The sequence below is a fragment of the Myodes glareolus genome, chromosome 22 (genome assembly GCF_982192425.1).
Source record: "Myodes glareolus chromosome 22, mMyoGla1.1, whole genome shotgun sequence".
NCBI lineage: Eukaryota > Metazoa > Chordata > Mammalia > Rodentia > Cricetidae > Myodes > Myodes glareolus.
In genome coordinates this window covers 5,429,116-5,573,294 of record NC_142047.1, presented here as the reverse complement: position 1 = coordinate 5,573,294, position 144,179 = coordinate 5,429,116, and the positions used below count along the sequence as shown (strand labels likewise).

At 43.3% G+C, this 144,179-nt stretch overlaps 3 protein-coding genes, 1 non-coding gene and 1 pseudogene across 8 annotated transcripts; 3 read left to right on the top strand and 2 right to left on the bottom strand.

Moving 5' to 3' along the window:
* Window positions 1-6,626: 6,626 nt before the first annotated feature.
* On the bottom strand, window positions 6,627-6,728 carry LOC148118393 (U6 spliceosomal RNA). Its single transcript, XR_015736077.1, has one exon. It is a non-coding gene; the product is annotated as a U6 spliceosomal RNA (small nuclear RNA).
* A 23,510-nt stretch (window positions 6,729-30,238) lies between these two features.
* On the top strand, window positions 30,239-46,268 carry Tmem184c (transmembrane protein 184C). Its single transcript, XM_085681585.2, has 10 exons — window positions 30,239-30,720; window positions 33,942-34,072; window positions 34,166-34,202; window positions 35,768-35,973; window positions 36,742-36,816; window positions 38,894-38,987; window positions 41,371-41,483; window positions 44,320-44,419; window positions 44,837-45,008; window positions 45,476-46,268. The coding sequence occupies exons 1-10, from the start codon at window positions 30,592-30,594 to the stop codon at window positions 45,832-45,834; spliced, it is 1,416 nt and encodes a 471-aa protein (XP_085537711.2). The 5' UTR covers window positions 30,239-30,591; the 3' UTR covers window positions 45,835-46,268.
* A 12,441-nt stretch (window positions 46,269-58,709) lies between these two features.
* Window positions 58,710-96,159, bottom strand: LOC125407523 (protein arginine N-methyltransferase 9). 4 transcript variants are annotated; one of them, XM_087900610.1, is made up of 12 exons: window positions 95,780-96,159; window positions 90,532-90,680; window positions 87,399-87,635; window positions 85,255-85,422; window positions 82,751-82,853; window positions 81,438-81,544; window positions 75,909-76,101; window positions 73,616-73,799; window positions 69,554-70,265; window positions 65,474-65,627; window positions 59,288-59,410; window positions 58,710-59,010 (listed from the first exon to the last, which is right to left on the bottom strand). In XM_087900610.1, the coding sequence occupies exons 1-12, from the start codon at window positions 95,966-95,968 to the stop codon at window positions 58,795-58,797; spliced, it is 2,535 nt and encodes an 844-aa protein (XP_087756736.1). In that variant the 5' UTR covers window positions 95,969-96,159; the 3' UTR covers window positions 58,710-58,794. The 4 variants fall into 4 exon arrangements, with proteins under 4 accessions (XP_087756736.1, XP_087756737.1, XP_087756738.1 ...); XM_087900611.1 differs by lacking the exon at window positions 90,532-90,680 and having other exon boundaries at window positions 95,780-95,909; XM_087900612.1 differs by lacking the exons at window positions 82,751-82,853; window positions 85,255-85,422; window positions 87,399-87,635; window positions 90,532-90,680.
* Window positions 96,160-100,412: 4,253 nt separating this feature from the next.
* On the top strand, window positions 100,413-110,196 carry LOC148118392 (uncharacterized). 2 transcript variants are annotated; one of them, XM_087900362.1, is made up of 5 exons: window positions 100,413-100,554; window positions 104,405-105,672; window positions 106,059-106,256; window positions 108,261-108,645; window positions 109,927-110,196. In XM_087900362.1, exons 2-3 carry the CDS (start codon window positions 104,447-104,449, stop codon window positions 106,090-106,092), a joined length of 1,260 nt encoding a protein of 419 aa, XP_087756488.1. In that variant the 5' UTR covers window positions 100,413-100,554; window positions 104,405-104,446; the 3' UTR covers window positions 106,093-106,256; window positions 108,261-108,645; window positions 109,927-110,196. The 2 variants fall into 2 exon arrangements, with proteins under 2 accessions (XP_087756488.1, XP_087756489.1); XM_087900363.1 differs by lacking the exon at window positions 100,413-100,554 and having other exon boundaries at window positions 104,207-105,672.
* Window positions 109,818-123,006, top strand: LOC148118391 (WW domain-binding protein 2 pseudogene; annotated as a pseudogene).
* Window positions 123,007-144,179: the final 21,173 nt, after the last annotated feature.

Below are 144,179 nucleotides of genomic sequence, written 5' to 3'. Positions count from 1 at the left end.
TTAAAAGATTAGGGCTAGCAAGATGGCTCAACAGGTAAAAACACTTGCCATTCAATCTGACAATCCACATTCAGTCTCTGAAACCTACAGTGGAAAGAGAAAACTGACTCCTGAGAGTTAACTTCTGACTTCCACATGCGTACTGTGGTGCACAGGCTTGCACATGCATGTGTACACACAAAATATGTAGACATATAAAGTAAAAATAATATAATTAAACCAGGCAGTGATGGAGTGAATCTTTGTTTTTATGATTTATTTATTACATATATAATATTCTGTCTGCACATATGCCTACAGGCTAGAAGAGGGCACCAGATCACATTATAGATAGTTGTAAGTCACCATGTGATTGCTAGGAATTAAACTCTGGACCTCTGGAAGAACAGCCAGTGTTCTTGACCTCTGAGCCATCTCTCCAGTCCCTGTTGGAGCACATCTTTAATCCCAGCACTCAAGAGGCAGAGGCAGGTAGATCTCTGTGAGTTCAAAGCCAGCCTGGTCTACAGAATGAGTTCTAGAACAACCAGAGTTACACAGAGAAAGTTTCTTGAAAAACCAATATACATTTATATTATATATAAAATAAATTATATTTAATATATATTAGATATGTATATTTTATATATAATCTAATTAAAAATTAATTAGTTAAAATAAGGCCAAGTATGATAGTACATGCCTTTAATTCCTGCACTTAGTTGAAGCAGGTGGATCCCTGTGGGCTCCAGGCCAGCCTACTCTACACAGCAAGTTCCAGGACAGCCAAAGATACATAGAGAGACTATCTCAAAAAGACTTTTAGTCCGGTGGTGGTGGCACACACCTTTAATCCCAGCACTCTGGGGGCAGAGGCAGGTGGATCTCTGTGAGTTCAAGGCCAGCCTGGTAACAAGAGCTAATTCCAGGACAGCTAAGACTGTTACACAGGGAAACCCTGTCACAAAAAACACTCCCCCCCCCAAAAAAAAGACTTTTAAAAATTAAGATAAAAAGAATTGGATATTTTGGAGCACATCTTTAATTTCAGCACTTGGGAGGCAAAAGCAGGTGGATCTGTGTGAGTTCAAGACCAGCCTAGTCTACAAAGAGAGTTTTAGGACAGCCACGGCTACACAGAGAAACCCTGTCTCAAAAAAAAAAGAAAAGAAAATAGTAATAACAACAACAACAATAATAATAATAAATAAAAGAAAGAATGAACTAGAATACCTTTTAAAAAACAATCCAGTAAATAATGACATCCACACAGTTTTTCAGACAGGGTCTGTCTATATGGCATTAGCCATCCCGCAACTCACTCTGTAGACCAGGCTGGCCTCAAAGTCACAGAGCTCCTCCTGCCTCTGGCTCTCAAGTGCTGGGATTAAAGGCATGCACCACCACACCCAGCTCAGCATCCACACAATTAAGACATGACTGACAAGAAATTTGCTTAATGGGCTTTCTAGAATCCATCAGAATGTTAACACAAAAAATACTCTAAAATTCATTATTCAGAATTTGAATAACCCCAAGTTTTCCTTAGTTTTTTGAATTTTTGATAGTAAAAATTACAATGCTAATAGTTACATCAAGCCGGGCATTGGTGGCATATGCCTTTAATCCCAGCACTCGGGAAGCAGAGGCGGATCTCTGTGAGTTCAAGGCCAGCCTGGTCTACGGAGACACAGCTGAAGTGTGCTGACGTCAGAAAGACTCGGGCTACATATGCTCCTTACAAGTTACTGGCACCTAGGTGGAAAGAAGCCAAGAATGAAGAAAAAGTTTAGAAAATTCACTACAGGTTATCAAAATCACAGCTATGCAGTCAACCTGTGCACATAGCTTTTTCCGTCATGGCAAAATACTGCCAGTAAGAAAGAACGTTAGAAGATCCCGGTCATGATTCTCGGTTCAGCGCTCCCATAAGAATTCAGTGTGTGCTGCAGACAATACTGCAACCATGTTTGGATTTGTACATGTGTGTGTGCATGTGTATGTGTGTGTGTCTGTGTGTGTGCATGTGCGTGTGTGTGTGCATGCATGTGTGTGCATGTCTGTATATGTGTGTGTCTGTGTGTGTGTGTGCACATGTGTGTGTGTGTGTCTGTGTGTGTGTGTCTGTGTGTGTTGTGAGGTATATACCAGAGGAACCTACTCAGACCTGGGTTCAAATCACTAAAAGTCTCTATTAGCTGCTTAGTGACTACACTGGGCATCTGGGACACAAGTGCAGTCCTGACCCTTTCTCAAGGCGAGCTTTGAAACATGATGACCACATCTGGGGTGGACACACCTCAGTTAACAAGAACAGTTAGCCAGAAGCAGAACTACAGAAGCCCAAACAAAACAAGGTTAGTACACTTAGAGACTTTTCCAGAACTATGAACTTTGATGGATTGGGTCTTTGTTCTTGTTCTGGCAGGGGCTGCTGCCTGTCTACTGGATTTCAAGGCCTAAATAGTTCTTCCATCATTGAGTCAATTGTGCAAAGGTTTGGGGCCTGTTACATTTGTCTTGTGTGTATGTATAAAATCTTTATGTATTTACATGTGTATATTAAAATATAATATAAATATATATGATATACTAGAAATATAGCATATATATTTGTACATACAGCATGAACATAAATATAACATATAGTGTATTAATTTTATATGATATGCATGTTGCATTATATATTCCATAAATATATATCATATATTATATTATATATAATAAAATAAATTTAAAAATTCTATAAATGTGTAATAAAATGCTAGATTTTAAACTTGTGTTTATGTATGCATTTTTGTGTAAATAGATTCCATGTAATCTTTTTGAGGTGTCGCAGATAGCGGAGAGTGACTTTGAACTTCCAGTCCTCCTGCCTCTATTTTCCAAATGCTAGGATTATGGTTGTTGACTGTCGTGTCCGATTTTTTTCATTGCTGGGGAACAAAACCAGAACTTCCTGCATGCTAGGCAAGCACTCTACCCACAAAGCTACAGCCCCACTGTAGGACTCACTTTTGCTACTGAACTCCCTTAAGCATAAGTCTACGTTCTCTTTCAAACTGGCAAAATCTGTTCAGAGGTGTCTCAGAACAGATGCACCTCAGTCATGTTATAGAGAAGGGATTAGCATCGCCACTTAGATTAGAAAACTCAGTCTCCAAGATAAAAGCACTGCTGCTCCAAATCCCTTAGCTATTGAGTGGCAGACTTCCTGTTCCAAAGCAGGCCGTCCATCGGACTGTGACTCAATGAACAAACCTACCTAGTGCAAGAATATTCCAAGGAGAGCAGGAGTAGATGGCAAGTCTTTCCCTGCCATTCCAGCTAGCGAACTGAAATGCTCTCGCTTCTGCAAACAAGACCACCCTTCTTAGCTTTCAAAGTCTTGTATTTTTGGAAAAGAACAAAGCATCAACACCAGCCTGAGGTTCCCTAGGCCTTACTTGGGTTATTTTAGCTAAGGGACTCTCTAGGAAGCAACCATTGCCAATTTTGAGCCACAGATTCGTTTGGGAACTTCTGACGCCTTTTCAATCTTTTAAGGCACATTAAGAAGGCAACCAACTGCTTTTAAATAAAAATTCCCAAGGGTGTGTTTGGTTGATTCACTTGGTTTGTTTTTTAGACAGGTATCACTGTATAGCCTGGCTAGCCGGGAACGCTCTACATAGCCCCGACTGGCCTTAAACTCACAGAAGATCCACCTGCCTCTGCCTTTCTGCCTCTCTGCCTCCTCTGCCTCTGCCTCTGCCTCTGTCTCTGCCTCTGCCTCTGCCTCTGCCTCTGCCTCTGCCTCTGCCTCTGCCTCTGCCTCTGCCTCTGCCTCTGCCTCTGCCTCTGCCTCTGCCTCTGCAGTACTGGATTAAAGGAGTGCACAGCCACATGGCCTCCAAAGAGCAGTAAGTAGAAACGACTTTCACAAGTCATACAGTGAAGATGTCTGTGGTTTTTATTGCTAGGATCAATGTCTCTGTGACGTGTCACCTATGTTCATACTTTTTGTAGATGACATATTTCAGGGCTGGTGAGATGGCTCACTGGACAAAAGGTGCTTCCCTGGAACCCACACGGTGGGAAGAGAGATCCAACCCCACAAGTTGTCCTCTGATGCCCTTGAGAAATCTGTGGAACATGTGCGCGCGCACACACACAAATAAATATAGAAATTTTTAAAATTAAATAACACGTTTCAGTTTAAAATTAATGAAGATATATGTGTTTTGTTTCCATGTGATTTTTATCAAGACTACTCTCAAGTGACTCAGGTTGTGCACTCCTTTTCTGAGACCAAGTTAGGTCAAAATTTCTTGAATTCTGTCCAAAAACACTTACAATAATGTAGTAATACTTTTCTACTAACAGGCAGGACATTGCTTTAAGATAGTCTGATATGCATAAGGCAAAGTTCCAAAAATAATTATGAGTATATGGCCTATAATATGCTACAACTAGCCTGGTCTGCATCATGGGCCATTAATCAACAACAATTGATACTGACCTCTGTTAATCCCACCATGCAAGAAAAAAAACTACCACAATTTTGAGCCAAATTTGAAGCAAGCTTGATTTTTATTGGGGTGTACCTGAGATCTGGCCCGTGACTGCCTCCTAAGTCAGGTTAAAAAACATCCCTGAGGTCACCTCTTAGGCCCCTTTTAAGAAGTAAAATCACGGGTAGTGGCAAAGCAAGTTCACAGAAGCAAGACAATGGAGCTATGAGGAAGTACAGAAAAATCTCAAAAGATCTACAGCTGTCAGCATGTGGTTACCATGTGATTAGGAAAGGTTGGGGTGACCAGGGAAGGTCAGGGTGTTCTCTAAAACAAGTCAAGGGCATGAGTGGGGACAGATCAGGTTCCAGGAAGCAGAGACTTTGAAATGGAAACTCAGCTCCTACAGCACATAGAAACTTACTTTTAACAATATAGCATAATGGCTCCTGCCTCCACAATGGAGTCAGGCAGGTTCCTTACCTACAGCAATAGTTCAATATGAAACCCTGTGCACAGAAGCTACTCCAGACCCCATCTGCAATTGCTCTGAACAGTTCACCAAATTGAAGTGTGTAGCTTAAGTCTGCCTCTCCAGCTCCATTAGGGTTAGTTTAAAAGTTTCTCCATGCATTTGTTTGCAACCTCACTTGAAATCAGATTGTGACCTCCTATTGTGACAAGTAGCCAAGTCTCAGGCAATCACAGGCAGCCAGCTGTGCAAACTCTGCTCAAACAAGACAGACATGAAGTGGAAGCAACTGGACTTGATCTATAATCACACACTTCCACTTCTGTAGCTGCTTCCTTGTATGATCACTGGCCTGTGATAGAATGAATGCCTGAAGCACAGTAAGGAGAGCCTTCTGATCTGTGGCTGAAGGGGACCCGGCCCTGGGCAGTGGGGAAAGCACAGCAGCAGCCGTGGCCGGAAGCTTTCAGGCTGTGGACGGTTGCTCACTTCTGGGAAGATTAAAACAGAGACAGGACAGGAAGTTGATCCAGGCTATAAACTTCAATGTTGCCCAGCAACCCACTTCCTTCAGCCAGTCCCTACCTCCTCCATGTTCCAAGTCTCCAAAAACAATGCCACCAGATGGGAAGCAAGTGTTCAAAAGCATGAACCTGAGCCTGTGGGACACTTTTCATTCAACCATAGCATTTTGGGTTGGTTTGGTTTGGGTTTTGGTGGGGATGGAGTCTCACATATTCTAGGCTGGTCCCAAACTTGCTCAGTAGCCAAAGATAACTTTGAATTGTGTGTGTGTGTGTGTATGTGTGTGTGTGTGAGAGAGAGAGAGAGAGGGAGAGAGGGAGAGAGACAGACAGACAGAGAGTTTTGGATATTTGTTTGCTATTATGTTGAGATACATTCCTTCTTGGGACTTTTATCAGGAAGAGATAATACATTTCTTTCTTTTTCCTTTTTTTTTTTTTTTGACAAAGTCGGCCAGGCTGTGGCAGTGCACACCTTTAATCCCAGCACTAAGGAGGCAGAGGCAAGCAGATCTCTGTGAGTTTGAGGTCAGCCTGGTCTACAGAGCAAGCTTCAGAACAGCCAAGGCTACATAAAGACTTGGTAGTCTAATAAAACCAAAACAAACAAACAAAACAAATCTTAGACAGGGTATAGTTGTGTAACTGACCGTCCTGGAACTCACTAAGTAGACCAGGACAGCCTCAAACTCACAGAGCCTGCCTCAGTGCTGGGATTAAAGGCGTGTACCACCATGCCCAAAGATACTGAACTTTTTCAAATGCCTTTCCTGTGTATCCTGTGTATATTGGGAGTATCATGCTATTTCTGTCTGCAAGTCTCCTCATGTTGTATTGTGTTAACTGAGAAGCTGCGAGCTTGTGGAGGTGTCACAGTGGCTTGCTTACCTGGTCACATTGCATCATCAGGAAACAGACAAAAGAACGTGTGTACTCAGATCATTTTCTCCATTTTATTCATTCTGGAATTAAGACCTATGGAAAGGCATAGGCCACGTCCAGATGAGCTCAGTGCAGTGGGTGCAGTCACTGTGGGTAGACATACGGCCTGGGGACAGTACATATGAGACTGGACCACCTTAGGGAATTCTGAATGTGCCATGTAAGAAATAAAGATTTTACCCAACAAGTGGAAAGAAGAGAGTCCTTTTTTTTCTTTAATGTAGGGAACACTTCAAAATTTACATATTATTCTTGTGCAGGGCCATGCTAATCTCTGTATTGTTACAATTTTAGTATGTGTGCTGAAGAAGTAAGCACCAAAGAGACGTTATTACAGGCAAATATGACATAATAGATTGTTTTATCACATTCATATGGCCGTGGAGTAGAGTATAAAGAAGGCAAGGTTGGTTAGCAAGTGTCCTAGTCATTGTCCTGTGGCGGTGAAGAGACATCGTGAACAAGGCAACTCTTTTTTTTTAAAGCATTTAATTGGGGACTTGCTTACATTTTCAGAGGTTCCTAACATCATGGAGGGAAGCATGGTGACAGACAGGCAGACTAAAGAAGTAGCTAAGAGTTTACACCAAAGCCCATTCCCAGTGACACACTTCCTCCAACAAGGCCACACCTCCTGAGTCTTTCAAATAGTGTCACTCTTGACGATCAGTGCTCAGAACTTGGAGCCTATAGAGGCCGTTTTCTTTCAAGCTACCATCCACAGGAAGCTTCTGACAGTCTACAGAGGCCCATGGTCACAAAGATCCAACCAGGATTAAGGAATAGGAAGGCACAGTCTGCAGGTCAAGCAACCAGAATCTCATCATGGAGAGAAGGAAGAATAAAGGAGGCTCCTTTGCTGAACCAGAATTCACAAGCAAGAATTTGGGGACTTGGATGTAAGAAGATGAGGACAGCTCACTCAGGATACTGACATTTCTCTAAAAGTACACTTTCGGATTTCTAAATGGTCTGAAACTGTGGCATGGTCCAACTTTCTGGAAGCAACTCAGACCTGAGGGAGGGGGTAATCCCTTCTCCCTGTTGCCCACCCACTTCATAAGGAGGAGGGACTCCCTTGTCCATACTGCCCACCCACTCCGTAAGGAGGGGGTAATCCCTTGTCCATACTGCCCACCCACTCCGTAAGGAGGAGGTAAACCCATCTATACTGTCCACCCACTCCGTATCTTTGTAACTCATCTTTCTTCCTTTCTTCCTTCCTTTCTTTCTTCCTTCCTTTCTTTCTTCCTTCCTTTCTTTCTTTCTTTCTTTCTTTCTTTCTTTCTTTCTTTCTTTCTTTCTTTCTTTTTGATTCAGTCTCTCTGGAGCTCAAACCTGGAACTCACTGATTTGGATAGATTGGCTGGCCAGAGAGCACCAGAGGTCTGCCTGTCTCGGGCTCCCCGGCACAGAGGTCACAGGTCCGTGCTGCCATGCCTAACTTTCTCATAGATTCTGGCATGAATCTTTACAAATTTTTACAAATTAAAAAGTGGCATGAAGCACTTTACAAATGAAACTCTTCCAAGCCCCTTCTCCTAGGTCCTTACTACAATGTGCCTGCTTATACCAGCAGTCATCATTAAAATCACTGTCCTGAAGGGCTTCCTCTGTTTGCCACCTCAAGCTTAGGACTCCTCCCCACTGCCCCCATGCCCAGGCTGTTTGCACCATAATGATGTAGGCGCTGCTTTACACAGCTTCTTGGAAAGATCATCCCTAAAAAAAGAGAAGGTGGCAAATGTCCACATCGAGATACAACCATGGTCCTAGCCAATGCTCCAGCTGTAAACCATCAAATGGCCTTCTGTAGAATAATCATTCTGCACACTGTGGATATGTATTTCTCTCATTGGTTAATAAAAAGCTGACAGGCTGGTAGTCAGGCATGGTATAGGTGGAACAGCCAGACGCAGAGGACTCTGGGAGGAGAAAGGGTGAAGTCAGGAGAGACGCCAGCCACCGAGGAAGCAGGCCATGTAGAAAATGAATCCTTGAGCCACTCAATGAAATATGGGTTAATTTAAGTGTAAGAGTTAGCTAGTAGCCTGAGCCCCTTCTCATTTATAAAGCCAAGCATTTATAAAGAATATTTAGGAACTGTCGGTTGGGACAGAAAAGCGCCGCCTAAAAATGCCAGTGCAGAGGCTCTGACCATGCCATGCCCAGACAACTGTCCTACAGAAGCTGCATCCCCAGAGCAGGATTCCTCAAGCCACCACGTTCCTGGTACTGTGTCACTGGGAACAGAAAATGGATACAAGCATGAGCTGGTGAGGTGGCTCAGCAGGAAAGGGACTTGCTACCAAACCTGATGACCCGAGTTTGATCCTCAGAACCCACAGGATGGGAAGAAAGAACAATTCGGGCAAGTCATCCTCTGAACGCCATAATTGTGCAGTGGTGCCTGAGCAAGCCCGTGAGCACGTGCGAGCATGCACACACATTTTATAGTGTTATCTTGCTATTCCCATTTGTTTGGGTTCTTTTCACTAAAGGAATGTAAAATATCTAGGAAGATGAAAGACTGCTCTGATTTCAGCTTGAGAGAAGAGTGGAGAACTAGCGGAGAGAAGGTCAAGAACTAGCAGAGGGAAGGTCAAGAACTAACAGAGAGAAGGTAGAGAACTAACAGAGGGAAGGTAGAGAACTAGCAGACAGAAGGGCAGAGAACTAGCAGAGAGAAGGTCGAGAACGAGCGGAGAGAAGGTCGAGAACTAGCGGAGAGAAGGTCGAGAACTAGCAGAGAGAAGGTCGAGAACTAGCGGAGAGAAGGTCGAGAACTAGCGGAGAGAAGGTCGAGAACTAGCGGAGAGAAGGTCGAGAACTAGCGGAGAGAAGGTCGAGAACGAGCGGAGAGAAGGTCGAGAACGAGCGGAGAGAAGGTCGAGAACGAGCGGAGAGAAGGTCGAGAACGAGCGGAGAGAAGGTCGAGAACTAGCGGAGAGAAGGTCGAGAACTAGCGGAGAGAAGGTCGAGAACGAGCGGAGAGAAGGTCGAGAACGAGCGGAGAGAAGGTCGAGAACGAGCGGAGAGAAGGTCGAGAACGAGCGGAGAGAAGGTCGAGAACGAGCGGAGAGAAGGTCGAGAACGAGCGGAGAGAAGGTCGAGAACGAGCGGAGAGAAGGTCGAGAACTAGCGGAGAGAAGGTCGAGAACTAGCGGTCATGGTCAGGGCTCTGGCACAGGAGCAGAGCCATCAGAGTGCTAGAGGAGCAGAGACTGATTATAGCAATTAGACTTTGCACACATGGCGAATGCTAAGGAAGTGAACTAACTTCAGAGGGTCTGAGAAAGAGTCACAAACCAACCCTAAGACCTGGCATGAGGGGCTCTTACAGTAGCTTGCGGGGAAGCCTAAGCTACTCCTGCTGCGGGCTGTTGAAGGCAAGCTCGAGCTGCAGGCTGGCTGCGGGCTACAGGGCATTTCCTCTGCGCTCTGCCAACAAGGATCTGCCTGGGCAGGAAGGAGGATCTGCTTCTTTGTTTTGGTAGCAACAGTTCATTCACTCAGGAAGATGAACCGTAAACAACACAGAAGAACACAGGATACCAGGCAGTGGTGGCACACACCTTTAATCCCAGCACTTGAGAGACAGAGGCAATAGGATCTCTATGAGTTCAAGGCCATCCTGGTCTACAGAGTGAGTTCCAGGGCAGCCAGGGCTACACAGAGAAACTGTGTCAAAGAAGAAGAGGAGGAGGAGAATGCAGGAACAGTTAGAGGCCTACCTGCCATTCTAACCATGGTGACCTGAGAGTAACTGTCCTGCCTCGTCCCTCGTTCTAAATCTCATTCAAGCTCATCTCTGGCCTGATATATCCAGAACCACTCATAGAACACAATTCACTTCGAATTTTTCTTTTCTTTTCTTTTTTTAGAATTTATTTTTATGTGCTTTGATGTTTTGCCTGCAAGTATGTCTGTGTGAGGGTGTTGTATCCACTGGGATTGGAATTAGAGACATTTGTGAGTGCTGGGAATTGCACCCAAGTCTTCTGGAAGAAAGCAGTCAGTGCTCTTAACCACTGAGCCATCTCTCCAGTTCTGAATAAATTTCTTATGTACAGAAAACTGTGTGATCACTCTTAGGTACATTTACCTTAGCACAGTTCAGCATTTCATACCAGTAGTAATGTTGACATTACTTTAGAATCAAGAGCTTCGTATCAGAAAGAAAAGTCAGGGGAAGTGGAACACAGTCTTGGAAGTTCTTATATTCCTCTTAAAATGTATTTATCAAACACTGTGCATGCCAGGATACGCCACGCCAGTACGAGTAAAACTGGGATCGCCTGTCACAGCCCTTTAAACTCTGCTTCACTGGGTAGACTATTGACATAGAACATTAGTAACATTTATGCTAGTCTATGCCAGTCACTAAGATTCTGAGTCACAACTGTGTCATAAAGGAGTCAGGAGTCAACGGTGAGGTTTGTATCTAATATTTATTCCCATAATCATTTATTCACTTGGTATTGACTTGGGAATCATGTTCAATGCTTGAAGAATAAAGGTGTAGAGCTAGACAAAAGAGAATAAGCCACAAGGAACAATATCCTACGTCAGCAAAGTGCAATCAAATGTATAAAATATTCTTATGTCTACTAGTCACTGGCTGGCATGTGTCTTACCTGTTAAACATTGCAAAATTCCAAATGGAATAAAAGACACTCTGGTCACCAGACTGTCCTGTTGCGCAACAAGGGAGGACTTACAAGTCTCTCTCTCTCTCTCTCTCTCTCTCTCTCACACACACACACACACACACACACACACACACAGTAGGCACAGTGTGTTGGTACAAGTCTCTCTCTCTCTCACACACACACACATGCACACACGCACACACACACACACACACACAGCAGGCACAGTGTGTTGGTACAAGTCTCTCTCTCTCACACACACACATGCACACACGCACACACACACACACACAGCAGGTGCAGTGTGTTGGTACAAGTCTCTCTCTCTCACACACACATGCACACACGCACACACACACACATGCACACATGCACACACGCACACGCACACACACGCACACGCACACACACACACAGCAGGCGCAGTGTGTTGGTACAAGAGGACAGACACTTCATGGCTGTGCTGCAGGAGGTGAATCCCCGACCACTGTGCACACTTAGGGAAGTGCTGAGAGACCCTGGGGGATTCAACCTAGCTGCTAGCAGGAGATCCTTCTTTAAGATGCCATTTTGCACATCCACTTATTCTGCCACCCCCATCCCATTCACACCCCTGCTGCTAGGCTGCTTGAGGGAGGGTTACTGTACTCATCAAAGGAAGAAACACCTGATGTCTTCTCAGCAACGTAGGAGGTGGCATAAAATGAGTGAAGATGACAGGCCAGGCCGAGAGACAGTGTCAGCAGGCACAGAAGAAGGTCGGGCATTCTAAGCAAGGGGGTGTCACAACCAAGGAAAAAGACACATGGTTCCCTGTAGTAAAACGCTAATCAGAAGCACGTACTCAGTAAATGTTCTTTTTGTTTGTTTGTTTGGTTGGTTTAGAGGTTTTTGTTTGTTTTTTGTTTTTGTTTTTTGAGATAGAGTTTCTCTGTGCAACAGCCCTGACTGTACTAGAACTTACTTTAAAGACAAGGCTGGCCTCAGAATGGCAGCTATCATCTGCCTCTGCCTACCGAGTGCTGGGATTAAAAGCGTGCACCACCACTGCCCCGCTCCAGCAAATGCTTATTGGATGGCTGGATCACATTCAGAAAACCTTCACGGCCAGTCCACTCCAAAGCCAGTGCATGAAAAAAGTCACAGTGTCTTGGGAACTATTCAAAGCCTCAAGACAAATATGGCAGCAATTTTACCAGGTTTTCTGATGGATGAACTGTTTAAAATATTTGCTCATACATACCAGTGTACACATTGTACGTGTGTGTGTCTGTGAGCGTTTGCAAACTGTCCAGTTCTGGTAAGGTCTCCGATGGGGGTTTTAAAAGCTAGGTGTGGGTGTGCTTATATAATCTCATACTCCTGGGTGAGAGTGCAGCAACCCCAGTTGGGTCCCATCCTGGGCTACTCAGTGAGAGCATGCCTCCAAATTGCTTTTGAAGAAGAAATTTGTATCTTTGTGCTATGCAAAGACTCTGGGAGACCAATGTTCACTCTTTATCGTTAGAGATTCTATGATGGGAAAGCGCGTAAAGTGTGACTAGGGGGTTCCATTGAGCAAAGTAAAAGAAAAAAAAAGGGATAAAATTGTACCTGAAATATAAGCTATAAGATTACTAGTGTTTCTTCCTTTTTTTGAAGAAAGAGCAGCCATGAATCTCTTAATTTAACTCAATAGTAAAGTAGATTATGTGACCCTTATAATAAATACAGTATTATATACCACATAATAAATATTTATAATCAGTAATATAAATATTATTATGGATATGTAAATTTCAACCAACAGGATTCCATAACAAGAAACTGAAGCATTATCAACTATTGTCTATCTTTTTGTATGTCAGTGATATTTGTCTGTAATCCGTGTTCCTGTATCTGAGTGTAGGTGCATGCATGTGCAGGTCCGTGTGTGACCTGCACTCCAGTATCCGAGTGTGGGTGCATGCATGTGCAGGTCCGTGTGTGACCTGCACTCCTGTATCCGAGTGTGGGTGCATGCATGTGCAGGTCTGTGTGTGACCTGTACTCCTGTATCCGAGTGTGGGTGCATGCATGTGCAGGTCCGTGTGTGACCTGTACTCCTGTACCTGAGTGTGAGTCAGGCATGTGTAGGTCAGAGTATAGTCTCAATGACAATCTCTGCCACCCACCTTTTAAAAAAATTAATTTAAGTATGTGCACTTGTATGTGTGTGTTTGTGATTGTGAGAACAAGCGGACCACAAGAGAACATTGGATGCCCTGGATCTGGAGATAGAACATCAACCTGCGTGACATGAGGGCTGGGAAGAACTTGGTCCTCCGCAAGAGCAGTACATACTCTTAACTACTGATCCTTCTCTCCAGTCCTACTTCCCACCTGTGTGAGGAAGGGCTTCTTGCTCTGTGCATTCCGAGTGCCAGTCTACCTGGTCCCCAAACTTCTGGAGATTCCACTGCCTGTTCTCTCATCTCACCATCTGGGGTTAGGCCAATGCTACCACATTCATCTTTATGTGTGTCCAGGTACCTGAACTCAGGTCCTTGCATTTGCACAGTGAGCCCATAACCCACCCAGCTAGCTACCCAGCCCCAAAACAAGTCTTTAAGACTCGGTATACATGTCAGCAGTGGTTGTACATGCTTTTAATCCCATCATTCAGAAGGCAGAGACAAGCAGATCTCTGTGAGTTCAAAACCAGCCTGGCCTACAGAGCGAGTTTCAGAAAGGCTCCAAAGCTACAGAGAAACCTTGTCTCAGAAAAAAAAGATACACACACACACACACACACACACACACACAGAGAGAGAGACTAAAAAAATTAAATTTCCCAACCTTAAAATAATCTGACTACGAAAACTACAGTCTCTTTCCAAAGCTAAAATTCTTTAAATCCTGAATAAATACAATATATAAATAATGCAATATGTAATAATATAACAAAAGCTCATTATTAGAAATATTAGAAAGAAATAATTCCAAATTATTGGAAAGAAACTAGGCCGTCAAGCTTTCTTGGGTATTACCTATTCTTGCACAAAAATCAACTAACTATCAAGGTCAAAATTTGCTCTCTCCCTCTCCTTCTCTCTCTCTCTCCCTCTCACTCTCGCTCTCTCTCTCTCTCTCAATGCATGAGGCACAGATATGGCTCTCACCTCACAGCAATGCGGTTGACTCAGTGTTCCTGTAAACTTCAGATCTAGAGATTGTCACCCATTTGCTCCTCCAGAGACACACGGCCCTGATTTCAGGACACCTGTCACATCGTATCGCACTTTTTAAAGATGCCCATGACAGTGCAACCAAAAATTCAAACTTAATGAATATGAGTGGGTCAGCAGCACCCTTCCCGTGATTTTCAGCTGGTTTTTGAGGCCGACATTTCTATGCAAGGTGAGCAGCTATGCAAAGCTGAGCCCATTCCACAGAGGTAAAGTTCTCTTACCGGTGTCTATGATCATTCAGTTCAATGACGACACGGTGATGAGACTCAAGTGTGAAGACGACTGAGATAATTGGGTCAGGTCTACATCAGGTTGGTTCAGTGGTCACACGCAAATGAGGGCATATTAAAACATTGTAACAGACTGCATTCTCTCTGGGTAAAACGGGAATGAGGATGGTGGTGCCTCCATCAATTTCTGGTTCTATCTAGCCTGCTGAGTGCTAAGACTTGAGCCACACCAGCACACCAATCCCAACAATGAATTTTTATATACACAATCAGATATCTCCGTGCTGAAGGAAAAAAATAACTATTTAAAATTAGACTTAAATCCTTTTTTAATTTTGATAAAATTAAAACGGTTTTCTCTGTTCTCTCTTTGTGATTCCCTCTTTACATCACATCTGAACGTTTCTCTCACACTCCACCTGTTCATGAGACTTCGGTCCGTACAACAGTCTGCTGCGGGAGTACCTTCCGCTCCATCAGCCAATAGCCACTGAAATACCAGCCCACTGGGGCGTGGTATATTTCTCTTTAAAAGAAGAGCAGCAAGCTCGGCCTCTTGATTCCGGCGCTTGGTTCCGGCTCCTGCTCCCGGCTCCTGCTCCAGCGACTAGGCTCCCTTCCTGATGGTTTATGGTGTATGTAAGTTTTACCCCCAAAAATAAATACCCCTTTAAAACATAACTGGTGTGGGATTGATTCGCTATTATCCGGCACCCAAACGTGTGGGTTTTTCCCCCCTCTTGGCGTGGGCCAAGCAACCAGAGCCGCACACCGCTACTGGCTCCCGACTGGCCCCAACCTCAGGCGGATCGGGGAGGGAACTTTTTGGCTTCTGCTGATGCTAAAAAATCAGGGAAAGCAGGTTACAAATAAGAAGAATTGAGTAAAGTGAAACAAAGTCCTTATGATTCTGTCCAGAAGGCAGAATTATATGCCATCCTTATGGTGCTTAGGGATTTTAAAGAACCTCTTAATATAATTACTGACTCACAATATGCAGAAAGAGTTATTTTGCATATTGAAACTGCTGAATTTATACCTGATGATACAGAACTGACCTCATTGTTTATCCAGGTACAAGACATGATCAGGAACAGGCTCTGCCCTATGTATATAACACATATCCGATCCCATATGGGTCTACCAGGTCCTCTAGCACAAGGTAATGAAGATATTGATCAATTATTGATTGGTAGTGTGCTACAGGCATCTGAATTTCATAAAAAATATCATGTCAATAGCAAAGGCTTGAAAAAAGAGTTTTCTATTACATGGCAACAAGCTAAGGAGATTGTAAAGAAATGCCCTACTTGCTCTTTTTATAACCAAACACCATTGCCTGCAGGGACTAATCCAAAGGGTATTAAAAGGAATGAAATTTGGCAGATGGATGTGTTCCACTTTGCAGAATTTGGAAAATTAAAATATGTACATCACACCACTGACACTTAGTCATGCTTTCAGTGGGCATGAGCTTTAAGCTCAGGAAAAGCTGACTCAGTAATCACACATTTATTAAAAGTTATGGTCATTATGGGTATACCTGCACAAATAAAAACAGATAATGGTCCAGCTTATATATCTAGGAAAATGAAACGGTTTTTTGCTTATTATAATATTAAGCAAGTTACAAGTATACCATACAATCCAACAGGTCAAGCAGTCATAGAAAGATCAAATCGAACTATAAAGGATATGTTAAATAAACAGAAAGGGGTGGAAAATGCCCCCAGAAATAGATTACATAATGCCTTATTAACCTTGACTTTTCTTAACGCTAATGAGAAGGGAACAACAGCGGCAGAAAGACATTGGATAATGGAAAAGTCTGCTGAACTAAATCAACCGGTTTATATCAAGGATGTGCTGACCTCTCAATGGAAGTCAGGAGATGTGCTACGTTGGGGAAGGGGTTTTGATCTTGTTTCCACAGGAGAAGAAAATTGTGGATACCATCAAAATTAATAAAGGTTAGATCTGAAGAGAAGAAACCTCTTGGAAAGGAGAAATGATAGCATCTACAATGATGATGACCATACAGGTGGTAAGAAAAACATAGAATGGGGGCAGGGTTCTGTTCTTGTCTCCACAGGAAAGCACTCGTCTTTGAAAAATTCAAGGGACCCTGGATGTTTGAATACTGACAGATAGAAAAATACTGACAGATTGTTCCAACTATCCAATATGGACTATCAAGAAAACTGAATAGGTTCTGTGAGTATGAAGCTCTGGAATATACTAAATCATATTTCTGAATTTATAGAGCTGGTTTTTGATTTGGACTCTTGGCTCAGTCCCTCTCTAATTCCAAGCCTGTTGTTAGGAGAAAAACCCAGAGTTTCTGGAGTTTCTGTCTTATGTCAAGAGCCATGATATGAGACAGAAAGAAATATGAGTTTAGAAAACATCTTTGCTTTTCTTCATATCTATCATACTTTTCATTGAATATGTCTATCATACCTTTCATTGAATATATGTTTGTATATGTCTATATAATTAGTATATTTAAGTTTTCCACAATGAACAATGAGTTTTTCGTGCACTGACTTTTGAAGTTTCCAGGAAGAAGATGGGACCCCCATAACAACAACTCCACTTGGTTGATATGACGTCATGATACTGATAGTGCTACTACAAGTCCTGTTTTGGGTATCAGCTGCACAGATGATTCCAACTTGGTTAGCTGAAATGGTGCACATCTTGTACAACATTCTGGCCAAACCTCCACAAAATACTCAGAGACTGATTGCAATTTTAAAAGACATTGATCTTGAAATTCAACCATCATTTTACTTTCACAGGATCCTCCAGAAAGAACCTCACCCCCATGACAGCTGGAAGTAATTCTAGAGGACGATGTCCCCTCTCTCAGCAAAGTTTGTCCTCAGGTTTAGGAACAATATTTAGGGATTGATTATAATTAGTATATGGTTGAGAGTTGGGAAAGGAATTTTATAAGCTCAGGGATCTTTTTGAAAAAAAAGGGATAATTGGATAGATAATAATGGTATTTGTGAGTTATTGTTTATAGATAATTACATCGGCATATATTGAATATTGTATGTATACATGCTTCTACCTGTTTAAAACATTTCTTATGTATTGATATATATTGTATTGATATATGTATACCATATTGCAGTGTACATTTCTACCTCTGATTAAGATACTCATATATTGTTTATGTATTGATATTTATTGTTTACATTTAGAGGTCATTGTCTTTATTTATTGCACAGTTGTTTATTCTCTTAGTCTTTAAGTTAGATACATGTTAAGAATTGTAGATCAATAGTCATTTATGTCTGTCATATTTATGGTTAGACTAATCAGGTTCTTTAGATACATAGAGATTATATATAAATAGTCTTCAACCTCTTCGAAGAGCTGTAGAAAATGGCATTTAATTTAATCTTAGAGTTCTGTGTAGTGAGACACAATCACTCCTGGCAACACTGACCTATTCCCGAGAGATTGTTGAGCACCAAAGACACTCCACTTGGAGCTTGTCTTCTTGACAAAACTGGCCTCTGGGCAAGGAACTGCCCATACCTCAACTACTGACAAATACACGGTATCCGGAAATGGATAAACAGAACTGTCAAATCTTGCCAAGACAGGGTAAGGCGGTTTTGAAAAATCTCTTGCCTGTTAAAATCCGGAAATGGATAAAATCTGGAAATGGATAAACAGAACTGTTAAATCTTGCCAAGACAAGGTAAGATGGTTTTGAAAAATCTCTTGCCTGTTAAAAATAATCTGTCAGTTATTCTAGGCCTTAGTCAAAGTTGGTTGCTTCAACGCTGCAAACAGGTCTTTGGTGATTGCCCAGGTAGCCAGTTATCTCTGTGATTTGTTGCATGTTTTGGAAGTTCTTTGATTGCACTTCCTAATTACTCAGGTAACATTATTTCCCTTCTCGGATCTTCTATGGGGTTGAAGACTAGATAAATGTAGCTACTTTCCTCTCATAACTTGTCCAAGTCATTTATTATATAAGACTTTAGCTAGTTGGAATAGGATATTTGTAGTTATTGTACATACTTTTGTAGGTTTGTACTTACTGTATATAATTTTGTGTAGGCTTAGAACTCTCTTACTTAAACAAAAGAGGGAGGTGCTGCGGGAGTACCTTCCGCTGCTCCAGCCAATAGTCGCTGAAGCACGAGCCCACAGTGCTGCAGGAGCGCCTTCCGCTCTGTCAGCCAATAGCCGCTGAAATACCAGCCCACTAGGGCGTGGTATATTTCTCTTTAAAAGAAGAGCGGCAAGCTTGGCTCAACCTCTTGGTTCCGGCTCCTGCTCCCGGCTCCTGTTCCAGCAACTAGGCTCCCTTCCTGATGGTTTATGGTATATGTAAGTTTTACCCCCCAAAATAAATACCCCTTTAAAACATAACTGGTGTGGGATTGATTCGCCATTAACAGTCACTGGCATTGCTAGAGACCCAGGTGTCTCCCTGGTAGGACTGTTACCTTGACAACCAAATCAGATATCAAAACTGTTGAGCTAGCTTGCTGTCATGATACATGCTTGTAACTCCAGCACTTGGAAAGTAGAAGCAAAAAAATTATGAATTCAAGGCCAGCCTAGGTTATAGTGAGACTCTGACTCAAAAAAAAAAAAAAAAAAAAACAAGGACAAACTAGGGACATAGTTCAGTGGTTGAGACTTGCTCAACGTTTACAGGGCCTTGAGTTTGATACCCAGCACCACACACAAGTCAGCCTACATTCTCAAACAGTACTCATTCATCAACTACTATGGATCTTCAATACAAAATAAAGTTCCATAGTGAAACTCCTAAGACTGAGCTAGGTCAATAGGTAACCAAGCTACATTCTGGTAGAATTCCATTTGAAAAGATTTCCGAAAATCTCATTAAAACCACTGCGCATGGTTTGCATGTACGGCAACAGCAGCTAGTACTCATTGCATGTGCACCACGCAGCAGCGCGCTGTGCCAAGCACCTGTGTGGACACTTGCTCATCAGACAACTGCACAGAGAAGCCCTGGCGTCACCACCTCACAGCAGAGCAAGCGTGCAGCGTGGAGACTGAGCAGCATGCCCAGGACATTTCACCTCCACAAAACAAGTGTCTGCTATTCCTGTTTCTATAAAATACCTCAGGTTATACAGATGATTCACAAAGCTGTGTTCTGTAGACTTTCTGTATGGGGGACAGGTCTCACTCCGTAGCCTATGCTGGCCTTGAACTTGTGGCAATTCTCCTGCCCCACCCTTCTTAGTGCTGGGATTATAGGTACAAGCATACCTGACTCCCAAAGTCATTTAAGATTGTCTGCTATAAGTAGTGTGGTCATGACAAGAGATTCAGAAACTCTTGTGAACTTTTTCAAAATATAAGTGCAACCATTGCAGAATCCTTTTAAGGAGCAGTATTTTTGGATATAGCTTTAAAAAGACTCATTATTTATTCATTTACTATTTGGAGTGTTTTGCCTCATGCATGCCCATGCACTATGTGCACACCTGGTGCCTGAAGAGGGTTTCAGAGCCCTTGGAACTGGAGTTACAGCTGGCTGTAAGCCAACATACGAGTGATGGGAACTGAACCCAGGTTTTCTACAAGGGCAGCAAGGGCTCCAACTGTTGAGCATCCCTCCAGCTCCACTGCTATCTTTTGAGAGCTCACAAGGACTGTAAAAAGAGACACATATAAATTGGCCAAAATGAGTCAGTTAAACTATAATGTTGCTTACTACCTCTGACTTTGATAAGCTGCTATGTAGGGTTGGGGTACTGTTAGTAGGAGACTGCCTGATGGCAGGTGTAAGCCTGGGTTCAGTCCCCAGCACTGTTACATAACAGAATGACAACACCATAGGCACAAAGGTATTTCCAGAGAAAAATGGTAGGAAGCAGTTTAAGTGCTTCAATAGCAAAAGAATAGTTACACTACAGTGTAACAGAATCAAATAATTTTACAGCCAGTAAAAATGATTTAAAAAAACCAAACTGTACCCAGCAGAAACTGGAAAGTGTATGAAATATTGTAAAGATAAATATGAAGTCACAGAGGTCTGATTCAGTCACAGAAAAGCCACCATGCACAAATACTGAGACAGACCACAAAATCAGCTCTTAGAGCGACAGGAATATGGCCAGGCTCACACGGAACACCTGTTTATAACACTGAAACCTCCATTAGCTAGGATTGGATAGAATTTCTCCAATAAGAATTGTAAGATTCTTCAATCAGACCCAAAGAAAATGTACTACTTTGTGAAAAGAAAAGCTTCATTCAGCTTCCAATCTCTTCGAGAAACAAACAAACAAACAAACACCCCAAAACATTGCTCAAAGACCTAACAACTTACAACTTCTTCAAAGTCTTTAATCAACTATGTAATTCAGCTTGTATGCAGTACTCCCCTCTGTCCTTTCTTTTAAAGGCACTGGCCAGAAACTCACTCTGTAGACCGAGCTGGCCTTCAACTCTGCCTCTGCCTCCTGAGTCCTGGGATTAAAAGGCGTGCACCAGTATACTCAGTGACACTGGTGTCCTCACAGCAAGACCTGGGACACAGGAAAATGCACAGATACACTGCCCCAAAACAGCATCTTTTCAACTCTTTCCAATCACACTGAAAAGCTCCAGCACACACAGGCCATGTGTGATTTGATTTAACACCCACAGTACCTAGTGCAGTGTCTGGCAAGACCCAGATGATCAACAAATATTTGCTGACTGAATAGGACAGGTGGGGCTGTGCTCACCAGGGAACTGTGGCCTATGGACCTGTCTCCTGCTGCTCAGACCCTTTATTATAGGAAAGCTACTGTATAGGAAAGCAGGGTTCTATAGACTGATATATGGGTACACTTAACATGCACAATCAGACATTAGAACAAGCATCAAAATGGGATGCTGCACGTATTGTGCTGGTTGGTCACTTTTGAGAGCACCTTTTCTTTTCTTTCTCCCTCCCCACCCCCCAAGACAGGGTTTCTCTGTGTAGCTTTGGAGCCTGTCCTGGAACTCACTCTGTAGACCAGGCTGGCCTAAAACTCACAGAGATCCGCCTGCCTCTGCCTCCCAAATGCTGGGATTAAAGGTGTGCGCCACAACTACCCAGGTGACCTATTCCACATTTAACTTAAAAAGCTTCATTATGACTTAGTAGAATGGGAAGACAGCACACCTTAAAATTAAGATAAGAAAAAAAATGAGAAGTAAACTTCCCTCTAGACGCGCTATGGCACTGGCTGTTTATACCAGCTCTCATGCTTGGCTTATAAGGTACCAAGGGAGCTGCGGAATGCAGGTGTGGGATAAGGAAGATCCCTAAAGCTCTCCCATGGGTTAGACAGCAGTAATAGCGGTTCAAGCTATAAAAACAAAACAAAACAAAAAACTAGTGAGATCTTTAACTTTTAGTACAATGGTTGGCATTTGTGTTTGAACAAATACTTTAATCATGAAAAAATAAAACGATGAGATATCATAGTATTTCACTGTGATCCTGAATAAACTAGAGCAAACTACATATGAAAATAAATTTAGTATCCCACAACCAGTGTTAGAGAAAACTAGCCAGCCAACAGTCCAGAGATACGGCATGCACAGCACTAGAGGCAGGGCCACACGCTTCAACAGCTCGTGGCATCGTCCCCTGACGGTGAGCTCTCAGGCAGGCCTTGTCAGAAACAGGTTATGGTAATGAGGATGGTGATGGTAGTGGTGGTCTGTAGGAAGAACACACCAAGACCCACCGTGGTCCCTAGGGGGACCACAGAGCCATGAAGAACATACTCCTCACTGTACACACACAGACACACTCTTCTAAAAAGGCAATGCTTATGGCTTCCAAGAAAAAAATGTTATGAAATATGTGCTCTGGGAATGAAGGAGCCAGGAAGCCCATGGGTCTACAAACCTGTGAGTGTTGAGAATCTGTCAGGTCCCAGATCATCTTTGTCTTTTCTTGTCTTTCTTTCTTTCTAAATGGTATAGGAGCTGGAAATTCAATAAAGTCAGTAGTGTGACATTCAACATACTGCACTCCTCGGAAGTTAACTGGTGTGCCAACGTTTCTAAGTGAAGGAGGCTGAAAGTTTAAAAGTTTAGAAATCCCAAACGTCAACTGATAATCATGGTTAAGATAGCATCAATGCTTCTCAGAGAAGCTTTCAGAAGCTACTGTGGGGTCATCTGCCATAGAAAGAATGGTTTAATGAGGATCCGCTGGCAGTAAATCAAAACCATTGCCTCTTAACCTCGCCAAAAGAACACATTCAGAGTTCCTGTCTCACTCACTCCGCCCCATTAAAGGGACTTGAGCATGGGCAGAAGCAGGTCTCAGCCTCCTATAAGTGCACTGGGGAAAGCCCTATGGGACAGGTCCCCAACTTTTGAGTGATCTCTTCTTTCAGGAAGAGAAATTTTTGCCGACTCAAACAATGTCAGGGTATTCACTAAAAATAAATGTATACAACGACCTTCCAAAATAGACACTAGCCACTTTTGTAGGGCACACATGTTTTCAATGCACATAGACATGAAGAACTTAGATTTGTTCCAGGAACATCAAAGTGCTTGAATACATTAAATTAACAGCAACGATAGCATGCCCAGAGTCCTCCATGTTTAACAACAGTGACTGGCATATTTCCATTTAGGACACCACTGCCACTTCCCACAAAGAACAGGACATTTTAAAGCTCTGCCAGAGCATTCTCTCAGTGAAAGTATTTCTACACTTTCACACAGCTAGAGACAGGCCCAGCAATGTCACAGAGGCATGGTGAGACTTGAAGCTCTAAAGTTTTATGAAATTACCTTTAGGCATAGCTGACACGAAGCGTTTTCTCCACCAAGGCCTGCTCCTGTCTGATCTCTCATCATCACTATTCTTGCGCTCTTCAGCCTGCAGAGAGAGTCTGATGCTTTAGGTGAGTTAAGCAGAAGGATAAGTCGCTATGAAAAGAATTTCAGAAAGGCTGTATGCCAGTCCTATTTGCCTTAAAAAAAAAAAAAAACAAAAAACAACTGTTCTTTTTTGGGTGTTAGCAGGGGAGAACTCAGGGCCCTCGGCCACTAAGCCACATTCCCAGCACAGGAAACTCCTAACGCCTGCAGCGCCCTCTGCTGTGAGGAAGAAACCCTCCAGGTCAGGCTGATGTGTGTGAGGGTAGGCGCTATCTATTACTGCTAGGAACATGGGAGATCATCATAAAGGAAGTGCTAGAGCTCCCTTCTGGGTAGAGCTCAGTGGAAGGAGCAAGTGCTCAGCAGGGAACAACTCTGGAGTCAATCCTCAGCACAAAAGCAAGACAAAATAAAACAGGAAACCCTAAGTAAAGGCAGCGCAGTGAATCCTAATGAGGGCAGAGACAGCATGATGTAGCAATAGTAATGGTGTGTCAGAACCCAGCATGAGAACAGATCTCTCAGTCCTTCAGCTGCCTGAGAAAATAGCTCCAGTTGTTAGGGGCTTTGTTGTTGTTGTTATTGTTTTGAGACAGGGTCTCAATCTGTGGCCCAGGTTGACCTCTTCCTTAGCAATACTCCTATCTCAGCCTCCCAATTGTTGGAATTATAGGCATGAGTTACCATGTTCAGTTCTTAAGTCCTTCCGCCCGCCCCATTGCTGGGTCTCACTGTGAACCCCTGACTGTCCTAGAACTCACTTTGTAGACCAGGCTGGCCTCGAACTCAGAGATCTAACTCTGTCTATTGAGTGCCACCATGCCCTGTCCTAAATCCTTTCTATAGATGAGAAACATGAAGCTAGATGAGGTGACCTTCCTCAAGGTACACAGCCTGCGTGTGGCACAGCTGCCCATCAAACCTAGACCTGCCTTTGGTCATACAGTTATCATCAGCTCTGCTCACATTCAAGGACAGGGCCAGTAATTCTATTGCTAGCTTATGTGACCTCAGAAAATCTCTTAACTTCCATTTCTTTTATTTACAGAATTGTGACTAAAAATACGTTCTTGGTTGTTGGAGCAGGTGCCTTTTCTTGCCCATCAGTCCAGTCTCATTCTGAGTGCTCTCTACTCTGTAACTAACAGAAGGCTTCATGTGAATGGAGAGGGTAAAATTACTACGAAAAACACTTAACAGCAGGTGATTCCTGCAATCAGAGAGACCGGGGCTCATGTGGCAGGAAAGTTAGAGGTGACGCTGGAATGTTTGTCTACACGTTTACACACGAGTTAGAGGTGGTGCTGGAATGTTTGTCTACATGTTTACATACATGAGCTAGATGTGCTGCTGGAATGTTTGTCTACACGTTTACACACATGAGTTAAAGGTGGTGCTGGAATGTTTGTCAACACGTTTACAGACATGAGTTAGAGGTGGTGCTGGAATGTTTGTCTACATGTTTACACACATGAGTTAGAGGTGGTGCTGGAATGTTTGTCTACACGTTTACACACATGAGGAATAACAAAAGCAGTTTCTCACTATCGAAGAGTGAAAGCAGGTGGGAAGGAGGGAAACAGAATAAACTTTCTCTAGACTGAAACCAAGTGCTCAGTGTGCACTCACTGCTTTCTCTGCGCCGAGAAAGATAGAGATGAAGTGAATATGGAGGTGACTGTGTACACAGAGACTCACACACAAATCAGCTAGCTCTAGCCATTGAGAGGCTCTGAGCAGTAACATGCCGCAGAAATGAGTTTTGACTCATCTCAGTTTCTAAAAACTAGCTTTGATCAAAGGACCTAAAGATTCTTGGAGAAAAACTAAACTCCAGGAAGAGACAGAGAATGCAGCGTAGGAGCTCAGCAGCTGGGTACTGGGTGCTCTTCTAGCGCACCAGCTTCCATTCCCAAACTTGCATGCTGGCTCACAACTATTTGTAACTCTGGTCCTAAGGGACCTGATGCCCTAATTTGGCCTCTGCAGGTGCTCTATGTGTATGGTACACAGACAGACATCTGGGCAAGCACTCACACACAAATAAAATAAAAACAATCTTAAAATGATTAAAGGGTGAAAGACCGGCCGAGACAAAACTGAACAAGCAGCAGAGCGAAAGTGTGAAAGGCCTGGTGACAAGTGGCTGTGAAGACCTGCTGCTCGAGACCGTGGGGCAGGGGCAGTGGCTCGCTTGCACTCAGGAGGCAGAGGCATAAGAATTATCACAAGTTCAAGACCAGCCGGGTCTACATAATAAGTTTCTGATCACCTTGGGATAGATAATGGGAACCTGTTTCAAAAAAAACAAAACAAAAACAAGAACAATAACAACAAACCAATAAAACAAATAAAAAGAGACATGGGGAGTCACGGTTGGGGAGACACGGTTGGGGAGACACGGTTGGGGAGACACGGTTGGGGAGACACGGTTGGGGAGACACGGTTGGGGTGACAGTTCAGAGTGCTGATGAGTGGGATCACAGGCAGGACAGCATCAGAACAAATGTGTCATCTGTTGGAAATGTACAACAAACTCAACAAAGAGGGAGAAAATGACTGGGCTGAGAAAGAAGTGTTTTGTCTTCCCAACTTTATGACTTTCAAATAAAAAATGGCATACCTCATTTAATCATCTCAAGAGAGTACTAGGAGTCAGTCCTAGGTGTTCTTGGACACAGGACTGCTCGGAGAAAAGATCTAAGAAGATCACAGAATCAAGCTGTATTGTATCTATTCAATAGATGATTAGACTAATAGGGTATTTTTTCTTTGTTTGAGACAGGTTTTTCACTCTTTAGCCCTGGCTGTCCTGAAACTCGCTCTGTAGACCAGGGTGGCCTCAGACTCACAGAGATCCACCTGCCTCTGTTTCCCGAGGGCTGAGATTAAAGTGCGCACCACCACCGCCGAGCACGACAGCTCATCTTTAATCACAACCACAGTGATCCTCAATCTTCAGTTCACAGGCCATGTTCATTTCAGACATCATAGGAACCCGTCACATAGAACACTGGCTGGCCAGAGACCGAAAGCTCTCCAGGGCTAGTGTCCCATACCTCTCCTCTTGAAGAGTCCTTACTCGGAGAAGATGACGAGTGAGGTGCAGCCGCCAAAGAAGTAGCACCGGTGGCTGCCGCTGGAGGGAGCTCGTCATTCCCAGAACGTCTGTTGCAACTGGGGTCACTCATGGGCCGCCACACAGAAGACACTATGTCAGAGCTCCTGCTGCGAACCAATCTCTCAGGGTAAGAATGCCTCTGCCTGAAGGCCTCCATTTCAGCTGCGGTTAAAACGTGAGAACCAAAGGTGGGCAGCCTGGCCTCATTCCCTCTCACTGCACCTTCCAGCACTGGAGGATCCGGGGGTGGGTGCGAGGGTCGGGCGTAGTGAACCTTCGGCCTTACCACAGCAGAGGCCCCTGTAACACAGCAAAGTATTACAGACAGCATGGAACTATTCAACAGAGGCATCAACAAAGACTGGCAGTATCTTGCTTCTGTCTATGACAAGAGTCCAAAAGTTCTTGCCATAAGCTTACCATCATGTGAAGACAGTGGATCAAACATGGCAAGCAGAGACTCTGACTGCAAGGGAGGAGAGGTCAGCTGGTGGGCACCTACAACAAGACCAACCATGAGATGAAGCCAGATGCAGATAGCACATCCCATATTGAAGAAGGCACTGGTACTCTTCCACAGTTTCTCTCTCTTGATTAATTAGAACCTCAGAAGCTTACCAGAAATAAATGAAACATATAAACACCAAATTCTGATTACCCTACAAGATAGTGGTGGTGCCTGACAGGGAGGGAGACACAGGCAGATCTCTGAGTTCAAGGCCAGCCTAGTCTACAGAGTGAGTTCCAGGACAGCCAGGGCTACACAAAGAAACCTTGTCTCAAAAAAAAAAAAAAAAAGAAAGAACACCAAAAAAAAAAAAAGAAAAGAAAAACCAAAGAAAAACAAGAAGCAAAAAAATTCTAATCACCCTACATTTTAATCTGCATGTAAGGATTCGCACTATATTTAGAGGATAGACAAATGTGAGTGTTGCTACAGCTAGTGTGAAGAGCACAACCATGAGACAGCAACCTAGGTCTATTATGTATATGGTGCTCTGTCTGCATGTGTGCCTGCACACCAGCAGAGGGCATCATATGTGGCTGCTGGGAATTGAACTCAGGACCTCTGGAAGAGCAATCTCTCCAGTCCTGTGGAAGGAGTTTTATAGGTCCCAGGACATGGTTATTTTTTCCTAGTAACCCTCCCTCCACTGGCAGGAGAGACTGGCAGCCCACTAGTTAGCTGTGTCAGTGTGTATGTATGCACGTGTGTGTCCCTTCTGCTTTGTAAAGCGGATCCCCAGTGGCTGGCCGGTGATTTGGTTTCATGGCATTCTTATCACCGCTCCTTCTCTGCACCACACTGTGCTAGGCGTAACTGTCTGACTCTGGAGTTAGGCTCTCACACCTGCCCCCTTAAAATTTGGTTTCCCATCAGTGTGTGTGTGTGTGTGTGTGTGTGTGATATAAAATTATATTTCTGTGGGATGAGAACTACATTAGGAACAAGCTAGGCAAGGCAAAGATGCAGCTACTCAGGACAGAATGAGAAGACTGCATGGGAAACCAGAGCAGAACAAAAGCAAGGGGCCAGGGTCTCTGCCTCTATCCACCTAGTGACATGGGGGAGGGGTGGGGACTTTATTTTCAGTCCCTGGTTTTACAGGTTCTTGTTCTCTCTCTGAATTCATTGCAGAGCCCTGTAAAGTCAGCAGATCTTGCTTTAAAGTCAGGGACTATCAACTGTGGGACATAGTAGCACATACTCTTAATACTAGCACTGGAGAAGTAGAAACAGGTGGGTGTCTATGAGTTTCAGGCCAGTCTGTCTACACACAGAGACTGTCGAGAAAGAAAGGAAGAACGGGAGGATGGGAGGGAGGGAAGGACGGGAGAAGAAAGGAAGGGAGGGAGAAAGAATGGGAGGATGGGAGGGAAGAAAGGAAGGAGGAAGGGAGGGAGGAAGGAAGGAAAGAAAGAAAGAAAGAAGGAAAGAAAGAAGCACATCTTCAAAAAAAAGCAGAGCCTTTATGAGAGAACATATTTAAATAAAAAACTCACTATTTCTGATTTCTCTACTGTTGTGTAGAAGTTTCACCAAAAATGAACTCCAGCTTAAAAACACATGCAAAGTCCCACCTGCATCTGACACCTCTGTCTCTTCGTTGCCTTACTTTTAATAATAATTCTTAATGGTTCAAGAATTTTAGTTTTTTTCTGAGGAACTCACAGTCTATGAAAAACAGACAAACATTTAATGGCTGTAACAAAGCATGAAGGATGGTGCTGAAGTGTTGAGATAGATTTCAGAAATTATGTTAAAAAATGGTTTTCTGTGAGAAAGAACAGGAAAGACAACCGTAGGCAGCAAAGAATGGGTGTGACTTAACATACAGAAACAACCTGTGTTAGACAGCCTGGACTGTCATTGGCCAAGAAGTAAACAGTGAGGACATTTGGTTGTAGAGCAAGAGTTTTCTCTTATTTTCTGAACTTCAACAATGTGTGAGGTATTTTCACTAATGATCAGGAATTTCCCCCTAACCAACTATTTTAGTTTAAACCAAACAAAAGTTGTAGTGCCCCTTTAAGGAGAAGTTGTAAAATGGAGATCTCAAAAGAAATGGGGAAAGATTGTGGAAGTCAATCTCCAGGCTCTGGGTCACAGAGTGACAGGAATATACATACTATTCCATCTGTATCTCCAGGAGACTTGGGCCCACATCATTTTGCCCACGTGACCAACAGGCAGAATTGCCCTGGTTTTGGGTGATGACAAACCAAGTATTTAAACATCAAGCAGAATCCAAGGTCAGAGAAAATGTTTGGGCAAATCTGTCACTTGAAACTTCTCACCTGGAAGTAGAAACTACCTGTCTCTCGGTGCTTCTGTGCAGATCAACTCATATTATATGGGTAAAGAACGTAGTATAGTGCTTGATTTCAGAAAATGACATTATAGGCCATATTCATGCGTCTAATTGGACACAGATGTTTGCTTGTTCCCTTGATTTAGAAAGACTTTATGATCCCATTTGCTATTGTTTTGTTTGCAAACCTATACAGCTAAAAGTTGAGTGCATAGAATACGGTGTCAGAATGCCAGTGAGTAGGACTTTTTAACACAAGTTCCAAATGTGAAAATATATTGGCAGTTACTTCCAAATGAACTTTTTTTTAATGACTCTCCTACTCGGTTCAGAAATTATGCAGACAAATTCCTCCTTAGGGCTCAAACTCTAGCAACTGACTAAAATCTAAGCGAAAGTTTCCTAGTCTGTCTTTTTCCAGCTGGCTCCCAATTCCACTCCTAAAGACAACTGGAGAGCCGTCTGAAAAAAAGGCTGTCTCAAGTTCCGCTCCACAGTGTTCACTAAAGCTTTCTGTTAGGTGGATAAAGTCTAAAGAATGAAGAAGGTGTTTCTGAAAAGGTCTCAATTCCTACAATTTATGGAACCCGCCTCATGCTCCACTAAGTCAGGGAAATCACTAGTCCTCTGCTACCCTCTCCTGCATCCCTCGCCCCGCCCTCCGGTAACCTAGGTTACACTCACGCCCTTCCTCTGTAGCTGACCAATCATAAAGGCTTGATGTTACCGGACAGGGTTTGCCTAGCTAGAAGCTCCCCGCCGGTCATTGGCGTTGAGCATCTGAACGGAAACGGAAGTGGACTCATTTCTTTGGAAGATGAGTTCTACTACTGTGGAAGTTCCGGAAGCGTGAGTGAGGAAGTCGCGGGCCGGGTCTTCCGGGGGCGGAGACTCGCCTGCCAGAGCAGCGGGGAGGGAGTCACTGCTGGCTTCCAGCTGCAGGTGGGACGCCCGAGGTCACCCCGGCTGTCCTCGGGGCAATGGTGCAGCCGAGACTTTAGGCGACCCCCAGGTGAGCGGCGACTGCGCCGCGGCGGACCGGGTGCATGCCGGTTAGCCGGCCAGGATGCAGCCCGCATCTGCGAGCATCCCGAGTGGCCGCCGCTGCGGCAGCCGCAACCACAGCGCGACCCGAGGACGCGGTGCCAGCGGCTGCTGAATTTTCCGCTGTAGAGAGCCAGAGGAGAAAAAGAAACAAAAAGAGAACGCACCAAAATCTCCGTTTGGTTCGGTTTTTGAGCTGTTCAAAACTAAATTGTTAATGAAAATGCCCTGCGCTTGTAATCGGAACAACTGGAGGCGATGGATCCGACCCCTGCTCGTACTTATTTACGTAATTTCCATCCTCGTCTCGGTTCCCTTGTGTGTTTGGGAACTTCAAAAACTAAAGGTAAGGGAGTTCAGCACCTCTACCCTTTCCTACGCTAGCTGGCAGAATCCCTTTGTCTGCCCTCTCATGCTTGAGGTCTGAAAAACATTTCGTCTTTGAACATACAGACCCATCTGATTTCATTTTGCCCCTACAAGTGGTGGTGGGACCGGGTGGACAAAATAGTTAATGTTGATGCTTAGCATGATTTGCCGATACCCATCAATGCCCAGAGAATTCTTCTTGAAATCAAATCTGCTGTACAGATGTTGGTCTTAACCAGGTTAAATAAACTACCTTGAAAGCTACGTACTGGATTTTAGAAGCTCTTCCTGAAACGAAAGGATTCCCTTAGTTTGACTTGCTAATTGTTTTTACGTTTGAAGTTACGTCTTTTATTTGTTTCTTTCTTTAATGGGATAAAGTCTCATGTAGACCATGCTCTTTGGAATTTTCCTTGTAGCCTAGAGTAATAATCATCCAAGCACATTCAGATTGCTTCTGATTATTGAATGCTGGGGATGGAACCCAGGGCTGTGTGCATTTGAGGCAAGAAAGCATTCTCCCATCTGAGTGACATTCCCGGACTTGAAGTTACTCCTCAGTCAAGGGAAAAGTTTTACTAAAGTTCCTTGTGTATTCATTTCTTTTTCTTTTCTTTTTCTTTCTTCCTTCCTTCCCTCCTTCCCTCCCTTCCTTTCCATTCTTTTCTTAAATGTATTTGTTGGTGTATTCATGGGATGGCCCAGTTGTGGAGGTCAAAAGACAGACAAGTTGGGGGAATTAGTTCTCTCTTTCCTTCTTGAGTGCTGAGTGAGGACTCAGCGCAAGGGGTCAGTGCAGTGTTGGAGGCAAGCACCTTAGCGGAGCCATCTCTCTGACCCACCCTTCATTATTTGTTGATGTCCTGCTGTGTCATTAGTAAAGCATTGCAAGCTGGATACCTGACATATCCATAATATATGTATTATGTATATTACTTATTTTGGAAGAGTTTTGACATACCATGTAGATGACTCCCCCCCTTTGATTGTGGAAAATATTTTAGTTAAACAATGTGTCTAGACATATTTGTAGAGTGCTTTTGTTCACTAAACTTTTATTGGCTTCTCTTATAGTCCGTATAGCTAGTTCAGGCTATTAAAATATGACATTAAATATTTCTCATATATTAAGTTTTTAGGTTATTTGAAATTTGTTGTCCATATTTGGGTATAACAATCTTAGTATAAATATAATTTCCTCATTTAGTAGTCCTTGGAATATAGTATAGGAAGGTAAGTGAAATGTGTACCATTTCTGCTTAAGACTTCTCTTAGTTGTGAGCTGCAGTTTCAAAGTGCCTGTAACCTTTCAGACCAATTCTGATCTGCAGTGTAAACTGTCAACTCCCCAAGTCAAGTCCCTCAAGTTCTGATAGGGATGTCTAATGGAGGGTGTGCAGGTGAGCCTGTCATACTGCACTGGACATGCAAGTCTAGACCTCAGAGCCGCTTCAGCTGCAGTTACTTGTCTTGTTTTGTCTGCTCTCTCTGCCCTAAGAAAATGCCATAACCTGGACTGTGAAGATGGCTCAGCAGGTAACGCAATAGCCAGGAAAGCCTGACCCCGAGTCCATAGCCAACATAAACGATGTCCATGGCAAGAGGAAGGTAGACACATAATTTCCTAGAAGCTTGCCAGCCGTCTGGCCTAGCATATGCAGCACAGCAGCAGAAACAAGACAGACCCTGGCTCACAAGGTGGGAGGAGAGCTGATTTCCCAGAGTTGTCCTCTGACCTGCACACGTGCACTCACACATGCACACCTGTACCCACACCTGCACTCACACACGTGAAAGCACATGTTTATGAACTGAGTGTCTTCAACAGGAATTTATCTTTCACAGTCCTGAAAACTATTTTGGAGTCAGATATCATGGGGGCCAGAGGGGTTGCTCTCTGGGGAGGGTGCTCTCAGGTCACAGGTGGCCATGCTTTTGCTGAATCCTCAGGTTGTTGCCCATCTCATTTTACGTTCACCAGCCCTATGAGACTATGACCTCATTTCACCTAAGTCACTTCCCATCAGCCTTATGCCCAAATATGGCTGTTTGCATTAGAGGTTAGGTTTCAGCCTCTGAAAGGGGAGCACACCTAGGTACTCCCCTAGGTATGGTCAGACTTCAGTCAATGTCCGCAGATAAAGAATGCTTTAGATCAGGAACGCGGAGAAGGAACAATGGCAAAGGACCTGGCACCAGTATTTCGCAGGAAATTACAAAGAACAAAGTGAATGCCCGGGAAGGAGGGTTTGGGGAACATTTTGACTGGTGTTCATTGTTGCTACCTTGTCTGTCACGTTTCACAAGTAGAAAGGTCATTGGGAGCTCAGTGATTTCACTGCAGTTGAAGGACTAAAGCCAGAACAGAATTGTTTAAGTGGGAATGTGTGGTGGAAACTTAGAATCCGGAGAATCTTTGAGTTTTGAAGATTTGACTCTGAAGGGCCCTGAGAAATGATAGCACAATGGGCAGAGAAGACCGGGATTACAAAGACTTTGTTTTGTGTTTAAGGTAAGAGGTATTAGCTAGAGCATTTCCTCAAGATCGCTCTCATTCATTCTGTAACTATGATTTTATTGAACCCTCTGAGGAATCTCCAAGTACAGGAGATTCCCTCTGTGAACGAGGACACTGAGGCAGAGAGAAGTGCCCACAGGGCCGCCGTGCTGTGGCACGTGACTGCAGCGGTGGCTGTGGTGACTCGTTTTTCCTGTCGTGTGGTTTGTGACTGCTCGACATGGAACTTTCCTCCTAGCAGCACTCTGTGAGGACACTTGGTCTGCATCAGTCCTCGGCACATAGGGTGCTGGGCCTCACTCAGACATCACCGCAGTGGGCAGAGATAATATGGGAATGTTTTGTTTTGTTTTGTTCGAGGAGAGTTCTTTTGGTTTTCCTGGAGCATCCCAAGTCTTTGAGACTAAAGGTGTGTGCTCTCACACCCCCTAACTCCAGGTCCAAGGACTCTAGCGCCCTCTTCTGGCCTCAGCAGATGCCCACACATGCACATACCCACACACAGACACATACATACATAGGATTTTTTAAAAAGTAAAATCTTTTTTAAAAAAATGATACTAATTATTTTGGAAATACCAAGCAGGATTAGAAATCAAATGAAAATTTAAGAAATAAAAATATTGATCTTTGTAGTTTTAATATCAGAATCTAAACTAATGCGTTCTTTTTTTTTCAAGGTTGGAATACACACTAAAGCATGGTTTATCGCTGGTATCTTTCTGCTGTTGACAATCCCTGTGTCCCTCTGGGGGATTTTGCAGCACTTAGTGCATTACACGCAACCAGAACTTCAGAAACCTATTATAAGGTCAACTCTTAATATATTTGCTACTACTAGTGTTGACTGACATAATTCATAAACATGATATTAAATGTTATTTTTATGTTTTACTTTCAATAGAATTCTTTGGATGGTCCCAATATACAGTTTGGATAGCGTAAGTATATATTTTATTGTATTGCATTAAGGATTCTTGGGCTGGAGAGATGGCTCCTCTCTCCTTCTCTCTCTTTTTATTTTTGAGATAGGGTCTCACTGTATTTCTGGCTGTCCTGGAACTCACTCTGGAGACCAGGTTGACCCTGAACTTACAGAGGACCACGTCTTTTGACAGAGGTTTCTGTCTTCCCCAGTCCTACAGCTGTTCAGTCCCAAAGAAACATACAGAACTCTACATTAATTGTGAACTAGTTGTTCTGTTATCTCAGGCTTCTTATTAACTAATTATTCTATCTTACATTAGCTCATAATTCTTGTCTGTGTTAGCCACATAACTCAGTACCTTATATCAGTGAGGCGTTCTCATCTTGCTTCCTCTGCAGCTGAGTGAGGACTTCAAACTGAATCTTATCTCTTCCCAGAATTCTCTCTTTCTCGTTGTCCTGCCTACACTTCCTGCCTGACTACTGGCCAATCAGCACTTTAATAAAATACAATTGACAGGGTACAGACCCCTGTCCCACAGCACCTGTCTGTCTCCCTAGTGCTGGGATTAAAGGCCTAGACCACTGCAACTGCCTACGCTCACTTTTTTTTAATGTTGGCAAAGAAGATAAAGTAATGAAAAATGAAGCTGTTTCAAATATTTTTAATGTGTAGCTCTTTTCCTACGATTGTCTGAAAGACATTGGTAGGCGTATTGCAGGGATGCATCTCTCACCACTACTCTTTAATATATGCTTGAATTAGTAATAGTGACAGCCCTGGAGGTTGAGGAGATAGGGGTGCAGGTAAGAGAACCTTCATGAGTTCAAGACCAGCCTGGTCTGTATAGTGAGTTCCAGAGTGCAGACCTGGGGTCAGGAGCTGTTTTACGTGTATCTGCTCCGGGGTTGGCTGAACCCATAGATGCAGATTCTCAAGGATCACTATCGTGCTTTTCCGTTATTAAGTATTTTATTTGTCACCTCGCCGCGCCCCAAAGAGGAGAAAACGGAAAGGACAAAAGACTTTCCACAGGATGTAACTACTCTGGTGGTTAGTTATAAAGAAAATGGCTTTAGCCAGGTGCACACCTTTAATCCCATACGTCAGGTAGAACTCTGTGAGTTAGAGGCCAGCCTGGTCTACCTAGTGAGTTCCAAAATATCCAGGTTACATAGATCCTGTCTGATAAAGAAACAAGAAAGACACACACGCACATACAGATGTCTTCAGGAGTATTTTCTGTGATCATTTTCCCCTTAATTTCAGATAACTTGAGAATACAATTAATGAACTTCTCTTTTATATTCCTTATTTACCCCAGCACTACCTTTTCTGTTAGCTGTATTGAAGCTGCTTGTTGCACATTAAGGCATGTGTTACAGAGCTTGGGATGCAGCTCAATGATGGGATGCAGCCTTGCATTCCCTGGCCTCCTCCCCAAGTGAATCCATTCTGGATTATGTCGGTTTGCAGCAAGCATGGGACGCAATCTCCGGGCTCTAGAGTTAGCTTCTGTGAGTGGGGTGGATTCATGTTATGTCAACAACAGGGCTTTAATGTCTTGCTTTCTCATAGTGGTTAGCTTTGAAATATCCCAAAATCGCCATCTACGTGGACACCTGGAGGGAGTGCTATGAAGCTTACGTCATTTATAACTTCATGATATTCCTTAACAACTACCTAACAATCCGATTCCCCAACGTGATGCTACACCTGGAAGCTAAAGATCAGCAACAGCATCTCCCTCCTCTGTGCTGCTGTCCACCCTGGGCTATGGGAGAGTAAGTGTGTTTGTCTTTAGTGAGCCCCCGCGGGGGCTCTAAGTATCAGTCAGCTGTTTTTATTGTTTGTTGTTTTGTTTTCTTTTTATGTTGCAAGCGATCACTCAGGTAGAAAGGTTCATCAGTGTATTGTAGGAGAAAACCTTAGAAAACATTTAGTCAGCATCCTTTTACAGCTGGGAATAGGAGCCTCCGTGATCTTGTCTGTGATCACACAGCTAATTGTCTCGCCGCTGGGAAAAATATGACTGACGAGCAACTAAGGAACAGAGTTTGTGGGGCCAGTCCATTGTGGTGGGAAGGCATGTGGCCGGTGCACCTGCTGTCAGGAGGCCGAGGAAAGCCGGTGCTCAGCTCACCGCTTCCTCTGTGCAGTCCAGGCCACAACCTGGAGAATATGCTGCCACCCTCGGTGGTTCCTTTGTGCCAGGAAATCTTTCTGTGAACACATTCTTACATATACACAAGTACATATTCACAGTTGATCTGTGCCTCAGTTTCTCTCCTGGAGTGTGTATGTGTTAGAGCTTTCATTGTCACTTCTAGCAAAAATGTCTGAGATGATCGGGTTTATTTGGACTGTTGATGAGATCATTAGGTCCTGTTGATTAGAGGTATGTCATGGCAAGATTGGGAAACAGAAAGACCAAGGTCCCAGGACTTTCTACTCCTTCTGTTCTGCACCTTGTGAGTGACTGTAATTTGGAGGCTTTAAAATGCTCTGATGCCACTGAATAATTGAGCTGTTGGTGTTCTCTTCTCTTGCAGAATGCTGCTTTTTCGGTGCAAACTAGGAGTATTGCAGTACACTGTGGTCAGACCAATTACCACTGTGACGGCGTTGTAAGTGTGACCTTTCTGGAGCTGGGTTTTTTATCTTCCTGATACATGCCAGGGAATAAGCTCAGTTAATAAGAGTGTTTGCTTTGCATGCACAAAGCCTTGGGTTTAATTCCACAGAAACCAAGTGTAGTGATTCATGTCAAATAATCCTAGCACTTGAAGGTAGATTCGGGAGAATTGAGAGTTCAAGGTCAGACTGGGCCCTGTCTTAAAAAATAATTTATGTTCTTAAATGGGAAAAAAACAAGTAGGAAATCAATATTGATTAATAATGTAAATCCATATATAAAAGCTGGATTCTATTACAGTGAACAAGCAAGAATTGTCACAAGATTTACATTCTTTTGAGAGCAGACTGTAAAACACAAAAAATAAAAATCTCCTTCGGGTTAACCAAACAGGTTTATTTTCTACCTTGTTAAGAGTTATCAGGAGCTGGGCGATGGTGGCACACACCTTTAATCCCAGCATTTGGAAGGCAGAGGCCGGAGAATCTCAGTGAGTTCAAGCCAGTCTGGTCTACAGAGTGAGTTTGAGGACAGCCACACAGAGAAACCCTGTCTCAAAAGAAGATTATTAGGAGCACTGTCTTTTGTTACAAGAAGTGGGGGCCCCTTGTTTGTCCCGACCACCCGGCTAGCTTACACCCGAAATAACCACACAGAAACTGTATTAATTAAAATACTGCCTAGCCATTAGCTCTAACTTCTTATTGGCTAACTCTTTTTTTTTTTTTAAAGATTTATTTATTTATTGTGTACACAGTGTTTAGCCTCCTTGTATGTCTGCAGGCCAGAAGAGGGCACCAGATCTCATTACAGATGGTTGTGAGCCACCATGTGGTTGCTGGGAATTGAACTCAGGACCTCCGGAAGATCAGCCAGTGCTCTTGATCTCTGAGCCATCTCTCCAGCCCTTATTGGCTAACTCTTACACATTAGTTTAACCCATCTCCGTTAATCTGTATATCACCACATGGCAGTGGCTTACCAGATATTCTAATCAGTGTCCATCTCTGGTGGAGGATCCATGGCTTCTCTCTGAGTCTGCTTTCTTCCTCCCAGCATTCAGTTCTGTTTTCTCCACCTACCTAAGTTCCACCCTATCAAGTAGGCCAAGGCATTTTCTTTATTTATTAACCAATGAAAGCCACACGCAAACAGAAGGACCTTCTACACCAGTCTTTTACTGGTGTCACCTTTCATCCCAGCACTGAGGAGGTAGAGGGAAGCAGCTCTCTGTGAGTTTGAGGCCAGCCTGGTCTACATAGACAAAAACCATTTGGTGTCAAAATATGAAACATAATCAAACTACCTCGGAAACGTTCCCTAAAAATATCCAAAGTGTTAATTTATATGATTCATTGGTTAGACCTCAGTCTTCTGCCGTTCACAAAATAAAGACAGCCACGCTGAAACAAACTAGGTCAGCTCTTTATTCTACCTTCGAGCTGGAGTGCTTTATGGCTTAAGCTTTGTTTGTTTGCTGCTTAGAAACCAGATGAGCGCAAGACCCAGTACTTAGGCTAAAAATTACTTGCGGGGGGTGGGGGTGTCTGGGTCTGCAGATATGTGTCTGCCAGGTAGTTTACAGGGAAAAGGTGAGCTGGCATCAATGTTTATCCGTCACACTTTCCAAAATCAGGCCTTGTCTTTTGAAGTTAGTGATGATGCTCTAGTTTAATGACGCTGAGTTTGTCATTCCTTTAATGTAGAAGGAATAATGATATCATACACATCTAGAAGAATGTTTCTCTGTCCGTGACCAGAGTCAAGAGATGATCCATAGCACTGCTGAAGTAAATGGTCTCAGAAATCTAAGAAGTGCTGCCATCATCCCTTACGTGTGTGTTCAGGGTTAAGAGCACCCCGTACTCCTGCAGAGGACTCAGGTTCAGTAAAATCTAGGGCCAGCGTGGCCAGCACCCTTTTCTGGCCTCCAAAGGCACTGCACACACACTGTGCACAGGGCTGCATGCAGTAGAACATTCATATACATAAAATAAGTCTCTAAAGGAGACATATTAAGATATGGGTTTGCTTGGTTATTCATAACGTTGATTTTTGCCATTTTTAAGGATATGTGAGATTGTTGGTGTCTACGATGAAGGGAACTTTAGTTTCTCCAATGCTTGGACTTACTTGGTTATATTAAATAACCTGTCACAACTGGTAAGTAAATCATCATTCCTCGTAGCTATACTAAGTTAGTTTCTGTTGCTGAGTATTATCAGGCACTTTTCTTGAGAAAAATATTACCTTTTAATTTGTACATGGAACTTGAAACAGCTTTAATGTATATAAAAGTACGGTAATATGTTCACGAATGATTTGGTGATTACATGCAGCCCTGTTTGCCCTTGTACTGCATAGCTGTGGTAAAAGCATTGTGTGCTTCTAAATGAGCAGAACATAGCACAGTCAGCCTATTCAGTTAGTGGGAAAGTCTAATTGGTGCAAAAGGATAAAGTTTAAATAAAAATGGAAGGATTCACCAGGTGGTGGTGATACACTCCTTTAATCCCAGCACAAAGGGAAATCTCTGAGTTCGAGACTAGCTGGGTCTACAGAGTGAGTTCCCAGACAGCCAGGGCTACACAAAGAAACCCTGTCTCTAAAAAGAAAAAAGAAAGAAAGAAAGAAAAGGAAAGGAAAGAAAAGAACTCAATTGTCTGATCTGTATTTAGAATTAAAGGAAAATAAAGACTGATTTTTTTTTTTGTTTGGATTTTTCTCTGTGTAACGGTTCTTCTAGCTGTCCTGGAACTTGCTTTGTAGACCAGGCTGGCCTCCAACTCACAGAGATCTGCCTTCCTCCACCTCCCAAGTGCTGGGATTAAAGGCATGCACCACCACTGCCTGCCAAGACTGAAGTTTAAAAAAAAAATATGGGTGCTGTTCTAGGAACTTAAGGGCTGTAAGGAGTCTTTGGGTAGTGCTTCGTACAGTGTAGTAACTGAAATACAGTGGCCCACACACAGTGTTGGAAGTTTATAATGGTTCGGGGCATGGCAGCGCATGCCTTCAATCCTAGAAGGTGGGAGGCAGGGGCAGGCGGATCTGACTGTGAGGCCAGCCTGGTCTACAAAGTGAGTTCCAGGACAGCCAGTGCTACATAGAGAAAGCCTGTCTCAAAACACCCAAAACAAACAAAACAATTTTTAATGGAAATAAATGTGACATGTCTCCAGAGATTTCCCTCATGTTTGCTTTCATGACCCGTAGTCCTTTTTCTGGAAGTGTAGTCTAAAGAAATGGTCAGAAGTGTTTTTGCCTTCTGGGATGTAATACCAATTATAAGAAAGGACTGGAAATGCTCTTCATTGGGTGGGCATAGTTTGTTCTTCCCATTGGTATTTAGATAGATATTAAAAGTAAAATTTAAGAAAAACACACAAAAGTTAGCTACTTTTAGTTGAAAAAATATTGGGGAACAAAATTTTATTTTAGTTCATGACAGATGTTAGAACATTGGATTGTGACTGGTGAAATATGGAGTGTTTGCCTAGCATACATAACCCTGGTTATGATCCCAGCCTAACAGGGTAACAGTTCATATGTACAGAGAAATGGCTTGGTGCCGAGAGTCAATTAGTTTTGTTTGGGTTTTTTTGGGGGGTTTTGGTTTTTATTGTTGCTGTTCCTTTAAAGTTTTTGAGACAGGGTTTCTCCATAGTTTTGGAGCCTGTCGTGAAACTTGGTCTGTAGACCAGGCTGGCCTCGAGCTCACCGAGGTCCACCTGCCTCTGCCTCCTGAGTGCTGGTATTAAAGGTGTGTGCCACCACCGCTAGGCCCTCAATTTATTTTTCGTTTTTTTTTTTTGTTTTTTTATCAGTACTAGAGCTAGAACCCAGGGCCCGTGAGTGTAGGACACGCACCTTGCTTGTCTCTGACTCCACTGCAAGGATCTGAAGAAGGATGCTTTTCTACCCTGGAGTAGTTTAAATCATAAAGTGTCTTATCATTTTAATGGGGAAAGTAAGCTTTCAGAGATGCTTCTTGCTGTTGAAGTCCTGGTTGGTTATTAGAACTGACTCTAACATCATGAACATTTATTCTAAGAAGTTAGGCCAGCTGAACTAACAGACTGCTCTCAAGGAAATTGGTATGATGTAGATTTCATGGTCACAATTTTATTGAAACTGTACTTATTTAATGTGTTGATTTATAAACCATGTGTGTGTTGTGTAAATGTTACACAAGAGACTAGCTAATAATAATAATAATAATTGAGTTTTTATAAAAGTGACTGTAATTGTGTTTAAAAGCTTAACAGGTATGTTTCCCTTCTCTTTTGACTGAAGGAAATCTTTTCTTCTGTTCCTGTCATTTGTTTATTGCTTGAGTTACAGTATGTGAATACTTTGAAACACGTTCAGGAAAAATGTTACATATGTCTTGAGAAATTTCACATATATACCTCTGCAGTAACACATTGACTAATCAGCCTTAAGTTCCACCTGGAATGTTCTGTAGAGCAGGCTCTGATTTCGGCTTTAATAGTCAGTCCCTGTCTTCCTACTGCAGAACGATGAATGTTGCTTTTGTTTCTAGTTTGCCATGTACTGCCTCCTGCTGTTTTACAAAGTGCTGAGGGAAGAGCTCAGTCCTATACAACCTGTTGGCAAATTTCTTTGTGTCAAACTGGTAGTCTTTGTCTCATTCTGGTAAGTATTGCATGCTCTTAAATATTCTTTCTTTATAAATGCCAATAAAACTGTTGTTTAAGGGAGTTTTTTACAGTAATGTGAACACAATGCCAGAATCAGTGGTGACTACCTGTGGTCCCAACCCTTGGGAAACTGAGACAGGACCACCAGTTCAAGGCCAGCCTGAACCAGGAAGACATCCTTGGGCTGGAAAGAGGCTCAGCAGTTAAGAGTTTGCTGCATATCCAGAGGATCGTAGTTTGTCCCTGGCACCCATGTATGGCGACTCACGACCTCATGTAACTCCAGTTCAAGGGACCTGAAGCCCTCTCCTGACCTCTGTGAACAATGCACATACTTGCACAGTCTCAGTCTCTCTCTCTCTCTCTCTCTCTCTCTCACACACACACACACACACACACACACACAAAACACATCCACATCCACACACACAAGAAAATTTTTAAAGATTTATTTATTTATTAAGTATACAACGTTCTGCCTCCATGTATTCCTGCAGAACAGAAGAGGGCGACAGATCTCATTACAGATGGTTGTGAGCCACCATGTGGTTGCTGGGAATTGAACTCAGGACCTCTGGAGGAGCAGCCAGTGCTCTTAACCACTGAGCCATCACTCCAGCCCCTGAGATTTTTTTTTTTACCCATTTGTTTAGATTTTGTAAGATTTACAAAAACAGGGCTGGAAAGATGGCTCAGCAGATAAGAGCCCTTGCTATTCTTTTGGAGAATCTGGGTTTAGTTCCCAACACCAACAAAGTTAGTGGTCACAATTTCAGCTCCAGGCGGTTCTAATGCCCTCTTCTGGTATCTGCAGATACTCTACTTATATACACATATGCAGGCAAAACTCACACAAAAATAAATATTAAAAAATAGCTTTTAAGAATATTTTTAAAACATAAGCTTAGTCATGTGTGTTAGTATATACCTATAGTCCCAACACTCAGGGTAAACCAAGAGAATCTCACATTGAGTTGGATGACAGCCTGCTCTATATAGCAAGTTGTAGATTAGCCTATGCCACGGTGTGTGATCTTGTATCTAAACAATCAAAGAAGCAGTCAGATGGCCACTATGACATTTAAAAGATGAAGATAATTTGAGATAGCCTAACTATCATGATACCGTCATTAAAATTATAGTTCTGCTGGGTGTAGTAGTGTACCCTTTAATCCCAGCACTCCCCGGGGAGGCAGAAGCAGGTGGTTCTCTATGAGTTCAAGGCTAGCAGGGTCTACATAGCAAGTGTGATGCCAGTCAGAGGTACATAGTTTGACCTTGTCTCAAAATGAATAAAATAAATTGCTTAAAATTATGATTGTCATGAATAAGACAGTATCAGTTTAGGAGAAGATATTTAATGGCACGGGGAAATATTTATCAGTGCGTGTCCTTTAAAATACAAGGTAGGGTTGGAGATACATTTGAGTGTCTACATAGTGTATACAAGGCCCTACTGTCTGTCCTCAGTGTCACAAAGCAAACAAACAAACCTAGACATGGTGTTAGATTAGTAACAGGCTAGGTAATAAGAGTTACATAGACAAATCTATCCGGTTTAGCAGTTCAGTAAGGGGAAAAGAGAAAAAAATTCATGGAATTGGACTGCCAGAGTGCATCTGAGGGCACACATCCTGTGCAGTCCTCTACAGACGTAATTTATGCTAGAAAAACTTCTGGGACTCAACAGTATTCTAATTCAGATAACCCGTAAGCTGGCAGGAGAGCTCAGCAGGGAAAGGCCCTTGCTGTGCACACCAAAGACTTGAGATTGATCCCCAGCACCCTTGGAAAAACAGAAGTAGAGAACACAGCTGCCCTCTGGGACCCTGCCACGGTAATCATAAAGGGAGGGAGAATAAAACAGAATAATAGAACTGTGACATGGGTCCGCAGGAAAAGAGGCTGCCATTGCCAAGTCTGACAGTGGGAGTTCCATCCAAGAGCCCACGGTAGATGGAAAGAAATGACGTCAGTGGGTTGTCCTCCGATCTCATACACGGCCGAAAATGAATAGTCATTTTTTTGATCCTAGTAATTATCCAGGTATAATGGCACGTGCCTTTAATCTCAGCATTTGGGAGGCAAAAGTGGCCAGAACTCTTGTGTTCAAGGCCAGGTTGGTCAACATAGCAAGTTCTAGAACAACCAGGGTTGCATAGAAAGACCCTGTATCTAAATAAATAAATAATAAAATAAAGTCCTAGTAGGCACATGTAAACACACTGTTAGAGCTCAGAATCTAATTATTTGTACATGGTTTCAAAACAAAAAAGATATATAAATCAAATGATGAAGTTTTGAGAATACATAATGAAATTCATCTTATGAAGCTAATACATTTGTAAGGCAAGGTGCATATATTTAATGTAAACACAGTTTGTTTAGGAGTATGTCCTGAAGGCAGGATAGTTTGGAGTCCTAGGATACACTGAGGCCTTAACTGTGGTTGCATATTTTAATCTTTTTGTGTATATGTTATGTATGTGTTTATTGTGAGTGGGAACATGCCAGTGTCATGTGTGCATGTGGAGATGAGGAGCTTTGGGTGTCCGTGTCTTGCATTGAGGTGGGGGTCTCTTAATTGTTCACTGTTCACACATAAGGCTTGCTGGCCTGCGGTCTTCCCCGGACTCTGTCCCACCTCTCAGCTCCCCTCCCCGGAGCGCTGGTTCACAGCCTTACTTGGGTTCTGTGCTTCCCACTTAGGACCTTCCTCACAGTTATACAAGCGCTTTGCCCACCGAGCCACCTCCCTAAGCCCCTAATTGCATAAAACAGCTGGTCATTTCATGATTTAGATTTAACATTTACCTCTTCTTGACATCCAGGCAAGCAGTGCTTATAGCTTTGTTGGTTAAGGTTGGCGTTATTTCAGAAAAGCACACGTGGGAATGGCAAAGTGCTGAAGCTGTGGCCACAGGCCTGCAGGTAAGTAGGGCTGTCTCTGAACTCAGGGGGTTTACCGTTTAAGCTATTTAATGCAGTGATGCCCAGAACCTGCCAACGTGCAAACAGTGGGCAAGACTGTTAGCTTACTTGTAGTGAGGAGCGAGAACCCGAGAGAAACGGCCCATAGGGACTGATTGGTGCTGATTTTATTCCTGGTTTGCTTATGTCTGCATGGTTCCTTTCAGTGCTTGTATAATGTCTTGAGAAATTCTTGAGTGAGGGAAAGCAAGAGATGCAAATCTTGGTTGTCATGTTATGAAGTGGGGAAAAATGTTGAAAAAGTAATGTAATCTGGATTATATTTCAAAGTTATTGACACTCTAACTTTGAAAAGTTAGCAATTTGAAAAATTAGATTGAAGCCCAAAGATGTTTGATGTTTGTGTGGCTGTTGTAGGATTTCATCATCTGCATCGAAATGTTCTTTGCGGCGATTGCCCATCATTACTCGTTCTCCTATAAACCCTACGTGCAAGAGGCAGAGGAAGGCTCGTGCTTCGACTCCTTCCTCGCCATGTGGGATGTGTCAGATATCCGAGATGATATTTCTGAGCAAGTAAGACGTGTCGGTAAGTAACAGCTGTTTAACTTCTGTTAGTGTAAGTGTGTATATTGGGAAGGTAGGTTTGTGTATGTGCACGTGGGATCAGAGATGAACTTTAGGTTAATCCTGAATAACCTGAGGATATTCAGCTTGGGTTTTGGAACAGGGTCTCGCTGTTCGGGGCTGACAGATTCAGCTAGGATGGCTGACCAGAGAGCCCCAGGGATCCTATCTCTGCCTAGCTAGCATGGGGACTAGAAACATGCCCAGCTTTGTACCTGTGCTGAGGATCAATCTCGGGTCCTCTTGCTTGGGCACCCTGACCCCAATACGTAAGATAAGGTCATTTACTCTAGTAATTTAAGAAATGAGAAAATATGTAAAGCAGTGCCATGGTACAGGCTCTTCAGATTTGGGGAAGGGAGTGGTTAGAGAATTCTGTTTACAGCAGTAAAAGTAACTTTTGGCTATTAATTTTATATTGTCTTATAGGGAGAACAATGCGGGGGTATCCCAAAAAAAAATGTTTTCCCGAAGACCCAGAGCATACTGAACACACAAGTCTGCTTTCCCCATCACCACGCGATGCAGGTTCTCCAGGTTCAAAGACATCCTCACCCCAGGGCCAGTATCAGGGCTTTGGACACACGATTACTCCCCAGAATGCAACTGCTGCATCCAAGCTGTGTGAAGACATCATTGACATCCCAGAAGAGCAGGGCCCTCCTGACGATGCAGGCCAATATCCAGACTTGGAAGACACAGTTTCTCACAGGACACACTCTGAAGATGCTATGAATGACATCCCAGACGAGCAGAAGAAGCTCCTTAATACATTGGCAGACTCCTAGAGAGCTGCCACAGTTCAGAATGTTGGAAACTTTCAAAGATAGGCAAAAGCCAGATATAACTACTCTATAATATACACACATAGAATACTAATACATACATGTTCGTATATATATTTGTATGTTTTATATATCACAAATAACATTTAAATTTCCTAGGCTTTGGCTTTCTTAAACTGTTAGGGTTTCATATATTCAAACAGTAGGTAACAACTTCAGCTGAGTGCTCTTGCATTTCTCAAGAGGATGGACATTTGAAGATAAAAAAAATAAAAAAAAATCAGTGCTTCTTACCACTGCATGAATGTAATGCTCTGGACTGAAAATGTAAATATAAAATTCAGATTAATTTAATATAATCATCATGTGCCATTTAAGTTTACATAATTATATTTCAATTACATGTCTTTCAATAAATCTAGTCCTGTTTTCTGTAACTCTTACATATCTTTTTTTTTTACTGTTTTTTACTCTGTTTTGTTTTGTTTTGTTTCTTTTTTTCTTTTTTTTTTATATTTATTTTATTTATTATGTATACAATATTCTGTCTGTGTGTATGCCTGGTGGCCAGAAGAGGGCACCAGACTCCATTACAGATGGTTGTGAGCCACCATGTGGTTGCCGGGAATTGAACTCAGGACCTTTGGAAGAACAGGCAATGCTCTTAACCTCTGAGCCATCTCTCCAGCCCGTTTCTTTTTTTCTTATTGAGAAAATTGTATTCCTGGCTGTCTTGGAACTCCTCTGTAGACTAGACTGACCTTGAACTCAAAACAGCCTGCCTATGCCTTCTGAGTGCTGGAACTAGAAACATGCACCACCACTTGGCTGTGTCTTATTCTTTAAACATAAATTCTTAATGCTTTAGCAAAAATTTCTTGATTAGAAGTCCAAAATTTTTGAGCCAGACTTAATGGTATACCCAGCACTCAGGAGGCAGAGGTGGCAGGACTTAATAAGTTCCAGTCCAGCCTGGTCTAGTCCAAAAATGAAAACAAATCACTGGTCAAAGGAAGAGAAAATGGAAGGACACACTGTGAATCCAAATAAATCTTACCAGAATGCCCACACTACCCATAGGAATATATAGATTCAGTACAACTGGCAGTAGAATCTTAGTGACATTAGTCAGGTGAACAATCCTAAGACTCATGTAGAAATATTTTTTTTTTTAGAAAAGCCAAACCACTTCTGAGGAAAGTTGGACACATGGTCCATCCTGATTTGAAATACAAGCTGGGTGCCATGATTCATGTCCCTGTCATCCCAGCATATGAGGCTAAGGCAGAAGGGTCATTTGAGCCCCATGTTTAAGATTAACCAGAGCAACATAGTGAGAAACACGCACATACAACATACCCTATGCCTAAGAAAGAGTTGTTAAGAGAACTCAGTGGTCGAGAGTGGTGGCTGGAGAGTTGGCTCAGTGGTTAAGAACACTAGTTGCTCTCCCAGAGGACCCAGGATTGATTTCCGGTACCAACATGATAGCTCACAACCATCTGTAACAATAGGTCTGAAAAATTTAGTGTCTTGTTCTAACCAACTCAGGCACCAGGCATGCCCACGGGTGCACTGCGGGATCACCCGAGGTCTGCATCACCACCCTCCCGGTATGGACCACGGCTCCATACCACCACGAGCTTGGGCAAGGGCCTAGGGTTAAACACAAGACACACACACACAGAGTCCAGGTCATATGCCAAGAGGTGAATGTCAAATTTATTTAGCTTTTGCTAGGTTAATATATTCTTCCCCAGTAACGGAAATCCCTCCCAGCCAGAGGGGGTTGGGGGAACTGGCGCCATGTGAGAACTTTTCAGCAGGCAGGTGGGCGAGAGGTGCCAGGCAGTGACAGACAGGTGAGAGGGACCTTGGTGCCGTGAGCTCTCCCGGGCAGGTTGGGAAATTACTATTCCAAAGTAATACAAGGCCCTACGGCTAATTCACCAGGCTAGCAGAGCAGAGCACAGAATTTTGCAGAAAGCTTAGCTGGTTGGCCAAAACAGTCCTTGATTTGCATCCCAGGGAGCAAGGGAAGACAGGAGCCTACAGTGCACAGATACACGTACAGGCAGAACGCCCAAACACAAATGAAAGTGCTTTAAGGGAAAAAGTGTGAAACTAAGAAAAACTAGACAATTGGAACAAAATGGAAAGTTCAGCACAGTTGCTGACAAGAGCACCAGATAGGCATACTAAGAAAAAAAAACAGCTTCCATCCAGGGGATTGTCCCAGGAAGTCTGGATTCCACACACCAAAGGATGAAACTGGACCCTCGTTTACACCAGACACCAAAATCAACTCACTGTGTAAGACACAGATATAACTGAAACTTTCAGAATATCACACCATCAGAAGGTACCATGCAAGCTTCCAAAGTCCTACACAGCTATGACAACCTCAACAACAACCCCATGTCATGATAACCCTAGGGGTGCAACAGTGGCATGTGTACTCTATTTGGACCTAAGATCTGCTCCACAAGAGGAAAACCATGACTGGTACTGGAAACCTAGCTAACTACTCAGTGCTAGTAATTATTGGAGGAGAATCTACAACCACTAATTTATGACACCAGCCTAACCCCTAACAAAAATTTATAAACATCTGTCCTTTTGCCCACAGATAAGTGTAGTTTTTACCCCTCATCAAGAGAATTTATCTACAACAGACCATTACAGAAAATCATAACTAAACATGCAGAGTTGTGGGGCCCAGTCCCAATGGTTAAATCTACAAGACATTCCTACACCTAAGGTTGAGGGGACATTGTGGAAGAGGGTGGAGGAATCGTAAGATCCAGAGAATCGGGGACTTTGCTGTGAGATTGTGGCTCCAAGTAATGTCAGAATCTACACTTACAAAGTCTCACCAACATGGCTACCCAAATGTGAGCTGAGCAAGGACAATACCAAGGGACAAACCAAACTGGACAGGGAAAATCCCACAAGGCCTCAACCCTACACAAAACTAGAGGCAACTGAGGAAAACTGGAAGTAAGAGAGGTGGGTTTTTTTTTTCATAAAAAAGCACAATAATAATTGGTTGTCTAGTGTCAAATGGTCAGCTCCTAAAAACAAATGCAGGTAGCATTATACAAACTGAGCAGGTTATATTTAGGAATATATATGATATACTTATATATACATATATGCAAACAATAACAATGAGAAAAGAGGTCATGAATTTGAAGGAGAGCAGGGAGGCATATATGAGAGAGTTTGGGGAAAAGGGAATGGAGAAATGTTATTATATTCTCAAAAAAATAAAACATCATACCATAAATTTATTCCACAAAAGAAAACCAAATGAGTGAACAGGACTTGATCCACAACATTCTACAAGAGATGGCATCTGCCTACACCCAGATTCAAACAGCCCGCAGTCACAAGAGTTGGCATCTGCACATATCCACAGATTCAAACAGCCCTGGTCACAACTACCTGCTGGGAAGACGGCAATTGTGCTGGACAGGCACCTTTTCCTCTCTTTCTTTCCATGCATGGCTCCAACACTGTATTGGCTGCCATATCTAGAGCTCCCATAGGGAAGGACAAGTATATAAATTAAAAGCTTCTGCAGAGCAAAGAAAACATATCAGTGACACAGAGCAGCAGCCTGCATGCTGGGACAAAGACTTACAAACAGTATCTACTTAAAAAGAGTTAATAGCTATTTTAAAAAAAGGCAGAAAACTCATACAGCTCAGTAATAGAAAAGCTGAACAAACATTTCAATAAAACAAGAATGGCCAGCAGGTGCTGTCTGTTTCTTTCTGACTGTGGACAATATGACAAGCCTTTTCACATAGCTGCCACTATGCCACAGGACTGTATCCCTCTGTAGGCTTTCACGCTATCGGCACTTAGAGCTGTGCACTTGGCTCCAGCCAGGCCCCACATCAAGGCTCGTTTCTTTGCTGATTTTAGTGCAGCCTCTTGATGTGGAATGTCCTTCTGTATATGTGTTGCTTTTATTGGTTGTTGAATAAAGTTGTTTCAGCCAATGGTTTAGCAAAGTAATACCAGGCAGGAAATCTGAACACAGACATACAGAAAGAGTAGGCAGAGCCAAGAGACACAATGTAGTTGCCAAAGGAGAAAGGCGCTAGAACCTTACTGGTAAGCCACAGCCTCATTGTGATACATAGATTAATAGAAATGGGTTAATTTAAGATGTAAGAGCTAGCTAGGAATATGTCTGAGCTGTTGGCCAAACAGTGTTGTAATTAATGTGAGCAGCAAATGCCTTGTAGCTCTTTTAAGAGGCCCTGCCACCAAACACTCAAATGTTGTTCATAACCAGCCATCAGCATGTTTCTTGGTGGTGGTATGGACCTAGAAACTCCACTGAGCTGTGGTAAAAAACGTGGCTCCCACCAATCCCTCCTGCATGAGGCAGGACTCTCGGGAAGCCAAGAAATGAGACAGATCCAGTCACCAAAACTGCAGCACTAATCCTAGCCATATCACTTAACAGATTAAAGACTCAACATAAGAAAAATATAAAGGTATAAAAGACAGATTCAGACAAAATAGATACTCTAAGTGGTTTACAGTGTGTTTAAAAATATACATGGGGCCAGGTCCCAGCACTTGGGAAGCAGAGGCAGGTGGATCTCTGTGAGTTTGAGGCCAGTCTGGTCTACAAGGGCTAGTTCCAGGACAGACTAAAACTACAGCGAAACCCGAAACCCTGTCTCTAAAAACCAATACACAGGGGGCTAGAGAGATGGCTCAGTGGTTAAGAGCATTGCCTGCTCTTCCAAAGGTCCTGAGTTCAATTCCCAGCAACCACATGGTGGCTCACAACCATCTGTAATGAGGTCTGGTGCCCTCTTCTGGACTGCAGGCATACATACAGACAGAATATTGTATACATAATAAATCAATATTTAAAAAAAACCAATACACACACAGAGAGGCTTGGGAGAGAAAAGAAAAAGGATATAAAAAGTTCTAAAAAAAGAAAAAAGAAATAGAGTAGTATGATGTGGTGGCACACACCTTTAATCCCAGCACTTGGGTTGCAGAGGCAGGTGGAGCTCTGTGAGTTCAAGGCCAGCCTGGTCTAGAGTGAGATTCAGGACAGCCAGGGCTACACAGAGAAGCCCTTCTCAAAAAACCGAAAGTTTAAAAATAAAAGAAATAGAGTAAAAACAAAACAAAACAAAAACGCCACAAAAGATGGAAACTACATAAAGAGTCTGGATTGTGTATATTATTGTGTTTTCTTTGAATTTTTTGACTGTTAATGAGTTAACTGCTGAAAACATTTGATTCGGGGGCTACTAGGCCAAACCAACATATATATTTTAAAAGTATCTTGACTTCAACATTTGAGTCTAAGGAAATGTTACTTTGGAAAAGAGGTTCTGCTTTTGTTTCCACAGAAGATAAGAACCTGGGGATTCTTTCTAGGTTAGTGTGGTTTGATCGAACAAGACCCCTAGAAAGGTCTCTGAACTCAAAAAATACTTTGTCCACCAAACAACAGGAAACAGTTTGGAGAAAACTGCACCCAAATTCCCAAATGATTGTTTATGAATGTTTTATTTTCATTTAAAGAAGGTTGTTTATAAATAATTAATGGTCACAGTTAATTTCTAAAAAGAAAAAAATAAGAGGAGATGATAGTATGGATTTTGATTAACTGATACAAAATTAAAGTCAATTTCGTTATATGTATATTTCTACTCTTGTTTAAGGTATTATGTTTATACAGCTCATTTAAAAATGTAATGTACAGGGGGCTGGAGAGATGGCTCAGTGGTTAAGAGCATTGCCTGCTCTTCCAAAGGTCCTGAGTTCAATTCCCAGCAACCACATGGTGGCTCACAACCATCTGTAATGAGGTCTGGTGCCCTCTTCTGGCCTGCAGGCACACATGCAGAAAGAATATTGTATACATAATAAATAAACGATAATAAAAAAAATGTACTTTAAAAAAAATGTAATGTACAATTAGAAATTATTGATTAATAGTCATGCATAATAGTCAAGCTTGTAGCCATGGTAGGTTTTCTAAATATACAGAAATATATTTCAGTTAGACAGATAATCTTCAGCACTTCAAAGACCTATGGAATATGGCATTTAAAATGTTTTAAGAACCTAGACTTTTCTCAACAGTGAGACATGTCTGCTTCTGGCAGCACCAATCACTTCAGAGAGGTTGATGGGCACGGAAGAAATTCATTATAGAATTTTTCTTCAGTGTGACAAGGATAGCTATTTGGGCAAGAAACTGCTCTTGCCTGGAAAGCTTGATGGTATGCTATATGAACTGTACATGCAGGACCTACAGAAAAGTGCTGAACTTTCCAAAGATGAGATGGTACTTCAGAGTTCCTGCTTCATAGAAGAAACTGCCGGACATTCTGCAGGACACAGAAGAAAGCAACTGACAAACTTTGCCAATACACGGCATAACAGATCTTCAAATTTTCCGCTTCACTGAAAAGTCAGCTGGACATTATGGGCCTATAGGCTGACGATGGATGCCCCAATATTACAAAAGAACTTTGGGTGACTGTCCAGGCAGTGAGATGACTCTGTCAATTCTAGAGTGTTAGAAGTTGCTTGCAATGCACTTCCTGTTTACTTAGGTCATATTATATCCTTCTGGGGTCTTTGGAGGAGTTGAAAACAGATAATTATAATTATAATTTTTCTTAGTTATGATAAAAGATAAACTAGAAATAAAACTTTAGACACACAAAGCAGGATAGAATATTTTTCCTTAATTTATCAAGTGTAAATGGACTGAATATTTTAATTTTAATTCTTGCTTGATCAATGTTTTTTATATGTAATTTTACTATGTTAAAGTTAAAACCTCCCTTTTTAATTAGACAGAAAAGGGAAGATTATGTGGGATGTCCTTCCGTATATGTGTTGCTTTTATTGGTTGAGTAAAGCCAGGTATAAAATCTGAACAGAGATATAAAGAGAGCAGGCAGAGTAAAGAGAAGCCATGTAGCTGCCAAAGGAGAAAAATGCCAGAACATTACCAGTAAGCCAGAGCCTCGTGGCAATACCTAAATTAATAGAAATAGGTTCATTTAATATGTAAGAACTAGGTAGGAATATGTCTGAGCTGTTGGCCAGTGTTACAATTAATACAGTTTTGTGTGATTATTTGGTTCTGGGTGGTCGGGAGTGAAAGCACAGTCTCTGTTTACAGCCCCTGCTCAGAATAATTTGCAAATTAGACATTATCAGCAACTGCAAGGTTACTTCAAACTAAGACCCCTGCTGTCTCTGTGTCTCTGCAACCCAAGGCACAATGTGACCCACACTCTTAAGGAAATTCAGCAAGTGTCAGTCACACTAAAATCCTGGCCAGCAGAACACTTGTAGACTATGGAAGTGTTTGAAACAAAAACTCCTTGAATTCAGTGACTTGGAGACCAGAATAGAGCCTGAGTCTGCCAGGGAGAGCTTGGATACAAGCTCTACACAGCATGCTGGACACTGGATATTTACAGTCAGCTTCCTGAAGGCTTAACCAGAGGTGAGAGAGACCTCAACATCTGTAACCCAGACTTCAAAAGGGACGCCCAGAAGCAAAAAACATTCCGTTCCAAATAGAACCTTGAGGGCAGTGGAGCAGTTCAGCGGGGCAACACCCATGACAGTGACCAATAACTAGGACCCTAGCAGTGAAATGCCCAAGAGCATGGCAGGCTTCTGGGAATCAGGACAAAAATGCCAGACTTGAGACTGAATAGAGCCAACAAGACAGACAGCGTTCATACTCTGTCACAATCCAGCACTCTCCACATTTATTCTGTCTACTCTATTTTCCTTTCTCAAAACACCCAGGCTCGACTGGCTTGTGGGTCTCTGTGTCCGCCTACGAGCTGGGACTGGACTGTCCTGTTACCTGAGACTTTGTATTTCCGTCCTCACTCCTCCACTGAGCCAACACTAAACACCAGTCTCGCTCTTCCCTTTCCTCCTCCTCACACCTAGTGCACAAGGTACTGGTGCTCTTTACTTCCTGAAATGGTGTTTAAGGAATGGTGGGTTTTTATTTGGCTATGACAGTATTTTCACAGTTGACCTACCCTTGATATAACAAGCAATTACTGTTGCAGACACTATTGTCAGGAGTACTGAGGACCAGGCCAGGGCCAAACAATCTAGCAGAAGAAAATAACAACCCGGCCTTGTTATACCTTAATCCCTCTTGAACACTGCAAACATTCACTCCAAAAATAAAGATGACATAATTTTTTAAAATGTCTTTTATTAGTGTAGGTATGTCAGCACACCTGTGTGCTTGGTGCCGGAGATCTGAGGCGAGTGTCGGATCCCCCAGAGCTGGAGCTACACACGGTTGTGAGCCATATGTGGGTGCTGGAACCAAACTCAGGGGCTCTGCAAGAGCAAAAATGTTCTTCATTATCATTATCAAACCATCTCTCCAGTATTTTGCGTGTATGGGTATTTCGTCTACATGTAAGTCTATTCACCAATGGGCATGCCTGGTGCCCATGGAAGCCAGAAGAAAACATCAGATCCTCAGGATCTGAAATTGCAGAATGCTGTGAGCTGCCATGTAGATGCCAAGATTCCAACTCGGGTTCTCTGCAAGATCAGCCAGTGCTCTCAACTGCTGAATCGTCCTCTGCAAGATTAGCCAGTGCTAATCAGCCAACAGTCGAACAACAGAGGATTAAGTACAGAGCGAACACAGGAAAGAAACTGGAATACCAAGACAGCACAGCTGCATGAAAAACTATCAAACCCATTGTAACCACACCTCGTGAGAGCACAGTAAATCAAATCCCAAGAATCAAAAAGAAAGATTTTAAAATAAATATTACAACTATATTAAAAAAGAAAAGAACACACAAACTTCTGAGTTCCAAGAGAACATCAAAGAAGGAAATCAGGATAAGATATAAAAGAAACTGAAGAAAAACCAAACAAATAGAAATTAAAATTCCAATAATTCAAATAACAAGACCTGTGGAAAGATTCAGCAATCCAAAGGACCATGAATAGGACAACAATGTCAAGGCTTAAGGACAATGAGGAATTGGACGTTCATTAGCAAAGATACATTAATTTTAAAAATATGCCTGGGCTGAACTGTGGTGGTGCACACCTTTAATTCCAGCACTTTAATCCCAGTACTCAGAGGCAGATGCAGGCAAATCTCTATGAGTTTGAGGCCAGTCTGGTCTACAAGGCTCAGGACACCCAATGCTACAAAAAGAAACCTTTTCTTGATTAGCCAAACATATATGTGTGTGTTTGTGTGTTTCTGTGTGTGTGTGTGTGTATGCATGCCTGAAACATGCAGGATTCACGAGGAACGATGAAAGGACCAAATCTATGAATTGTAGACAGGTAAGTTTCATGTCAAAGGAACTGGAAAACATTTTTCATAAATTGACAGACAGCAAGAAACTGCACCTCATCTGAGATGCTCATATAGGTATTGGAGGCATTTAGAAGACCAAACCTCCCATGTTATCTTATGGCCAAAACACTAAATATACACAAGGGAAGTCTATCTAAAGCTGCAAAAGAAAAAAGTCACATTATAAAGGCTGACTCATCAAAAAGCAAATTCCTTAACAACATTTTAAAAGAGGAGAAAAGGGAAGAAGTATTTCAAGGTCTGAAAGATAATAACTTCCATCTCAGACTCCTATACCCAGTGTGGTGATGAGCGAAAATGGGCTCCACAGACTCATAGGGAGTGGCATCATTTGAATTAAGACATGCAGCCTTATTGGAAGAAGTGTGTCATGGAGGGGGGGTTTTGTGGTTTCAGAAGCTCAAGTCAGACCCAGTGGCTCACTCTCTCTCTGCAGCCAGTGGATCAGGATGCAGAACTTTCAAATCCTTCTCCAGCACCATGTCTGCCTGCACGCTGACATGTCCTGCACTGAGGATGTCTCAGTTTCTACCGCTGCAATGAAATACCTAAAGTCTAGCTGGGGGGCAGGAGACAGGTTCATCTGGCTTACACTTCAGCACTGTCATTCATCACGGAAGGAAGTCAATCACGGCAGGATCCTTGAAGCAGGAGTTGATGCAGAGGCCATGGAGGAAAGCCGCTTGCTTACTGGTTTGTTTCCCATGGCTTGCTTAGCCCACCTTTTTATAGAACCCAAGACCAACAGCCCAGGAATGGCACCACGCACCATGGACTGGGCCCTCCCCCCACTGATCACAAAATGAGAAAATGCCTTACAGCTGGATCTCATGGAGGCTCCTTCCTCTTTGATGACTCTAGCTTGGGTCAGCTGACAGACAAAACCAGCCAGTACAACGATAATGAACTATAGGCCAGTCCCAATTAAACATGATCATGGTGTCTAACCTAAGATGGAGGTACAAACGCTATTGCTTTAGAAGGGGGGGGCGCACAACACAACACGGACAGACTGTGGAGCCAGGCTATCAGAAAACACTGATAGGAACCTTTGGGTTGGAAGAAAACAAACACACCCAAGAGGCTATGGAAGCAGACGCGGCTGCGGCTGTGCCACAACAAATGAAGAGCAGGAGAAAGCGAACACTGGAGCGGCAGGATCGAGGGGTTTCTTCTCACTGACAACTGAACAGTAATGCTCCCGAGTTCACAAAGACAAGAGCCCTTCGCGGTCAAAAAAGAATCCACTATTTGTTGTCTCCACAGATGAGCCACCAGTATAAACTGACGGTACTACGCGGTGCCAGGATGAAATGGTGTTCCAAACAAATGGAACTATAAACAAGCAAAGTGCCACTGTTTTAATGCCTGACAGAGTCAGGCAGTCACAAGGTATAAGATGTGATTGGATCTAAGGCAACAATCTATCAAGAGGACATTACAATTCTAAACTTCTGTGCACCCAGAACATGTGCACCCATTTCACAAAACAAAACAACTAGATGTAAAGTCAAAGATGAGCTGTGGGAAGACGGCCCAGTGACCAGAGGGCTTCCACAAAGGAGCAGGGGCAGCATCCAAACTAGACAGCTGTGGTGGTTCTCTGTCGCCCAACACTGGAGGAGAGCCAGGGTCCACAAGGCAAACCGGCTAGAAAAGACTTTGCTATTGGTGCTCTCTGGCTCCAGCAAGAGACCATACCTCAATAAACGAAGAACGAATGAGAGAGACACGGTATCAACTTCAGTATTCATGGGTACATACTGTGTGTGCACATTAGCACATACATGTACTAGCACACAAGCCACATGCAAATAAAAATTTTAAATCAAATAAAAAGTCACAAATTAATCCCAACACCCAGTGGGTGACTTTCTCAGCAGCAGACAGGTCATCGTGTCAGAAGTTACACACCTTAGTTAACAAACAAATCAACAGAGCCTACAGTCCATTCAGCACTTCAGGACAGACATTCTCAGCAACCCGTAGAAATGGCTCTAAAATAGACCATAATAGATCATATGATAGGAACATATAATAGATCATATAAAAGGACACAAACATAGGGAACTTGAAATAACTTTTATTTTGATCAAAATGTTAAAAAACTAAAAATCAACAGCAAGAGTAACTACAGAGCATGCAAACTTGTAGAAACTCAACAACACACTATTGCCATTGCACTGGCATTGAAGAAAGCAAGAAGGCAATCAGAGATCAAGAGAATCGAAGCAAAAGAAAAACAACAAACTAAAACCTACAGGACACAACAAAAACATTTCTAAGGGGGAAGTCGTAGCTAAACATGCCCACATTTAAAAAAAGTCAGAGAATCTCAAAGAAAAATGAACCTTAGAGTCTTGGGAGAAGTAAGAACAAGCCAAACCTAAACAGCAGTGGGTGGAAAGAAATTAAAATGAGAGCAGAAATTAATGAAAAGACTCCTGAAGCTGAGTTGGTTCCTTGAGTAGATGAATAAGGGATGGCAATGTAGCTTACTAAAAATGTTTGACTACCATGTCCAAAGCACCGAGTTTGGTCCCCAGCAGTACACAAACCAGAGGTGCTAGCATGCGCCTGAATCTCAGCATTTAGGAAGTAGAGATAGGAAATTCAGAAATTAAAAGTTATCCTCAGATACATGGCTAATTTGAGACCAGTCAGGGATACATAAGACCCTGTTCAAAAAGAAAGAAAAGAAGGAAGGAAGGAAGGGAGGGAGGGAGGGAGGGAGGGAAAAGGGAGGAGGAAGGATCAAAGAAAGAAAATGGAGAGGAGAAAAGAGAGAAGAGACTGGGACAGAGAGGAGAAGATCAAAAAATCCTTAGCTGCCTGGCAGCAGTGGCGCACACCTTTAATCCCTGCACTAGGGAGGCAGAGGCAGGTGAATCCCTGGGAGTTCGAGGCCAGCCTGGTCTACGAGAGCTAGTTCCAGGAAAGGCTCCAAAGATACAAAGGAACCCTGTCTCGAAAAACCAAAACCAAAAAATAAAGAAAAAAAATAATTCCTTTGCAAAATCAAAAATAGGGAAAACACTTCAAGATACAGATATGGGCAAGGAATTTCTGAAGGCTTTCAGATCACTCAGGAATCAGTGACAATTAAAAATGAGATCCCGTGAATTAAAAAGCTTTGCAAGAGGACATTCAAATCAAAATTTAGAAAAATTCTGCTGAGCCGTCTCTCCAGCCCCTGCGTTAGCATTTTTAAGCTTTTGTTTGTGCCTCCTTAAAACACATCCTAGGCCCTTCACTCTCTTAACTCGCTACCTAACAGAAGCAAGCTCTGGCTCACATCACCTGTCAGTCTTCAGTAGAAGCCTTTTAGATATTGACCAATGATAAGCCAATGCCTCAAAACCTTAAAAATTTGTTTAACTAACATGACAATGAGGCAGACACCTCTTAAATCCCTACCAAGCCCAACAAAATGAAACGAAAGACGTATCCTTTTCTAGAGAGCAAACAAGGCTACACGTTAAGACTGTAACCATGTGCTTTATTACTGCTTTACTTTGACCACGACAAGGAAATGTACACTCGCCCCATGACTGCAGCCTCTCTCACTGCTTCACTGTGATGCTGACGTTGCTCCTGTGATGCTGTACACTGAGCACAAGCTCCTCTCCCGCGCGCACCCGGATGGGGGTGTCCAGAACCACGGCAGCTTGCTTCCAGTGGGAGGCTTCATCTGAGGTGTCCAACCTGACCTCATCATCAAGGCACAAGTGAAACCAAAATGGGACAGCGGTCACTTGTCCAGATCTGCAAATGCGGACCTATAGAAATCGAATTTTGAACATTTCATCAAGGCAAATCATCAAGTCTTCTATCTCTTTTTAATCAATTTGAATATAAGAACTAAAAAAATTGAACCACCCATTCAAATTTAATAATAACTAGTCTTAGACATTAATATTTAGTCAATCTATTTTTGCATGTTGTCTAGAAAAGATTTAAATCATCAAAGAAAATGATAAACCGTGTGAGCATAGCATCCCTCATGAAGGCCAACTGTTCTGACTGACAAGGGTGACAGCTGACCGCTGTCCTTACCTTTACTTCTCTACTGGAAGTGTTCAGATATGGCGTCATCAGATCTAATCTTAAGAGTTCCACTGGCTGGCTTAAGGGGACACATGGCAACGAAGACAAATCCAAAAACACACGGATAGGCACCTGAAAGAAAGAGAACACTCTGACTTATCATTTGTGCAATCAGGTTCATTCTGTGCTTGACTTACAGTTAGCGCCTCATGACCGAATGTTTACTGTCTCGTTTATATTCTGCATCACCCTAAGGCATGAATCCTCACAATCAGTTTATCAGGATTAACGAACAAGCTAAGGTTTAGGCAGGTTCAACACTTCCCTATGGTTTGTTACCTACAGGTCTTTCTTTTAGTTTAGAAACCACACTAAACTTTGAAGTGGCCAAACAATCCCAGAAACATCTGTTCCTAGAATATGTGAATAAATAATCTAACAGTTAAGTACTAATGTGTTTCATCAGAGGCAGCAAACTTAGTCAGCCATGGTGGGTGGCACATCCTCTTAATCCCAGCACTTTGGTATCTTTATGAGAAGCCAGCTTGGTCTACATAGTGAGTTCAGACCAGACAAGGCTACACAGTGAGATCTTGCCTCCAACAAGCAAACAACAATAAAGGGGCACAAATTCATCGAAACAGATTCATCCTGAAAAACAAGCTCCTTTCTACAAGGCAATGGTTCTCAAAACCTTGGCTGCAAATTCAAGTTACTGGGGGTGTTTTAAAAGGTCTACCCACTCAGGGCACACCCCTGCCAATCTGCGGATGTTTTAACAGGTCTACCCACGTAGGGCACACCCCTGCCAATCTGGGGGTGTTTGAAAAGGTCTGCCCGCTCAGGGCACACCCCTGCCAATCTGTGGGTGTTTTAGCAGGTCTGCCCACTCAGGGCACACCCTATGCCAATCCGTAGTCAGGCCCAGGATTCTGAAGCCCTCAGAGTCCACACAAACACAGTCTTGCTTGCACTACATCTCTGTCCCTCATACGTTCGAGATAGAGCTGCTAGAAGATGCTTTCCTGCCTATGGACGGCTGAGACACCACAGGTCATCAACCTCTTCTGGGCATTTATAAACGCTCAGTGGCTCCACACCACTTCCGGTCTTCCTTTTGCCCTTTACTCCTGTCTATCCAATGCCTGTGACCCCTACATTCCCACTTTTCACTGCCTGAGACTGAAATCCCCTTGGCTCTCCTCCCGCCTTACTGTCTGCCCCACTTCTGTTTCTCAGCCTAACCTCCTGGCCTCTCCTGTCACCGTCAATAACATTTCGAGATCCCTAAATTCAGTTCTCAACCCCTTTTTCTGCACACCCCTAATGTTCCATCTAGTCTTGTGGTTTTCAATACCATATATATGATATCGACTGTTTAATTTGCATACTAAGCCTAGAGTTTCTTTGATTCCTTATTCCAGACACCACCTACACACAAATACAGCTGATCACTCTGATGTTTCCCATATCAATAACTGGTAATCTTTCCTGGTCCTCTCTCATATTCTGTACCCAATCTATAAAACTCCAACTTTTAAAATACATGCAGAAGCACACATGGCTTCAGCTGCAGTTTAAGTCACTACCTTCCACTGCATCACTACCATGTTTGTGCCTTTGGCTGGCTTGAAAGTGATCTTTAGAAAGCAAGTTGGTACATTGTGCTACTGTTCAACTCTGGTGCTGCCTAAGGATCCTTATTTGCCCCATGGGATATGGCCCACACCATATCAGAGATTTTCGTAGTGGACAGTTAGTTATCCAGGGTTTGAAGTCATTTAATTCCATTTCTGGAATCAGAAATCGCACCCTAGCTCCTGAAGGAGAAGGGTATCTGACTGTGTGGTGTGGGTGCTGGAGCTGGGGATGCTGTCCTCTCTTTCTGCCGTGGTACAGCTGCTTGAATGACTCGGAACTCTGCATAGGCCCTGACCCTGAAGGAAAGAAGGACAGGTCTCAGGCTGGGACTTCTGTGACTCAACAGATCCAAAACTGTCTGATGAAGGGTCTTCTTCCCTTTAATCTCGCACTCAAAGACAGAGACTATGGGCATATCACTTTTAGAAGGATCTGAGCTGACTTGTGTCCCCATTGTAAGGTCCCACCATTTTTTTTGTTCTTGTTGACCTGAGTCAATCTACCAGCCTCCTTCCTAGTCAGAGGCAGCAGAAGTTGAGAGGTTTCCTATTCATAGCACCACTATGTGGCTAGTATGCCTTCTCTGTCAAGTTCACACAGTTTAAGTGGTCTTCTCATTGGCTGTAGCAGAACAGCATTTTGCACGGATATGGATTCTTTCTTGGGATCTCCCTGCCTGGCTGTCTATGTTAGTGACTAGAGTTAACTAGATGTCAGCAGGCCCATCATCTCTAGGTTGGCTGCCAACCTGCTGAATCGTTGGTCATGGTTCCGCCTGAAGGTTGAGCATGCTGGCCATACTCTTATTCTCTCAGCCATAGAGAGGTCCCATCATACGCCTCTGATTTATATTGAGATACCTGTTTTGCATAGAGTTGGCAGCAATGTGCATGGTGACAGAAGATTCCTGAGTTTTCTACTTTAAGCCTCCTATGAAGGAAACATTCCTGACCCCACCTAATGTGGCATAATGGACATGTTAGGGTTTTATGGAAGCATGAATCATTCTACTTGGAGGGAGTGTATCATAGGGTAGGATTTCAAGCTGCCTGTATACTTGACTGGGTGTCTTCTTCAATTGCTATATGCCATAGATAATGAAAAAGAAATCAACAGAAAATTCCACAAGCTAGGACTATTTACTGTCAGGATACACTGACGTTCTGGAAGACATACTATGACACTCTGAGAAAACTGTAACAGGTAAATATGTGTGGAAGCAGTTTATAAATGAAATACTACAAAGCTTGTAACAGAGCATCGGTTTATAAAAAAGAGCTGCTATTGGTCCAATAGTATAGCATCATACTACCACTGTATAACAATGTTGAAAGCTTTAATACACACATTCACTTTGCTTCCCAAGTAGCACATACCTTCGACAGTCTCATTTGCTATCTAACATGCCAATCATAGTTTTGCACATAACCACTCTTGTTATTTATGAGATGAATTTAACCAGTTCCAAGAAACAAACTTTCATAATCAGCAAAGTAACATTAATACTCACTTTCTCCCAAGAGAATGGAAAACTCATTCTAAAGACATGATACAAGCCTAACAGAATGAACTATGCCCCTAGAGAAACAAAAACGTGAGAATAGTTGCAAGCCTGGAAAACCTTTCTATAGGAACTAAGTGACTGAAAAGTCAGTAAAAACTGCAAGAAAAGCAAAGGTGAATTGTTTTCCTAGTGCGACATCAACCATGTCACTGGATTACTAGAACCTGTTCTGTCACGTTTACTGCTAGTGCCTAGTCCCAGACAACAGGGCACAGTTCAAATCACATGGGATTCTGAAAAATTAGAATGATTATTTTTATTCTGAAAATCGTGGTACACAACTCAATTATTTCTTTAGTTGCTTAGACAGCTTACCATCTTAAGACAATTTAAACATGGTTGCCTGTAAATTCTTTCTTTGCAAGACTAGAAGCAATACACTATTTACACTTTGCTGCTGATCTGTGTGCTTTACCAACTGTAGTTGCTAAACAATGAGTCTAGACATTTATGGTCTGCATGAATATAACCAAACATGAGAAAATGGAAACTACAAATTTTGAGAATTGAGCTTTTTTTCGTAACAGGTTTTTAAAATAGAAAAAAGTGAGTGGTCACTTTGGCAATCGGAAATGTTAAATCTACAAAAGACCCTTCAGACAAGCTGTTCTTAAAAACACAAATTATTTCTGGGCATGGTGGTGCACACCTTTAATCCCAGCACTCAGGAAGGAGGGAAAGAGGCAGGTGCAGGTGGCTACCCTGGTCCACATAGTGAGTGCCAGGACAGTCAGGTCTATGTAGAAAGACCATGACTCAAAAAAAAAAAAAAAAAAAAATTCAAAAGAAAACAACTAAATGAAACCAACCAACCAACAAACAAACGAAAAACAAAAATCAAACTGTAAAACTCTAGGGTAACTCTAAAGCCATTTCTGACAACTCTGAGGCCATTTCTGAGGCCTCTCAGCAGTAGTGCCCCTCCCTCCCCTGGGAACCAAGGACTTAACAACTACACATGCATGTACTGGAATGTTGGGGAATTTCCATCTCCCTGTGTCCTTGTGGATGTTCTCCAGATAGAACTCAGTTATTGGAACTAGGGCAAGACAACCCTTAGATGTTGACTCAGTTCCTCAGCCTTGGTCAGGGGATATTGACTCAGTTCCTCAGATACGGTTAGGATGACTCCCTGTTACTCTGCCTGATCTAGCAACTACTCTCTCGCCATGGCTCAGACCAATCATTGCTAGTAGCCCTTTGACTCAGTCAATCTTAATAGCTGAAGAACAACCCCCAAGTTCTGGCCCTTGTTTCTGTGGCTTTTTGCTTAAATATAGCCTGTACCAGCTATTTGGGGTCCTTAGCTTGAATGCTGAGTGACCCTGTTATGACAGAATTAAAATCCTCCTGCTTTTACATCAACTGTGGTGTGAATGTTTTCTTGGGGTGACTCATCCTCGGTAATTGGACTCTAGGGTCCAACAAAACAAAACCCAAAAAACACAAACCTTTCACCTTATTTTTGATAGAAGGGTAAGAGGTAGAAATTTTCTGCCATGATGGACTGTGTTCCTTCAAACTCCGATTCAAAATAAACCCTAGTTTAAGATGCTTTTGTCAGGTACTTTGTTGTAGCAATGAATATTTAATATATATATGCATAATTTGGGAATGGTGGCATACATCTGTAATCCTAGGCCTTGGAAGACAGAAACAGGAAGAGCAGGAGTTCAATCTGGCCTCAAACTCACAGAGATCCTCCTGCCTGTGCCTCCTGAGTGCTGGGATTAAAGGCATGTGCCACCACTGCAAGGCCAAGGTTATCCTTGGTCACACATTGAAGCACATGGGGCTATATATTAGACCCTATCTTCAAAAATAAAGCTAAATAAAATAGCAAATGTAGAAGATGCTCAATAAACAAGTTGAATAGTTTTTAACATACTATATTGTCTTTTAACAATCTCTGATTGTTTCATTGATTCAGTTACCTAGTAGTCCATCATAGTACGAGTGGAGATAATGCCTATGGCAATGGGTAAACAGTCTATAAAATAAAAAACTGCCAAGACAGGCCAGTGGTGGCATAAACCTTCAATCATAGCACTCAGGAAGCAGAAGCAGGCTGATCTCTGTGACTTTGAGGCCAGCCTGGTCTATGGAGTGAGTTCTAGGACAACCAGGGCTACATAGAGAAACCATGCAAGAAAGATAGATAGATAGATAGACAGACAGATAGATAGACAAAGAGATAGATTAAAAACTATATAAATCTTCCAACAAGGGTTATAGAGTCTCTTTAGATAATTAAGGGCCAACTGTAGGGTTTACATAGACACACAGTAGCTGGGATTTAACCAAGGCAGGATTACACAAGAACAGGAATGGGGTCTACCATCTAAATTACATGAAAATACACAGAGCACAAAACCTAAGCTGTTCAGGAAAGAGTGGCCATAGCTGGGAGCGCAGTGAACAGGCAGCAGGCCCAGTGTACGGTGACTGGTAGAACTGAAGAGTCAGAGCAAGTGGGGATAAAACAGGAAGATGGGGTGGAGAGAACCCAGCAGTTGGGAGCACACACTACTCTGGCAGATTCCCTGCGCTCAGCTCTCAGCACCCAGCACCCACGGGGTGGCTCTCGTTCCCAGAGATCTCATCTCCTCTTCTAGACTCCATGAGCAATGCACACACAAGACACACCTGCATACAAACACTTATACACTAAAATAAGTAAATAATTCTTTTTTATCATAATAGAAGATGGATGATAGCATTTTGGGACCATGTACAGAAATAGCTTAGCCATCTCTATCTTGTGATAGGTGATTCAGAGGACAATCTGTAAACTTTAGTCAGTATTCTTGACAAAAATCCTTGCTTATTCTGCCTCTCAGGTTGGCTTTCGTGGGTGACATGTTCCTTTACTCTAGGAAACTGCCTGTCTTTCTATCCAGCTAGGCCCACTGACTAAGAAAAATTCAAAGGAGAGACAATGATAATAGGAGGCAGCAGGGTCTTGGCTGAACGGTTCTCCACACGCTTACCTGGAACTGGTTAATAAAAGGTGCTATGTTTAACCCAAGAGTGTGTTCTGCTCCTTGAACAGCGCTCTCTTCTACCAGTGTCTGCGACTCCACGAGCATCCCGAGCATCAAGACGTACTGGGGGAAGATCTTGCCTCCAGACTGCAATAAACATCTGAGGAAAGGTAGATAACTATAAGGCCTTTTAATTCCGTACATTTTATAGATAACAAGAATCATAAGTTAGTGAAGTGTAGATGATATATAGTCTAGTGGACTTTGTCATTATTGATTAGTCATTCAAAATTTAAACCATTAGAAATAATTACTCAAGAAGGCAAATTTGGACGGACTAAGGCAAGTCCTTAGTTACAGGCCATAATCATTAATGGGAAACCATCCAGTGTGGAAATCAAAGTGCTCCAAAATCAGCGCTTTTAGCCGGGCAGTGGTAGGACACATCTTTAATCCTAGCACTCGAGGGTCAGAGGCAGGCAGAATTCTTGAGTTTGAGGCCAGCCTGGTCTACAGAATGAGTTCCAGGAAAGCCAGGGATACACAGGGAAACCTTGTCTTGAAAACAAATAAAGAAACAAACAAACAAATGAATGAATGAATTCCAGTGCTTTTGGATGACTCATACAACATTATAAAGGAAATTTTATGTATGACCTCATGACTAGGCTACCATCAAAACACAAGTGCACTAAAAAACAGTTCTGGCTGCTCTACAACTGTGTGTAAGATGTACAGGAAACATGAATAAATTTCACGTATAGACTCAACTTTCCTCCACAGCTATCATTACGTGTAAGCAGCTGCAACACTGATGGTCCCAAGCATTTCAGGCAAGGTAAATGTCTAACTGGGAAAAAGGACAGTCTCACAATATAACACTACAAATAGCTCAGTACGTGAGGGCACAGAGTATATTGCAAGCTCTCTGAACTATTCTGTGACGTCTCTGAAGTGGTCACTCTATAGGACTAAACTCTCCAAAAGCAAACATATACGTAAAGTGAAATATTCTAGAAAGGAAAGCCAAGATAAAGGTTAACAAAACCCTTGCTCATGCAACTGCACTTAATGTAACTACACTCTTGTTCACCTTCATTCTCCCTGTAGTCCCACAAAAATGGCATTATCAATACTGGGCATGGTTATTAAAAAGTAGCTTCTGAAGTAGGCTGGCCCTGGACAGAGAACTAGGAGCAAACAGTAAGTGATGGGTGGGAAGCTGGCACCCCCACGTGTGAGGTGCCGGGTGCTCCTGGAGCAAGGCAGCTTCAGGTCCTGTGAACTACTGTGGAGTCTTATTTCTCAGACCTGAGCCACAGGAGGAAGTAGAAACAGAATACAAGGTAGTGCTTAAGACAGTGAGACTGCTCCTCATCTGTCGCATTTTCAAGTATGGAACCTAGTTTTTACTGAGTCCTCTGGGATGTCTTCTACTTGAACTTCCGGAGCAAGGACTACAAAGAGGTGGGCACTGATCACCTCAAGTATCTGTCATTGTAAATTTTACACTCAAGTTAAAGATGTAAGGATCTACTTAAAAAATTACAGCCTACCATCTGGCCAGTTTGTACATATCTAAAAAGATAATGTGCATAAGTGTTTCCATTTTTGCTATATAGTTTCCCTAAATAGATCATTAAGACTTGGGAGCTGGGGAGACAACTCAGTGGACAAGGCACCTGCACTCCAAATGTGAGGACCAGAGCTCAGATCCATGGCATCCAGGTAAAGTGGTGCCTGCTGTGATCCTAGCACTGCAGGGGTAGAGACTGATTCTCAGTGCAAGTTCAAGACCAAACCTACCAAAGAAGCAAGCCCTGTGTTTAGCGACCCTACCTTAACAAAGTGAGGAGGAGCAAATGAGGACAGTCAACAATGACACACAGGAGAGCAGGAATGAGTGGAGCACTAATGTACACAGGACTTGCCCTAAGCTCAGGTGAGAATGTGCTGAGGCGAGTAAAGGGATTAGCTTAGTCCAAGGTCATGACTTATCTGTCTGATGCCTGTGACTTGCTGACCCTATGCTCTCCCACACTGTTCCTTGTGTGGGTGTGAGGGAAAGTCAATCTCAATTAGTGACATCTCAAATTAGTGACTTAAAAGCTCTCAACAAAACCATTCCTATTAGCTTGTGAGCTGTTGTGAGATTAGCCTATTTACTTGTTAATTTTCTGCCCATTTACATTAACTTTCCAAACCTTGAAACTCAAGAAAAGATCTAAGAATGATAACAGTGCATACTAACTTGTTATTTACCTGTTACTAAATGAATCATTTAGCAGGCACTGACATTCTATTAGGTTTCTCTTTGTAGTACTGGGGATACCAGAGCAAGCTTGTCAACACTGAACCATACCTTCAGCCCATAAACTTGACTTTTACCTTAACCTTATTTATAAACTTATTTTACCTTAACCTATTTTACCTTATTTGTTTCCCTTATTTATTAAAACATCTCACACCAAACTGGAAGGTGAGTTTTTCCAAAAAAGAGCCAGTTAATTAATTCTCTGTCAGTGGATGCTAGTCCATTCTAACATTCTCTAGGGTTCAGTCCCACGAAACTGCCTCACTTCAGATGCCAATCCTAACCCCAGATGTCCAGTGCACTGTCACTGATAGACATGTGGAGTTCACACAACTCCCTCTTTAAGGGAAGTGTCTGATAACTTGCTATTATGCCTCACAGAACTAAGAAAAACATAATACCACTATGCACTGGTACGCTACAAAGGTTAAAACTCAGAAATAGAAGATAGAGAGAGATAGCTCAGCTGTTAGGAGCATTTGTTGCTCTTGCAGAGGACCCAAGTTCGGTTGCCAGCACCCATACGGTCGTTCATAACCATCTGTAACTCTAGCTCCAGAGATCCAACATTCTCTTCTGATCTCTCCAGGCACCAGGCACACATGTGGTACATATACATACATGTAGGCAAAATACACTTAAAATAAATACATCTAAAAACATTTCAAAGACAAAATCATTCAGGAATGACCAAACAAGACATACATAGGGCAATGGTGACTTATTCTAACACTCCATTTGATCTTTATCTTGTCTTTGTTGTTGATGCTTTTGTTTGTTTTTTTGGCACAAAACTCCTAAAACATAGGCATCTTTTCAGAGTCAAAGAAATAAGAACTCTTGTGTATACCAAGGCCATGCCAGGTGCTAGGGACTCCAGGAGTCTTGGGTTTGTCCTCCAGAAAGAATTAGGAATGACTGAAGTAACTTGCTATCTTACTTCCCTGCCACGTTAAATTATCGCTAATACCCAGTGATGCCCCACAAATTCCCGAAGAGACAGCACTGAGACCTGTGCAGCTCAGCACATGAAGGTTCTTGGCCAGCATGTCGGGGGAAGACCATGGAGACTCTGCACCCTCTGCAGCTCTCCTGCTGGCTCCACATATATAATAAATAGGTTCACCCAAGCCAAGCATTTCCCTAAGTCCTGTGAGCTGCGATAGCAAATTCAGCCAAATCTGAAGAGGGTTTTATAAACCAAGGGGACTTTAATTTGTGCCTGGTAGTGTAGAAGCACAGGTGACAACCTACCATGTTCATCGGTACATCTGACTTTTGAGGCTGTGACTGTCCTGTAGGTTCTGCCTACCTCCAGACAGCAGGACCAGACTGAACTGAATTAAAGAAACCCAGCTGGTGTCTGCTAGGGAACAAACTGCTGAGAGTGTGGGCTCTCTGCCTAGGTAGCACCATGAGTGCCAAGCAAAAGTTGCGTTAGAGGAAGAAACAGCCCTTTACGGGAGAGGGACACCCTTGAGGATCACTATTTCCCCATATTTGATGTGTTTACCCCTCTGGAAAGCCTGTAAACTTTCCATTCAGAGATTTTATGAAGATTCAGTTAGTCACTGGTGACTAACTCCATTTCAGGTGAGGAAAACCTAACCCTCTACCCAAGACCTGTCAGAGGCCCTCAGCAGAACAAACTCCAATGTCAGGAATGGTTAAAAAGTAAGACATTCATCTCACCCCATCGCCTACAAAACTCAAAAAAGAAAGTGCATTTTGAACCCAAAATCCCCCATTCAATTTTATGGTTTTTGTTTTACCTGGATATTGCAGCTTTTTCCATTATTTCCTGCTGAATGAGCCCAGATGGCTCAATGACATCCAATATAATTATGCTCCACGATTTATCTGATTTGGGCCTTTGCAACACAGCTGCTTCATCTTCTATATGTCTCAGCCAAAACTCAAGAGTTTCCTTAGGAAAGTGATTGGCTTCAGATATAAGGTCCAAAGCAACACAATGCTGGTCTTTCTCCACAGAACTGTAGGGCTTAACCTCACCAAGTGTTCCAGCAATTACAGGCAAAAGAGAGAAGCCTTCGGACACATCCAACACATAGAGAGGGTCAGAGGTGCTTGGTGCACTCTCTCCACTTCCAGAATTCATCACAGAGTCCTGACACTGAGGATCCATAGGCTGGCACAGTTTCTCTGGGGCCAGCGAAGACAACACCTTCCTCATGGCCATCCTAAAGCCTTCATGATATGGAATGTTATTGAGCAAAGCAATCTCTGCAGGTTCTAACACACAGGGCTGCTCCAGAGCATCTGCTCTACTGGTCTGAAGGTTAGCCAGAGCACTACAGAGCTCAGCCTCATTTCCTAGAGACAGCAAGTCTTCACTCTTGGTAAAATGCTTTATAACTTCCATTTCATGTTCCAAATGCACAATATTGATACTCTGGATTCTTAGGTAACAATCTTGACAAGATGCTTCCATTGTCACACAATCCCCGGGCTTTATCCAGTAGTCTTCATTAGTAAGAAAAGAAAAAAAATATATGTAACTGATTGTCATAGTTAGTTCTATTGCTATAATAAACACCATGACCAAAATCAAGCTGGAGAGGAAAGAGTTTTTCTAGCTTATACATCCACATTATAGCCCATCATTAAAGGAAGTCAGAAGCAGGAGCTGACGCAGAGGCCATGGAGGGGTGCTGCTTACTGGCTTGCTCCCTATGGCTTGCTCAACTTCGTTTCTTAAAGAACCCTGGACCTCCAGTCCAGGGATACTTCACCCACAATAGAATGGGCCCTCACCCATTAATTACTAATTATGAAAATGCCCTACAGGCTCACCTACAGCCCCATTTCATGGAGGCATTTTCTTAATTGAGACTCCCTTGTCTCAGATACTTTAGCTTGTGTCAAGTTGATATAAAACAAAATTGTCCCCTTGTCACCTTAAGCTCTCAACAGGTCCATTCCATGGCTGCTGCTGTTATTGGCAGTTGTCCCATGATATTGGCATCTCCAAAGTGCTAGGGTCTCTTGCTACAACTGAGCTGCACCTTAAACTTGCCCTGCGGCTAAAGTTGACCGGGAACTCCTTATTCTCCTTCCTCTACCTCCTAAGAGTTGGAATTGCAGATGTGTACTACAAAGCCCAGCTTCTTACAATTTTGTTTATTTTCACTAAGATCAGTAGATGTACTGCCAAACTGAGGAAGATGTGGGGATAGAAAGAGGCTTTGTCTATAAGCAAAGATAGATAAAATTCAAGGATCAATATCAAGCCTCCTTTTAGCTTAAATAGGCAGTCTTTTCTCTAAAGGTGATTTCCAAAAGATTGAAAGCATTCAACACAATGGCATCTAACAGTCCTCTAGCATTTGGGAATTTGCATGTTTAGGAAGATCACGGTTTAAGGGAAGGCTAAGTTCTACAGAAAGGACTATCCTCTGCTCCTTTCTGAGTTTTCACAGGGTCCATTGCTAAGCCGCCACAGATAACTGTCCTTCAGCCATAGAGCCAGATAAAAATACAATCTGTCCCAGGTATGGCAGTACATGCCGATAGTACCAGATAGCAGGGAGCTGAGGCAGAAAGGTTGCTTGAACCCAAAAAAAAAAAAAATCAGCTTCATAGCCCTAACTATTGCAATTTAGTGCCTAGAAATCCCTAAAGGTAGAAGGAAACGGTTGTCCTCTGACCACATGCATGCAATGACAAGTGCACGCCCCCAAAAACATCTACACATCACAGAAACAAAAGTTTTAACTAGGAAAAAAAAACCCACAAAAAACCAAAGCTGTTATTTTTATGTTTAAGCATTTAAAATGGCTTTTCCCTGAGGATTCTTCAAGGAATATTTAAATTACCTAAGAAAATAAAAATAAATAAATATAGATTTAAAATGTAACTTTCTTAGAGCCAAGCTTTTTTATTTATATCTTACCATTCCCACAACCCTCTAGGGTAGACAGCACTGTCCTATTTTCAGATAGAACCCAATAAAAGTTCTAACATCTTTGTAAGCAAGTCATTCAACAAGAGAGCCAAGACCTGAACCTGAATCTTCAGACTACAGATTCCACAGTCGACTGGCCTTGGCGAATCAGATCCCTGATAAAGAGACCACAGACATGGACTTCCTATAAATGCATACTTTTCCACATATCTTACTGTTGGGAACACAGAAACCCACCAAACTGCTATAAACAATTTTTTTTCCCTAGACAGATAATGTCTTTAATATAACCTTTCCCAACGGAAGTTCTCTTAGATGCATACCTCTAGAGCTGTATGCACTTTAACTCCTACATCTCTTCACTGGAGGCACGTGCACACGCCCCGGCATGTGTGTGGTCAGAGGACAACTTGGGAGAGTCAGTTCTCTTCTCCACTATATGAGCTCCAGAAATCAAACTCAAGTCATGAGGGCTGGCAGCAAGCACCTTTATCCACTGAGCCCCGCTCCATACATTCTTATGACCTGGGCTCCGCAAATGTTATCAGGGTCTCTACGGGTGAAGTACTCCCACACTTTATACTTTTCTAGCTCATTTTTGGAAGAAGAAAAGAAGAGGAAGGGAAAAGGAAATAGGAGAATAAGAAGAAGGAAGAAGAAGAAGAGGACAGTACGCACGTGAGAAGCACTAGGTCTTGTAGACCTGGCTGGCCACTAATTGACAGAGATCTGCCTACCTCTGCTTCCACAGTGCTGGGATTAAAGGCATGTGCCACCACCACCTGGCTTTTTTTTTTTTTTAAATTTTAAAGCAACATTTCTTTCGTCTACTGATAAGTACCACTTGAAATTATAAAATGATTAATGAGAGTTACAGCTAAGGAGCATGCAATAGAGTAATTTTAAATCTTTATTTGGAGACTAAGTCTTTCTATGTAAAGCTGGCCGGCCCTGAACTATCTCTAGAGTGCTGGGATCAATGGTGTATGGCACTGAACAGTAGTTTTTGCTTTTTAATAGAATAGCTTCTATTTACTCTTTTGGCAATCTCATAGACATAAACAATGCATATTGACAATATGCACTCTCAACCCTATCTCCAGGAACTCTCAGCCCCTCTCTCCCACTTCCCAAGGCAATGACTGAATCTCTTTTTATTTTTTGAGAATGGGGCTCAGTGTGCAGCCAAGGTTGGGCCACACTCGCTACACAGACCAGACAGGCCTTGGATTCCCAGAGGTGTGCCTGCTCTTAGTGCCTCACAGTACAGTGATCAACAGCATGCACCACCTCAGCTAGCTTCAGTCTCTCTTCTTAACACATAGTTTTGAAATTGATTTTTAGAATGTGGAAATTCTGAAATACTGAAGCAACACTCTTTTGCTGAAAACTTCATATCCAAAGTGATTCTGTTTTTCTTTTCGGTCACTGACTCAATTGTTTGTTTGATTGGTTCCATGGGAAGAAGTTTGAGTTCATTTTTAAGATTTATTTATGCACTTTTAAAATGCACATGGATGGTTTGTCTGCATATTAGAAGAGGCCTTCAGATCCCATGGGACTATGGGTATAGCCGGTTTTGAGCTGCCAGTGGGTGCCCAGAATTGAACTCGGGTCCTCTGGAAAAGCAGCCAGTGCTCTTAACTGCTGAGCTGTTTCTCCACCTGCCCCCAATTGTGTTCCCTGTGTCTTCCCTCCCCTTCTGTCCTCTCCCATGGTCCCCATGCTCAGGAGATTTACTCAGGAGATCTTGTCTTTCTCTACTTTCCATGTAGATTAGATCCATGTATGTCTCTCTTAGGGTCTTCATTGTTGTCTAGGTTCTCTGGGATTGTGAATTGTAAGCTGGTTTTCTTTGCTTTATGTCTAAAAGCCACTTATGAGTGAGTTTTAAAGAGATAATACTTACCTGCAAGGGCCTGTACTGGATAAACAGCCTGTTCCCAGCAGGTTTCCTCCCCAGGACTTGTGGACAGACTGTATTCGTCATCCAGCTGGAGAACAAACCAAACCATGACAGCATCCAGCACGCCTTCTTTAGTAGCAGGAACACTGAGGGGGTGTGGCTCTTTAGTTGCAAGACTCTTTAATTCCTGAGAAGAAATATAAAGTGGGTAAGAAAACAGAGTCTAGGAATCTAGTAAGGAACAAAAATAATAAAGAACGTGGTTTTATAAATTGAACATGTATTTCCCTCAATGTCAATCCACAGTCCATCCTCGCAGTCAGTCCTCCCCTGCCCAGGTATGGGATCACAGAATATCAGACGTCTACTGAACATATAGTGCGCGCGCGCACACACACACACACACACACATTCACTCTCACTGATGAAGGAAAACATGCCAGTGGTGTAGTGCCGGATGACAGAAGCAGGCAGCAAAGCCACGGGGTCATTTATTTTAAACTGGAAAAGTGTGTATGTGCAAATGCACACACACGGAAAGAAGAGCAAGCCTGGAACACACACTTCAAATAAATAACCCAAGGAACAAACAACATATAAGAGGGTAATACCGGGCCTTTTCATTTCTGTTGTTTTCCTTCAAAGTGTAAAATAGACAGACACTGTTTCTAAAACTAAAATCTTTACAAGGTGTGTGTATTGTAAGAAATAATTCAAATAAAAACTCTTAAAATAAATAACAAACAGCTGCGGGGTACTTCACAGCTGTGCTCCCACCTCTCCCTGGACACTGTGTCTGGTCAGGAATGACCTGAAAACCCAGGACTGCTCAGTGTGATAAAACTGAACTTGAAACAGCTGCATGCCTCTCCCCTACCCCCCCGAAGAAGAGGTGAATTAAAAGGGACTTCTGGCTATATTTTTAAACTTTCATGACAAAAGGCCCTTCCTTCAGCCACCTCCACCCCAAAGCATGTGCCATGAGCATCATTCTTTCTTCAAGACGTTAGAAAGAAAGGGATCTTATTCAACAGTTCTTGGGCTCTCTGGGCACACTGTACACACAAATCTTCCTATCACCCACCAGTACAGGCATAAACAAGCTAGGGTGGTCCGCCATTGGCTTTCCTTAGGCCTGTTCTGGCTTGAAAAGGCAAACCCCAAGCAGGAAGTGTAATTGTAGTAAAGAGGCTCGCCTAGCACGTGCCACAGTCTAGGTTCAACCCCTAGGATCCTGACAAAAACCGAAATGCTCTGAATTGAGAGCCTTCAGCCCTGGGTGAGATGAGATGCCATTACCTAGCACAGTGGTTCTCAACCCTCCTCACGCTGCGACCCTTATACAGTTCCTTATATTGTGGAGACCCCAACTGTAAAACTATTTCCACTGCTACATCATGACTGTAATTTTGCTACTGTTATGAATTGTAATGTAAATATTTGTTTTCTGATCGTCTGAGGTGACTCTTGTGATAGAGTCACTCAACCTCCACCAAAGGGTCACGACCCACAGGCTAAGAGACACTGTCCTAATGACTTTAATTTGTTTAAATTTACATTAGTGCTCATCTAAATGGAAACCATTAATTTGAGAATATAGCATAACAAAGAGAACAATAAAGATCTAGGCTGGAACTTTTGCCTGCGTATTTACAAACATGAGAACTGTAGCACTTACTACTGCAGTTTCATCTAAATAGCACTAGATAGCATGCATTCTCTTACTTCTACTGTCAAAGTAACGTTCACGTAAAGCCCGCAGCACAGGAGACACTCGACAAACTCTAGAGACCTTTGCCCTTGCATTTAAAGAGTATATTCAATTGGGAATTTTAATTTGTTGTCAATCATTTCTTCATAAGTAGAACCTCATGTACATTCAAAAAGTAAGACATAGTCGGGCAGAATCAGTGGTATTGGAAGGACCTTTAAACCCAGCACTCACTTGGGAGACAAGAGGCAGGTGGATCTCTGAGTTTGAGGCCATCCTGGTCTACAGAGTGAGTCAGGACAGGTCTACACAGAGATAGCATGTCTTAGAAGAGGGGGAAAGAAAAAAAAGCAAAACAAAAAGAAAAAAAATTAAGACTTCATACACTACCTGAAACACTTAAGGAAATTCTTAAGAGTAAGAATTAAGGGTCAGGCATGCTGGCATACCACAGAGGTGGGCAGATTTGTATTATTTCCAGGCCAGCCTGGTCCACAAAGTGAGTTCCAGGTCAGCCAGGGCTGTTAGCCAGAGAAACTATGTTTGGGGTTTGGGGATAAGGAAGAATTAATTTCCTGTTTTTACCTGAAGACTGTTGAAATCCACTTTCATAATTTCAAAGCACTCTGTCAGAGGCAAATACCCTCCAGGGATCCGACTCATCTTCTCAGTTGTATACGGTTCAACTGCTTCTCCAGTTTCTGCAGAAGAGGAGGCCGGGCTCTGAAATTTCACACTTGCTGGCAAACGGACACCAGCAATGTCCTTACTGCCCACCCTAGTAAGAGTTTAAGAAAAAGTGAGGTAAAAGATGTGATTTTTTTTATTATCAAAATCATTATCTAATAGTTGAGAAAATATAAAAAAATTAAATAAGACCTCATAACCACAGATTCTTTAAATTATACACATACACTATCACATAAAGAAAAATATGATAAAGTCTATATTAAAATGAACAACTTTGTAGTATAAAAAGACGATTCAGTGTTAAACACACTTGCTATTCTTGCAGATGTCCTGACTTCAGTTTGACTCCCGCACACACCACCTGCAAGCGCAGCTCCAAGGGATACAACACGCTCTCATGTCCTCCACAGACACCACATACACACAGCAGAATTCACACAAATACACATGCATACATAAAAATTAGAAAACTAAAAAATTAGAAAATTAAAAAGAACAATATTTAGAACATATATTCAATAAACGATCATATTCAAATTTACTTTTGAATTCTGGCGAGTTAATAGAAAACAAAAATGGACAAAGACTTAGATACTTCACCAAAGAGAATAACCAAATAAAATAAGACCATCAGTGATCATCAAAGCAATGAAATGAAAACCACAATGCACACTATACAACCTACAACAGGAATAGTCAATAGCAAGGGATGCTGAGGATACAGTCTCACACGACTGTATTTATTGGTACCTTTTAATGAGTTAATTTAACACACAGAAGCACTTAAATTTACACACACACACTCACACACACACACACACTTTTTTTGGCATGCCAATCCCAGTTTCCCCTTTTTCGTCTCTTTCTGTTCCCTCTGCCTTCCCCCCACCTCATTCCCCATACACTCCTCAGAGAGGGTAAAGCCTTCCCTGGGAAATCAACAAAGTCTGTCTCATCACCTCATTGAGGCAGGACCAAGAAAACCACCACCCCTACCACCCCTGTGCTTAGGCTGAGCAAGTTATCTCTCCATAGAGAATGGGTCCACAAAGTAGGTTCATGCATTAGGGTAGATCCTGATACCACTGCCAGTGGCTATACATACTACCCAAATCACACCATTTTCACCTGCATTCAGGGGACCTAGTTCAGTCCTAAGCTGGTTCCCCAATTGTCAGTCCAGAGTCAGCGATATCCCACTAGCTCATATCAGCTGATTCTGTGGGTTTCCCTCATCATAGTCTTGACCCCTTTGTTCATATTATCACGCCTCCCTGTCTTTGATTGTATTCCAGGAGCTCAGTTCAGGGGTTAGCTGTAGATTTCTGCATCTGCTACCAACTGTTTCTGGATGAGGGGTCTAACTTCTCTGGGTTGTGGACCCCTCTGGGTTGGTTATCCTTTGTTTTATGTTTGATAGCAACTTACGAGTGAGGCCATACTATATTTGTCTTTCTGAGTCTGGGTTACCTCACTCAGGATGATTTTTTTAGTTCCGTCCATTTGCCTGCTGAAGCACAATTAATAAAAATCCAGTGACAGAAATTAGGGTTCAACTGGAAGGTCAGAAAAGCAAAACACCCAGCCACTGGCTCTTACCTCTACCTCAGTCTGAAATGGCGACCTGCCTCCAGGAAACCTCATATGAGACTGTGACTGAGATTGTCTCCTCCTGTATTATAATCCTCTCTAGTTCTGGGAGTAAACAACCGCCTGGTTTCTATGGCAAGCTAGTGTGGCTACTGAGATTAAAGGTGTGTATCATCGATGCCTGTAGGACCAGCCAGTGTGGCTGTTTTACTTTTCTGATCATCAAGCAATCTTATTTATTAAAAAACAAATGAAATGCTACTACAGCCTGCAAATTTCAAGATGTCATTTTTTTTCTTTCTTTTTACCACTGAGTAGTATGTCATTGTGTAAAAGTATCACATTTTCTTTATCCATTCTTCAGTTAAAGGACATCTAGGTTATTTCCAGGTTCTTGCTGTTATAAATAAATCTGCTGTGAATATAGTTGAGCAAAGGTATTGTGCTGTGAGTGTGCTTCCTTTAGGTATATGCCCAAAAATGGTATTGCTGGGTATGATTACTAAGTTCCTAAGAAAATGATACGCTGATTTCCACAGCAGCTGTAGAAGTTTGCATTCCCACCAGCAATGGAGTAGCATTTCCCTTACTCCACATCCCCTCCAACATAAGCAGTCATCAGCGTTTTTTATCTTAGCAATTCTGACAGGTATAAGATGGTCTCTCAGAGTTGTTTTGCTTTGCATTTCTCTGATGGCTAAAGATGCCGAGCATGTCCTTAAGTGTCTTCTCGCCATTTAAGATTCTTCTGTTGAGAATTCACTCCTTAGATCTGTACCTTATTTTTTAATTAGATTATTCAGTGTTTTGATGTATAATTTCTTGAGTTCTTTATATATTTGGAAGATTAGCCCTCTGTCCAATATGGAGTTAGTGAAGATCTTTTCCCATTCTGTAGGCTGCCGTTTTGTGTTGTTGACCATGTCCGTTGCTTTACAGAAGATTCTCAGTTTCAGGAGGCCCCATTTCTTTATTGTTGTCCTCAGTTTCTGTGCTACTGGTGTTATATTTAGAAAGTGGTCTCCCGTGTCCATGCTTTCAAGGGTACTTCCCACTTTCTCTTATACGAGGTTCAGTGTGGTTGGATTTATGTTGAGGTCTTTGATCCATTTAGACGTGAGTTTTGTGTATGGCAATAGACATGGATCTATTTGCAATCTTCTACATGTTGATATTCAGTTATACCAGTATAATTTGATGAAGATAATTTTTTAGCTTCTTTGTCAAAAATCAGGTGTTCATAGGAGTGTGGGTTAATATTAGGGTCTTCAATTCAACTCCAATGGTCCAACCATCTGTTTGTATGTCAGAATCAAAATGTTTTCATTACCGTAGCTCTGTAATAGAGCTTGATGTCAGGGATTGTGATGCTTCCAGAAGTTCCTTTATTGGACAGGATTGTTTTTGTTTTGGCTATCCTGGAATTTTACTTTTCCATATGAAATTTAGTATTGTTCTTTTGAGTTCTGTGAAGAATTGTGCTGAGAATTTGGTGGGTATTGAATTGAATCTACAGATTGCTTTTGGTAGGAATGGCAATTTTATGATTTTAATCCTACATATCCAGGAACATTGAAGATCTTTCCATTTTCTTATATCTTCTTCAATTTCTTTCTTCAAAGATTTAAAGTTCTTATAATACAGGTCTTTCACTTGCTTGATTAGAATTACCCCCAAGATATTTTATTTTATTTGTATTTTAATTTAAAAATCTTGCCTGAAGAACAGAATGTAAAAGAGCCACACTGGCCAGCCGTCCAGGCCAGGCAGTGATTTAAAGTGTTTCCCCACATTAAGGAATGGGAAAAACCATTCAAAAGGAGGGATCTGGGTCTCGTATGATGATTGCTAGATGTTTGAAATCAGAATGATAAAATGAGACAATATGTAATTTAAATGTCCTAATTGCTTGTTCTTTATACAACCAAACACCACTACCTGCAGAAAGTAACCCCAAGGGTTCTCAAAGGAATGAAATCTGGCAGATGGATGTGTTCCATTTTGTAGAATTTGGAAAACTAAAATATGTACATCACACCACTAATAACTATTACTGAAGTTACCAAGAAAAACAATACTAAAATGTATCTTCACAATTGGAAATCCTTACTTGAACTTCAATTAAAATAAATCTGAACTTACTATTTTTCTACACAAACTTCTCACCCAGTGAGGTAACAGAAAGCTGTAGGAAAAGTTTAGTTAGAAAAAGCTAGCTTCCACTATCCTGAGTGAGATATCCCAGACTCAAAAAGATAAATATGGTATATACTCACTCATTAGTGGACTCTAGCTATAAACAAAGGACATTAAGCCTAGAAAAGCCAAATAACAAAGTGATCCCAAAGAAAAACATATATAGATCCTCTTGGAAATTGGAAGCAAACAAGATTGCCGGGCAAAAGTTGGGAGCATAGGCGTGGGGATAGGGATGTGGGTAGGTTTGGGGGAAGGGGAGGGGGGAGAGAGAAGGGAGAAGGGAAAGACTGGAGAGAACTTGGGGGGAGTGGGGGAGTGGGGGAGTGGAGATGGAGGAAGGGCGGATATAGGAGCAGGGAAGAAGATATCTACATAAAGGGGGTCATTTTAGGGTTGACAAAAGACTTGTCTCTAGAAGGGATCCCAGGTGTCCACGGGGATGTCCCCAGCTAGGTCCTGGGATAGCAGAGTAGAGGGTGCCTGAATTGGCCTTTCCCCACTAACACACTGATGATTATCTCAAATATCTCCATAGAATCTACATCTGGCGACGGATAGAGATAGAGACAAAGTTCCTCATCAGAGCAACACACTGAGCTCCCAAGGTCCAATTGAAGAGCAGAAGAAGGGAGAAGATGAGTAAGGAAGTCTGGACAGCGAGGGGTTGGTCCACCCACTGAGACAGTGTGCCTGTTCTAATGGGAGCTCACCAAATCCAGCTGGACTGGGACTGAATGAGCATGCGACCAAACCAGACTCTCTGAATGTGGCTGAAATGGGGGGGCTGATTGAGAAACCATTGATAAAGAACCTTCATCTGGCAATGGATGGAGACAGAGACAGAGACCCATACTGGAGAACTGGACTGAGGTCCCAAGGCCCAGATGAAGAGCAGGAGGAGGAAGAACATGAGAAGGAAGTCAGAACCGAAACGGATGTGCCCACCCATGGAGACGGTGGGACTGATCTAATGGGAGCTCACCAAGGCCAGCTGGAATGAGACTGAACGAGTATGTGATCAAACCGGACTCTCTGAATGTGGATGACAATGAGGGCTGACTGAGAAGCCAATGAAAATGACACCAGATTTTGATTCTACTGCATGTACTGGCTTTTTGGGAGCCTAGTCTATTTGGATGCACACCTTCCTAGACCAGGATGGAGGGGGGGGGGCCTTGGACCTTCCACAGGGCTGGACACCCACCCTGACTTCTCTTAGCGAGGGGGAGGAGTGGGGGGAGTGGGAGTCAAATGGGAGGATGGGAGAAGGTGGAAATTTTTGAGAAAGAAAGAAAGAGAGAGAGAGAGAGAGAAAGAGAGACAGACAGACAGACAGACAGACAGAAAAAGCTAGCTTCAGTAGTAGAGTTCTACTTACATAAGACTAATTAAACATGATAAGCATGCACGAAGCTTGGAAGTAGTGTTTTTCTTTTTGGCAGGGGGAAAAGAGATGGGGAAGCTTTCTGAGACAGAGTTTCTCTGGATAGTCCTGGCTGTCCCGGAACTTGCTCTGTAGACCAGACTGGCCTCAAAAATCAGAGATCTGCCTGCCTCTGTCCACCCCCATCCCCAGTGCTGGAAATAAAGGTGTGTGCCACCACTCCCAACTTAGAGTCTTCTTCTCCCACTTACCTATGATGTCTTCGTATCTCTGAACACTCTACCGCCATCCCAAATATAACAACACTCGCTGGTATAACTTTCCCATACTGTCCACAATTTCCATTTGCTTCTTTGGTCTGAAAATATAATAAAAGTCACATCATTATATATACAAGTAAGTTTGTGTATATATACAGGTTAAGGAATTTTTCTTTTAAAAACTATTTTTATTGTTTTCTGTGTTTAGAATACAAGTACGAAAAAGAGAGAGGTATAAAGCTATATCAGTTTAGGATATAAAACTTTAAAAAAAAATGAGCCTGATGGTGGTGACACATGTCTTTAATCCCAGCACTCAGGGGGCACAGGTAGGCAGAACTCTGCAAGGTCAAGGCCAGCCTGATATACAGACAGAGTTCCAGGACAGCCAGGGCTACACAGAGAAACTCTGACTTCAAAACAAAAAACAAAACAATAATGGAGGAAGTGGAGAGATGACTGAGGTTGAGAGCAGTGGCTGCTCTGGTAGAGGGCCCAGGTTCAATTCCCAGGAACCACAAGCAGCTCACAGCCATCTCTAGCTCCAGCCCCACAGGGTCAATGCGTTCTGACCTCCCCAAACACTGCACACATGACAGGCGCGCATACACATTCAACAGGCACACATGGCAAACACTCAAACAAAATGAAAGTAAATACATATTTAAAAACAGAAAGAAGATAAAAGGAGGCTCGAAACACAGCTCAACAGTGGAGCGCACGGGCCATGTGTGAGGAACCAAGTTCAACTCTTAGCAACAAAATAGAAAAATATCAAAGTCATCATTATTTCTTTGAAAAATAAACTGTTTTTGCATGTTAAATACATATCTTCTGTACACAGTGGACTTTACTTAAGTCTCTTTCTATATTCAGTATACAAGGTAAATGAACTGTACTATGTATATGGCACGTGGGCTGCAGCAGAGGAGTTCAGAGCTCTGTCTAGAGCCTGAAATCACTGAGGACCTTAAAACATTACTGAACTAACATTACTATCTTCTTTTTCAGAGATGTGCCAAAATCCCAAACACCGACACTGTGCGGGCCAAAGGACTCCCTCTCCTACAACTATACTCAAACAAGGTCATTCATTCACCTCCCTTCCCGTCGCACTCTTCTCTGTAAACCTTCCTGGGACACACAGTGCACACCATGTGTACACCACTATAGAATGCTTCTCCTTGTGTTTCTCTCCAGGTATACAGACATACTCTGATATATTTCTGAACATCCTCAGGACTCAATGCACCTTTTGAAATAGTAAATTCTTTATCAAACTTGAGTGTTTTTACATGGCTTACCTTTGGTTGCAGAAGCAAATGCTCCCATGCATGAATTAAACTCTCCACAATTCCTTCTCCAAACACACCTGCATCGACAGTTTCTGTTACAACTAGGGACACTCTATAGAATGATGTTTTAAAGATACGTGTGAGTAAAATGACATGCTATTTATTTAAAGCTGTCAAAGATGAGACAAGAGAAAAAGGCAAATATATTATAGAAAATCCTGTGTAAAGTTTTCTAATACATTGCATTTTAGCACCTTCTCCCAAACCCTGAGGTACTGCTTGGGTTCCTCGCTTCATCAGTTCCTCTTCCTTGCTCTGGGCATAAAAGGACTACCTTCTCAGACGGTCATTCACCGCCTAAGTCCTGAAGAGTAAGAGGTGCTCACATTTTTCCTGGTCTCATCATTGACATCAAGCATTTAGCACCTAACTCTAACATTCCATACAAATGTTCTTCTACCAGCCTAGAATGACGCCTTATGTCTGTGGTCCCTGAAGTTGGATTGTGGAAGCAAGAGGATCACACAGAAGTTAAAGGTAATCTTTGACATGTAGTGGGTTTGAAATCAGCCCAGGCTACATGAAACCATGCATTAAAAAAGCAAAAATAAATCAGGGAGGGACTACATCCATACATAAATGACCCTTCTTAAAATGAATTTTTATTTTGTTTTTGTTTTTATGAGACAGGATTTGTCTGTGTAGCCCTGTAGACGAGGATGGCTTCAAACCCAAAAATCCTCCTGCCTCTGCCTCCTGAGTGCTAGGACTAAATGCCTGTGCCACCACTTCCCAAACACATCTATTTTGTGTGTGAATCGGTTCTCTTCTTTTACCTTATGGGATTGAGGGATTGAACTCAGGTCATCAGCCTTAGCAACAAGCGTCCTTACCCAGTGAGCCACCTTGCCAGTCCAGTTATACTTCTCGCTGTTCAAATAACACCTAATGCTGATAAGAACCTTCCCTTCCAAAACTTCCCCCTCCCCTTCCCTGGGCCTGACCGCCCTGTCTCACCACTCCTCCAGTCTCCACAACAACCCCACTCCATGGTTATGTGCTCTTACTCATTCATTCGTTCTTTCTAGAAAACCCAAGGACATTCAGAAATCCGACCTTTTCTGAATTCCTTTAGCTTTCACTGTCAGCATCACTCACTTCTGTAGTCTAAAGACATCCATAAATTCCATAAGTACTCCTTATGCCCTCTCTAGATTTACAGGTATCTTAACAGTAGGGATGACTTGGGTATCCTCCACAGTACCTAGACCCAATTAGACCCACAGACAGGAAACATTCAATATTTGTGACTGCATACACTTAGAATACGCAAAATCCTCAAATCATCGAGCCCTGCAACTTAGTTCAGAAATCTGCTTAGTGTCAAAGTGAACAAATAAGAGTCTGAGTTCAAAGCTCTATTTCATTTGCTTCAAAAGCAGTCTGTGAGGAAAATACAAATTAAAGTAACCTTAGCTTCAAGTCACTCCAAATCTTATGTGGAAGCCCTAATCCTATATTTAGAGACAGAGCCCTTAGGAGGTAATCAAGGTTAAAGTCACCAACATGAGGTTCTAATTCAACAGGACTGGTGTCCTACTGAAAGAGCAAACAGGAGCAATAAGTCACACACAGAGCAAAGGTCACATGAGGATACAAAGAGCATGGAGCCCACTGCTGCCCACTGCAGCCAGGAGAAACTCTGCCTGAAAACTTTTGTGTCTGCTGTTTAAATTGTGACCTTAGGCTCCTAAGACAACTTAGGACGCTTTTGTTTTTATAGTGAGTACACACCTGCACTAACAATCTGATAATCACCTTCACGAACAAAGACTACTGGAAAGTTTAAGTACCATGCACACTTATTAAAACTGAAAAAAGACTTAAAAATAGGAGTTCAAATATCAATAGAGTATAATAAATTCTTCATATGTAGACTACATTTACGTAAGCCAGAAGACAGACAGCATAGGCAGAGTTACAAGACAAGTGTCACCTTAAGAAAAGGGAAAGTTCTTTGAAACGGTGGGCCAGGTGATTTTTAAATCCCTGCTTCTTCTAATCTTCATTGTTCTCCTGACCGCACTGAGATGCAGATGAATACTCAAGGTTGCTAAACCTGTACATTTGAGAGATGCAAGGCAAAATACACTGCCAACTGGCACTTCTAACCCTCCATTTTCAACAAGGACAGTAATGATGTCTGCTCAGTGTAGAATGTTCACACTTTATACACAGTTATTTAACACTGCTGACCTACAGGAAGTCTATCCACTTTTATGGAAATATAAACATGAGCTTATGTGATGTGTTAAAGATGGTTTTTTGTTCAAATCCTCACTATCAGTTTTCCTTGAGTTCTTGGGTACTCTCTAAAAAGCACGTTATCATAAAATCCTGTATCTTATTAAACTGGCTAGTAACCGTACCGTCACAAAATGAGGACGCTAACACTTTCGTTTATGCAGAAGGCTGGAAATGTGTCTCATGGTTTTGGAGAGTTATAAACACACCTTTCAGGAATGTGCTTTGGAATTTCTATATCAAGTGACTTCATATGTAGGAGCTTAATTCCAGCTTCCATCTTGTTCGCAGTCACTACATCTCGGGCAAGCTCATACATGGTCTTGGATAATTCACAGGCATACACTGAGTGTGCACCGGCTTTTTTAGCAAACATGCTGCAAAAGAAGAAAAGTCCATTGTATCTTTTCCCAATTTCAATAAAATTATAATTCTTCAAACATGGATCTTCCTTCCATTCTTCAATATAACTATTATTTGCTCTGCTTTAAAAGATTAGGGCTAGCAAGATGGCTCAACAGGTAAAAACACTTGCCATTCAATCTGACAACCCATGTTCAGTCTCTGAAACCTACAGTGGAAAGAGAAAACTGACTCCTGAGAGTTAACTTCTGACTTCCACATGCGTACTGTGGTGCACAGGCTTGCACGTGCATGTGTACACACAAAATATGTAGACATACACAGTAATAATAATATAATTAAACCAGGCAGTGATGGAGTGAATCTTTGTTTTTATGATTTATTTATTACATATATAATATTCTGTCTGCACATATGCCTACAGGCTAGAAGAGGGCACCAGATCACATTATAGATAGTTGTAAGTCACCATGTGATTGCTAGGAATTAAACTCTGGACCTCTGGAAGAACAGTCAGTGTTCTTGACCTCTGAGCCATCTCTCCAGTCCCTGGCGGAGCACATCTTTAATCCTAGAACTCAAGAGGCAGAGGCAGGTAGACCTCTGTGAGTTCAAGGCCAGCCTGGTCTACAGAATGAGTTCTAGAACAACCAGAGGTACACAGATAAACTGTATCGGAAAACCAATATATATTTATATTATATATATATAAAATAAATTATGTTTTTTATATATTAGATATGTATATTTTATATATAATCTAATTAAAAATTAATTAGCTAAGATAAGGCCAAGTAGGACAGTGCATGCCTTTAATCCCTGCACTTAGGAAGTTGAAGCAGGTGGATCCCTGTGGGGTCCAGGCCAGCTTACTCTACACCTCTACACAGCAAGCTCTAGGACAGCCAAAGATACATAGTGAGAACCTATCTCAAAAAGACTTAGCCCGGCGGTGGTGGCGCGCGCCTTTAATCCCAGCACTTCAGAGGCAGAGGCAGGTGGATCTCTGTGAGTTCAAGGCCAGCCTGGTAACAAGAGCTAATTCCAGGACAGCTAAGACTGTAACACAGGGAAACCCAGTCTCGAAAAACACACACACACACACACAAAATTTTTAAAAATTAAGATAAAAAGAATTGGGTATGTTGGAGCACATCTTTAATTTCAGCACTTGGGAGGCAGAAGCAGGTGGATCTGTGTGAGTTCAAGACCAGCCTAGTCTACAGAGAGCATTTTAGGACAGCCAGGGCTACGCAGAGAAACCCTGTCTCAAAAAAAAAAAAAAAGAAAGAAAAGAAAATAGTAATAATAACAACAACAATAATAATAAATAAAAGAAAGAATGAACTAGAATATCTTTTAAAAACAATCCAGTAAATAATGACATCCACACAGTTTTTCAGACAGGGTCTGTCTATATGGCATTGGCTGTCCCACAACTCACTCTGTAGACCAGGCTGGCCTCAAAGTCACAGAGCTCCTCCTGCCTCTGGCTCCCAAGTGCTGGGATTAAAGGCATGCACCACCACACCCAGCTCAGCATCCACACAATTAAGACATGACTGATAAGAAGCTTGCTTAATGGGCTTTCTAGAATCCACCAGAATGTTAACATAAAAAAATATTCTAAAATTCATTATTCAGAATTTGAATAACCCCAAGTTTTCCTTAGTTTTCTTGAATTTTTGAGAGTAAAAATTACAATAGTAATAGTTAATCCCAGCACTCAGGAAGCAGAGGCGGATCCCTGTGAGTTCAAGGCCAACCTGGTCTACAAAGTGAGCTCCAGAACAGCCAGAACTGTTACACAGAGAAACCCTGTCTCAAAAAAAAAAAAAAAAAAGAAAGAAAGAAAGAAAGAAAAGAATGAATACTCTAACAATATTTTGAAAAACAACTGCTATTCTTATATACCAATGTTACAATTCTGGTAGCTAACAAAACTGTTTATTCACATAAATATAATAATAAAACAATAATTTTAACAAACCTCAGTATTCCAGTTCCTGCGCCAATATCTAAAACACTCTTGGACCCCAAGCTCACTGCCTTCTGGATGGCTGCATTGTAAATCCTGTTCCTCTTGGTGTCATTGAGCATGACGAAGTGCCAGCGCTCCACCAGCCAGTTTGCAACACGATAGAAGTTCTCCTTTGCATCACTGAAATCAGGGTTGAGCTTCACCGCTTTATGAAAATACCCAGCTGCCTCATCTCGAAAGCCCATTCTACAGGGGGAAAAACAGAATACTTCAACTCTATGTGATTAGTTACAGTGCCTCTGTTTACGCACTGACCAAGTCTGAGAACCCTTCATCACTACCCCACACCCCAGAGCAGTCTACTCCTTGGTAAATTTCTCCTTCTGTGGGGACGGCACTCTCCTGACTTCTGAATTTCCACCTATGCATCGCAGAGATTCTGGGGGTGGGAGTGGGGGTGTCAAAGGCATTAGTGTGTACTGAATATGAGCATATAAAAAATTTTAGAAAGGGGGAAATACTACCAAGTCATCTGAATGTTGCTTCTCAAACTGTGGTAAAAAACTCCGACACTGTTTAAAATAGTTACTCATAGGCTGACTGCGCTGCCCATACCCAGTATGTGTCTCACGGGATATCGGAATTCAGTAGCATCCAAAACTGGTCTATACTTTGTTCGCCCATGAGCTCCTTGACTGGAGATATGGATGTCCACTACTATCAAATTCTATACACGGCTGTCACAAATCAGTAATTTACAGACCCACACATTCAACAGAGCAGAACAAGGAGAATTCTCACTTGTTTCTTCACAAGCACCTTTATTCGCCATCCATTCTAAAGAAACTTAATCATCACTATTCATTCTAGGCATAGACAGATGAGACCAACTAACAAAAGGGCAACACTATGTTAAATTACAGGCATTCATGCTTTAGTTTAAAACTGAAAAATTTAAGGTCAGTATATGTTACTTCTTTCTTACCCTGAAAATAAAGGTATCTTTTTATTTTCTGAAACTGCATAGCACACGTCACAGTAGAAAACATATGATATTAATGTGAACAGGCCTCGTCATGCTGAACCAAAATGTGTAACAAAGGAAGACTACTGCTCAATTAATTTGTCAGAACTGAAAAGAATGCATACACTCCCTTCTCCAGAGCCCTAGCCCTGCACAGTCCTGAGTCAGGGAAGGGCCCCTTGGGAGTAGGAGACAAAACTATTAGGTTGATTATTGTGCTAGTCTGAATGTAGGGAGTGGCACTATTAGATGTGGCTCTGTTGGAGTAGGTACGGCCTTGTTGAAGGAAGTGTGTCACTGTGGGGGCGGGCTTAAGGTCTCATGTATGCTTAAGCCATGTCCCGTGTCTCAGGTCACTTCATCTTACTGATCAAGATGTAGGACTCTCGGCTCCAGCAACACCACGTCTGCCTGCACACTCCCAGCATGATGATGATGGGCTAATCTCTGAAACTGGATGTTTTCCTTTAAAAGTTGTCGTGGTCATGGTGGCTCTTCACGGCAACAGAAACCCTAACTAAAATAATTATCAACAGCCAACAGAATCTAGATATATTTAAGAGAAATTCTGTGCGCACTAAGGTGCTTTTTAGTTTATTACTAATAACATCAATGACCTGAGAGGATGCATGGTAGAGAAATGCACGCGAATAACTAGAAGGAATATATAAAATAAGACTCATTTAGTAAATTCTTAAATTTGAAATTGCGGGGTTGGAGAGATGGTTCAGTAGTTCAGAGCACTGGCTGCTCTTCCAGAGGTTCTGAGTTCAATTCCCAGCAACCACATGGTGGCTCACAGCCATCTATAATGAGATCTGGTGCCCTCTTCTGGTGTGCAGGCAGACATGGAAGGAATGCTGTATACATAATAAATAAATAAATCTTAAAAAAAAATTTGAAATTGCAACTTGTCAATTAGGCAGAACCAAATTATGTACAGAGTTTATATAGCAGGCTTGACTGGTGACCTCTGAGAAGCCTACTTACAAGGCTGACCTGACTGGCACGTAAGTACTTAGACGGACGAAGATTTTCACTGTCTGAACTGATGATGAGTGATTCAGTGTGCCTCGATGTCTACATAAGTTACCTCCCTATGCATGGGGGCGCAGCATCCGACGGTGTGGCATCAGCAGCAATGATGGCAGCTTATCCTTGACTCCACCCAGTGGAGTCTCATCAACAGAGTGCTCCCAATTTTATATTTCCCCATCAGGCTTTCTTTGGCACCCCAAAAGGAAAAATTCTAGCAAGTTCTCAAGACTTTCTGGCAAGACATCTCGTGAACCACAGCAGTGCCTTTTCAAACAAAGACAGGCTCTGAGTTCAGTAAAGAAACTGCTTCCTTCAATACTTCCTCAGTCTCCATGGATCAAACCCTTAAACAATAAACTATAAAACTGCGATGGCCAGCAAGATGGCCCGGCAGATAAGGGTTCTTCCCACTAAGCCTGAAAACCTTAGTTCAATCCCAAAACCAACATGGTAGAGGGAGAGAACCAACTCCCAAAAGTTGTCCTCTGGCTGGGCAGTGGTGGTGCATGCCTTTAATCCCAGCACTTGGGAGGCAGAGGCAGGCGGATCTCTGTGAGTTCGAGGCCAGCCTGGACTACAAGAGCTAGTTCCAGGACAGGCTCCAAAGCTACAGAGAAACCCTGTCTTGAAAAACAAAACAAAACAAAACAAAACAAATTGTCCTCTGATAATCCACAGGCACATTACAGCACATTACCCACACACGTGTACAAATGCACACATATACCCAGATGTGCACATAAAATAAATCTAATTTTAAATTCCAGATTACATACCATATTTACTATCCTTACATTCTTTTGAGTTCTCCTTATTACTAACTAATCACTCATTCTTTTGATCCTGTTATAGTTAAGTACTTACATTAACCTTTCCCTATTTAAATCACGCTATCTATAGGCATGGTAGTGCATACATGTAGTCTCAGGCTAAAACATCTCATAAGTCCACAAATTCCAGCCCAGACTGAGCTGGCGGAAAGACTCCATCTCAAAACTAACAAAATTAATGCATAACTTACACTTGCTTTGGACTGATAAAGAACAGTCTTCAACAAGTAAGAGTGAAGTCACTACAAACCTGAAGAGATGCTCTCCCATACTATTGCAAATCACTTCATCATCAGGAAAGAGTTCCAAGGCCTGCTCATAGCAACCAAGTAAGTCCTGAACTCGACTGAGTGCATCAAGCTCTTCAGCCCACTTGAAAAGTGTATACTGAAAAGTTTCCTTTACAAACAAGAAAAAAAGACAAATTAGCAAACAGGAATAAAGAACACACAACTCTAACTGAAGACTGCAGCAAATGGAATGGTAACTGAAATGAATGATGACCTGAAATCACTAATTTTCAGAAAGTACTGTTTACCAAATGTGGTGGTTCAAATAAGAATGGTCCCATAGACTCATATATTTGAATGCTAAGTCACCAAGGAGAGGTACTTGTTTGAGAAGGATTAGGAGGTGTGGCCTGGTTGGAGGAAGTATGTCACTGTGGGTGGGCTCTAAAGTTTCAAAAGTCCAAGCCAAGTCTAGTGCCTGTCTCTCCCACAGCCCCTTCCTTCCTTCCCTTCCTGCAGAGCAGGATGCAGCTCGAAGTGATTGCTCCAGGGCCATGCACACTTCCTGCCATGCTCCCCACAGGGATAATAATGGACGAAACCTCTGAAACTGAATTAAATTAAATGCTTTCTCTTCTAAGAGCTGCCTAGGTCATGGAGATTCTTCACAGCAATACAGCAGTGACTATGATACCAAATAAGCACATGTAAAAAAAAATACTATGTAGAATCAGACAGTAGTATCTTCCTGTAAACATCTGTTCTTAGCTGCCTCTCTCCTGTCTCTGCTTTTGGCAGGTAGCTAAGCATCACGAGTGTTCTTGTTCATCCTTATTCATCCCTAGTACACAACCACATATGTGCTAATGATGTAGCACGTACACAACTCTTAGGCCCTGGTTTTCCAGCCCCCAGACTCTGGCTGTCTCCACCCATCACACATAGGTCTTCAGTCATCTCATCAACCAATGTGCAAAGAACTAGAATGAAAACTCAAAGATGCACATGAATGTTGCTTCTATCTTAATAGAATCCCGTAGGCAGAAATTTAACAATCTTTAAAAAGTTCAACATGTCCTCAATTGTCACACCACCTTTCCTTCACAGGATACAAAAGGATACAAAGGTATTATTCCGTCTCAAACCACAAATCACTACTTACTGCTACCCTGTTATATAAGGTTCCTCCAAGAATAGAACATTCCATCCTTTAGGAAAGTTCCCTAAAACAGAAGGTAAACAACACAAGATAGCTTCAGGACGTCCCTGAAAATGGGCAGATTCAGTGCGCCTCTACCTCCCATGCACTCTCACAATAGTGCTGAGAGTCACTCAGACAAGCCAAGCTGCCAGGAAGACTTTTGAGATCAGGCCAGCTAGCCTGGAACAAGCAGAAACCAGCCAGGCTACCAGGAAGAGGTGTAGACCAGAGGCAGCTGGAGAGGATGCTCTCGAGTCTGTTGTGCTGCCAGCAGGCTGTGCAGAGTGCTTCAGTTTCCAGTTTTGTGAGCTGTCGTCCATGCTGGGGTGGGCTTTGATGATATACCTGTCTTTAAGCTATTTCTGTCCCTCTAAGTAACCCCAATAAAACTCAATGGTTCACTAAGTTAGTCTTTCGTGGTATCTAATTTTGGTCTGTCAGGGGATCCCTACCTGGGTAAGTAGGCATGTATGCTATGTTCCCCTAAGTTCTGTCACAACACACCCTACTCTACTATCTTTAAATGTGCTGCTTTCTGACAGGCTCTACTGCTCCAGCCTAACCTGGCCCTTAATCACTTGGTGGAGTGCAGTGACTGTCTTCTCACTGCCCACCCAGCTCCAGTCTCATCTTCCTGCAGCTGTTTTCCATGATACTGCACTATGGAGAAAAGGCAGGCTCTGACATTCCAGTTTTCAGGACAACAAACTTTACACATAAGAGTTAATATTGGGGGCTGGAGAGATGGCTCAGAGGTTGAGAGCACTGACCGCTCTTCCTGAGGTCCTGAATTCAATTCCCAGAAACCACATGGAGACTCACAACCACCTGTAATGAGATCTGGTACCCTCTCTGGTATGGAGGTGTACAGGCAGTAGAAACATTGTATATTTAATAAATAAATCTTTTTAAAAAAGTTAGTATTGGAATTATAACAGTTTACTAGAAAAACAAAGATAATGAAGGAGATTCTATTATATGGTAGATACTCTAGATAGCTAGATATTATATAAATGGATCAAGAGTTCTATAGATTAATAGATTGCTCAGTGGTTGAATACTCCTTCCTAGGATGCTTAAGGCCCTGGGTTTGGTCCTTGGTAACAACAAAAATAAGTAAATGAATAAAACAGCTAACAGGCTGTAGAGATGGTTCAGTAAAGGAAGAGGCAGATAGATCTCTCAGTTCGAGGCCAGTCTAGTCTACAAAGCAAGTTCCAGGACAGCCAAAGCGATACCGAAAAACCTTGTCTCAGGAGGGGGGAAAAGAGTACTTGTTGTTCTTGCAGAAGACCCAGGTTAAGTACCCCAGACTGCAGCCCACAACTGGCTATAACTCCAGCTCCAAGGAATCCAATGCCCTCTTCTGGTCTCCTTAGACACCTCCATGAAGGAACTCTAATCAGTCCAAGTGCAGCAAGCATGGGTCTGGTCTGGCTGGTCTTACCCTTCTCCCTCATTCCCTGTCTTGCTAAAAACCATTAGCTTACCATTTCTAAAGCTAGCCACCAAGGTCTATTCCCTTCTTTGGCCACTTCCTCCTCCTGAGGCTGACTACCAAGGGCCAGCTATCAAAGTATTGAAGTCCAGCAATCAAAAGCCCCCTTTGGCTTATCTGATTAACATTCCCAAGTAAAACTAAACACCTTATCCTAACACAGGGTCTCCCCCTTTACCTTTATAAACCACCAATTGCTTATGTGTCACGTCTGTCTCCTCCTTATCCAGGGGCAATACCCCTTCCCTTCTCCCTTGTTCCCGTCCCTTCCCCTTTCTCCCTGTCTTCTATCTCCTGTCTATGTCTCTTACTTCCCATCCAGTATCCCTCTGAGACAAATAAAAGTCCTTTGTGCTGAGAACTTGGTCTTGTGGTATCCTGAGCCAGAACTGCACACATGTGGTACATATCCACACATACAGGTAAATACTCATACCATACATATTAAATTTGAAAGTTTTAAAACACAAATGGTTTAATGTGACCAAAGTGTGGATATAGGTAGTAGAGAGGCTTTCAGAAAAGCAAACTTCAGTAAATGGGGCTTTTGCCAAACAAACAAACAAACAAAAAAACAACTTTGTTTCACATAAAACCAAGCCAGTTACTAAGCCCTACTGAATGCGGGCCATCACCAGCTTGTCTGTTTTTAATAAAAAGTTAGTAAAGGGTCGTATACAACCCTACCTCAAACTCATTATGTAGCTGAAGATAATCTGGAACTTCTGATCCTCCTGCCTCCACCCCCTAAGTGCTGGGATTACAAATGTGCGCTGCTGTGGAGTAGAACCCAGGGCCTCACGCTCAGGGCCATTCTATGGCAAGCTGTGTCTAGGCCTATTCCCCAAGTCAAGCAACTGCCATCTCGGAAGGAAGTTAGCTGTGCCCACTTGCCGAGATCATACCAGATGGACTTGTTGACTGTTTAAATCTCTCCCAGAAAGGCAGGATGGGTCATGAGACCCTCACCTGAGGATCCCGCTGTTCATACCACCTGTTGTATGCAACGCTGCCCTGACTGCATGGCCTCAAGCAGAATCTAGGGCTGTGGTTTGAGAATGCTCAAACTTTAATTAATGTTGTATTAATGCTGTGACCCTTTAATACAGTTCTTCATGTTAGGATGACCCCAATTATAAAATTATATTCATAACTGTAATTTTGCTATTTTATGAATCATAATGATCTGATATGCAAGATGTGTAGCCCAAAGGAGCCACAACTCAAGGTTAAGAACCTCTGGTCTACAGTATATAACCAGGGAAGACGGTGGTAGGCGGCGGGGAGAGACAAGCCGTGCAGGTCTGAGAAAGCTATCGTTCCTGCGGGTAAAGGCTTTCCAGTGCAGCCTTCTGTAGGGGAGCACCCACACTGCAGTAAGTAACCCCTCATCTGTGCTCTGTAAGCAAGCCCAGTGAATTCCCTGCTTCCCTGGAGACCTCAATTTGTTGTTGGGATCTTAGGAGAAAGGGCTGATACAGTTTATGTCTTCCTGGGATAGGAATTCTACCAACACAAGCACTCTACAGCATTCCACACTCACACCAACTATTCATCTTGTCCATTCACAGAAGCAGCAGTTAGAGCTGAGCCAAGAGAAATCGTGTTGATGAGACTACTTTCTACCCGAGGGAGCAAACTACCCAGAATGCTATGTAACAGATCCTGAAATGTCTGTGAATTACAAGAGCCTAATGTCCTACTGGACATAGGACAGACCACGCTGCTAAACAAGAAGGAAGACTGTCGCCTGCAAAATGTCAACAGTGTCAGGTTGAGAAATTCCGGAATAAACAAAGCAAGAAGGTCCACGGTTTAAACTGAATGTGCAATTCAACTGCTTTGTGAAACTGAGATTCTGACACATGAAAGTGTACAGTAGTTCAGCAGGGTAACTGCTGCACATGAGACGGACCATCAAAGAGTCCCTTAGGGTTGGACAATTTGTCCAACTCCGGGCGTACAGTATCCCTTGTACACATGATAATACAAAGTCTTCAAGGCAGGGCAAATTAAATTACACACTGGAGGAGAGACAGGACTACCTAGTGGCACGGGCATTTAAAGGACATTTGGATTTTTTTTTTCTTTTTGGTTTTTTCGAGACAGGGTTTCTCTGTGGGATAGTTCTGACTGTCCTGGAACTCATTCTAGACCAGGCTGACCTCGAACTCACAGAGATCCATCTGCATCTGCCCCTCGAGTGCTGGGATTAAAGGCGTGCACCACCATTGCCCAGCGGGCCTTTGGAATCTTAAGAGAGGTAGAAATTTTCAAACAGATGTGAGACAACTTTTGACTTTTGTTACTAAAACCTGACTGTACTGAGATGGGCTGCAGGAGAGCCCAGGAGGGAATCGACTTCCATAGTAGTTAGAAGCTTGAGGAGTCTCAGTCTCTATGTCATCAGTGTCTCTCTGTCTGTCTGTCTGTGTCTGTGTCTGTCTGTCTGTCTGTCTGTCTGTCTGTCTGTCTGTCTCTCTCTCTCTCTCTCACACACACACACACACACACACACACACACACACCCCACCCTGGGGTCGCAGTTAGGGTGGCAGGAAGGCCTCACCTTCACGTCGTCTTTGAGCTCCGGCGCCAGGCTGAGCACTAGGAGGTAATGAGCATAGGCAGTGCCGAAGTCCTGGGCGCCCAGACAGTGCTCAGCGCTCTGCAAGGACCGCGCCACCAGCCGATCCCGGCCGGCCGCACCTGCTCCACCGCCGGCGCCCCGCCGGGGTCTGGGCCGCGAGTTCGGCATGGCTCAGGCTCCGCTCCGAAGCCCTCGAGGAAAGCGCTCTCCTCCGGGAAAAGAGACTCTCGACGCCTCACTTCCCTAGCAGCCAAGGCAGCAACAGAAGGAGCAGAAGGAAAACGCTCTCACCGCTACACAGAGCGAAACCCCTCCTTCTCCGCATCCCGCAGCCCCGCGGACAAGAGGCGACGCGCGGTGATGACGCCACCCGTGCGCGCCCTCCCGGGTAAGCCCCACCCCCAGCGCCTGGGAGCTCTTGAGAGTGACTCCTTGTTCTAGGTGTGAGCTTTTTCCTCTCTCCCTCCTCCAGAGTGCAGCCACTGCGAGTGCCAAACCTTGCTTTTCAACTTGACAGGCCTGTGCGATGCTTAGGCCCTCTGGAGCATAGCGCGCGAGTCTCACTTTTGCAAAACGAAATAAAAGCACCTTAAATTTGGTTATGGTGTACTTTCTTAGCGTCAGATATCCTTTTTTTGTTCTTGGTTTTTTTTGGTTTTTTTGTTTTTCGAGACAAGGTTTCTCTGTAGGTTTGGAGTCTGTCCTGGAACTAGCTCTTGTAGACCATGCTAGCCTTGAACTCACAGACGTCCGCCTGCCTCTGCCTCCTGAGGGCTAGGGTTAAAGGCGTGCGCCACCACCGCCTGGCCAGATATTCTTTAAAAACAAAACCAAAGAAAACACGTGAGGCGAAACTTTGGGTTACACTCGATAAAGAAAGAAAAAGCAGTCTCCGAGAACTGCGTCCAGGTCACACAAGTCCTAGGATGGTACAGCTGAATCCGAATTTCCTGGTGACCTGTTACATTGACACAGAAGACTTGTGTCGCATGTGGCCTCTTAGATATAAGTCCGAAAGTTTTAAAAGATCTATAGGAATTATAGCGTTAGCTAATTTTGTTGCCATTTTCAAGAGATTAGTAGTGTGTAGAGTGGCTAATAAGAAGTGGAGGATAGAGTATTTTGGAGATCAAACAAAAAATTCTCTGGTTCTCCTAAAGTCAACCTTTGTGTGCCTTTTTGCTTTCTCTTGTGACTTATTCTCTGACCCACCCTTAAGCACAAACCTATGTACATTCTAACATAAGGACATAAAAAATTTTTAAAATTTTGCAGCATCAATATTTAGCTGGAAACAGGAAATTTTGCAAAAGTGCAAACCAACTGCCCTTGGCAGCTAGCCCCCTGTGACATCCAACTTTGTGGTCTAGACAGAAGCAGACTTAATGGCTCAGTGGAGGGTGGGGTGGGGGGCATGCACAGACCAGAAGTAGCCGCTTAAAGGAGGAAGGGGGTATGCTGAAGTGGTCCATACCCTGCATTTAGCAAGACCAACTCTCTTGCGGTTTTTGTCTATATATGTCAACCCCAAATGAGAAAGAGGAGCTCACCCCACCGTGCTGCATCGAGAGTGGTGGCTTTGAGCTCCCAGCTAGCTGGAAAGAATAAACTTTGCTTTTGCATTCTGGACTTGACTGGATTCTGGTATTGTCTCTCTGGGGGCCTCAAACTTGGGCACAACACTGATAAAATTTATTCAAAGATAGGAACCATTCTCAATCAATCTAGTTTATATAAAATAAGAACTTTAATAATTCTACCTTTGATGGAAAGTGTTTCTCTTGCCCTTTAGTTTTGCTTGTGCACTGTCCTAGCTATTCATATCCTCCGTATTTGCTGCTTTCTGTACTAAGCAATGTAGGATATAACTGTCCAGTATTTCTCTAAGAAGATGAAACACAGCCGGGCTGTGGTTGCACACGCCTTTAATCCTTGGGAGACAGAGGCAGGTGGATCTCTGTGAGCCACAGAGAAACCCTGTCTTGAAAAACCAAAAGAAGATGGAGGAGGAGAAGGAGGAGGAGGAGGAGGAGGAGGAGGAGAAGGAGGAGGAGGAGGAGGAGGAGGAGAAGGAGGAGGAGGAGGAGGTTGTTTCCAAACCAAAATATAGGAGCTGGGGATGTAGCTCCATCTGGAGAGACTCTCTGCTTCCTGACTGTGGATGCAATGTGAGAGGCCACCTTCAGCTCCCACTGCCGTGGCAGACTTTACCCTCCAACCTCCTCAAGTCTCAGCAACAGGAAATAACCAACACACCACATCACTGTGTTGAACACGGGGTTTCCAATGTTTCTGAAGATTTGGTGACTGAGGACAACGCCTCATGTTATTGATCTCTCAGGTATAAAGAAACGCCAACATTAGCACCTCAGCTCTCATCCTAAAGGGAATAAGAGATGGTTTATTCTGGAGCCATTTAGAGTGAGTACGGCCCAGGAACACAAATTTAGGTTACCCAAAATTCCATGTTCCAATGTGGAAGCCTTTTCACAGGATTTGCGCAGTTTTCCATCAAAGACAATCGTAAGTCAAGGCAGCTTCAATACATTTGTGGGCACACCAGAGCGGCAGGTCCATGGAGAAGTGGGGAGTGGTATTCTACAGGTGAACAGGCGATCTGACAACATTCTTAGAGCTTTGATTTGGAGAAGCTAATGTTCTGCTAAGTTAATAGCTTCAAGGAGGTTTTTATTTATTGTCATGAGGTGCTAGTTTCAATAGAGGGACAGCTGGGTGGTGGAGGCAGACACCTTTAATCTGAGCATTCAGGAAGCAGAGGAAGGTGGATCTACAGAGTTCCAGGCCAGCCTGGTCTACAGGGTGAATTCCAGGACAGCCCGGGATAGGCAACCAAACCCTGTGTGTTTTGAAAAGGCAAAAAAAAAAAAAAAAAAAAAAGAGGGAAGGAAGACAAGAAGAAACTCAGGTACTGAGTGCGGCAAGGAGCTAGAACTAGCACAAGGTAAAGTAATTAGCCTCTGGACCTATCAAATTCAAACCTCTGCACAGTATTGAAATTCTACCTAGTCTGACTGGCTCTTCAGACACAGCACAGACTCCTTCCAGGAGCGTTGCTGTTGTTGTTGTTCACAGCCAGACAGCATCTTTTCAGACATTTTTGTTCACACAAACTAAGTGAACTATTTTTTTCATAATGCAAAGTAAATTAAACCAGGTATGGGGAAGTACACCTGGAATAACAGCAGCACACAGGAAGTAGAGGCAGGAGGATTCTCATGAGTTCAGTGCCAGCTTTGGATGTGATATACATCTGATAGCCACATGCTGCGAACACATACACACATAGGAACTCACACACACATATACATAGGAACATACACATAGGAACACACACACATAGGAATATACATACATACACTAGGAACACACACAGAGTAGTAAAAATAATAATTAAGTGAATTTAGAAGGCAATGCCAGGCATGGAATTGCACCTGCAGTATAAGGAGTTGAGAGACAAAGGCAGGAGGATCAAAGGTTCCAGGCTATTTTTGTCTACATGGTAAATCTGATGCCAGCCTGGGCTACATAAAACCCTGAACGCTCCCATTTTGTGGGGAGCAGAGTCGATGTTGACCTTTTCCCATGACTCAGAGTTGCAACAAGGGGTCTATCTTCCACCTTCTGAGTGTTTGGACATAAGCTGCTCTTCCTCCCCTGTGAGCGCCCAGGTCTGTCTGTTCCGGGTTCTCCCTTAACAGCCTTCTCTCACCCGGTGTGTGCTTATGCTGCTGGGATAAGAAAGCATTGCTGAATCCAAAGCTGTGGAAATGTATTAAAATGTTTTCATTTCCTTTTTTAGACAGGGTCTCATGGAGCTCATGTTGTTCTTAACATATGTCTAGGGATGACCTTGAACTTCTGATCCTCCTGCCTTCACCCCCATATGGTAAGATTACCATGTATGCCAACATGCCTGGCGTGCCCTCCAAGTGCTAACCGGGCCCAGCTCTGCCTCGCTGATGGGATGAGGCTGTATGGTCATAGTCCAGGATGCCTGGAGTGTGATACAGGTAGAGAGTAAAGCTCCCAGCTTGTAGAAGAGATAAGTACCAAGCAGTCACCTGATCTGCTTGTTATATATTTCTCATTCTATATAGGAATAATGCAGAAGGTAAACCTAGGCCACCAGGCAACACAATCAGCTCTCTGCCCGTGAAATGTCAGTCATTGACATGACAGAAAACTAACTTCCAACTGTCACCCTCAGCAGTTTAAGCTTTTAGGGATCAAGACTCAGGACAAACCGGGATTTGTGGTTTTGACACAGAAAAGAATTTCAGGAGTGGCCTAGATGGCAAGGATATTTCAATAGGCTCGAAGGTGAGGAGATGTCTATGCAGAGAAAGCAGTCGCCTGAGGCCCTGCTGCCAGTGCCACCAGCTGAGCCCACCACCCTGCTGTTCTGATCCTCTGCAAGCCTGAATCTTACACTGAGACTTGGCATTGATGTGGGAGGAGCCATGAGCAAAGAACTCCAAAACTATGCTGGCTTCTGGTCAACTGTGATTGGTGCATGGCTCCGTGACCTCACAAGGAACCATTGTGATGAATGAGAGAGACCCACCTATATTAGGGACCCCCTGGGCCTAGACCTTGTTCTTAGGCTGCAGTGAAACCATTGGTTGGCTGCAGAGGAACCACTGATTGACTCAATACTGTGATTTTTATAGATTTTGATTTTTATTGTGCATCTTTGGAAGTGAACATCTGTGATCACCACTGACCTGAACATCGTGAGTGTACTTCCCAGTGGGGGCGGGTTTGTGTTTGAATTTTGACTGACTTGGTTTAGATTTAGTTCATGCCTGCTTCAGTTTATTTCCTCATCAACCATTTTCTGTTATTCTCTACACATTCATCTTTGACATTTCATACATTGGTTTATTTCTTTACCTAACTTTTGTTAAGTTAGCTGTAAAAGATAGGGGATTTGATTCGGTAGTGCACTCGGAGCATACCCACCTGCCTTGTTACTTTCCCCGCCATTTCCCTGTGGTTATAAATCCCCTTACCACGTTAAGACTTTTCTCCTGCCCACCATGCCACTCATTAAACAGAACACGCTCTGGAAAGTTTGAGGGTCGACAGTTTCCTGGTGGCCTGGCAGTGTCACAGACAGGCCATCATCCTTTCAGTGTTAAAAACTATGAGTTAAGGGGAAAGGAACTGAGTGTCCTGAGGGTGGAGAGGAAGAGGGCTGCAGTAGTTGGAGTCATCAGAGAATTTGAGGGTCTGAGTGAAAAGGTCTTTGAAGAAGCCTGTGTGTTCACTATCTAGTCCATAGCCTGTCTCTAACCCAGGCTAGCCCAAAGACACCTGAGTCCACTCTTGTTGGTACTGCTGCTGTTATTAAACTCCAAATGTCCTCAAGGTTTGTGTGGGAAAGGTTTCACACCTCCTCAATTCTCTGGATTTCTGGTCTCTAACGGGGTGCTGTTCCAAACATTGTAATACCCTATGGTGGTGGAACCCAGCAAGGGGAATTGAGTCATTAGAGGCAACAGGACATGACAAAGCCATGTAAGCAGCTGCTTCAGACCCATCTTCCCAAGTCCCCAGACATGGATTCCCTGTCCTCTGAGAGTCTGAGCCATAGCACAACCTATGGAGCAAATGTTGCTGCTTCTCAGGGAATTGGTCATGGCAGTGAGACAACCATGCAGTCCTGGGAGACAGAAGGTGAAGTGGTTTTTTTTTTTTTTTCGGTTGTAAATAGCTGTGATTGGTTCATTTCCAGCATGACCTCACTGGAGCCATTATGAGGAGTTGCAGACTCGGCCCACATGAGGCCCTGGCTGGGGTTGGGGCTTCTTGCTCTGCAGAGAAACTGTATGTAGCTTGGTTAGCTGAAGAGTTGTTGAACTAATGCATTGATTCACATAAACCTTGCTATTACTGATCTACGAAAACCGACGCTGTTCATTTGCTTTGACATCAAAACAGTGAGTTTGCTTCCCAGTTTTCTGGTTTTGATTTCTGTCGCTGAGGTGGTTCTTGACTTAATTTGTGCTTTTCATTCAGTTTCTCTTTACTAGTCCTGTATATCTATTCTTTAGCATGATTCCTTGACATTCTTTAAACTTAATACTTCTGGTTTTCAAAGTTTACTAGTATGGACAAGCTTTAAAGCCATCTCTTTCATCCCTGTGTGAAGGTTTATCACATCTACCTGTGCCATCTTTTATCTCACAGATCCTTTGGAGCACTTAAATGCTCATCTACCCTGGTAGCTATCTTCCACACTTGCTATGTTGCACCCCAACACCCGGCAAAAAAAACCAAAACATGTCATGTGTACCATGAGGTACAGTCCATTTCATCACAGCATCCCAGTGTCGGGAAGGGCTAGCATCCTTTAGATGACCGTCTATATGAGTTTTAGATAAAGGAACTGAAGGTGCGAAGTGTGGAGACGATGTCTGTAGTCATCAGAATACTTAGAGAACTTTAGCATCCTAGTGCAAAGGGCATTGGGGCACACCATGGGTTCATTCTCTAGTTCATACCCGCGTCCCTAGCAAAGGTCAGCACAGAGTTGCTGAGTCTGTCCACCTTGTTACTATATCACTTGTTACCTCATTACTGTGATACCTGATTACTATGTTCTTAAAGTCAAAGTGTCCTGCTCAGGTTTGATAGGGAGGTACTCACACCTTCTCATGTGTCTGAATGCCTGGGATCTAGCAGGAGGTGCAGTTTGATGCAGTTTGGGGAAGTCATAAAAGCCCAGGGCATCAGGAAGAATTGGGTGACTGGATGCACCAGGGACCAGCCAAAGTCATGCACCCAACTTCTTTAGATCTATCTTCCCAAGTCCCCAGCTCCTCATCTGCCATCCCTCCCTGTCCCCTGAGAGCCTGAGAGAGGGTTACCCTTTGTCATTTAAGCTGTATTTTGTTGGGGATTTGCTCACAGCCTTGACAAAAGTTATGTAGTCCCTGGAGCAGGGTAGAGAATCATCTTTTGGTCTTTTTGCTGTTACTGGTCCATTCCTTACTGTGACATCACAAAAGGCCTTTGTGAGAAGTTATCAAAATCTCTTCTTATAAAGCCCTGCAGCAGACTGCGGTTTGTCTTGATGCTGCAGAGAAACTCTTGTTGGATAGAGAGCAGCCAGACTTCTACACTTGACCTCATAAACTGGAATCTCCTAATCTCTTGAACCTTGACATTGGGAGATTTCCTCTTTGTTGGCTGGATTCTGTGTTCAGTTGTTCTTTTTGATACATACACGCAGTGCTTTTTGTTGAGGCACAGATTTCTGCTTATGTGTTCATTTTGCTTAATTGTTCCATTTAAATATTTTTTGCCACATTTTACTTTGGTTTCATTTTTTCTTATTTTAAACCTTATCTGTATGAAATAAGGAATACTTCTATAGATGTATACAATGACCTGGGATCCTTTTCATCTGCTCTGTGACATTACAGCTGCCCCTGGTGTGTGCCCCAAAGTCCCCCATTTCAACTAAGGTTTGAGCTACTTATCCACAGCTCTATTCACCATTTCTCTGGAACTGGGAGGAGGGTTTTGCAGTGTGAACCTCATGTCTATTTCTTCTTCAGAGAATGACAATACTTGATGGACCTCTTCACTTGATCTCCTTACATGCTTGTTAGTTTCCCCATAGAATTGTCCTAGGATTCCCTGTTAAACTCTCTGTGAATAGGAAACATCCTAGCTGTCATGGATTGTTTGAATTTGTGTGAAGAAGCAAGGAATCTGATAACAGATGTACAAGTGGATATTGGTCAAGGACACTGGAGTACACTTAATCCTCTGTGTGTGTGTTTGTGTGTGTGTGTGTGTGTGTGTGTGTGTGTGTTGTGGTTGTTGTTGTTATGGGTTCAGCCTCAGGGTTATTCTGGCTTTCAAGACTATATTTGCAATGACCTTTCTTCGTCTCTTTTTGATGCTTCCCGGGGAGCACTGGTCTCCATTGTAAGGAAAGACCCATCATGCACTCTGTTGGTCCTGGGATGTCCTTGCTAACAGAAGTTCTGTTTCTCTTTCCATCTCATCCCTAAATTGATCACATTGTTTTATAACATCTGGAATTGATCCTCATGCCCGGGGTGGATTAGCTGGAAGGCAACAAGTGCTATGTAGGTTTAATAACATCCTATCAATGTTAGTGTCTCTTATATGATTCAAGAAATCTCTTGCTTACTGGAGTATCAACTCTCTAGAGTCAGTTCACATCACACACACACAGGGTTCCCTAGGTCCTACTTGTCCTTCCTTCATACTTTATGTCTTGTCTCACATTTCAAGAGTTTGAATCTTCTCTCTGGGTGATGCAGGTCAAGGGTTTGTCAGACTTCATCCTTTCAAATCACCAGATCCTTGTTTCTTTGGTCTCTGATTCAAACTCTAAGAGACCACTTATTTTGTCTCTGCTCTTTCTTATGCTTTCTCATAATTGCTTTGGGGTTTGGGTTGACATTTATTTTCTTTTTAACCTCTGACCCTAAGATGTGTCATTAGGAGGGTTGAGGTAGCTAATTTATTGATGACTTTCATGATTTAGACATTTGGAGCAATAACTTCTCTACTAGACCGCTTTTGTCTTTTTCCTTCTAGGATCTTGTGGTGGTCCCATCCCCCACCTTAAGGGTGGGGGTCATGGAGGAGGAAAGTGGAATACTGTGGCATAAGAGCTGGCCGGTTTTGTCGGCCTCAAAGATTTATTCTGAGGAGATGGAGAGTATTAACTCGAATGAAACTGATCTTGACAGTGAGTCAGAGGAGGACTACTTCTCCTGCATGGAGGATTTAGACATGGAGGATGACAGCGGAGAGGCTGAGGTGCAGGAGAAGGGCAGCATCACCATCCATCGTGATCCCCCAAGTCACACTGAAGACCCTGAGGTCATGAAGGGCACTGGCCTCAGCAGGGAGAATGAGGGTACCATAGGTGATGGCCCAAGAGAGGGCATAAAAATTGATGTAACAGATTGTGATCCCTTGAGCCAGAGTGAAGTCCCTGAGGTGACCGAGGGCACTGGCCCCGGCAGGGATATTGAGAACACCACTGGCCATGGCCCAAGCCGGGACATAGATATTAATGTAACCTATTGTGATCCCCTGAGCCACAGGGAAGACCCTGAGGTGACTGAGGGCACTGGCCCCAGCAGGGATATTGAGAACACCACTGGCCATGGCCCAAGCCGGGACATAGATATTAATGTAACCTATTGTGATCCCCTGAGCCACAGGGAAGACCCTGACATCAGCAGGGGCACTGGTCCCGGCAGGGATACTGAGAACACCCTAGGCCATGGCCCAAGCAAAGACATAGAAATGGATATAACCTATTGTGATCCCCTGAGCCACAGGGAAGATCCTGAGGTGACTGAGGGCACTGGCCCCAGCAGGGATATTGAGAACACCACTGGCCATGGCCCAAGCAAAGACATAGAAACGGATATAACCTATCATGATCCCCTGAGCCATAGTGAAGACCCCGACGTCACCAGGGGCACTGGCCTCAGCAGGGAGAATGAGGGCACCATAGGTGATGGCCCAAGCCAGGGCACAGAGAATGATGTAACATTTGGTGGTCCTGTGCCCCCATGTCTATATCCCAAAGTCATCATTATCCCTGGCCCCCCCTGGGAGAGTGAGGAGTCCCTGCACCCTCTCCTGAGCCAGAGGGAGGAATATGAAGAATCCGTGGGCACCCCGCCTAGCCCAAATGTGGACCGTGAAGACAACTTGCATGCTGAAAACCAGAACCCTGACAGAAAGAAGAGATGGCGCCTTAAAGGGGTGAGGAGGCAAATCCGTCGTCTGTGCTGCTGTTTCTTCTGTTGCCTCCTCACCCCAACGGAAGGAGCCCCAACCCCCAGGTGAGGGACAGGGAGAGGTGGGAAATGGAGTCCCAGTGAGACGGGGTAGACAAGCCCAGTGATTTCTTGTGTATTTGATCTTGGCTTTTGCCAAGGATATGCTGCACCAGTTATAGGACATGAACCCTAATATCTGTGACCCTAGAAGGAGCTTTCCCACTCTACCCCTTTATATGGATTTGGGGGAAGTTGAGCCTGAAGCAGACAAGCAGAGGATGCAACCAGGGGCAGCGGAGGGAAGGAGAGGGGTTTGGGCTTTGGGAAGGGAGATCAGGTTAGGCAAGAGGAATCTTGTAGAGAGCTGTGGGACAACAGGCTAGCCCAGTGGTGAGTCCTGCCTGTGTCAGAGTCACTAACAGAGTCCTTTGCTTGTGTCTCCTTTCAAGGTCTGAAGAACAGGCCTGGGGCCATGGTTCGTAAACCATGGCTGCTGTTCGGCCTGGTGTGGCCTACCAGCCACAAGAGGGGGCCAGGCCGGAACAGAACATTTGAGAGCCATATACCTGAAGTCATCTCGCCTTGTGACACAAGGCTAGCTCTCTATCCCTCCTCTCCCTGCAGTGGGAGCTGTTAGCTCCCGCAAGGTAAGCTCATACTTGTCCCAGCACTATGGCTGGACACAGAAGTCAGACACACGGCCACCCTGTTTTAAAAAGCCAGCCGTCCGACTTCTGCAATCCACGTTATGCAACTTCATGTTCCACACGATATGGGGTCTTCATCAAATCATCCCATAATTTTTGAAGATCCTTATTGATAAACAGCTGTAAAGAACTCCATGTACAGGGCAGAGAGGAGGAGAGGGGTCTGTGGGACAAGGCAAGAGAGAAGAAAATCAGTAAGACAGTGAGGGGGACAGGGCATGATGCTGGGGAAGGGGAGGGGTCTGCCCATAGGAAATTCCAGTTCCAGTCAGGCAGCAGAGAAAAAAGAGATGAGCAGGTAGGGTAGGACCATGGGCGGGCTGATCAGGAGAAACTCCCTGGAGAAGAGATATATGGGGTGCAGGGCATGGGTTCCCGGGAGCAGAAGACCATGCCTCCCTAGGTTCAGGCCAACCCCTTCCCAGGAGCCTCCTCTTCATGCTCTATCCAACCACAGGCTGATCTGGTAGCGTCTACGTCCTTTTCTTCACAGCCTCCTGCCACCAGGGTCCATGCTGCCCTTCCCATGTTCCAGAAGTTTAGAAACTGTGGTAGTATTTTTATCCCAGTGAATGATTCTTTCCCTCTGATTGACTAAAATTACAGGACTTTTTGGGGTACTGTGAAAAGGTAACTAGGACTTGAGAGGACTGTGGAACATCACTGCTGGACAAGGCCTGTGTCCTTTGCCGGCTTTGTGTCCAGTGATGACATCCAGGGTCTAGATTGGGGAAAACAGTCACTGTCATGGAGCTACAAGGTATCAGCCAGTGTTATTGTGTACATTCTTGCTGAGTGAGGTGTCTGCAGAATCCTCATGGTCACCATGCAGGTTGTGAACAGCTCTGTGTCAGTGAGAGCTTCCCAGCTGACAGGGAATTCAGGGTTCTTGTCTGAGGTGATTATTTGGATCAGTAGTTCTCAATATTCCTAATGCTGCAACCTTTTAATACAGTTCCTTATGTTGTGGAGACCCCCCAAAAAACAGTTACCTTTGCTCCTGTTTCTGATCTTAGGTGAGCCTGTGAAAGGCTCATTCAATCCCTAAGGAGTTTGAGACCCACAGATTGAGAAGCGCTGAAGTGATGAATTAGTTTGAGTTCTCTGAATGTCTCTGTGTGGAAGATGAGTTTCTGAAGCCTGATCTTAACGGAATCCACCAATGAATCGGGCTTTATGTCTGCTGAGAGTGCTGGCATTGGTTTTTCTGAATGTGGGTGTTGCATCAGCTTAGCAAACAGCAATCTACGTCCTCAGCCACCGCATAGCACAGCTTGCACACACAGTCTCTGTGGCAGCCTACAGTGCCGAACTCTAGTGTTGATGGGGCAGTGGGTCAGCAGGTCATCCTGAGGAGGGCTTGATACTTGTCTCCCTGTGTCATGAATCATTTGCCAGATACCCTAGGCCCTTTGAGATAGGACCTTGGTGGAGACAGATACCTATTCTAGCATTCACTTACTGAATTTGCCCATTCTGCTGTCAAAGCACTGTGGCCAAGGCCACTTAAGTGAGAAATCATGTTATTTAGGGGTCCACAGTTGCAGAGGGGGACAGGACATGACCATCCTGATGGGAATTTAGCAATAGGAAGACAGTCATGGCATTGGAGCTGGAGGTGATAGCTGACACTGATTCTCAAGCGACACACACACACACACACACACACAGAGAGAGAGAGAGAGAGAGAGAGAGAGAGAGAGAGAGAGGAGAGGAGAGAGAGAGGAGAGAATGAATGGGTTTGGCTGTAGAATCCCTAAAGCTCTGTGACCCCTACTGACACTTCCTCCTTCCAGGCCATACCTCCTGTTCCATATCCAAACATGTTCATCCACGGGGGCCATTCTCATTCAACCTAAGCCACATATTAACCAGGATGGGGAGAGGAAACACTCTTGGGTGGCATCGCCCTGAGTTCTGACTGTCGCTGTCCCCACTTTTCAGCTCTCCTTGCTCTCTCAGAGAGCAGAAGACACCACTGTCTCTCTTGAAAGTTGCAAACCTGCACTTCCATACAGATGTCTGGAAGACAGAAGAGACCCTTGCACTCCAGTTTTATCTGCAATGAAAATTCTTTAGTGGAGCCCCTCACCTAGAGGAGCCTTGTTTGGCTCTTTGCACCCAGTTGGATTTTGGAACCACCTCACACGGTCAGAATGGGCTAGATAGTCTCAGAAAAAGAACAACAGGCACACCCCTCAATCCTCATTGGGAGACACAACATACAAAACCATCAGTGATCTGCCTTATATGACAACGGAAGTCTAACCACAGTGGCAGCCCGTCAACCAACCCATGTCACAGCCTCTCTGCCAACTTGCTGAAAAAGGTGGGGCATTCAGCGTTAGTGTCTTCCTTCCCCTGACTATCAGACATAGTAGTCAATGTGAACATAAGTCCTGGACCAGCACAGGGCACCATGGAGTTTAGGGAGTGCCTTGCCAATCAGCTCCTTGTGTTGGGAAGCCGTCTAATCAAGCAAAGGATGATCTTCACAGCTTTCTCATGAGCCTTTGGAAAGCAGGGGGCAATAAGAAACTCTGTATGACTCTGACATCATGATCTGTCACCTATCATGGTGAAGCTGAATGGGAGGCAGGTGGGCAGGTGGCCAGAGAATTCAGGCTGAGCACCATGGAAGGTTAGAATGGGACACACATGTCTGGTCAGCTCTCCCCAAGCAACGACTGTCTAGCCAGGGACAATGTGAAAGAAATCTGTCCTTGACAGACAAGGTTACAGAATCCATTAGGGACACCATCCAATAAAGCCAGGGCACTTCCTTTCAAAGACTTGAAGGCACCAGCCTCATCTGCCCTTCGGTCTTCCCTCAGGAAAGCATGTGGTGGCTTCTCTGCCCCATTCAGACAGCAAATCCACACCGCTCATCTTCACACAAGTCAAGAAACCTTTTTGTTGTTGTTGTTGTTGTTTTTGCTTTTTAGCCAAACTTCCTGATCCCCAGGCTGCTCACCATGGCAGGAAATGGATAATAGCCTTTTGTCTTCCTTAGCTTGCAGGCACTTGTGAACACATCCAACCACAAGCTTTTCTTGCTTTCCATACAGAGCTCCAATAGGGGATTGACCACCACACAGGGTCAATTATTCATTTGTTCCGTTGACAACATTAGGCTCCTGAGAGATATCATGAGATGAGAACGTAGCCTCTATCAAATTGCCCTCCTAGTGACAGGAATAACTCACTCCACCAAGTGCTCGCTCTTCAAACGTGAGGGCGTGGGCTCAGTTTTATTTTTTTTAATAAAAGCCTTAAAGGCCAGTGGGAGAGCATCATCCTACTTCTATGGAGGTGGAAGGGAGAAGTCCCCTTTTCATCCTCGTACAGGTGATCTAGAGTTACTGACAAGTCACAGGTTCAAGGAGAGTGTCTCAGGAAGCAAGGTAAGTATGACACTTGAGACCCTCCTACTCACATGGGAGTGGACACAGGCAGTGCTCCAGAAGACACATATGAACACACACACAAAAGATGGGAGGCATGAAGAAAAGGGAATATGCAGAAAATGCAGGGATCGATTTCTGCGATAACTGTGATTTTGTCCACAGCATTCTAGCGAAAGGTTTCAACTTCATTTTTGTCTCCTCAGATAAGTCTGCTGAACATCACGGGTCACTTGAACCTATGAAGACCAGCGGGGTAACCTGTTGTAAGCTGCCTCTGTGGGACGGCAACAGAATGGCATCCTTAGCTTGTGTGGAAGCCTTTCCCACTGCTACCTTTTTTTTCGCTTTACTTGGCACATGAGAACTATGTTCCACTCTGAGTTGAAAGAACAGTTCAAGGCCTGACATAGACATTCCTCTGTTTATTATTTCATTATTCAATAAATAAATTCCTCTGTTTATTATTTACTTTATTCAACGCTGACTTGATTTTTATCCTGACCTGTGGGGCAATATTATACAGGCCCTACATTGTATGGCAGCCAGACTTACAGGCCAGCTCATACCTGGCCACACGGAAGGTGGTCACATGACTTCCAGACAGGATGTCGCCATCCTAAAAAGATTACAATATGCTAATATTGTTCTGATTCTTTCTTTGCCATTATGGAGATCACCTGGGAAGTGTTAACCCAGGCTACCTGACAGAGCAACCGTACTTGTAGCAACTCGTGTGTCAGGATACCTATGTCTTACTGGTAACTGTTTCTGACACCCACAGACATGTCAAGTCTACAGCATGGCCACAGAGACACCCAATGCTGTTTGTTTTGTTTTGTTGTTGTTGTTGTAGTAGTTGTTATTATTGTGGTTGTTGTTGTTTAAAGGGAGACAGTATTTCTCTGAACCTTTAGGAACTTGCTCTGTAGAGCAGGCTGGCCTGCCTCTGCCTCCCGAGTACTGGATTAAAGGCATTCGCCACCACCACCACTCAGCAACCTGATGCTTTGATTGCATTGACATGAGCAATCCAGGAAGGAGCTAGGAAGGCCTTCTGGGCTCGGGGTCACATGGTCACAGGGCTCTCATTTGTGGGAACAAAACAAACATTTTCTGTGATGGGCAAATGAAAAGGAGACATCAAGGGATGTAGAGCTGCCAACCACAGAGGAAAACGTTTATAGGTCAATTAAACTAAAAGAGGCAGAGAACGTGCCTCAATTCAGATGTCCCTGCTCAGCTGTCCAGCCATCAGCAAATGTCTGCCTTAGGAAATTCAGAGGCACAAAATGACATCAGAACAACTAGGGAAAACATGAAAACCAAAGCTAAGGAAGCATACTCAAGAGGCAGAGGCAGGAGGATCTCTGTGAGTTCAAGATCAGCCATGTTCACAGAGCTGTTCCAGGACATCAGAGCTGTTACATAGAGAACCCTTTTCTTGAAGAATCAAAATTCCCCTCCCCCCCAAAAAAACAAAGGAATCTTGAGTCTGTACACTGCTTGGTAGGCAAGCATGAGGCCTGACTTCCATGTCCCTGTATGACAAACAGGAATGGTGACATGTGCTTGGAATCCCACCACCGGCAAGGCAGCCATCTGCTGATTACTGGGTCTCACTGTCAAGTGACCCTGCATCGAAAAAAAAAGTGTGTCTGAGGAACAAACACTGAGGTTCCCCTGTGGCTTCCACATGCACATACACCAAATGAATGTATGTGTACACACAGACACAAGTGCATCTGTATATGTGTGAGAAGAAACAGACACACACACACACTGACACACACACACACACGAGAGAGAGAGAGAGAGAGAGAGAGAGAGAGAGAGGAGAACCAAAAGATCAATTAAACTTTTGTGGACTGATTGGTGTGTCTCAACCTATTTTAATTTTTGATTCTTTGAGACAGGGCTAGCGGCTCAGTCTGCAGTTCAGTGAAGGCCCTACGTATCTCTAATGGTGACCTCAAACATCTACTTGTTCTCTCTACTGCCAAGTGCTGACATTACAGGTATTGGCCTCCCTCTGCATCTGTCCAGTGCTACAAATCTGTATCAGATACTGTAGCATGCTGGAACAACCTTTCTAAGGTGATCCTGAAACCATTTTACAAATTTCATGGAGGGGTTGGAAACAGAGGTTTCTCTGGACTGTACCATCCAGCAGCAGCTTTGAAATAATCCCTCATATTGTTATATTGAGTACAGAATTTTGGCCTATAGTTCAAGCTTATTACTAAATATCTCTTACATTTAAATTATCTATTACCTATTACCTACATTTAAATTAACCTATTAATCTATTAATCTATGTATCGCCATGTGGCTGTGGCTTTACCGGTTCCCTGTTGTCTTGTTTCTCAGGCAGCTGGCTCTTGTCTTACGACTCCGCCTTTTTTTCTCCCTGTACCTCTGTTTGGCTTCCCCAAACCTGCACCCTTATTCTCCCCTGCGGCAGGCCAAATCAGCTTTATTATCAAACAATAAAAAGAGTACATATTCACAGTGTACAGAAGGGCTATTCCACAGAAAGACCTGGCGTCAGGAAGTGGAAGGAGAATCTCCTCTGGACTTAGAATTAGTGTGGATGCTCTCAACTCATGTTATGTAGCTTGGGTCCCTCTTAGCAGATATTCACACCAAGAGAGGTTTCAGAAACTAAAGAAATGGTATCACAGGATGAGAAATATCAATAGACACCATGATCACCTTTAGTTCCCAAAGCTCAAAGAGACTAGGGACAGAGCCAGTGAGAGCCTCAGAAGAGACAGTCCCTGGTAGAAATGAGGCTAGGAGATGGGCTGACTCCACACAGCCAAACCTCTAGGACCTGATGACGGTTCTGACCAACAGGCAGAAAACTGCTTAGTGTTCTCCATCTTGGGTCATCATCTCTGTCAGGGCAGAGACAAAAGTCTCATCGACACAGATGAACAGACACCACATAACCTCTGTCCTGGGAAATGGGATATGAGTTTCCACCTTCTGAGGAACATCCAGCTCGTGAGAGCCACAGAGAGTGGCAATCATGGCGAACATAGGGACTAAGAAAGCGGAACTAGGGATTGTGTTGGGGGGATTCCTCGGTTGGCAGAGTACTTGTTAGACAACAGTGGGACCTATGTTTGTATCCCAGCACCCACATATAAAGTCGGCAGCACTAGCACACAGTGGTGATCCCTACTCTTGAGAGTCTCAGGACGGAGTCTAGGAGAACCAATGAGCTCCAGAACTGGTGGGAGACAGTTTCTCTAAATTCGCACTGGAAGGCCAGCAAGAACAGAACCATGAGTTGAATTCTGGATCCAAGAACAACTACACTGAAATTAACACATAGATAACACACACATGCACACACACACCCCAAATCATGTTTGGAAAGTTTTCAGCAACTTGTCAAGATGAATCTGTGAGTGCAGCAGCCAGTGGAGCATGGATTCCATGTTCCCAGTCGTCACAAGTTTGTCTACTTGAGTCAGAATCTTTTTTATCTGACTAGAGTTTAGGATCCATGCACTATGAAACATCTAACTAAATCATAAACACAGATCTGTACACAGTCAACCAGTTCCAGAAGGAACCAGAAACAATGCACTTGTACATTGTAACTCACATGACCTACGCTAACCAGGAAATTCTCAGCAAACCCAAAGCAACAGGTATCATCTCAGTGGCAACCGAATGAGTCTGGTCCCCTTCCTAGGAGGCCTGTCCTGTCACAATGGTGTGGTGTCCTGCCAAGCCTGGGGCAGGTGAGGCACATACATTACTGGCTGTCATGAAGAATTCTCCATCATCGCCTAACAATGACAAGGTATCCTCATGTAGGCATGTTGATCCAGTAACTCCCCTAGCCTCAGCATGGAAAGAGCAATTCTGCATGTGGAATAAATGGAGTCCTGTGTCCATTTTCTCTGAGCCAGACTCAGGAAGGGTCCACTACTCGTCCTTAGTCCTGTGTTCCCACGACCCTGAGAGCACTGAGAGGAGAGGGCAGAAATTGTATGATATGCCCGTTTAAAGCACAGCCTACACACCATGGACAGATTGATTTCAGATTAAACAGAGCCTTGTTAAACTATGGCCTAATAAATTGAACGTATCTGTGCATACAGGGGCCATATCTCACATAACACGATTTTTACTAAACATCCATCCCAGGCCCCCTGGGGCTGTCCCTGGAGTCCTGAAGTTGGCTGGCTCAGTCCTGCACATGGCAGTGCCTGCGCTGTGGATCTGAGCCGCCCCTCCCTGTCTTCTTCCTTCTGGATCTTGCCTTGCACTGGAACTTTCCGTCTCTGCAGCTGTAACTTGTGATTCTCCCCTTGCTTAAAATTCCTGCAATTCTAGGGTTGCACACAGTGTGTCCAAGGATGACTTTGAAGAACAGGGCAGGTCGAGCCTGGGCCTCCAGCTCCTCTCCTTGAGGAGCTCAAAGGACATGTCCTGGAACACAGCTGGGCCAGGAGCTGGATTCCTCTCCCCATTGTCACTGGACTCCACATGAGCGGTCCCTTTTGGGAAAACAGTAGTAATTTTCCTGGTGTTGAATTGTCTTATTGAATTATGATGCTTATTCTTGGTTCTGAACTAGACTACATCTGGCGTTAACTAAAACCTAAAAATGGAGGCACAAATGTGAGGGATTCCTGCTTCATTTGAAGTGAGAAGATGCTTGAGATAAGAAGACACACTTTCAATCCAGATCTTCAATCCTGATCTAATCTGGGCCACACCTTCCTCTGGACGCCTACAAAAGGGCACGGACAAAGGAAGATTTTCTTCTTTGCCTTCCTGCTCTCTCACCTTGTTAGCAAGTTCATCCCTTCACTGGCATTAGGGCCACTTCTTCAGGATTCCCGCGTATACTAAAGACCAGGTGAGACGTCCAGGCTTGTGGACTGAGCAGCTACAGGATCCCTGGACTTTACATTCAGAGACATCAATTATTAGATTAACTGAACCACAGCTTGTAAGTCATTCAAATCCCCATACATTATACATATATTTTGTGTGTGTGGAGAGAGAAAGAGAGAGAGAGAGAGAGAGAGAGAGAGAGAGAGATTCATTCTGTAAGTTCTCTTACTGTGGAGAACCCTGACTAATGCAGATTTTGGCACCAGAAGTGCTTTTAGAGCAGCAGAAGGATAAGGGTGACTCTTTCAAGTATCTGAAATAGGCTTTCCCATTTGTCAACAGCTACAGCTAATGAATCCTCTCCTGGGAGCTCAGAGAGAACTGAGAGTCTATGGTGAGGACACAAACTTCCGGAGAAGAATGCCATCCATTTTCCTGATCACCAATTGTGAACAGGAATGCATCTGGTGGCTCTGTATAGGAAACTTTGGACAGTTTGTGCAAGATAAGGAAAGTGATGATGCTGGTCAATTGCTCTCAGCATCTCTGGGTAAATTAACAAAGGATAGGAATTAGCTTTGTTTTAACCAAGGTCTAGCTTCTCAGCACGTGTTGAGGACAACAATAAATTTAGTAATAAGATTGACAGGCTCCAGTATAAAAGGAAACCATATAAAAGTTTCTAAGTGTGCCCCAGAAGAGAATCTTTCCAGCAACCATAGATCTCAAGTTACAGAAAAATCAAAGAGCAGCCCACATGAAAAGATCGGCTGAACTACAGCAAATATTCAAGTCCCAGCCTCAGAGAGTGTCTGCAGTTAGGCAAGGGCATTGATTGGTAAAGTATGGGATCCTAGGACTTGAGATGGGGATGTGTGAGAGGACTCTATTAGGGCTGAGAGCTGTGAACTCTCAGGCTCTTAAGGGTTAATCCCACCTGGGGGGTAAACACTTCACCCTCATTCCCCCCTTGAAATGTTATCATTGTCACCTGTATTTGAGGAAATTCATTCTTCATTGTCTTCTAAACCAGCTGTGAAGGAAATGTCAGGCAACACCACACTGATGCCCCTCAGGGCCACCAATAGCTGCCTCTAGACCTATAACCAGACTTAAGGCACAGTAGGCTGGTAAGGGGAGGTAGAAAGTGTAGTTCATGACACTGGGCCCGTGATCATGGAATCCACTGGTCTCACAATGTTCTCCGCTATCCTGCAGGAGCTGACCTGATGAAAGATAGAATGGTCTTTTGAAGACATAGTTCCAGTGCCAATTAGATGGCAGCAGCATGGAAGTGAGGGGCAGGGTTTTCTAGAAGGTGCTATATGCTTTGAATCAGCATCCAGTATAGAGAACAGTTTCTCCCATAGCCAGGATCCATGGGTCCAGGAGTCGAGGCAGGATGGAATAGGAAATATGTACAATCATTATACCCTAGTGACTCCCTAGGAAAAATTTTCCTTCCTGTTCCCACAACCTTAAGTTTTGCTGATCTGGAAATGTTGGCATCATATTGGGGAGCACTCCTGCCAGGAGCCACAGCAAGCCTTCAATTGAGCTGGAAGCCCAGAATTCCCCTGGCCACTATGGACTTCTACTGACCTTAAAACAACAGGCTATAACTGGTTTCCTGCCCAGAAAGGTGAGAACAGATGTGTTTAATAGCCTGGTGACCTTTGGGCTACCTATGTGACCGAAACTAAACCAGATCCTCACCAAGACCCTTATCTCAAACTTGTTTTCTCAGTTAATCTATAGAACCCATCTTTATAGAAGATGTCATGTGTACTTAACAAAAAGTTTTGAGGTGCTCAGGTTTTTAGTTTTGTTGTGCACATGAGATTGGGTGAATTATTACCAGGAAACTTCACTAAATTGTGTCGTGCTTAAAAATACCTCAAATAGCAGCCCAAACAAGCCCGGTATTACAAAGCAACCCCCAGGAGTGCTGAGCAACCTCCAGAAACACTGATTGACCTCTGGGGTGACTGAAATCATGGTACTGACTACACCACAAGGAGAAACCATTTGAGCCTTGGATACCCTGCAACTGGAAGATTGATCACCAGAGACACAGACAACCCCAACTACACCAATCAGAGGAAAAAATGGGTGGACATGGTATGAACACACTCAACGCCACAAAGAGCAACACCACCCCAATAAAAGCTAGTGACCCTACAATGACAAGACTTGAACAACCAAATATAGGTTAAGCAGAAGAAAAGGTACTAAAAAACCAATTTTAGAGAATATTTGAGGACCTTAAAAAGGAAATGAAAAATTTCCTCAAAAAAATGGAGGAAAACAAACAAAAAAAATGGGAAAAAATCAACAAATCCCTTAAAGAAAGCCAAGAAAAAAATAATCAAACAGATGAAAGAATAGATTCAAGTCTTAAAAAACAAAATAGAGACAATAAAGAAAACACAAATCAAGGGAATTGTAGAAATGGAAATTGTAAGAAAACAATCAGGAACCACAAATGCAAGCATGAACAGCAGAATACAGGAGATGGAAGAGAGAATCTCAAGAGCTGAAGATACAATAGAGGAAACAGACTCATCGATCAAGAAAACATTAAATCTAACAAAAGTTTAACACAAAATACCCAGGTTTGATATGATAAGACCAAACCTAAGAATAATAGAGATAGAAGAAGGAGAAGTTTAACTCAAAAACACAGAACATATATTCAACAAAAATCATAGAAGAACACTTTTCCAACCTAAAGAAAGATACGCATATGAAGATACAAGAACACTAAATAGACGGAACCAAAAATGTCCCTTCACTACATGATAATCACAACACTAAACACACAGAATAAAGAAAGAATATTAAGAGCTGCAAAGGAAAAAGGCCAAGTAACATATAAGGCCTATTGTGTAGCTACCCTAGTATCTAACAAAATAGAATTCAAACTAAAATCAATCAAAAGAGACAAGGATATTTCATATTAGTCACAAGAAAAATCCATCAATACTGAAAATCTATGCCTCAAATACAAGGGTGATATGGGAGTCCCCTCTGTGCTGTGTTTACCATTAATGAATAAAGAACTGCAAGACAGAACTGAGGTAGGCAGGGAAAGACAGAGCTGAACGCTGGGAGAAAGAAGAACGGAGTTAGAGAGAGATGCCATTGGTCCACCAGAGTCAGACATGCTGAATCTTTGCCTATAAGCCACTGCCACGTGGTGATACACAGATAAATAGAAATGGTTACCCAATAAGAAGCTAGAGCTAATGGGTCAAGCAGTGTTTTAATTAATATACTTTCTGTGTGATTATTTCAGTTCTGGGCATCTGGGATGAACAAGCAACCTCCTCCTACAGATTGGTGTGCCAACATGGTGGACAAAATCCATGTAAAACTGAGAGAACTTGAAAAGAAATTCTAGGCAAAAAAAAGGAAAGAAGACAAAGTTTAACTGCATTCAATTTTTAAGCTGGAGGCTCGGCCACAGCTCCTTTAAGAGAGATTTTCCTGATGCAGCTATAGCAGAAAAAAGCCGCATGGTTTTAAAACCTGGCTTCCTGGGCTTTGCTGCCAGCAGAAACTCCAGGTACGAAGCATTTCAATGGCATTGGTGGGCCCAGGTGTTTTTGTGCCCACTGGCACTGGAAGGAAAGTAGATAAGACCATGCCCACAGCTCAGCGCTCCCCACCTGGGCAGATGGCGGGATCAGGTCTACTAGGTGTGCGCAAGCAGGAAAGCATGGCGGATTCTGGCCACCATACACAGAGATATTTCTAGGCCACACAGTGCACTACATGGCAGATTTAGTTCCTTTTCAGATAAAAGGGGTTATGTGCTGCATGCTCATTCTCAGAGTTAAAGTGTTGAGCGCAGCTCCTACCAGACCTGGCAACAATGGTACAGCCACCATTTTCCAAGGGAAGAGAAGCAAAGCCAGCAACCAGAGCAGCTGCAACCGAGATGCTTACCATTTTAAAAGCTCTTCAAGATAGTATAGAATTACAGATGATGCAATAAGAATAGATTCAGACATAAAAGAACTCTAAATGGGTCACAGTGTTGGATAAATGTATGTAGACTTAAAAGAGAGAAGAAAAAGGGTATAGAGAGATGAAAAAGAAGTTTAAAAAAAGTCGTTAAAGAGGCCATATTTAACAGATTCAGCACAATGCCCATCAAAATCCCGGCAAAATTCTTCACAGATGTTGAAAGAACGGTACTCAACTTCATATGGAAAAGCAGAAAACCCAGGATAGTCAAAACAATCCTGTACAATAAAAGAACTTCTGGAGGCATCACAATCCCTGACTTCAAACTCTACTACAGAGCTACAGTACTGAAAACAGCCTGGTATTTGCATAAGAACAGACAGGAGGACCAATGGAACTGAATTGAAGACCTAGATATCAATCCACACACCTATGAACACCTGATTCTTTACAAAGAAGCAAAAAATATCAAATGGAAAAAAGAAAGTATATTCAAAAATGGTGCTGACATAGCTGGATATCAACATGTGGAAGAATGGAAACAGATCCTTCTCTATCACTATGCACATCACCTTGCACAAAACTCAAGTCCAAATGGATCAAAGACATCAACATAAAGCCAACCACACTGAACCTCATAGAAGAGAACGTGGGAAGTACACTTGAACACAATGGCTCAAGAGATCATTTCCTAAATACAACCCCAGTAGCACAGACACTCGGAGAAACAATAAGTGGAACCTCTTGAAACTGAGAAATTTCTGTAAGGCAAAGGACACAGTCAACAAGACAAAATAGCAGCCTACTGAATGGGAAAAGATCTTCAACAACCCCACACCGTACAGAGGGTTGATCTCCAAAATATACAAAGAACTCAAGAAATTGGTCATCAAAAGAACAAATAATCCAATAAAAAATGGAGTTCAGACCTAAACGGAGAACTCTCAACAGAGAAATAAAATGACTGAAAGACACTTAAGGAAATGTCCAACATCCTTAGCCATCAAAAAAATGCAAATCAAAACAACTCTGAGATTCCAACTTACATCTCTAAGAATGACCAGGATCAAACCACTGATGAGAACTTATGCTGGAGAGAATGGGGGGTAAAGGGAACACTCCTTCATTGCTGGTGGGATTGCAAACTGGTACAGTCTCTTTAAATATCAGTATGACGATTTCTCAGAAAATCAGGAAACAATCTACATCAAAACCCAGCAATATCACTTTTGGGTATATACCCAAAGGATGCTCAGTCATACCACAAAAACATGTGTTCAACTATGTTCATAGCAGCATTGTTTGTCACAGCCAGAACCTGGAAACAACCTAAATACCCCTCGACTGAAGAATGGATAGAAAAATATGGTACATTTATATAATGGAGTACTACACAGCAGAAAAAATAATGACATCTCTAAATTTGCAGGCAAATGGATGGAGCTAGAAAACATCACACTGAGTGAGGTAACCCAGACCCAGAAAGAGAAATAACATATGCACTCACTCATAAATGGCTTTTAGACATAAAGCAAAGAAAACCAGCCTACAATTCACAATCCCAGAGAACCTAGACAACATTGAGGATCCTTGAGAGACATACATGGATCTAATCTACATGGGAAGTAAAAAAGACAAGATCTTCTGAGTAAATTGGGAGCATGGGAACCATGGGAGAGGGTAGAAGGGAAGGGGAGAGGAAGTGGAGCAGAGAAAAATTTATAGCTCAATAAAAACAATTTTAAAAAAGAAAAAAGAAAAGGTAGACAGGTTTGCCTGGCTAACAGGCTTCATAGTAAAGCATAACCAGGCTTCAGACGCAGCTTTCCACTACAGAAACATGCTTTGCACTGACTGTTCTCAGTAATAACTACTCATGTCTCTGCTAAATGATTAGAGGGAAAGAGTGTGTTCTAAGATGTGTAAAGGTCTGAAGACATGAAAACTTAACTTAAAACTTGTAACTTCAAATTGGAACTGTTCTGGGAAACAACACATAGTTCACCGTCATCTTAATTAAGTGCAGCCAGGTGGGAAGTCACCCTTTTGACTAGGAAGAGAGGAATGTCATGTGACTTTACTACCATTTTGATTAGAGGTGACCACATGGAGTGGGCCTATCTAGGAGGTAACAATAGATTTCCAGGATTTGGGGGATTAGGATGGATTTTTTGTATAATTCCTGTCTGTCCTGGAAACATGATTTATGAAGAGAAAGGGTAATTTGATTGATATTGATTTTAGAGACAATGAATTGTTTGCACTGTTGAAAATTGGTTTTGCCTTCTACAAATTGTGGTTGTGCCCTGTCTTCATTCTTGAAATAAAAAGGTACTTTAGCTGCATATTAGCAGAACACACAGTTGAGAAATCTTAAACTTCTTAAAAAGAAAATTTTAGAGTTTTACAGAAAGTTTAAATAAACTGGACATTTTTTAAGAAACAGTTTTTAAATTGTTTTTATTGAGCTATATATTTTTCTCCACTCCTCTCCCTGCCTCTCCCCTCCCCTTCTACCCTCTCCCACGGTCCCCCCAAAAAACAGTTCTTTAAAAGCTTACATTTTTAAAGCTATGGGACATTTTAAAATTTATAAGAATTTTATTATGATATTTTTGTTAATATATGATCTTAATAAATAGATAAATAAAAAAACCTAAAACTTTGGACCACCACTAAACACAGAGACTGTGTTCCTAGCTTATGATGCAGTAAGATGCTGACCTAAGCAGTCTGACAAACGGTCTCTCTTTAGCTAAGGTCTGTTCAGCTAACAGAGATTGATTTAGGAATATATGTCTAACATCCTTGCTTTTACTAACATTGTTAAGCTGTAGCTAATTTGGTAAACTAAGTCATAGAGAAAACAGTTGTGTTCTATAATGGTGTTCTATAAAAGGATCAGGAAAGTTCCCAGTCTCTTTGTAGACAGTGTTTATGAGTTAAAAGACTTATCTTGATATTAATGGACCGTCACTTCAGAAACTGCTATTTTTTTTAAGGCTAAACCTAGCCGGAATAAAGCCTTAAAATCTCAGTCTTGAGAGGGTGGCGGAGTGATCGTCAACAACACTGAGAGCATCCTGATGACCTATGACCATGTGGAGCTCACATTCAATGACATGAAGAATGAGCCAGAGGCCTTCAAAGTGACCAAGAAAGGCACCGTCTACCTAACCCCGTACCGGGTCATCTTTCTAAGGGGAAGGATGCCGTGCAGTCCTTTATGATGCCCTTCTATCTGATGAAGGACTGCGAGATCAAGCAGCCAGTGTTTGGTGCCAACTTCATTAAGGGGACAGTGAAGGCTGAAGCAGGAGGTGGCTGGGAAGGCGCTGCTTCCTACAAGTTGACCTTCACAGCAGGGGGCGCCACTGAGTTTGGGCAGCGGATGCTCCAGGTGGCATCTCAAGCCTCCAGAGGTGAAGCCCCTAATGGAGCCTATGGGTACCCTTACATGCCCAGCGGGGCCTATGTCTTTCCCCCGCCAGTCGCCAATGGAATGTACCCCTGCCCTCCTGGCTACCCCTACCTACCGCCCCCACCTGAGTTCTATCCGGGACCTCCCATGACGGATGGAGCCATGGGGTATGTACAGCCCCCACCGCCACCCTATCCTGGGCCCATGGAGCCTCCAGTCAGCGGCCCCAGTGCCCCCTCCAATCCTGCAGCTGAGGCTAAGGCCGCAGAAGCAGCTGCCAGCGCCTATTACAACCCAGGCAACCCACACAATGTCTACATGCCCATGAGCCAGCCTCCGCCGCCACCCTACTACCTCCCAGAGGACAAAAAGACCCAGTAGACCCTGCCCACTTCCCTTCCTGGGCCTCCCATGGAGCTGCATCTGGGACTTTGGGAGGCCAGGGAGGGCCCTGATCTTCCCAGGCCTGATTATAAACAGTTACCAGAAACCAACCCTGATGGAAGGCTGGGACTCCTGGCCTCTGTGAGGCGCCTCCAGCTTCCCACACTAGCTCAGCCCTTGGCGCTGCTCCGTCTAGCTTCCTTCTCACCATTTCTGGGGCTCTCAGGAGCACAGGGTGACCCCTTGTTCCTCACTACAGTAGCTCCTTCCTGCAGAGGGACTCTCTGGCCACTCCTCCACAGTCCAGCCCCCTCAGCCTGATGGCCATTGTACTCCATCTTGGGCTTATCAGAGCAGCCTTGGGTCACCCCCGTGGCCCCTGCCAGGCCGTGTTCACATTCCTTCCCCCTGGTATGTGCCTGACCCTGGAAGGCCACTGTCCCAATGTGTGATCGGTCCACATTCCCTTTAGCCAGGCACTGGCCTCAGTCACAGCCTGTTGCCCCCCGGCTTTGGGTGTTTCACCCTAATCCTCCAATAGTTGGCGGAATCAGAAGCAAAGGCACGGTGGAGGAGGAAACCCCTCGGTGGAGTTTCTGGGAATTAGTTCCCCTTTGTCCTGTTCCCTTTGCCAGGGATCTCTCCACAGGAGTGCTGGAGAATGCATGTCTGTCCATTTGGTCTGGGAACGAGCACCTCCAACCATGGGACCTGACACCTGCCATCTGCCCCTGTGTGAGCTTCATGCCCCCGGATATACTAAGATTTGCTCTTGTTCCTGGTCTGGTCGTAAAATGAGGAGATGGTTATTTAAAGAGAATTCCCTATTTATTTGACACAGAAAAATCCAGTTAATATATTAATGTGAAATAAACCCTGTTTGCACCTTGATTTGTTTGCTACAACTGTGAAATATAGTAAAATGAAGTAACTGGAAAAAAATCTCAGTCTTAAAAGACATACAAGGTTATAGCCAGAAACTTCAGAAAGGATCAATTTTTTTGACATGTTCAGATTTGTACGTTTTCAAAGTTAAGCCTAAAACAAATAACTAGAAACCAGCATTTCTCTAGTTTAGATTAACCTAACACATAATGGTCCTCAAACACTTCAGAGATCTGAGAGTGTGGCATTTAAAATGTTTAACAAAAGCTTTTTATTGTAGAGAGACATGCCAGCTCTTGGCAGTGCCCCTATCTCCCCCAAAGTAGATGTTGGGTGCAGAAGACCCTCCACCTGGTGCTCACTTTAAATGTGACAAAGCTGGCCATGGGGCAGAAAAAAAAAACTGCCTTTCACCTCAACAGCTGTCAAGATGCTGTCCAGACTGTGGACAAACAGGGCACTGGGAAGTCGATTCCCCTGCTTTGCCTAGACAAGGTAGGCCAGTTCCTCCCAAGTTCCTACTGCACAGGAAAGTCATCAGATCTTCTGGGCCTGGCAGCCATAGGCTGATGCTGTCCTGGGACCTCTGTCCCCAATGACTGTTAAGAAATTGGGGTAGCTGTCCAGGTAGCCAGACAGTTCCTGTCATTTTTTGTTTGTTTGTTTTGGTTTTTCGAGGCAGGGTTTCTCTGTAGCTTTGGAGCCTGTCCTGGAACTAGCTCTTGTAGACCAGGTAGGCCTTGAACTCACAAAGAATGCCTGCCTCTGCCTCCCGAGTGCTGGGACTAAAGGTGTGCGCCACCACCATCCCGCCCTGCTTGGTCCAGGCTTCTGCTTATTCAGGTAACATTTATCCTTCTCTGGCTAGAGGGATGGCTCAGTGATTCAGAGCACTGCCTGCTCTTCCAGAGGTTCTGAGTTCAATTTCCAGCAACCACATTGAGCCTCACAAGCATCTGTAATGAGATCTGGCACCCTCTTCTGGCCTACAGGCATGCATGCAGACAGAACACTATATACATAATAAATAAATAAATCCTTTTAAAAAATGTATCCTTCTCAGATTTGGTGGTGTTTGACAGCTAGGCTAGCCTTTGCTCTGACGCCAAGGTGGAACTCTGTTCCTCTGTTTCACAGACACCTCCGCGTTCCTAGGGGAAGATGGCTGCACTAGATCAATGAATCTGGCCTACGGGACACTGATATTGACTCATTCCACAAACTGTCTGAAGAACTTTGCCACTATAACCAGGACACATCTCCATTCCATTCTTTCTGGCAATCTTTGCTCTTCCCATGGCTACTTTCATTCAAAGGGCGGATGGTAATAACCACAGCCCTGTGCCTTCTCCATTCCTCCTGCTGAGCACAAGACCACTGACTCCTCCTCATGCCGTCCCATGCCAACGGGTGTAGCACGAATAATAGAAAACCGGAGACAGACATTGGGGTTCAGCCTGAAAACCAGAAAAGCAAAGCGACCAAGCCACTAGAGAAGTTTCACCTCTACCGAGGCTGGACAACTCCTAACTAAGCAGACTAAGCAGACCAAACAAACCAAGCAGACAGAGCCTCTCTCCTCCCATTTTATATTCCCTCTAGTGCTGGGGTTAAAGGTGTGTGACTCCCTAGTACTGGGATTAAAAGTGTGAGTTATGGATCATACCACCTGGATTTGTTTCTGCATTAATCTTGTGTAGCCCAGGGTGGCCTTGAACTCACAGAGGTTCCTCTGCCTCTGTCTTCCAACTCCTGGGATTAAAGGTGTGTGCCACCACTTCCTTACCTCTAGTGGCTTAGTTTTGCCCTTATGATCTTTATGCAAGCTTTATTTACTAAAACAAAAATAAAATATCACTATAAACAGGAAGTAGCCAGATTAGAACTGGTACCTACATACCCCAAAACTCTGGGTGTTCCATTGGAACTTCCAACTCACTCCTGCACGGTCTGAGAAGCCCATTCCTTTCTCTCCAAACAAAGGGAAGGCACTGAGAAGCCCAGTTCTGAATTCTGGGCAGCTGCAACAGCTTCCTCCCCTGAAGTTGCTAGCCTCCCAAAAGCATTCAGCTTTTGACCATACTTGGGTACAAACGCAGCTTGTGGCAGACATGTCATCACCTCTGGCCTGCAACCTTTATGATCTCCCTGCTTCAGTTTGGGCGTGCTTCTCTAGCCTCGATTTCTGGGACTGGAGAATCTGCCCAGAAGTTGCTTTGCTCAAACAAACCTGTTGCCATACTTTTTCAGTTCGATTTGATATGGCTTAGTGCATCGGTGGAGAAACCTATTACCAGGGGAACAGAAAACCTATTAAAGTATACTTGCATAGTGTACACCACACCTTGGCTTTGACTCCCAGCACCTCAAAAACTACATTGTGGTGGGACAAACCTATACACCCACCATTCGGGGGGGGGTAGATGCAGAAGGATCAGATATTCAAGATCATAGTAAATTTTTATGTCACCTTGAGATATATGAGACCCTTTTTCAAAATAAACAAACATATTGACACAGTGATTTTTGTTTCCTTTCCCCTTCCTTCTTTCCTTCCTCTCCTTCCTTCTTTTCTCTCCTTCCTCCCTCTTTTGTTTCTTTCTTCCTATTTATTTATTTTGTTCTCAAGAAGCGTGCTGAGCGGTGGTGGAGCATGCCTTTAATCCCAGAACTTGGATGGATCTCTGTGAGTCTGAGGTCAGCCTGGTCTACAGAGAGTTACAACCAAGAGTACACAGAGAAAATCTGTCTCAAAAAAACCAAAAGAAGAAGGAGTGAAGAACAGAGGACACATGCATGCGGACTAGTTTTATGTCAACTTGACTGACATAGGCAACAGTGACCTGAGAGGAGGGAACCTCAATTGAGAAAATGCCTCCATTGGGATGAGGAAAGGGTCACTTCCTGGACTGGACCTCCAGGAAGGACCACCATGGTCTGTGTGCCACCAGAAGCCAGGTTGGTCTTTGTGGTTCTTGCTGCTGCCGCAGGCTGGGATAAAGTTCGAGATCACTTGGCTGGAAGCGGTCTGACTCGGTGATGGCCTTGAGCTTTCCTACCGAGGTTGGGGGGGGGCATGGCTGTAAGCAGACCACGAGGAGGCCCGCAGGAGGCCCGAGGTCTGTGTGGGCCTGTGCAGCCACTGAGGGCCACGAATGGGTTGGTAGACCTGACACGGACAGAGGCTATGCTGGTGTCTATGACCCGAGTCACCATTAAAGATCATTAGGGGATGTCTGTGGTCTGTGGTGCTGCCTGAAGCCATGCCGATGCCATGTTGATGTCGGAGGGCCCTGTTGAGCTGACCCCATGTGTCATGGGTGCTGAAGGATTGTCCCTGCCGCTTGATGGCTGCCACACTGGCAGCACGGTGGCCTGGCAGAGGCCTGGACTGACCAACTCAGCTACGACCCAGGCCCACCCCACATCTCCCGCGTCTGTGAGCGTCTGGGGCCCCTGAAGGGAGCCATCCTGTGGAAGCAGAGCTGCAGGATCTGCAGGACTCAGGGTGGCAGTGGGATGTCCAGGAGGAATCTCGGCAAGGGGGCAGTGGTGATGGTGTGGCAGAAGCCGGAGACTTGAACCAGACCAACAGCTCATTGCAATGAACCTTCGCAAGTAAAGCTGTTTGTGCAAAAGGGTACAGTGTGTGACACACTGTAGCTTCCAGTGCCGCTGCCAGAGTGAGTACGTGACGGAGATGTGGGAAAGACAAAGGAGCAAAATGGTCAGTGCAAGGCAGAACTGGAGAGAAGCCACAGCTGAGAGAGGAGCAAGCCATTGCCCAGAGGGATTGGCAAGATTTTTGTTGCTGTTGTTAATTTTTTATTTTTTTTTTCTTGGGAGCTTACAAGGTTGGAAGCAGATATGGAAGAACTGAGAAATGAGTGGGACTGGGGTGCATGATGTGAAATTCCCAAAAGAATAAATAAAAAAATACTATGCTATAAAAAAGAAAAAGAAAGAAATGCCTCCATAAGATCCGACTGTATGGAAGCCTGTAGGGCATTTTCTAAATTAATGATTTATGTGGGTGGTCCCAGCCTATTGTGGGTGGGGCCATCCCTGAACTGGTGGTCCTGGGTTCTATAAGAAAGCAGGCTGAGGAAGCCATGAAGAACAAATCAGTTAGCAGCACTCTTCCATGGCCTCTTCATCAGCTCCTGCCTCCAGGTTCCTGCCCTGCTTGAGTCCCTGTCCTGACTTCCTTCAGTCAGGAACATCAAGCTGAAGAGCAAGTCAAATGAACCCTTTCCTCCCCGGCTTGCTTTGGCCATGCTGTCTCATCACAGCATAGCAACCCTAGCTAAGACAGTCTGCTCTGGCTCAGTTCTTTGTCATTTTCTACAATCCAAAACCATAGCCAGGGGATGGTGGCATCCACAGACGGGGATCTTTCCATCTCAAGGAAACCAGGATGACCCCTATAGGTACGCCAGAGGCCCTTCTCCCAGGTGATTCTAGAATCTGTCAGCTGACAGGTAAGACACCACCACACCACTTCACCTAACAATTTACACTCTTGGCCTTAACAGAAAACCACAATTAATGGATTTGTATTTTCTATAGGATTTCATGTTTTTCCCCCAGAAATTGTAATTTCTATCTATAACATCATTTTCTTTTTTATAAAACTGAAAAAATTGGAGACCAATAGAAAAAAACATAAATTTTAAAATTTAATGTTAGCATATACTTCCTATAATATAATCCCTTAGTTGTTGGTTTTTGTTGCCTCCTGAGTGCTGGCATTAAAAGGCTTGTGCAACCATTCCCAGCAGCCCATAGTTTTAAAGCATACATTTCAATGGCTTTAAACCACTTCTATTATTTTTGTTATTCCTTTATTTATTCATTTATTGGGGGGAGCTGGCGACATCAGAGGACAACTTCGAGAGTCAGTTGTCCCCTTTACTGCGTAGGTCCCAGGGACCGAGCTCAGGTAGCTTGGTCATCACTGAGCCACTTGCAGGCTCGCAATGTTTTTATTTTTTTATTTTAAGGGTATTCACTAACTGTATTACTGTTGGCATTTTTAAATTCCAGAACATTTTCATTGCCCCCAAAGGAAACTCCTAGTGCATTTGCTGTTGTGGTTTAACAGAAAAGGGAGCGGTGCTAGTGGGAGGTGTGGCCTTGTTGGAGGAGGTGTGGCCTTGTTGGAGGAGGTGTGGCCTTGTTGGAGGAGGTGTGGCCTTGTTGGAGGAGGTGTGGCCTTTTGTGCGTCACTGTGGAGGTGGGCTTTGAGGTCTCCTATGCCCAAGCTACTCATAGTGAGGCAATCTACTTCCTGTTGCCTGCATATCAACATGTAGCAGCTCCTTCTCCAGCACCCATGTCTGCCTGCATGCTGCCATGCTCCCCACCATGGTGATAATGGACTGAAACTCTGAAACTGGAAGCCACCACTTCAATTAAATGCTTTCCTTTATAAGAGTTGATGCGGTCATGGTGTCTCTTCACAGTAATAGAAAACCTAACTAACACAGAAGTCTTTGAAAATCTGTTTTCTTTCTTCCTCTTTTCCTTCCTTGCTTTCCTTCTCTCTCTCTCTCTCTCTCTCTCTCTCTCTCTCTCTCTCTCTCTCTCTCTGTCTCTCTCTCTCTCTCTCTCTTTCTTTTATTTATGAGACAGAGTTTCTCTGGGTGGCCTTGGATGTCCTAGATCTTGCTCTGTAGACCAGGCTGGCTTCAAACTCAGAGATTTGCCTACATCTACATCTCAAGAACTAGAATTAAATGCATGCACCACCACTACCCCATAGCAAAAAGTCTGCTTTTTTTTAACTCAGAATCTACATTCAGAGTTCATCTGTACTGTAGCATTTCTCACTACTCGATACTCCATATAGTCCTGCAGTATGCTTATTCATCCATCCATAGACATTTGGCTTGCTTCAGTTTAGGGGTTTTATGAATGCCTTAGTGATGCTTCTGTTGCTATGAAGAGACACCACGACCAAGGAAACTTATAAGAGAAAGCATTTAATTGAGAACTTGCTTACAGTTTCAGAAGGCAAGTGTGTAACCAAGGAAGGAAGCAGACAGACATGGTATAACAGTAGCTGAGTGCTTTACATCCTGAATCACAGGCAGGAAAGAGAGAGAGAGAGAGAGAGAGAGAGAGAGAGAGAGAGAGAGAGAGAGAGAGAGAGAGAGAGAATGCCCTGGTATGAGTTTTGAAATCTCAAAGCCCACTCCCACGCCTCCTCATCTTTCCCAAAAGCATGTAAATCTATGAGTCTATGGGGCATTCTCATCAAACCACCGCAGTGAATAAGTGCCTTTGTTAACTCTCACATGTGAGGTTTGTATGAACATATGTTTTCAATTCTTTTAGATACTCTCTAGGAACTGAGTGGCTAGGTCACAGGTCACTTCTGTATTTAGGGTTTTACAGTATCGATAAATAGTTTTCAAGGAGTCCGTACTATTTATATTCCAACTACCAATGTTGTAAGGGCTCTGTTTCTCCATATCTGGCCAACACTTGCAATTTGCTTGTTTTGTGTACAGGTATCCTAGAGGAATAAACCACTATGTCATTGTAGATTTAAGATTTATTTCTACACTTTGTTTATCTATATTCATGTCTATGTGAACACTCACATACTCAGGTCGGAGGACAACTTATGAGACTCAGTTCTCTCTTCCTGGGTCCCAGTGACCAAACCCAGGCCACCAACCTTGGCCACATGTCCCTTCACATGCCGAATCACCATGCCCTCCCTCATGGCTCCTGGGGTGTTAGTTTCTAATTCTCTAATGAGCAATGGTATCTAGAATCGTGCCAGGACTTACTGGCTATTTGACTGTCTTCTCTATCGGACAAAGGTTTATTCAGACAATTATTTTTTGAAATAAGTGATAAAGCATTGCTGCGTTGGTCAGAATGGCCCTGAGCTTGTGACCCCCTGCTTTGGGGAGTTGAACACCTGGGACTCCAGACTTGTCACCTAGCATGACCTGTGCTATTGTGGAACCGGAGTCAAACCCAAAACTCAGGTTACAAAGCAGACGCTCTGCATCCTAAGCTGCCTTTGTCTGTTTTTAATTGGTTGTCTTTTATTAGTAAATTGTGAGAGTTTTCACTAGTCAGTTTTCTGTTACCGTAGCAGAATACTGGAGGCAGTCAACTTCATAAGGAATGGAAGTTTAGCCAGCTCATAGCTTTGAAGGTTCAAAGACTCGGTGTGCTTTCATAATTAAGAAAAGATTATTTGAAAGTGGTTTCATATCAATAAATAATGTGTAGACCATTCAGTGCCACTTCAAGCAACAGGGCTGTGGTAGATTGGATAAGAATGGCCCCATAGGCTCAGGTATTTGAATACTTAGTCAACAGAGAGTGGCTCTATTTAAAAGGATTAGGAGATGTGGCCTTGTTGGAGGAAATGTGTCACTCGGAGTGGGCTTTGAGGGTTCAAATGCCCAAGTCAAGTGCAGTCTCTTCTCTTTCTGCTACCTGTGAGTCCAGATGGAGAACTCATCATGCAGACTCCCTGCCATGATGATAAGAGACTAAACCTCTGAACTTTAAGAAGTCCCAATTAAACGTTTTCTTTTCTAAGAGCTGCTGTGGTCATGGTGTGTCTTCACAGCAACAGGGCACCAGCTATGACGAGGACTAAGGGATTAGTGATTGTGACACAGACTCAGAGGTTATCTCACCAGCCTCCCTGCTGAAGGAAATAGGAGAAAAGAGGAATTTATGTTTAATTGGTATATCAGAACTCCATTTCTTGGTCCCAAGATATTCAGAATCAAGTAATGTGTTTGATGACATTGGCAGATGGAAGTGATGGGAATTCCCGATGTGAGGGGAGAGACATTATTTCATTATCGTAGCCACTTGTAAGTTGCTGATGCTGTGATAAATAACCCAGGCCATGCTAACAGCAAACCACCCCAATCAAACTCAGTATATCATAAAAATAAATAAATAAATAATATCAAAGTGGGAGCAGATAAAAAGAAAACAATTCAGTGGAAATAGGAGTGGGACAGGAAGAGGTAACAAGGATTAAAATACATTATCTGCATTTATGAAATTGTCAAGTGTTAATTAAAAGAATTTCCAGATGACTCTTTGTAGCTAATGGGAACATAAAGAGAAATGCTATAGCAGAGGTAGAAACATGCATGCATGCATATAATATATAAATAAACCTTTGTAATACTCCATTCTGGGCCATTGTGGAACTCTTTTGTACGCCAATAGCCATTTGAGAGCAAAGCTTTGGCCTTTGGAGTTATGTGATAAATATTATATGATATCAGAATTTTTTCCTGTGTATTCAGATATTTTGTCAATTTATCTTCAGTAAACATAAGGGCATTCAGACAGTAACTGAGTAAAATAATAAAATAATATAAACATATGATAAGAATTGTAAACTCGGCGGTGGTGACACATGCCTTTAATCCCAGCACTTGACAGGCAGATTCTAAGTTTAATGCCAGCCTGATCTATAAGGAGAGTTCTAAGACAGCCAGGGCGACACAGAGAAACTCTTTCTCAAAACGAAAAAAGACACACTGATGGTTTGATAATGCATCATATCCCATTCTCCTCTAAAGTATTAAATATTATCAAGTATGAGAAGTAATTTATCTGGTAACTTTTGTTCAAGATCAGCCTCCGACTCTGCATGGAGCAGAGTATTTTGTGTGTAGTTTGAGTCTTGTCCCGCAGGGTGTCAGAACGGTGTGCACTAAAGAGGCCGACAATAGAGTCAGCAGCTTCTGTGTTTCTCTAGCGGCATCTGGAATGCTGTCCGGCCTTTATTCCCCCGCAGGTGTGTGCGGGTGACGAGTGCAGCGCACAGCCGCCTGGGTTCACGCTAGCGCACCAGTGCAGATGTGAATCAGTGAAAATGTCAAATACTGCCCAATCTTGTAATTAAGATGGTGTTGACCTCAGCCTCTGAGATGCTTCCTAGGTACTTTCAGAGGTTGAAAGACCACACGTGAGAACTGACGCCTGGAACATGAGCTCTCGGAGAACGGTGCTTTCGCTTCTGCCGTCGATGAACGTCACTGTTGCTCCGCTCACAAACAGTCTGCGCTAGGTAGATCCAGGGCCATGGGAACTCAATCTCATCCCGTGGGCCTTTAGAAGTGAGCAAATAAGGCCTGGGACAGCATTGTACAGTAGTAAAGATGGAGCCAGAGACTAGGAACGCCCCAGCAGAGAAGAATGCTGCTGGGACTCTTGCCAGGATCCAGCCCAAGCCACTGGCATTTTTTATGGAAGTGTTCTGCACACAGGAGGCTTTTTACCACTCCTATGCTCCAATGCAAGGCCCTGGCTTTTGACAACTGAAAATGACTTGCATATTTCTCAGTGTCCACCAGAGGGCGCGTATTACCGCATCTCACTCGCGTTTGCTAACAAGCACTTTCTGAGAAGTAGTGGAATTCAATACAGAGATCAGGATTGTAGAGTTTATGGTTAGACTCCCCTATCGAATATAGGATAATAGAACCGGCTGGCTCCGGATAAGGGTGATAAGCCAAGAACAGATAGCTGCATTTCTCAGTGAAACGCTACACTTGGAGCTGGCCAAGTGGCTCCGTAGACAAAGGGCATTCGCTACCATCCATGACGGCCTGAGGGAGGGAACCAGCTCTCATACCTTCTGTCTCTGACCTCCATATCTGGGCACTGGCGCACTCCACCCCAACAAATAAATAAAGGGATAAATAAATGTTAGCTCAAAAGTGAAACTGGGGGCTTTTTACATAAGGACCACATGTGGTTTTGTTTGGCTTTATTTTGCTCTGAGAGAGACAACAGAGAGGTTCTTGTTTTGTTTTGTCCAGAGCAATTGCTGCACAATCCTAAGGCACGCAGTTAGCGAGTTTGTGGCTATCAACCAAAGGAAATAAAGGTTCGACCTACTGCAACGAGGAAGAAAATCCAAGGTCGTGTGGTTAGAACTTGGGAGCCCAAGAAAGGGTAGGGCCCTGTCTGCTCTCCTGAGTCAACTGAAGAGACAGACAGTTCACTGCGGACAGGGAAGATGTTTCCAAATAACCGAGATCGTCTCCCACCCTCGGGACATTCCATTCCAAAGTTCCCTGTGTCTGACAAAGGAATGGGAAGACAGAGGCATGGGTAGGGTCTATGGCTGGGAAGAGACCAGCAGACTAGATGCAGACTTGGCTACAGGAAAGGGGCTGACCTCATAGACTTAAGGGAATTGCCCTCCAATCATTTACTTCCTATAGAGACAATAAGCTCGCGGCCGCCCCTCCCTTGTTGAGTCCATTACGCTTTAGGAGGTGCCCAGCTGATGACCGTTCAGTATGGGGTTAATTGTTCCTGCAGTTTTGTCCAGTGTTGACGAACAAGTGTCCGCTGTTTCAGTTTGGTTTTTTATTTGTGTTGAGACAGGGTCTCTCTACAGCCTTGGCTATCCTGGAACTTCTTACATAGACCAGTCTGGCCTTGAACTCAAAGAGATCTGCCTGCCTCTGCCTCCAGTGTTCTGGAATTAAGGTGAGCAGCCCCATGCCCAGCTCCAACTCCGTTTTAAAGCTGTGCAATTAGAAATACTCTGAAGTCATAAGACTGGCTGAAGATTTCCCTTAGCAAAGAGTAAAATACTTCAGGATACTATCAATCTGTCCATGTTTCTTTTTACAAATATTTTATTTTTATTTATCTAATTGTATTATTAAGTGTATGCATGTGTTTAAGTGTATGCGTGTGTTTAAGTGTGTGCATGTGTTTGTGTGTGTTTAAGTGTGTGCCTGTGTTTAAGTGTGTATGTGTTTAACTGTATGCGTGTGTTTAAGTGTGTGCATGTGTTTCAGTGTGTGTGCGTGCGTACATGCGTGTGTGTGTGTGTGTATATGAGAGAGAGAGCTGTAGTGTACATTTGGCATGAGGATTCACCTTAGCTTTAACTGAATATTAGTTAAATATTCACTGAGACAGGATTTCTATGTAGCCCTAGAACACGATCTGTGGACCAGGTTAGCTTCCAACTCAGAGATCTGTCTGCCCCTATCTCCTGTGTGCTGGGATTAAATGCATATACCATCACTATTCAATAATTCATACTCTTTTTTGTAAAGATTTTGTTTAGTTATTATGAACCGGATAGTGATGGTGCTTGTCTTTAATCCCAGTACACAGGTGAGGGATCTCTGTGAGTTTAAGGCTAGCCTGGTCTACAAGAGCTAGTTTCAGGATAGGCTCTAAAGCTACAGAGAAATCCTGTCTTAAAAAAACTATTATTATTATTATTATTATTATTATTATTATTATTATTATGTATTTATTTATTATGTATATACTGTTCTGCCTGCATAGGTACGCCTGCATGTCAGAAGAGGACACCAAATCTCATTACACATGGTCTGAGTCACTATGTGGTTGCTGGAAATTAAACCCAGGACCTCTGGAAGAGCATGTTCAGTACTCTTAACCTCTGGGCCAGTATCCAGCCTAGCTAGTCATACGCTTAATAAAAGGGTCTTTGTTTGTTTGAACTTAGATGTCATTATTTAATAAACATACACATGTCTTTGGAAATGAACTCATTTAATTCAGATGAAAATCTCTTTTGTTTTTGGTTTTTGATACAGAGTTTTTTACTATAGCCCTGACTGTCCTGGAACTTGCTCTGTAGACCAGGTTGGCCTCAAACTCACAGAGTTCTACTTGCCTCTGCCTCCCCAGGGCTGGCATTAAAGGCATGTGCACCAAGTCTGACTAAGAATCTCTTTTAAGACAGACTGGTGTGGTTGGGGAAGGTGTGGTTATGGAGGCTGGGTGGCCTTACTCTCCTAAATCTTTGATACTGGCTTTCAGATTGGCTATTCTTCTTTACTCTTCTGTTCCCAGAAAGCATTAGAGTTGTGTCCCCACCCACACAACTGTTGTGTACTGTTCTCAAAGGACACCAAAACAGTCTGAAAACCAACAAAACAAAAGCGTCGGGGACACACACACAGGAGGCTCTTAAGCTGTCATAGCACATGGGCACTATGTCCCATCTGTTCTAAGGACTGTTTTTAGTAAATTATGTTTAATGTTACAAACAGGCGAAGTGGCTGTGTTCTAACACACTGCTAGTGTTGCAACCAAAGTCCTGTAAATCTCATGCTCCCCTTTTCAAGTGTGTGGCTTTTAACCTCCTTGCCTTATGTCAAAGCCTGGTGGTGGGAGCAGAGGCCTGTGCTGAGGCCGGTCTGTGTTATTGTCACCCACAGTCTTCAGCCGTTCACTTTTGACCCTCGACTCCTGGAAAACCAAACAAGACCTACAAGCTTGTTCCCCAGGGGATTGCAAACAGGTTTGTGGTTTATTTTGCTCTTGGTAACTTTGTGCTTGTTTAGGTTTTTAAAAAACATGGACTGGTAGCTCAGAAAATGCCTGTGCTTTCAAGAACAAGGAAGACAGCTGGACTCTGGAGGTGCACACCTTTACTCTGAGCACTGGGGAGGCAGAGGCAGGCGGATTCTGTGTTCAGGGCCAGACTGGTCCACAGAGTGAGTTACAGGACAGCTAGGGCTACCCAGAGAAACCCTGTCTGAGAAAAGGAAGGGGGAAGAGAAAAGAAGAACAAAGAAGACTTTCTTGACTTTGAGGTTTTGGGGGGATCGGAGGCAGTCGGTCTCCCCATGTTTCCCAGGCTGTCCTTAAACTCTTAGGTTCAAGCGAGCCTCTTTCCCCAGCTCCACAGTAGCATATGCCCCCATTCTGGCCGTTTCTCAGACTTTTTGATCATACTAGTGTGTTCTTTGTGTAAGACTCAAAGAGAAAAACAAACTATAAAGGGCTGTGGACTTAAATTTTATTTTTGTCATTTGATTGACTTACTTGGTTACTAACAAGAAATACATAAGCTGTAAAATTCCAAGAACTAAGTTTTAAACTCAACACTCAGAGTTCAAGGAAAATGTGAGATAAAACCGACTAGGCACCAAGCATGACAAGTCATTTATATCTTCCTCTTGTAATGCTCTTGCGAGCAAGTCAGCACTGATAAGAAGCTCCTGGGGAAGCTTTATCAGTCACTCCAAAACCAGCTCAGCTCATCATCCAGACCTGGCCAAGACTAAAGGGGCAAAACTCCTAAAAGCATCAGAAGAATTCATCTCCTATTTGCCAAGTATGCTAAGTAACAATGATTTTCATTAACAGTGAATCCAATAAGATACAGTTTCTAATCACATGAATACTCTGTGACTCATTTGTACCCCACAAAAGAGGTAATTGCTTAAGCTGTCACTGTAGAACATTGCAGCAAGTGCAGATTAGAATTTGCAACTGTGCTCTGGACAAGTTACTAGCGGGTAGCCTGGCTCTTCTACAAGGGCTCAGCCTTGAGTTATGTTACTTGTGTATGAATCCTACCTGGAAGCTGCTGTTTGTATTTCTAAGGGTTTCCTCTATCTATATAGATTTGACATTTGCAAAGTCAATCTCATAGTGTCCTTGCTATTTTGTAAGTTTTTTTTTTTCATTAACAGAGGCAGGTGGATATCTATTAGTTCAAGGCCATCCTGGTCTACAGAGTTCCAGGACAACCAAGGCTACACAGAGAAACCCTGTCTCAAAAGACCAAAGCCAAAACAAAACCAGTATGTGATTATTTTTTTTAAAAAAAACAAACATATTTAACTTTGTAAAATTATACATAGTCTAGCTATAGCATAATTTCTTAGTTTTCTTTTCTTACACATTGAGACTTTCCAATTTTTTGTTTTGATTCTTAAAAGATTTATTTCATCATCTTCATAATAGCCACCACCAGCACCACCATCACTGAGACAGGAGCTGACTGCCTCATAAGCACATGTCTGCACATGTCTGCACATGTCTGCACATGTTTGCACATGTCTGCACATGTCTGCTCCTACTGCTGAGTTCCGAGATTAAAGGTATGCGCCACCATGCCTGACTCAGTTTATTTTATTTTCTATTATGTGTATTATGTGTATTATTATGTGTATTATGTGCCTGTGTGTAGGTTGTGTTTATGAGTGCAGGAGCCCAAGGAGGCCAGAAGAGGGCACTGGATCCCCTGGAGCTGGAGTGACGGTTGTGCGCCACCTTTTGTGGGTGCTAAGATCTGATCTTGGATCCTCTGCAAGAACAGAATGCACTCGAATTCTCTTACCTACAGAGTCACCTATTCAGTCCCTTGTTTTTGTTTTTAAAAAACATTTATTTGCTTTTTGGGGACAGGGTTTTACTAGGTAGTTCTTCCATAGTTTCTTGGGTCAAAAGTCAATCTTTTTAATCATGACTTGTAATAGTATCACTCTCAGATAAGAGGAAACAATTTGAGGCTTGTTTTCGCTTTTTAAAATTTTTTAGTATGTAAATCTACAAATACATGTCTATATAACTATTCAGAAAGTGGCTGCATGTTCTGTGTTGTGGCATATGCCTGAAATTCCAGGATTCAAGAGCCGGAATCTGAAGTCTGTGTTCACGGTCAGCTTGGTGTATGTCTATATAGTGATTTACAGGCTAACTACGTCTACGAGTGAGCTTGTCTCAAAACAAAACAAAAATTGTGGTACAAATGGGAGGCATATCAAAAAATTTTAAGCAAAGGAATGATAAGGTTTTCCACAGAAGGCTCATGCTGGCTTCTTTATTCTAAGATATAAAGAGGGAACCAAGACTCTATTTCATTATCTAAGACAGAGATTAATAGTGGTTCGAGGCAGGGGATTGCAGGGGCAGGAGTGGAATGAAGGTCAGATTCTGCTCTGTTTTCGCAGGAAGAGAATGGGTGTGGAGTGTGAGAAAAGGAGAAGACTGAGATTAATTCCAAGTTGTGGAGACCTTGGTTGCAGTTGGAAAGAGGAAAGAGGCTGGATGTGGAACAGGCTTGGAACCAGGAGTGGGGACTGGGTCTGTAGAAGGCAACACTGCCAAGCATCCAAACAGAGATAGATAGCCAGCGGGCCCTGGATGGACTGTAGCAAATATGTATTTGGGGTCATTGGCATATAAGTGACCTTCACATCCAGGAGACTGTCTTACATTCCAACATGATGAACACTATGACCAGGCATGTTCTGTGTGTTCTGTGTAACTTGTAGATTGACCATTTAACCTTCAAAACATTTTTGTCAAAGAAGGGCAATTTTGTTTTTGTTTTGTTTTTCAAGACAGGGCTTCTCTGTGTAGTCCTGGCTGTCCTAGAACTCATTTTATAGGCCAGGTTGGCCTTGAACTCAGAGAGCCGCCTGCCTCTGCCTAGGATTAAAGGTGTGCTCCACCTTGCCTGGCTAGAATTTCCATTGTTATCTTCTGCAGAGGAGGGATCAGAAGCACAGGCAGGTGGAATAAGCATTTCATGGCGTGAACTGATCATGTACATAATGCAAACTTGCTCTAAGAAACAATGTGTAAATTTTTGGGGGGTGAAGTTTCATCAGTTTAGGAAATATTAGAGGGCTGGAGAGATGGCTCGGAGGTTAAGAGCACTGGCTGCTCTTCCAGAGGACCTGAGTTCAATTCCCAGCACCCACATGGTGGCTCACAGCTGTCTGTAACAGAATCTGATGCCCTCTTCTGGGATGCAGGCATACATGCAGAGCACTCACCCATAAAACAGAAGTTTAAAAAACTAGGAAATCTTTGCTGGGCGGTGGTAGTACACACCTTTAATCCCAGCACTCGGGAGGCAGAGGCAGGCAGATCTCTGTAAGTTCAAGGCCAGCCTGGTCTACAAGAGCTAGTTCCAGGACAGGCTCCAAAGCTACAGAGAAACCTGGTCTCGAAAAACTAAAAATAATATTAATAATAATAAATAAATAAATAAATAAAATGAAAATTCTGGGGAACATGCCAGTTATATTTTTAAGGATCATACAAAGGACCGGTGAGGTGCTGAGGTGGCTGAGACTGAGAGTGCCTACTGCATTTCAGGGACCTGAATCGGTTCCTATTAACCACATCTGGACATCAGGTGACTCACAACAACCTGTAACTCCAGCTTTAGAGGTCGGACACTCAGCCTCCGTGGGCGACTGCACACGCGCACGTACACACATACGCAGAAATAATAAGCCAGGTGTGGTAGTGTATCACTTTCGAGGGGGGGTTTCAAGGCAGAGTTTCTCTGTAGTTTTGGACCTGTCCTGGAACTGGGTCTTGTAGACCAGGCTGGCCTCGAACTTACAGCAATCTGCCTGCCTCTGCCTCCTGAGTGCTAGGATTAATAGGCACGACGGCCCTGTTAATAACTTTAATCCCAGCACTTGAGAAGCAGAGGTAGATAGATATCTATGAATTCAAGGTCAGCCAAGTCTATGTAAAGAGTTCCGGGCAGCCAGAATTCAAATAACCCTATCTCAAAAAATAAAGAAAGAAAGAATCAAAACTGTTTCAAAGGTACACCTCTGTCCCAACTAACAGCATATTCTAGGAATATCAGGGAGATTGAAAAATATTTTTGTTCAAAACAAGAGAACAGGCGAGTTTATTTCTAGTTACATATCCTCTTCTTCCTTTTCTTCTCTTTTTGATGGCGCTGGCTGCTCAGTCCTAGGCCCTACACGTGCTGGGCCAACACTCTGCCGCTGAGATCCTTACAGCGTTGTTATTTGCTGTTGTGTGAGTCCTCCTGAAGAACAGGCACTGGGCCAGCACGAAGGCTCGGCGGCAAAGCATGGGTGCAAGCCCAGAAACCTGAATTTGATCCCAATGACCTACATGCTTGAAGTACACACCTGACCTCCACAGGTACCCTGGGACACATGTATGTGCACAAACACATAATAATAAAAATTAAAAATGTTATTTAGAAGAAGAAATCTGTTACCACACTAAATGCAGAACTCTGTGGGATTGGTTCTAGGCCTGTGTACTACCTTCACAGACATATGCCTGAGACAGTGAAGGACGGAAGGGCCACAATGACCACTCCTGAACGCGTCCAGAAAGAGAATTCAAACTGCCCTGCTGGCACTGGTCACAACAACAGGCTTGGGACAAAGATTCACATAAGCAGATCCACAAAGTGCCTTTCAGCCCTCCCCTCTACCATGGGTCGGAGATGACCCGAAATGGGAGGGAGGAAGGAAGAATTGTCTAAGTGCTTTTTTTTTATGCTGATCAAACTTGAAGGAAGGGCCTGAAAATAGCATCACCCTTATCAACGGCGCTCCTTCCAGAGTTTCACAAGAGTTCTGGTAACTCAAGTCCATCATGGTTTCTTAAATAATCCCGCCAGGGAAGGAAAAGCAGATGGGCACCTACATAAGCGAGGCGTGACCACATAGGCTCTCCTCTACTGCACACAGGAGCCAGTCCCAGCTGCTTGGCTACCTCAGGACCAGAGAGCAGCAAGGCCCTCAAGTGCTCAAGTGACAACACCAGGAAAGAGAATCCAGAAAATATCCTGCTAAGGTCATTTTCCTAGCATGGAAAAAGAAAGATTTTCTTTTGGGGGAAGATGATGTAATCCTAAAAACAAAACTAACAAAAACTTCAAAGAAAGGAAAGACAGCAGTAACTAACCAAAAGCATCCCTTTAGCTTGTTTTTCTGTTTTGTTGTTTTTTAAGACAAGGTTACTCTATGTTGTCCTCGTTGGAACTTGGTATGTAAATCAGGCTGGCCTGAAACTCACAGAGATTCCTGCCTCTGCCTCCCAAATTCTGGGATTAAAGACATGGAAGCCAAGCCAGGTGGTGGTACCACACACGTCTATGAGGCCCGTCTGGTCTACAAAGTGAGTTCAGGACAGCCAGAGCTGTTACACACAGAAATGATTTCTCAAAAAATCAAAAAAAAAAAAAAAAAAAAAAAAGATGTGGAGGGGAGGGCCACCATCCCTGGCCCCTGGCTTCTCTTTAGCTATTCTTTTCTCGGTAGCCTCCTTTGACTGGAAGAGGATCAAGAGACACGGTCAGGAGGAAATTTAAATGCAAGAAATGCGAGAAATAGAAGATCTGTACTAAAAATGAAAATAAAGACATAAGAACGGCTTTGCTATTATAATGAGTTTGATTCTGGACGCAGATAAACGGCAGATAAAATACTTAAAGAACATGAGTAGCAGTCATAAGATAGCATTAATAATTTCAGGAAACATCTGTCTTTATTTCGGGTTTCCGACACAGGGTTTCTCTGTGTAACTGAGTGCTGGGATTAAAGGTGTGCGCCACTACCACCCAGCTTCAGGAAACATTTTATGGATAAAATGTCAGGCTGAATTTATCAAGAATTACTACTGTCAAAGTAAACTTACATTTATTTAAAAAAAAAAAAAAGTAAACTCAACACCTAAAAACCCAGCACTCAGTCAGGTTAAACTCCATGTCTTTTTCACAAGCATTATACTGAAACACTTCTATATCATTAAATATCCTTCCACGCTGTAATTTTAAATACCTTCATAGCACTTGGTTATGTGAATATATAATAAATTACTTCACAAATCTGCTGTGGTCAAGTTCAAACTTTAAATCTTTGGCTTTTAAAAATCACACTAGGATTCAGGTGTGACGACACATTCCTGGAATCTCACACTTATGAGGCCTGAGCAGGATGATTTCAGGTTGTAGGGCAGCCTTGATTTGAGAGCGACATCTGTCTTCAAAACCACGAGCAGCCGCAGAGTGTCGAAGTCGTGCTGGAGCTATGATCATTTTCACTAGAATTTTTAATTAGAAAACTTCTCAGAAGAGAAATAAATCGAGTTCACTGTTGCACATCTTCAGATAAATACCACACAATTATTTTCAGAAAGAAGAGGCATATAATGTATGCCAACTACCAGACAGGCAGACTAGGGGTCCAGCAAACTCACCCAAGCTTATTTTTATTTTATTTCTATTTATGGGTATGGGTGTCTCGCCTACTTACATTTCTGCTATACCACACATGTAAGCAGTGCTCCTGGAGGCCAGAAGAGGGTGTTCGATGCCCTGGGTCTCGAGTTTCAGTTGGTTGTGAGCCATTGAGTGGGTTCTGAGAATCAAACTTTGTTTCTTCTGGAAGAGCAGCCAGGGTTGTTAACTGCTGAGCCATCTCTCCAGTCTGCAAGTCTTTTCAAAACAACCGTTATGGTGACATTTGATTTAAAATGAGAGCCCCATGGGAACGTGACAAAGAATACCAGTCTAAAGCAGGTCAGTCAGCTCTCGGCAAAGGAGGAATTAAGATCTGGTCGCTGAGAGTATAGAGATCATGGTCAGGTTTAGCTGGAGCCTTGTTTCTTCAGTGTATGCTACAGGTAACGAGGTTCTCCTTTCGCGATATAGACAGAATGCTGCCGATTGTAAATACCCTAGATTTTTCCCTATAGGTACTGAATGTCTGCTAATATGCTTTGGTTGCAAGGATTCTGGCCACTAAAGCAGAAAGACATCTTATTTAGTGAGGTGTTAGAGAAGCTGGCAGAGGTAGCCTGTGACGAAGCAGGCCTTTCTATCTCAACACGCTTGGCTGGACTACGTGAACTTTGCCTCTCCCTGTCTGTGTTTTATTAGGTTCAGAAGTCTAAGTCTCGGGGACACAGGGCTGGTTCTTGAAGTTATGTCATGTGCTTGGACCTTGGCTGTGGCAGGACCCATGGGAAGGCTCACATCAAAAGTCTCCAGAGGGCTTTTAGATCCTCTGGCTGGAGGAGGCTCAGGAGTTTTATTGAGAAGGCAGGGGCATGGTATCTGAGGAAGTGGATATCAGGTAGAAATCAGGCTGCTGTTGGGAAGTGGAAACAAATTGGAGCCCAGCAAATGCCGGCATCCAACACCTAAGGGCAAAGAACGGGAATTCAGTGGCATTCAGGCTCCTGAACCTTGTGTGTGTTGGTTAGCTATATGGTGGTTTAGTATTTTTCAGCTTCTTAAAAATGGTAGCAGCTGCTTCCTCCTGTCTTTCCCCATTTTGCCCCCCTTTATTTCTCCCACTCAAAATAATATTGCTTTGCAGAGATTGCATGTCTGAAGTGAATGAGCCTTGTATGGACAAAGGATCACAGTACACATCTCCTAACTTTTCACCTTCTGTTTACTGAGCTGCCAAAAGACTGTGAACATGCCTTCAGCTGCTGTTGGTTGACTTTCCAGTGGCTGGATCTTTGCCCAGCTGAAGGTCACACTGTAGAAACTTCTCTAGGCCATACTGTGGGTGATCTGGGTGCTGGAAAAAGTATTCTTTGCAGGTGCTTTCTTTGTGCTGACATGCGTATGTATATATTGTTACATATACATATTAATATCTGGATGAAACAAATTCCAAGGTCACTTGTTAAGCTAATTCATCCACATGTCACAGGAAAGAAGGCAGCATTTGCCTGGGGGTGGCCTGTGGGCATTGGGGAATATGGATTTATTTGGACAGATATTTTCATGACCTGCCTAGCGAGTGCCCTTTCCTACCTGCCAAGTCTTTCTGGCTGGGGATGGGTGGAGCAGCAATAACTATACTAATGATAGAGGACTCCGCCTGGGGAAGGTACTCATGTGTGCCACGACCTACATCTCCTTAGCCAGGTTCTAGTAGCTCCAGATTTGAATAGGAGAGTACCAGACTGTTTCAGAGGCTATGAACTTAAATGTGGGTGGGGTGAAAATCTGGCTCCCCTCACACTCGTTTCCCCATGTGTCCCCTGGCTTCATTAGAAGTGCTCACTTTTTAGCCAGGCTGCTGGGCTGGTAGAGGAAGCATCAGGGTGCTGCTTACCACCTGTCTGCTTGTTCCTTCTGGCTCCAGGGGACCCGATGGCGTCTCCAGACTGGGGACTTTGCAGTGCTATGTAATGCCTTGCCTACTCCATGTCCTTAGTATCTGCTGGCCTCGTGTCACCAGATAAGTGCAATCGTAGAAGTTTCTCAGGGTCTCAAGCTCTTGGAAGCTGTTATGTAGGAGTCCTGGAAAAGGCACTCTCTCGCTAGAGGCCCGCGCTCCACACTCCCATGGAAAGCGACAGGCTTGACGCAAAGCACAT

Excerpts from the sequence above, each read along its gene's own strand:
- LOC125407523 (XM_087900610.1), bottom strand. The coding sequence starts at position 95,968 with ATGCCGAACTCGCGGCCCAGACCCCGGCGGGGCGCCGGCGGTGGAGCA. Across the intron at positions 82,854-85,254 it reads CCAAAGCACATTCCTGAAAG|AGTGTCCCTAGTTGTAACAG; the intron begins GTGTGTTTATAA and ends ATCATTCTATAG. Across the intron at positions 73,800-75,908 it reads TGGATTTCAACAGTCTTCAG|GAATTAAAGAGTCTTGCAAC; the intron begins GTAAAAACAGGA and ends ATTTCTTCTCAG.
- Tmem184c (XM_085681585.2), top strand. The coding sequence starts at position 30,592 with ATGAAAATGCCCTGCGCTTGTAATCGGAACAACTGGAGGCGATGGATC. Across the intron at positions 36,817-38,893 it reads ATTACCACTGTGACGGCGTT|GATATGTGAGATTGTTGGTG; the intron begins GTAAGTGTGACC and ends GCCATTTTTAAG. Across the intron at positions 44,420-44,836 it reads CTGTGGCCACAGGCCTGCAG|GATTTCATCATCTGCATCGA; the intron begins GTAAGTAGGGCT and ends TGGCTGTTGTAG.
- LOC148118392 (XM_087900362.1), top strand. The coding sequence starts at position 104,447 with ATGGAGGAGGAAAGTGGAATACTGTGGCATAAGAGCTGGCCGGTTTTG. Across the intron at positions 105,673-106,058 it reads GAAGGAGCCCCAACCCCCAG|GTCTGAAGAACAGGCCTGGG; the intron begins GTGAGGGACAGG and ends TCTCCTTTCAAG.